The 124,479-nt window shown below is 41.2% G+C and overlaps 3 protein-coding genes and 1 long non-coding RNA gene across 16 annotated transcripts in view; 2 read left to right on the top strand and 2 right to left on the bottom strand.

Annotated features, from left to right (window-relative positions):
• Positions 1–3,914: 3,914 nt before the first annotated feature.
• Positions 3,915–19,675, top strand: PDHA1 (pyruvate dehydrogenase E1 subunit alpha 1). 4 transcript variants are annotated; one of them, XM_083439472.1, is made up of 12 exons: positions 3,923–4,139; positions 7,042–7,056; positions 10,576–10,644; positions 11,836–12,009; positions 13,354–13,480; positions 13,939–14,030; positions 14,534–14,626; positions 14,929–15,084; positions 15,191–15,262; positions 15,643–15,710; positions 17,470–17,578; positions 19,175–19,675. In XM_083439472.1, exons 1-12 carry the CDS (start codon positions 4,080–4,082, stop codon positions 19,337–19,339), a joined length of 1,200 nt encoding a protein of 399 aa, XP_083295598.1. In that variant the 5' UTR covers positions 3,923–4,079; the 3' UTR covers positions 19,340–19,675. The 4 variants fall into 4 exon arrangements, with proteins under 4 accessions (XP_083295599.1, XP_083295598.1, XP_083295600.1 ...); XM_083439474.1 differs by having other exon boundaries at positions 3,936–4,653; positions 4,823–7,056; XM_083439473.1 differs by lacking the exon at positions 7,042–7,056 and having other exon boundaries at positions 3,915–4,139.
• Positions 19,676–19,737: 62 nt separating this feature from the next.
• MAP3K15 (mitogen-activated protein kinase kinase kinase 15) lies at positions 19,738–84,758 on the bottom strand. Of its 3 annotated transcripts, XM_083439376.1 has the most exons (31): positions 83,979–84,747; positions 75,146–75,285; positions 73,883–73,906; positions 64,077–64,154; positions 59,164–59,357; positions 55,960–56,128; positions 55,054–55,160; positions 50,771–50,941; positions 49,511–49,623; positions 48,546–48,705; positions 48,114–48,264; positions 46,776–46,883; positions 45,050–45,099; positions 42,432–42,527; positions 41,523–41,610; positions 35,282–35,415; positions 33,982–34,109; positions 31,341–31,471; positions 31,086–31,191; positions 27,368–27,525; positions 26,617–26,800; positions 25,648–25,825; positions 24,996–25,170; positions 24,068–24,253; positions 23,252–23,357; positions 22,517–22,727; positions 21,327–21,439; positions 21,087–21,184; positions 20,929–21,005; positions 20,604–20,841; positions 19,738–20,047 (listed from the first exon to the last, which is right to left on the bottom strand). In XM_083439376.1, exons 1-30 carry the CDS (start codon positions 84,346–84,348, stop codon positions 20,763–20,765), a joined length of 4,083 nt encoding a protein of 1,360 aa, XP_083295502.1. In that variant the 5' UTR covers positions 84,349–84,747; the 3' UTR covers positions 19,738–20,047; positions 20,604–20,762. The 3 variants fall into 3 exon arrangements, with proteins under 3 accessions (XP_083295502.1, XP_083295503.1, XP_083295504.1); XM_083439377.1 differs by lacking the exons at positions 19,738–20,047; positions 64,077–64,154 and having other exon boundaries at positions 20,617–20,841; positions 83,979–84,758; XM_083439378.1 differs by lacking the exons at positions 19,738–20,047; positions 64,077–64,154; positions 73,883–73,906; positions 75,146–75,285; positions 83,979–84,747 and adding an exon at positions 60,554–60,586 and having other exon boundaries at positions 20,617–20,841.
• Positions 27,557–29,541, top strand: LOC310677126. The gene is made up of 2 exons (XR_014510943.1): positions 27,557–27,998; positions 28,564–29,541. It is a non-coding gene; the product is annotated as an uncharacterized lncRNA (long non-coding RNA).
• Positions 84,759–95,271: 10,513 nt separating the features above from the next.
• The window catches only part of SH3KBP1 (SH3 domain containing kinase binding protein 1), a 134,597-nt gene continuing 105,389 nt past the window's right edge, over positions 95,272–124,479 (bottom strand). For all 8 annotated transcript variants that reach the window (XM_083439448.1, XM_083439451.1, XM_083439452.1 and 5 more), the window contains 10 exons: positions 119,806–119,907; positions 118,372–118,423; positions 117,087–117,167; positions 116,141–116,303; positions 113,915–114,000; positions 105,416–105,525; positions 103,913–104,038; positions 101,841–102,106; positions 100,994–101,057; positions 95,272–98,410 (listed from right to left, as the gene is read on the bottom strand). In XM_083439448.1, coding sequence (XP_083295574.1) covers positions 98,369–98,410; positions 100,994–101,057; positions 101,841–102,106; positions 103,913–104,038; positions 105,416–105,525; positions 113,915–114,000; positions 116,141–116,303; positions 117,087–117,167; positions 118,372–118,423; positions 119,806–119,907 — 1,092 coding nt within the window. In that variant the 3' untranslated portion in view covers positions 95,272–98,368. The remainder of the gene's footprint in view (positions 98,411–100,993; positions 101,058–101,840; positions 102,107–103,912; positions 104,039–105,415; positions 105,526–113,914; positions 114,001–116,140; positions 116,304–117,086; positions 117,168–118,371; positions 118,424–119,805; positions 119,908–124,479) is intronic.

Here is a 124,479-nt window from a genome sequence, read left to right as displayed (position 1 = left end):
CTTGGGTGAATGAAGCCTACAAATGAGGGAAAACTTGTTTAGTTCTATCCATTTTGACTGATTCATTGTGAAAGTGAGGGAATTCTTTCGGCCAGCAAGCAACACATGATGCCTTGTAAACAAAGCTGTGACTTGCTGGATTTTAAAAAGTGCTGTATCTCAAGCCTCGTCCAGCTTAGTTTTTGTATAACTATGCACCAGTTCCACTTTTGAGATGTATGTTGTAGTAGCACATTGAACATTCATTTTCTGGTCTGCAGACATTAGGGAATTTAAATCTGCTGAGATGCAGCACTAACAGGAAGAGTTTGGTCACTGTTATTCCAGTGGTTAAAGGGTTAGACTAGAACCTGGAGACCAGGGTTGAAATCCCCACACAGCCATAAAGTGCAGTGGGTGACCTTGGGCCAGTCATTCACTCTCAGTCTAGCCAACCTCACAGGGTTGTTGTGGGGGTTAAATTAGACAGGGGAGGAACCATGTAAGCCTCCTTGAGCTTCATGGAGAAAAAGATGGTACATAAATGCAGCAAACAAACAAACAAACAAACAAGGGTTGGAAAATTAATCCTGGAAACATCACTTCTTGATAAGGATAAAACTTGCACCTGCTTGGAGGCACTGAATGTCTGGGAAAGACAAATAAAAGTGGTTTTATTATTTAACTGTACCTTCAAAAAAGGAGGAAGGAAGAATACAAACTTTAAATGCTTGTTACAACTAAACAACCACACCCTTTGCCCTGAAAGAAGTTTGTTCTTGGGCGGTCTCATTAATAATGTTGTAATACTAATTTTTCAAGTAACCAAGCAACCTATAGCACATGAATTACTGCTGTTGTTATTATTAGCTGTGCTTTAATAACCACTTGAAGAGGGCATCTGAACAATGAAAGGAAAACTATATTCCTTAAGTCATAGTGCCACCATATGGATGCGCCTGATACATCATTTCGTTTGTGTGGAGAGGAAATTTTGTTTTCACTTAAAAGGGTGGTGGAGGGGAGAAAGGACTGTATTGTGTCCACCATATAACCAGGGCTTGCAGCACCTCTCAGGTGGGTGCCATTGCCATTCTAAGAGAATAAGGGAGGTATTTGTGGTGAGTTCTGGCACCTCTTTTTCTAGAAAAATAGCATTGCATATAACAAAGACGTAATCTGGCTAATTTGGTAGATGCATAATTTGTATGCATATACACACTACAATTCTGTATGCCACCATGTCCACAACTTGGTCTGCTTAAGAGTGATCCATTACAATCAGTGATTCACAGTAATCTGTTTTCCAGACAATTTGTTTCATACAGTTTGGAGAACAAGCAAAAGGCCACACAGTGTGATCATATGATTTGGCTTTCCATCAGAACAGAAAAGAATCAAAAGCATTTTAATGATTTTTTTTTCTAACCTGATGTAACTACTTCTGTGGACACAGCCAAAGTCTTAAGTAGTAAGCAGTATGATTTCTTAAAGCAATTAAGTAACTTCAAGGAATGGGAAAAGTGATTTTTAAAAAGAGGAATATATTTTCTGTTATGATGTTTCAGTCAGAATTAGGAGTACTGAGTTCATCCAAAACATGATGGTGTTCCCACCCAGGATTTTTGAAAACAATGACCATTTTACCTCATATAGTCCTTTGGGTGCAGTAATACTAAACTAACACATGGCAGTGCATTCTTGCTCAACAATTAAACGTTGCACCAAACAGTTACTTTCAGCTGGGAGTATCATGATGATTGTTTGAAAAATATTCTGCTGCCTTTCCAAATCTCCCCCTTTGGTCATTTATCATATTGACATTCCTGCCCTATTAGCACTAGCATATACTTGTGCAGCACTTTAACATTACGTTACTAATGACTGAATTCCAACATGTATATAGTTACCTTTTCCTGGCAGTTTCAGTTATGTGAAGTGCCAAGTTACAGAGTAACCACTATTAGAACATGAATCCCACACGTTTATTGTAACACTAATCTTAATGTCGTGTCAGTTCTTTTCAATGCCACAGTTAAGCTATTGTTTAAAAATAAGATTTTCTGTGACTTCAGCAAACATATATATTTTTTAAAAAATTGCACTCCTACTAGTTTTCAGTTGTAATGTATGTTGTTTTATTTATAGAAGCAATTTCTGTTAACTACTTTATTTACATTAAAACTCAGTTATCTTTGAATTTTCAAAATAGAAGCAGTTTCCTGTGCAGAAAATATTGTCACATGCCACCCGCAATTGCCATAAGCAGTGTGAGATTCCAGGAGTTGCAGGCACACTTTACCCAGGGGCTATGTTTCCTTTTGGACAATGAGGCACAGTGGAGACTGTGGTGTCTTTATTATATATGATTTATTTACACATATCAACAGCCTGACCCTTGATAGAATCTGGATGGCTGCAGCATCAGATTCCAAAACACCCCAGACATTGTGTCTGACTCTCTCTGCAGCATAAAACAGACAGCCCACCTTGTGCTCTGCGCTCCCCAAAGCTTGCAAAACGGACACAACCCTAAACCAAAACTACTATTCTTTTGTCTTACTGTCTCTCATTTGTAGCTGACACAGCCTTTGCTTTGCTGATGGCAAATCTTGGGAGAGGAGCAAAGCACACTTCCCTCTCAGAAATTGAGTACTTGCTGACCAGGAGCTAACTTTCTCTTGTACTGAAGCATACTGCTTGCTGGCTCGTCACTGGACGCCACACTTCAAGAGAACACCAACTGCTTGCAGAGCACTCTGCAGCTGGCACACCTGCACAGGCTGGGAGTTGGTTTTCTCTTGGATGGGTTGCAGGTTTTCTAGGCTCACATTAGGCTGGGCGAGGCAGCTGATTTTTGGTGTCATAAAAGGGCAGTGAACTGTTAGTGACTTAATGTACAGTACTCTTACTGCCAATGTGGAGCAAAGTACTTAGAATGTTTTTTTCTCAGGTGCCAAAATAATTTGATCAGCCTTGGAAATTTGGGTGATGAGGGGTTCCACTAGCTGTGTCTTGAGCTGGCCTTGAAGTTCATGCATATACATTATGCATCCCCCTAGAAGGGGGATGGGAAGGAGGGAGACCAATAATAGAATGAACAGGCAGCAACTGTTACAAAAGAACTGTAGGCAAGAAAGGGGGAGCCTTGGAAGGCAGTAGTTGATCTAACTCCCACCCACCCCTTTATGTGGAAAATGCCGGTTTGAACATTTGGCACAGCTCTACTCATAACACTACAGTACTGCTCTCAAAATAAGGGTCACTGCTAAAGATGCACACACCCTGCAGCACATTGCTTAAGTAGTGGAGAAGGAGGAGGAGAGCCTTCAACCAATCAGACCAATTCCCCTTTTTGTTTTCATAATCTCAAGACTGTTTACTGCAGAGGTGGGGATTTGCATCTGGCCAACAGGCCAAGTTCAGAAGTGGCCAACCTTTCAAGGGCCATTCTGACGCCTGTCTCAGTGGTCTAGGCCAGGGTTACATTCAACGACCTTTTACTCAAAGAGTAGACCCACTCAAATTAATGGGCGTGGCTAATTTGGGTCCATTAATTTCAGTGGGTCTACTCTTAATAAACTTTTGCGACAGCTTCTTAACAGCATTTATTTTAATAACTTAATTCGATGGGGATAATTCCAAGGTTAGTGTTTAGGATCGTGGCCTCCCTAACCAAAGCGCTGGCCCTGATCAGGGACGCTCTCCCTGTGCAGTGCACAAGTCCCTTTTAATATTGTTCATTATTAGAGCAGGCCCTTTAAACGACGCTTCTGCCCGTTCGGGTTAAAACTAAACCCAAGAAAACGTAATAATTATATAATCTGATTTCCCCTCAGGAAAGAGGGAACCTCCGGGAACTGCGTCTGTCGGCCTTTTATCGCGGCGGCAACAGCCGCTAGAGGGAGAGCGAGAGCGGCCTCCTCAGCTGACACTCCGGGCAAGCTGCTAGTCGGCCAGGGCGCGGCGGAGGAAGGCGGGGCATGAAGGCAGACGCCTGAAGGAGACTTGCCTGCCTTCGTTGTAGCGGCCGCAGCGCCCCAGAGGGCTTGAACCCGGGACGCGGGTGCCGGGTTTCAGCAGCGACCACTCAGCACCCCATGCGCAAGATGCTGGCCGCGCTCTCTCGCCTGCTGCAAGGCCCGGCTGCTCACAGACCGGTGAGTGAGGCACTGGGGACGGAAGGTCGTGAGGGAAGGGCGGCGGCTTCTTCTCTAGTATTTGGAAGCTTGCCCCCCCCCTCCCCGCATAGTCTCGAGGCGGAGGTGGGGGCTGTCCTCGAGCGCCTGCTGCGAAATGACCGTTATTTCTCTCCCTCCTCCTCTCTCGGCGGGGAGGCCTCGCGAGAGGAATAGAGCGCGAGCCCCTTGGGACCTAGGCAGGCCTCGTGGGGAATTCACGCGCGCGCCAGGTGCAGATGGTACAAGACCCTCGTATTTCGCAGCGATTGCATTTCAACGTGTGCACCTCCGGAAGCTCCTTGGGTGCCTTATTCTTCTCTTTTTCTTAATAACCCCCCACTGTGTCCTCCATTGCGGTGCGTGTTGTCCGTCGGGTTATCGTGGGCCCCGCAGTAGAATTCTGCAGCGTCTCTCCAGTTTCTATAGGAGTAGGAGGGCGGGGGGGGGGGGGACACGCACACACCTCGCAACCAGTGCGTCCCTTTGGTTTCAGGTGAATCGAATCTAAAAAGCCCGGGACACAAATTTTCACTGCCCACTAGTGGCAATGGTGGCTCATTTACCAAAAGTAATGTATTCAGCCTTAAATTTGGAAGTGTATATTGTATGTACTCGATTCTAACCAAACGAAGCCTCTTCTATTTGTGTCCTTGGCTTTTTAGACTCCTCTACCCATGTACTATCTGAAACCAAAGAGGCGCATTGGGAGCCAGCTGTGAAATATATCAGCATTAATTTCAACTACCCAACCCCACTAATGTTACCTAAGCATAGAAGACAGGTGTCTCTGCTCTTCTATTGCCGCTTAATTCACATGCAAAAAGAATGAACGGGAGGAAGAACTGCTATAAATCATTCTCTCTCAACCGAAACCACGTCCTCTCCTGCTGCAGCAAGTATATAATACTGTACTAGACTGCACTGCAGGGCTGTTGTAATCTCTCTCTCTCTCTCTCTCTCTCTGCTTCAGCCCCACATGCAATAGAGGTCTACATTTGGACAACACTACATGGGTGTCTAAGACTGCTTAAAGCTGGGTCCTTGAGAGCATGGCTTTCAAAAGCCACACTCAACCATAGCCCTTTTCTATCTGCAGTATGGGGCAAGGAACTGTATTCATTGTTGCACACCACCCCAAACTCTGAGCGGTGTGAGGTTCCAGGCTCTTACCCATGAGGGATAGCAGACTGAGGTGTATTTATGATAGATGGTTTATTTACACATATATACATCCTAAGCCTATGATGGAGGGGTTGACAGCATTAACACCCCAAGAAGGTCTTTTTTCTCCCATAGCCACAGCCTTGAAATCAAGCGTGTGTCTTTCTCTCAAAGGTTTCAGTCTGCTTCTTCCCCCTGCTTCTAGCTTACACACACAACTCAGCTCTGGCTTTTGTCTTTTTCTAGGGCACTATCAGTGAATTGAGAGAAATTGATACACTGGTGCTTAATTCCAGCTACGTTAAAATCTTGGATTTCTCCATTGATTTATATGAGGACATAATAGGACTTATTTACTGCTCTTATTGCTGCATGTCTCTCTAATACAGTACTCTTGCTGTCATCCAGCCTCACAGCTCACTAGAATGCCAGGCAATATTGTGGGCTCCATACTACTGGAGAGCGCACTCAGGCGTGCTCTTATCCCAGCCCTTCTCTTGTCATTCCACAGTGAGATGAGAGCCTCAACAGGATCACCTACTCTATCCATTAGGAAGTCCCCTAAAGCATTCAGGAATCTTATCAGTATCCATAAGCCTCCATACGCCTCTGTGATTCCCCCACCACTGCAATGGGAAATAGCTCCTCTGACACACACACAACCCACACACATTTTCAGACCACCCCTCACCCCACTTTGGACAAAAATCAAGTCAAGGGTATATCCTGCTGTGCGTGTCAAGCTGGTAACAAGCTGATACAGTCCCTGGAAGTTATGAAATCTGAACTGGTCCCAGACTAGCCTCAGCGTGGATCTTGAAGTCAATCAGGATCATGGTTTGCTCAAGAGTACCTTTGTCAGGGAGGCTTTCCTTTTCTATCTCAGTTCCTTTACAATTCCCTGTAAACCTCTACCTACTTAACTAGGAGCAAGTGCCATTGAAGTTTCCGACTAAGCACGTAATATTTATAATTCACTTTCCCCACCCATAATACAGAAGACAAGATAATCTAATTATTTTACTGTACTTGTGAGCTTTGGCATACCATAACGTACCAATCAGGCCAATCATTGCACTTACTTACAGATGTGCAATTTGCACATGTAACACGATGAGAATAGGTACTCAAATAGTGCTCAACATTTTTATACATGTGCAATCTGGGTGGGTTTTCTTTCCTGCCAGAAGTTTACAATGGGGTTTTGCTTTGAATAATGCACATTCTAGATGTCAGTTTTATACTTGGCAACAAGTTTTAAACTATGTAAAGGTTACAAAGGAATTTTTCCTTAGATTCCTTTATCTTCTAGCAGCCCAACATGTGGAAGCTTTGGCTTACACATCATGACTTACTTGCACAAGATGCATTTCTGTGTTGTAGTTTTCTTGTAATGTAGATGATCACAAAGACAGACAGTATTGCAGAAGTGTTGTATGCACTTATATATAAGCGACACCTCTTATTGCTTTAAAAGTATTGGCCTTTATTCTGTTGAACTGGCATACTACAAAATTAGATTAACATTTTCAAGTCTGTTTTTCAATCTGTTTCACATAGAGAAGATGCTGAATAAAAGTAAATAGGCCTAATTAAAAACAAGAAGTAAAATTTGATGCTCCTAATTGGTTCATGGGGAATATTTTCCCCAAGATTTGTGATAATATCTGACATAATTTTCTGTTTTGTTTCCCCACCCACCCCAATTCTGCTGCTCTAGGGAGCTGTTAGTGAGGTAAGACCCACACGATTATATTAATTGTATGCTCTTTCTGCATTTTAACTGACAACATGTACATAATTTGATAAAGAAAAAAAAGTTCTGCCTGTCATTCTGACTGGTTTTCTTTTTGTGTTCAGATGCAACACTAATCCAAGAAGCATTGTTTATCTGTAAGCAGCGTATACACTTACAAATATATTTACATATTTGTATATGGTGCTGTTGGACTTCCTCCTGCAGTCAGTCCAGCCAGTGTGACCCGTGGTTGGGAATGGTGAGAGTTGTTGTCAAAACAACCTCTGGAGGGCCACAGATTCTTATCCCTGTAATAAAGTTTTTTACTGCATCTCCATATTATTAATTCTTTAGAGGGGACAGTGGTGGAGTGGGGAATAAGATAAATAAACAATAAACAAACCACCTACATTTAGTGTAGGAAGTGTTAACTTGATATGGCATTTCTGTTATCCACTGCTGAATTGTTCAGTGATGATTTTTTCTTAATTATTCTTTAACTGTTTTTGTTTCAACATTAGGCTATTGTGAAGTGTGTTATAGCTTTATACCATCCTGGAATGAATGGTGGTTAAGAACTGTAATAATACTAGTTATATTCTAGTGCATGCAGCTTGAGCATTTCCTCTTCTTGAGTGGGGACAAATCATAAAGCATAGTTTCAAACCAGCACTTATTACTCTCTGCAAGTCAGAATCAAAAAGCAAGATTTCTTTTTGGCTTAGGAGAAATAAATCATGAATGCTTAGACATAATGCTGTGCCAGCTGGACACTGCCTCACATTGCATAAATGTGACTTTATATTTTAAAAAAGAAAGTTATTTCCCTACCACAGAGGAAAACCTTAAGAATGGCTACCATAGAAACTAATCGGGGATTGTTAAAATATACAAGCAGTATATAAGCAATCCTGTAGCTATTAAATATTTCTGGTTAGCCTATTGAAAAAGGTCCTAGACTTCATGAAATCATAAAGCAATATTTTTTTCTCACTCTACACAAGGTGTTGCGACCTCCCTTAAATTCCTCATAATGGTTCCTGTAGTCATATGTTCTGCTGTCATTTAGTTATGGCTCTGTAAAAGGGGTGGCTAAACTGCGGCTGTCCATATGTTATTGAGACTCAGTTCCCATGAGCCAGCATGGGCAATCAGTGAGGTTAGGAATAATAGGCCAGTGGTATCTAGAGGGCTGCATGGTAGTGACCCCTGCTGTACAACTGATTGTAAAAAACTCTACTCTCTGCCTGTCCTGTGTGGACATTACATGGCATGAGGATCACTGCCAATTATTGTTTGCATTTATATGTCGTAACACAGCTATGATTGGTGGGAGCACTGGTGATAATATATATTGCATAGTTTCCTAAATTCTGTACAATATTTAAAGAAGGGAAGAATATTTCCTATTCTAGCGTGTCCAGCTTTGTTCCTTAATTCTTCTTTCCTCCCATACCAATTATGCAAATAGAACAGTGACACTACTGCTATAATATACCTAGTAAACAGTGCTTGTTTGCTACTATGATATGGCTCTCCTATTTCAAATTCCCCCAGGCCCCTGCATTTTCCTAGTCCAATTTTTCCTCTGTGTCTATCCTTATGCTTTTTCTATTCATCTTTGATTCCTTGTGATTAGTTCCTTCCTTTAATTTTGAATTATGGTTAGTTTAGTATTGTATTTAGACAGTTATGTGAACATCTTTCAACAGAAATCTGTGTGAAATGTGGTATACTGTATAAATGAACTGACTACGACAATGTCCTAATATACAAAAAATACTTACTGCAACCTAAATACTGTAGTGCAGTTGCCTGCAGATTGAATTTCCTAAACATGCACTTAAAGCACAAAAGCCAACACATTTAATTATTTACCCTTACAGTGGTACCTCGGGTTACATATGCTTCAGGTTACATACTCTTCAGGTTACAGACTCCACTAACCCAGAAATAGTACCTTGGGTTAAGAACTTTGCTTCAGGATGAGAACAGAAATTGTGCTCTGGTGGTGTGGCGGCAGCAGGAGGCCCCATTAGCTAAAGTGGTGCTTCAGGTTAAGAACAGTTTCAGGTTAAGAACAGACCTCTGGAGCGAATTAAGTACTTAACCCGAGGTACCACTGTATTTTATTTGTGACACGTTTAGTTCTCCCTTTATGGAGGTCTAGTTAGCTTATGGGTTTTTTTTCCACCCTCCCATGTGAATCTCACCAAAAGATTAAACTGACTGATGGAGACTAGTCCAAGATTACCCAGGGCACTTTATGGCTGATTGGAAATTTAAATCCAGGTTTCCCCAGTTTTAGTCCAACACTCACCACTACACCACCAGTACTCTCACACAACACCAGCTGGGGTTTATTAATAAATTACCTATGTTGAGTACGCATCTTGTCATATGATGACCAGTGTAATTGGTTTAGTGACCAGTTCTTTCTACCCTGCTCCAGCACCATATACAGCAGGGGTGACTAACTCCTGGAGGGTTCTTTTGTGGACTCGGTTTGTCTTTGAAAAAAGAAATTAAAAACCTCTGCTTTTATGAGTGTGCTCTATGGTGCCAAAGGGTTTTTTTGTGGCTGTCCAAGGCCCCCAATTGGTTCATTTTAAAAGAAAGATTATTTAAATATAAATTAAGGGTGGTTTTTTTATTTTTACATTTTTTAAATTAACAGTACCTACAAGTACCACTATGTGCCAAAAGGATCCACTAAAATGCATATTTTCTTCTTTGTCTTTTAAAATTAAATTTGCCGTGCCCACTTTGACATGTAGGCTCTGAAGGGCTGACTACGAGTCAGTGCTGCCCTTGTCCTGAAAAAGATTTGCTGTCCTTGTTATTCCACTTTTCTCCCTTAACCATAAGTCCTCTCTCTTTCCTGCCCACTTCTTTAAAAAGCTCAAGCGAGGCGTGTGACTTATTCCTCTGGCCGTGTGTTGCACAGGATGTTATTCTCTCTTCTGCATTAAGGGTTGCCAGATTTTTATTTGAATCACTGAAACACTGGCGTTTGAACTAAGTAACATCGTTTTTTAAATGTGATAATGATCTAGCATAATGGAACAAACAGATGGGAAATTTTGGGCAGAGCATGGATTAGGCGGAGAATGTTTTCTTTGTCGGGAAAGGATCAAAGGGGTTGGGCTTTCACCCTGCTTGCTCAGACTTTTGCATCATGTCCAGCAGATCATACGGAGTTGTGCACCTGTGCCCATGTGTGGAGTGAGGTCACAGAGCAGCTTGTTTGAACCTTAGCTGTTCAGTGGTTGTAAGCATACATGTTTAAACTATTATACAGTTTTAGAAGTGGGACAAGATCATACAGGATGATACTTCGTGTGTAATTACTTTGCGTGTAGAAACATTGTCTCTGGAGCATACATTGCAGTCTGCAATCATGTCAAATGTGTTGTATGTTGAAGTTGGAATCTTCTCTATCTTGTGAAGGCATGAACATCTTTAAAAAACAAAAGTGCCTTAAACTAACAGCCATCTTTTTATTATATTTAAAAGGTTGCCCGTGTAGTTGTTGCATCTCGTAATTATGCAGATTTTGCAAGTGAGGCTACATTTGAAATTAAGGTAAGCAGCTTGATTCCTTTAAAAATGCTAATGTATATCGTGTTTCTTACATAATTTATAATTTATAAGTCAGTTAATAAGACTGGGGGATGTGGACAAGGTGCTCGTTCAGGGTGACCACTTATGCTCTGGACCCTAGCCCCTCGTGGCTGATAAAAACTAGCAGGGAAAGGACATCTGGCTGGCCTAAGGAGGCAAGACTTCCCCAGTCCCTAATTTTCTTATACTGTAAATATATAAATCGTAGATCGCCAGTCTTTTTCGACCCATGGACGCATTTTGATTTTAGAGTGAGGGCTATCGCCACCCCTCTCCTTTCCCCAGCAGTCACTACTTTCCATCAAATACACACACAAACACATACATGTACAAAGAAAGAATGAATAGCACACATTTACAGTTCGTCTTTCCAGGGGATCTGTGTAAAAGTTAGATCCAAGATAATTAATCTGAGGTCTGAAAAGCGCATAAAGCTGAAAGAGGAAATGGAAAAGTACATCACTCTTCCACTTCCTGCTTCAGCTCTGTATACTTTTCAAAGGAGCAAAAGTTAACCACTCTCATTGGATGCCAAGGAAATACCTCAAAGGCATCATGGTGCCCGCAGGATCAATACCCATTTTTTATTGCACAGATTTTAATTACATCTAAAGCAAGTAGTTATTGCCATACTTTGCTAATACCAAAAATTAATTACATATTTTGTAAGGAAATAGTTTCTGTGGTCTGGCCTGTTTTATCAGTTTGTTGGATGATACTCAGTTCTGTCCCGTGTCAGCAAGATTTCCCTTGGTTTATCCACCTGTTCCACCTCCTGCATAGGTTTATAAATCTTTGTTGTGTTCCCCATTAAGTCTCCTGCTCCCCTGAGCAGAAGAGACCCAAATATTTTGCCCTTTCCTTGAAGGTACTCTAATCCTAAAAACAGATTAGGATTGCCCTGCTTATCAAGCATCCTAAGAGAATTGGAGGTCCCAGTCAATGAAGTTACTAGCTTTACCATGGTGGTTCCAGAGCACCTACCAACTATGTCTTTGTGATACTTTCATACTCCATACTTTCATATGGAGTAGTATTAGCTAAGAAAGTGTTACTCTGATTTTCTTCAGGACTAGTCTGCAACCAGTAAGATTAAATAATCATTTTGATATGGGGGAAAAACCCCTGACTTTTTTATCTTATTTCCCCCAGAAACATGATCTCCATCGCTTGGAGGAAGGACCGCCCACCACCGCTGTTATGACTCGAGAGCAGGGTCTGAAATATTACAAAACTATGCAGACTATTCGACGCATGGAATTGAAAGCAGACCAGTTGTATAAACAGAAAATTATTCGAGGCTTTTGTCATTTATATGATGGTCAGGTAGGTGCCTAAGAGACTTTATGCTCAAGACCTCTAGGTTTTTTGTCGTCTTCTTCATTTTAATGAAGGCTTTTATAGGGCAGGGTGTGCATGAAGAAATTGCATGTCTCCACTCTCCCATACAGAGAATTAAAAGTACTTGCAAAAACAGAGAATGAAGAGGTTTAGCCCTTCCATCATGGCAGCTGCATATCTAGTTCCTCCCATGCTAGTACTTTGTGGATCCTCACAGAATATTGATGAAGTTTCCTTCAAAAGAATTCCAGCAATTGTAGCCCTGTCAAGTTACACCTACGTCTAAAAGAATTAGACCAGATCACATTGTGACCCAGCTGTAGGTGTGCCTGTGGTCCTCCAGATGTGACTGTACCATCTTTGACCATTGGTCTTTCTGGCTTGGACTAATGGGAGTTGGACTAAAACAAAACCTGAAGAGCCATGGGTTTTCCACAGAGCTATAGTTTTTCTTTCTGGTGTTTTCTTGCTCTCCTTTTGTACCTCTACATAGGACCAGATATTAGCACTAAAAAGATTAAATAACTGGCTGAACTGGGTCAGTTGTTAGGTTTTAATTAAGTAAGTAAGCATATGTTTACGTCTGTTCTCCTGATTTGTATTGCTTTTGGCCATAGACATAGCAGATGTAATTAGGAATAGTACAAAACTATATTTCATATCGTACCAGCTTGCTGTTTAAGAGTAGTATATACCAAACTCTTCTCCATCTGTTGGAACTAAAGTAGAACCAAAGTGAATGATTAATCTGTGTATTAAGCTGTATTCGGTAGTTTGTTCACAGCAATAGTAATGAGCAAAGGAACATCTGCTGTTCTTTGAAAGATCTACACCTGCCATGTTATATGAAGAGCCTCTCTGCGCGCACACACACACACACACACACACACCCATCTCCCCAAGAAGGGCCAGGTAGGATAGGAACTGGCTGAGCCCTGCCAGTGATGCTTCCCTAGTCTTTCTCAAGGGAAGGCCTCCAGGCAGTGGTATCCAACCCCCAACCATCTTTCCTGCTCTGGTGGAAATATTTCCTGGACAGTGTTTCATAATATCATGCACAGACACTTAAATATCACTCTATTTTCATATTTTTCACTAAAACCTGAAGATCCTTCATTGCCAGCATTTGACTATGGCATCATGTAATATATTATGCATATGTTGTTGTGACAGTAATCTTCCCTAGATAGTCTTTGTTTCTGTTTCTTCGGTTCCTGAACTGTGGTGGAGATGCAGGTACAAAGTTGGTATACCGTTCTTCATTTTATTTCTTACCTGTGGACAATGGCACATTGTACACTGTTTTCAGGCATGTTTTCTTTACCATAGGAAGCTTGCTGTGTTGGAATTGAGGCTGGCATAAATCTAACAGATCACCTGATTACTGCCTACCGGGCTCATGGCTTTACATACACTCGTGGTGCTTCAGTTCGAGAAATCCTTGCTGAACTCACAGGTTTGTGTTCAGTGAAATGATATGTAAACAGGAAAAGGAATGGGATTATGTAGCATGTATAGTGCATAGATGGAGGGGGGGTTAGGTTCAATTATCATCTCAACAATGAAACCTAGTAGGACTTTGCTGAATTGCAACACACCTATTCTACTCTTCCTCCAAGGAGCAATAGGCTGGTTCATACCTGCATGTACAGCTTTTGTTTCTCTACACTTGATTCAAATTTACCAGTGCACTAAATTCTTGTGCTGGGATGCCTACTATATGTCAGCATGTGCTGTAAATGTGTCCCCTCCTAAGAACATGAGTTTTGATGAAACTCTAACCTTTATTATTCTGAAATCATCTTAAAATCCATCCAATTAGTGAGTTTGAGGTCTAGGGGGGAGGGCACTTCATCTTAATCTTATTGACTTAGTAGAACCAGATCACATGGTAAAGATCCATTTTTATTTCAGGTCGGGTAGGTGGGTGCGCTAAAGGCAAAGGAGGCTCAATGCATATGTATGCCAAAAACTTCTATGGTGGTAACGGTATTGTTGGAGCCCAGGTAAGGCTCACCGATAAAAACAATATTTTTCTTTGGGAAGAGACTATATTTTGCTTTTAATCTGGGCCATAACCTAATTCATATATAGTTAGGTGTGTTAGCCCAGTGACTTTAGTGGACTTAAATATGTCCAGTCTATACTGGATGCCCACTTCTGGCTCTAGTATTTCTTCCATGTAAATCTAACACACCCCAAATTTCATCCATTCCTGGATAGAACTAATTAGCTAGGCCCATTGCAGCTTGGCATCTAGCCTGAGATAAAAACTGAAAAAGGCTTGGTAGTCTTGATGAATGATTTTCAGCAAGAGAAAGTCAGGTGAATGGGTGGGTATTTTTATACCGTTGAGCACAGTATGCTTCCGTATTAAGTGCCAGGGATGAGAACTGGAATCGTAGTGTTTCTGTTCTCAAGTGCTATCTTATCATAGTTCATTATTGTTGGCTGCTGGTCATTGTCTTTATTTGTTTTGACTACCTTTGCATGTTGCAATTCATTGTAGGTTCCTTTAGGAGCTGGCATTGCTTTAGCATGCAAGTACTTTGGCAAAGATGAGATTTGCCTGACGTTGTATGGTGATGGTGCTGCCAATCAGGTAAGCGTCAAGCTTTACTCTGTAGTTAGACGTTAATTAAGAGTCACATAAGCGGAAAGGAGATGTAAATGCTATGGATCATGCATGATAAGTCCAGTTTTGTTCAAAGTGAAATGAAACTGCCCAAGTTGTTCTCCCTGCTGTCTGGGGGGGAAAGAGGAAAGCAGAAGGCCAAGGCTCACCAGTTCGTTCCTGTTTTTACATACAGTCATGGTCTAGTGAACACAACCACAGTATGTGTAATTCAAGGCTGATGGCCACATGAGAGAACTGAAAGTGTACCAAACCTTTTATTCTTCTAGGGCCAGATATTTGAAACGTATAACATGGCAGCCCTGTGGAAGTTGCCATGTATTTTTGTCTGCGAGAACAACAGATATGGAATGGGTACTTCCGTAGAGAGAGCTGCAGCCAGTACAGACTACTATAAGAGAGGAGACTATATTCCCGGGATTAGGGTAAGAACATTTTTAATAGGAATGTGAAAGTTATACTCTGTCCATTCAAGGAATTCAACTTTATTCTTAAATGTAATTGGCTTTTTATATTTTTTTTAATCAACAGGTTGATGGCATGGATGTTCTTGCTGTAAGGGAAGCAACAAAATTTGCTGCTGACCACTGCAGATCAGGAAAAGTAAGTTATACTTTGTGTGTGTGTGGCAGGCCGCTCCTGCTTTACAAATTATTTAAGTATAGCTGAGGTTTCCAAGTTGGAAATATTGCTATTTGATTTCACAAAATGTATACCCAAAACGCAAGGTTTAGAAGCTTCTCCATAATTACCTTGTGAACCTCAAAGCAACCTTCCAAAAAAGCCCAGTGTTTATTGGGTTGATAATGGAATAGAGAACAGATAGTGTTTCAGTCTGTGGCCCTCTGAAGCAAGCTGATCTTAAACAGCAGCCCTAAAATGTATGCACACAGTTGATTCAGATTAGTTGTCATGACGTCTTATCAGCAATTTTTGGTCACTATTTTTAAGTTATTAACACCTCTGAATTTTAATTTTGTCAGGGTCCTGTTGTGATGGAGCTACAGACATATCGTTATCATGGACATAGCATGAGTGATCCTGGAGTCAGGTATTTCTCTCTGCATTACAAACGGTTCCTCTCTAGATAGTATGGGGGAAATAGCTGTATGTTCAAATGTCCCCTCGTTTTCTGTCTATATCATCTACATTTTCAGTTAGTAGATCAGTAGTCTCCTCTTATCTCCCTATTATTGGCTTTTTAACAAATATCAAGGGCATGTTGGCCTTTGTGGCTAGTTTTATTATTTATTCAAAGCAGTATCTGAAGAATGACTGACTGTACAGGTAACAACAAATCTTTATCTCCCGTTGAGAGGAAGTGTAAACTTTGGACTTATACCCTTGCTCTCTTGGATAGCTATAGCCTGCAAACCATGTATTTTGGTGTGTGTCTTTCACAATGGCAAGCTTTGCTTCTGGTTTAGGATCCTAGTTTGTGTGTGAACTGGTTTGTTGCTATGCAAGAGGTTGCACAAAGGGAAAAAGAAGATGGAGCATAGAAGCCCTCAGCTTGTGCCTGGTTATACTAATAATAGCAAACTATGATTTGCTATTACATCTGAATACAACCATTCTATAAAAATAAAAAAATGATAGTATCCAAATTTTATGAGGCAAATGTGAAAAATACCCAAGAAACTTGATTGTTTCCATTATCTTGCTTTTATTTTTGTGTGCTTCATTATGGTTAACAGCTGCCTACAGGAACATAGATACCTGGCTAACACTGGGGCAGGGCATTGGTTCCATCTAGCTCCATAGTGGCTGCACTGGCTGGCAGCACCTCCCCAGATTTTCAGGTGCATCTCTCCCAGCTCTGCAAGGCTATGCTGGGTAGTGAACCTGTGACCTTGTGCATGTAAAGTAGATGTGCTACCATTCAGTTATAGTGCTTTCCTAAAGGGGGCATAAAAAACTAAAACTGCAAGCTGGTATGATATGCAATTTAATGTAGGCAAATAACTGGCTAATAGGTTTTAATTAAGCATATGCTTAATTTTGTTCTATTCCTAATTACATCTGCTATGCCCATTTCCCTTTTTCTGTATTGCTTTTAAGACTTCACAGTATGTTTGAATGAAGGTGAAAACTCTTAAACTCAACTTTATAAATATAAATGCATGTTATAAAATAGTACATAGAAAATATATCTAAGACTAGCAGTACATAAGGACTGTTTGTTTAATTGATATACTGTGGTTCCAAAATAGTTTGCCATGAAATGAAATTTGCCTAAAGTCTCTCATGAGTAGCAAGTACTCACTGAAAGAGGAGCTGCTTCCTCTCCCTCCCTCCCCCACAACCAGGAGGGAGAGCTGGTGGGTCTACCCCACATCTGTGTATCATGTGTGATAGCAGTAAATGCACTTGGTCCTAAGGAGAACTATCTGCTGTTAGTAGAGCCCTGCCCAGAGCTGTGATGCAGAGGTACAAGGAGTATGTTCTTTGAAGGTTGAGAGTTCTTAGAGTGAAATGTGCATTTAATTTTTAGTTCTGGAAAAAGTATACTGAAGCAATAATATATTTTTGAAATGCTTAGGCCACTACACGCTACCAGCTCATATGCCTATTTTACCTTGTGGCTTCCTCCCCTCATTGAAAAAATATAGCCAAGAGGACCAGTCTGCTTTGGTGATTAGCAGATGTAAAAACTGTTCCTGAAAGCTCTCCTCTATTACTTGTCATGCTTGTTAGAGAGTACACGACTTGCCTCTGTATATTGTTGCAATAAGAGTACCAGTGCTTCGCAGAAACAGTTATTGCAAACAGTTCAGCAGTCTGTTACATTGTCTCGTCTTTTCTTACAGTTACCGAACGAGAGAAGAAATTCAAGAAGTGAGAAGCAAAAGTGATCCCATTACACTTCTGAAGGACAGAATGGTGAACAACAACTTGGCTAGTGTGGAAGAGCTAAAGGTAATAAATCTAAATTTCAAATTTGATGAAAATCATTTTACAAAAGTAGATCAATAGGAAGTCTTCACCTCAAATCATTTACAGCAAGCCAGAATTGGTATAGGATATATCCTGTGGGGCAGTGTTTACCAAAGGGTACATGGCAGAATTTTTAATTTTACCTAATCATTATTCTTTTAGCTATAGAAAACAATTTAAAGATTAAATAGTTTTATTTAAACTACCAAATTATCTTCAACTGAGAAGGGGTCTATGATTATTGTAAATTTGGGAAACACTAATATTTTGGTATAGGGGTCTATATTGCCTAGTTACGGTAAACATGGCAGTTTCCTCAGGGAATGACATTTGCACAGCCATTGCCTTCTCATATTTATAACCCGACTTTCTGAGGAGTCCTGGTATCTGGTATATGGGATTTGTCACAGTTGGCCCTTCCATTGACCCTGCCAGTATAGGTTGAGGAAAATTTTGAATCGGAATTCTGCTCGTCACTACAGCTGAAATCATTTGCTGCAGGAACAGGGTTAGTGGATTTGCTAGGAGAGTCCCAGGTCTGTTGCTAAAGTGGAAATAAAGAGTGAGGATCATTGATGAGCATGATTGGTGTCAGCATGGGAGACGTGTTCTGCTCTGGAGTGAAGCAGCTGTTACACACCTTCATCTAATCTATAGCTTATGAAAACATGCCATGTCCTGCCACAGTTGGTAACTTGTTATTCTAGTAGTTTGCTGGCTAGTTGTTCAAATATAAAAAGGTAAAATGTTCCATGTGCAGCATGCATGTGAGAACTGCTTATCAGGATTTCATCTTAGGGAGGGCAGAAACTCTTAACAGCAACTGTGGCTTAAATGTTTCCGGATTTACCGTATTTTTCGCACCATAGGACGCACCGGACAATAGGACGCACCTTGTTTTAGAGGGGGGAGAACAAGAGAAAAAAAATCTCCCCCTCTCTGCCCAGCGCCCCTTCAGCGAAGCGGCAGGAGGTGCTATGCAGAGAGAGGGAGAATTTTCTCCCTCTTGTTTTCCCGCTCTAAAACAAGGTGCCATTTAAGATGCGTTCAGGCAGCTACCTTGGAAGTCTGGAGAGCGAGAGGGGTCAGTGCACACCGACCCTTCTTGCTCTCCAGGCTTCAGGTTCCTTTCAACCTGCTCTTTGGGGCTGGCGGGGGGAAGCCCACCACCAGCCCCAAAGAGCAGGTCAGAGAGCAGCGGAAAGGCGCAGCGGAGAGGTTCCTGCCATAGCCGCCCGTCACCTCTCCAGCCGGGAGAGGGTCACGGGGGGCTGCTTTAGCCCCGCGCGCGCTCTCCCAGCTGGAGAGGTGGCACATGGCTAAAGAGGCTCCTGCCATAACCGCGCGTCACCTCTCCAGCCGGGAGAGGGTCGCGGGGCTATGGCGTCTTCGCTCCATAGGACGCACACACATTTCCCCTTCATTTTTGAAGGGGAAAAAGTGCGTCCTATAGAGCGAAAAATACGGTACTTTGAACCCCAGCATGTACTACAGAGGTAAATAGTTTATAATGTTTGACCTATTTGGAATCTGTGGGGTCTTTTGTTTCCATTGACAATTTTTTCCCTTCTCATACAGGAAATAGATGTAGAAGTAAGGAAAGAGATTGAAGATGCAGCACAGTTTGCCACAACTGATCCTGAACCACCTCTGGAAGAACTAGGCAATTATATCTACTATAAGGAGCCACCCTTTGAGGTGCGTGGCCCAAATCAGTGGATTAGATATAAATCTGTGGGCTAAGTGAATGTCACTCCAGCAACCAGTTAAGTTAATGCATTTTATACTGGGCTTTAATTCTTTTATCTGCTCTAAGAAATAAGGGCAAAACGATTTCTCATGTATATGGGGAAAATTCATTTGGCAGCAAAATAGCCATTGTATGAGACACAGCATTATATAGTGTGGAATTCTAAAAAACAGCTGCTCAGAAAAGGTCAATAAGCATTGTTTATTAATTTATATATAAGCTTCATTGTGTTCTGGATTGCTGTATTTATGAAACTTATTTAGCTGAAACCTCTTACGTACAGTAAAGAAAGGCATATTAAAAACTTCCTGAGCAGATATTTCCCATGAGCTTTTTGTATGTTTTTGTATTTGCATCCCCCCATCCTAAATGATTTTGCAACGAAAAGAAGCCTTTTTCAGCATGTTTTATTTTACCTTTTTAATATGCACCTAGAGTGAGTCTGTAACCCACTCTTTGCATAGGATCTTTGTACCAACTGGTTTTTTTATCTTATAAAATTATACATAGTAATAATTTATATTAAATCAGAAGGCAGCAATTATTGTTTTTAAAAAGCAGCTGACATGTCTAGAACACTATGTATTTGATATTTGTGGTTAAAGTGCACAGGCTACATTTTAGTCTATAAGGCAAGCAGTTTCCAAGCTACTGTATTATTTACACATCTGAAAAAATACATGATTACCGTATTTTCCGCCCTATAGGACGCACTTTTCCCCCTCCAAAAATGAAGGGGAAATCTGGGTGCGTCCTATGGGGCAAATGCAGGCTTTCGCTGAAGCTTGGAGAGCGAGAGGGGTCGGTGCGCACCGACCCCTCTCGCTCTCCAGGCTTTGGGAACACATCCGCAGCTTAGGCAGCCCTGCGGGAGGTCCCGCAGGGATGTCTAGGCTGCGGATAGCAGCCTGCTTCCCAGAGCGTCGGGCGCCCTAAAAGCAGAGCGCCCGGCGCTTCGGGAACACATCCGCAGCCTAGGCAGCCCTGCGGGAGGTCCCCACGCTGCGGATTGCAGCCTGCCGCCCGGCGGGTGGGGCGCCCTGAAGCAGAGCGCCCCGCACGCCGGACAGACATTGGCCAGCCCCACAAGCTCGGGGGACAGCAGGGAGGCGCAGCGCCGCCATCCCGCTGTTCCTCGACCTGGTTGGGTTTCCCCGACCTGCTTTTGGGGTGGAAATAAAGGGGGAAAAATTTCCTTTATTTCCCCCCCCAAAAAACTAGGTGCGTCCTATGGGACGAAAAATACGGTAAGTATACTAGTAGAAAAGGCTATCATCACATGACTATAATATAACTTCATATATATATTAGTGCAAAACCTGTAGGACCAGTATAAACAGTATGTACAGTAATTAATAACTTAGTTGGAATGTGTGCTCTCTTCCCATTTCAATTTCTCAGAACTTGGCATAAGAGTTATGCTTCCAATTCCAAGAGTTTATTCAGTTTTCTGTGCTTTAATATTTCATTCCATATTCGGCAAAGAATACCACCACTGTATGAGAAAAATAAGAACAGTAAGTGTCTCAAACTCTTGTTTGGAAGTCAAAACACTTCTAGAATCATGCAATTATTTTCTTACCGGAGTCTAAGGAATCGCAGGTCATCTTTAGTGATGTGGTTTAGAACATCACTGAGTGTATAATCCTCTTGAACAAACTGAAAGACAAAATTATTTCAGTGTTTCTAAATATTATTCAGAAAATGAATTTTGAGGGTCTTTCCCACTCTTAATCTTACTCTATCAATTGTATCTGAATCAGCTTTCTGTTGTTTCAACCACTTGATCAGTTCTTGGTCTACGCAGTTCGGAAGAGCAGATGAAGGTGGTTGAATTTCTGCAACAATTCAAAGTAGGTTAATCAGATTCATTCCATTGTTACAAATTCAAAAGCTCTACTCAAAAGTGTTGTGTGTCCTAAAGCTCAAGCCATTCCTATCAACTGACCACACACATTTAATGTACATTCTCATATCTACCAGCAGTTTTCAACTGCAGCTGAAGGAGATGCAAGTCTTGAATTCTTTGCTCCAGTGTTTGCCTTAGCAGTGTCTGGTATTCTCTCTCCCTCTGTACCAGGCTCTCCAGTAACCTATTAAATAAAATGGGGGTCAGACTTGGGTATGACATAACATTTCCCCCTTAAAATGTTTCATGATAGTACAGTGGTACCTCGGGTTACATACGCTTCAGGTTACAGACTTCGTTAACCCAGAAATAGTACCTTGGGTTAAGAACTTTGCTTCAGTATAAGAAAATCATGTGGTGGCAGCGCAGCAGCAGCAGGAGGCCCCATTAGCTTAAAGTGGTGCTTCAGGTTAATAACAGTTTCAGGTTAAGAACAGACCTCCGGAACCAATTAAGTACTTAACCCGAGGTACCACTGTAGTACACTTTTAATTACAACAAAACCTAGTTCTGCAACACGAGTATTTTGGTGAATCTGATACTTACATTTTAGTTGAAGTGCAGCTTGGTATGTCTAAAGCACATGTAAAAGTGTCTCTCATTGTATGGCTTACCTCAAAACAAATCCTACATATCTTTGAATTACTGGCTACCTGGTAGCCTTGATTTTCAAATGCTATCCAATTTAGATTTCTGTGCTGAAATGGTTCCTAGAATTTCTACTTAACCCCAGGCTTCATAATTAAATATTCCAGCACTATCAGCGTGTTACTTGCTGCTGCTATAGTGATAGAAAACCACAATACAGACGGTCAGGCTATGAAAGGAATTTTATACACACTTTCCGTCAGTGTTGGCTAAAGTAAGTGCTGCTCTCAAAGCATACATGTTATAGTTCTCCCTGTAAAGGCACCCTGGAACATTTAGGATACATTTTACATTTACATTAGTAACATGGAAAGGTAACATTTAGTCTGAAATAGAGACGCTGCACATGGAGTGCTGCTCTAGGGGGTGGGGGGGAGGAAAAGACATGATGCAGCCTTCAGCACTATACAATTGGGTTTTCTAGAAGTCTAGAAGAAATAACGTGAGTGCCAAGTTAACCCTGTATAAACCAAGAGTAGCTAGACTGGCTACATTTTAAAATCTAGCCAATAACCAATGTATGCTCGTCTGATTGCCTGAAGGCGTTTTATAAACACCAGCGATGATCAGTAAAATGGCTGAATAAGCCTGAGCACACTTTAAAGCTGTTAACCTGTTTGTTTCTTGCTTAAGCTTGCCCAGCTGCAAGCTGAGCTGCTGTTGAGTGTCAGGGGTCACAGAAGACGTGAGCATGCACACTCCAGATGTGATAACTGTTTCTTCGTGTCCTTTTTGCTGTGCTTGCTGGTAATCCTCATCTACTTCATCTGCATCTTTGTCAACTCCTTCAGTCTCTGATGCTGGTTCAAAGTGAGCTCGAAGTTCTGCACAGAGCAAAAGAGAATTGCAGAGGTCAAGCATTTCTTACATTTGCCACTTAAATATCATCTAGTCAGCAAGCTTTTCCTGAGTATATATATCTTTTTAAATAAAATGCAGCTGTCCTTCCTAGTCCAATTTCAGAAAATACAGGTGCCTAGGGCGTTCCTTGATTTTAAGAAATGACAAACTAATAAAGGGCTAATGTGTGGCAACCTTTCAAAATAACAATTAGTGAGGATTTGTAGTGAATGTTTCTGTCCAGACTAATATTCACAAATACATTGGTCTGTAAAGCACGTTTAACAAAAAAATTCAGTGTTCAAAAAAATCAGAACTTGCTTTATGAAAGAACTAGCAGCCATTTACAAGTTTTCGCCAAGTAGAGACCGAAGTACTACTGCAGTTCCAGCACACCAGCAGTACTCACCCTGGGGCACTCATTCCACAGGTTAGACATTTATTATTGCTTTGCTCACATCATATTTAACCATCCCACTTAACAGTTTACTACTTTGCTTTTACTTACCTGGAATAAGAATAGTGACAGCAGCTTGAACAGCACGTCGTATTATATTATCCATAGCAAACATCCAATGAGGTCTGATTAAATGATTCCTTAGTACTTTGTTAACCTATAAGAAAAGTGTCAAATAAAACAGGGTAGTAGTTTGCCTTAAGCTATAAGCTTGTCATTTAGAACAAGAAGTTTGGGTAAATGTAGGATGACAATAAATCCACTTGGATTAAGAGCTAGAACACATATTGGAACATAAAAGCAGCCCTGCTGGATCAGACCAAAGGCCCATCTAAGCCAGTTTCCAGTTTCTCATAGTGGCCAACCAGATGCCTAGGGGAAGCCCCCAATCAGGGCATGAGTGAAGCTGTAGCCCAGTGATTGGTATTCAGAGCCATGCTGCCTCTGATCCTGAAGGGATACAGCCTTTGTTTCCACTGTGATGTAGGCACAAAGAAAGCTGTTGCAAAGCAACACCTAAGATACTGTGTTGTACATCAACAATGCACAGATATTCGACTATCAGAGCAGACCCCTTGAGGTATCACACTGTGCTTCAAGTTCTTTGCACAGAATTGTGCATTGTATGCTATCTTCCAAAGGCTTTCTAGAAAGCAAAAGCGGAGCTCATTTCTACAATTTAGCAGAAGTGAATAAATGCATCTTCTCTGGTCAGCTGCTCCATATGATACTCTACAACTCCTTTGTCCTCTTATGCCCTCCTCCCAATAGTATAATTTAGGGTTTTAAGTTTAAATAGCAGCAAAAGGTATTATTGGTAGTGGGTCCCTCCCCCCACCCCTAGATATTACACTCGGATGAACATACTGCATCTTGAAATCCAAACAACACTAGATGAATCTGGTTGATGGAAGTACTGTCAAAGTCCAGTTCAATTTTCAACTTGGATATAGTTGATGCCATAACTCTGTGTTCAGGAGAACGTATGAAATCTCTTAAAATCCCAATTATCTGCTTGATATGAGCAACTGAAAGATGCAGTTCTTCAGAACTCTGAAAAAAAGATGAAAATGCAAAATGTTTAAAAAGGCACACCAGCAAATTCCACCAATGTATGTATGTATGCATGTTTTCAACCTTGCTGTCACTATTCCGGAAGACTCATTTTTACCAATTCACAGCAAGAGCAGCAGAGGGCACCTTTCAGTCAGGCACATCACAAGTAGTTTGATTCATGGATTACATTAGCTCACGAGAGAGGAAGCAGAGCATGAGCTAAATTCAACACTGATGTAATCAAACTGCAGGACTGAATTTGTCCTACCAGAGAGCAGCTTTCTGCCATTCAGTCCTTAAGCAAAAATTCATATTACAATCTCTAATACCATGAGAAAGGGGGGGGGGGGGCTAAAACAAACATTGGTTGCAGAGGTCAAGGCAGCAAACAAGGTGGTCAACAAACTTTAGGTGACCAGTTAAATAATAATAAGCTCCATTTTACTACTTAAATGTTGTGATGGACCCCTCTTTGCTTCTCCACAATTTTGTGGAAGAGGAAGTTAGGATGAACAGACTTGCCCCTGTCTCTTCCAGGGTTGTGCTTGTAATCCAAGCCAGAGGCTGACCATCCACAGCAGGGATCCTGCTTTCCTCATGTAGGTTCCCCTAGTGATTTAGAACCCTGCATGATGAGCACAGCAGGCTCTTCACCCCAGACACCCTCCAGATCATGGAGTAGGAAAGGTGGCAGAGAAATGATTTTTACCTCTCCCAAACAACTGAATAGTCATATTACCTGTGCTACGCATTCTTTTAAATGGGAAGCTACTTGGTTTTGCTCTTCCTTGAGGATTTTATACAGAATTGCACGTCGTTCGCTGTCCTTTCGTAGCAAGAAAAGACCAGAATCCCTTTCCTCAAGTGAAGGGGAAGCACTTCGCTCATCTGAAATGGAGCTGTCGTCGGGAACACTGGGCCAGAATGAGACAGCATTCACAAGAAACTATAAATGACAAAGTTGGAGTCCAGAAGAAAACAGCCCAGTTTTTAAAGCAACTTTCCGATTACTTAAAATGAATGGCTTTTATCTTGTGTGCTACAAAGATGCCCACTAAATCCCAGGTTTTATAGTAGCTGAGAACACAGCTTTCTATGAAACAAGACACTAATTCAACATCTACAATAAGAAGACAGATTGATCATAATGTGGACTGCATTCATTTGAAGATGCTGCAATTACTGCTCTTTTTTGTCAGGGTCTCTTTTTCCAATTAGACTCTTATAATGAGTTTTACTTGCAGGGGCCTAAACAAACCCCACTCAATACTACATTTTACTATAGATCTTGTAACGGAATTAGCTTTGAGCACATCATCCCACCTAAACTATAAGGACAGCTGGCACCCTCTGTGAATCTAACATGCCATTTTGCATAGGTCAGGTTTTACCTTAGTAAATGGGAGATAGGGCTCTTTGTCTGAACTTCTGACACAGAGCGCTTTGCCTTATCAAATAGCATGTCATGTGGCATATCAGAGTCCGGTGAGACTGAGCCGTGTTCACTGCTGCTGCTGCCAGCCTGCTCCCCCTGGACTGGCAACGGGAGTGAGGTGCTGCGGTTATAATCTGGAGCACAAGAAGAAAAGGGGAATGAATAAACAGGTCCACCTATCTTTTAAGCAAATGAAATTGACAAGGTGTGAAATGAAACTACCGGATGTGAAAAAAGGTGGGTGTCTGCAAGCTGCAGAAATAAATTGTGATGATTGATGGAAAACCCTTCTCAAACAAAAACTACCAGTGGTTTTTTTATCTTTCTAGTGTAGTTCATCTAGGAATTGGGGTGGAAGGGACCTTGTTCTGAGTGATCTCCAAGCACTGAAAGAATTACTTGAGATCCAAGAGGCTACTAGCTGATCAGGTGACAGAATCTTGCTTTTACAGCTCATCCACAACTGAAATTTGTGTAACATTACTCTCTTTGTGAAGCCAAATCAGCCCTTGTTCAGGGTTACTAGTTTTATTTGCCCTCCTTTTCGGTTTACAACTTGAGATGCCTTACACACCTTAAACTGTTGGGTGCATGTCTACTGAAAATAGGCTTCATTAACATTTCTCCAAAAAGGATTTTCCAGTTTTAAAAAATGTAATTTTGGAGAGAAAAGAAACCCAGCCCTGAATTTCTTCATCCTTTATTAAAATATAGTGCTATAATTTCACCAAGTTTGTTATTTATTTCACCAAGTTTGTTATATTAACACTAGGATGAACCTGCCCCATAAATATTCTTTTCATAGTTTGTTGATTGCTTGGCACATCCAACTGATTTCCAGGTATGTTCAGAACCCAATATTAAAAGAGATGGATGATGGTTAATATCTCTTTACATACAAATATTTTGACTGATAATTCCTTACCTGAAGGCTTGAATGCAATTCTGTTTTTCTTGCCCTTGTTCAACTGTTTCAAGAATGGGTCCTTAAGTAAGTCCGATGCTGTGACTCGTTTATTTGGATCAGGTTCAAAGCAGAGCAAGATAAAAGCTCTTGCCTCAGCAGAGAGTGATTCAGGAATTTCAGGGTGAATTTTGAACATTCCAACCTGCAAGTAGAAAGGACGCTCGCCATCACTTCAGCAAGGTGAATTACTTTAAAGTTGATTCATGCTAGGGCTCATCCACACTTACCTTTTGCCTCATCTTTGCAGGCAGAGGTGCACACACTTTAATGTTCTGTGCCTGAGTGTGTATTTTTTGCCCCGAACTTCCCCCACAGAAACCTGCTCTTTACAGCTGAATCGGAGCAAATGTCAATTTGGCCTTTCGCGACGAAAGCTCCAAAAAAAAAAAAAGGGGGGGGCACTCAGACACAAACCTTTGTTTGTGGGACATGGTAGGAGCCCGTGGAATTATTTCCTTGCTGAGGCATACAACTATCTTTCCTTGAGGGACTTTTAGAAGAGCAACAAAACACACATATTCCCTCTAGTTCTAACTTGGCTGGTTGTGAAGCAGCTGTAGTTCCCGGCATCCTTTGCATGCAAGTTGTCTCAGATCCGCTCTTCCACATAAATTAATAGATGCTGCTAAATAATCCATGTCAGGAAGTATTCTAGCAGTATGGTAATATGTGGAGGGGCGGGAGGTGGGTTAGTACATACAACACTTACTTTGAACATAGCTGCCTGCGGTTCACCCAGTTCATGAAAGGGAGGCTTCCCTGTCGCCATTTCAATGGTAGTGCAGCCCAAAGACCAGATATCAGCTGGAGCACCATATCCTCGAGGTCCCTTATCAATAATCTCTGGTGCCATGTACTGCAAAGTGCCTAAAGTCATGAAAAAGAATAGGTACAAGTATTATTATTATTATTATTTTAAAAGTCCCTGAACAGATCACAATATTAATAACAAACCTTTATTGTCACTACACTACCTGTGTGCAGTGAGATTAAACGAGCCCCCCCCCCCACCCATACACTCACTCTTGTTTGCGCTCTGTGTGCTTGTCGGAAGTCAATTACACCATTATTTTTTCCCCCATTCAGCAGCCCAACAGCCCATGGATAAAAACTGTTCTTTAACCTGTTGGTGCGGCTGACTATACTTCTTTGCAAAGTCCCACACTTCCTTAGGTACTTTGCAAAAATGACATTTCCCATACAGATGGGCTTAACAGATGGATTAAGTACCAGTGCCAACAACTCTCAGCTGTTACACTGCATTCTGTCACAAATTTTCTACATGGCTGCCTTGGCTTATGCAATATATTTTAAATGGAAGACAATCCATTGAGTCCACTGTGAAAATACTGTCTTAAGATCACATTTTCCAAATTTTTGCACAAGCAAAAGTTTGATTACATAAACAGTAGAAAGGTTACAACCATTTGCTGGATGGTTCACAGGATAATGTAGAGTACATGCAACTCCCTGTTTGTGTGCATTTGAGTTGAACAAAACTGCACACGCACACATCGTTTTTGGAGCCACAAGGGAGATCCAGCTGTCATGCGCAGCAATCTGGAACGGAACCCCCACATAAGCTGGGATTCCCCTGTACTAGTTTTTGCAGTATCACTAACAAAGTTATGTAAATTGTTCCCCTTAAATTAATGAAGAACTTTTTACAACACAACCATATGCAGCATCTACTCAGAAGACCCTCTGGGTTCAACTGGGCTTAGATACAAACTGCAGCCTTAGAATATTTATTATATGCATATCCTGTATTATATCATGTGTAATATGGAGCTGTCAAAGATATCCCACAGATATTCCTGACCAGAAGCACACCTTCAGTAAAGCTACAGCATTTTGTTTTCTCAGAAAAGCAGAAAGGCGAACTCTTGAATGCAAAGGTGAAAGTGAAGATTAAGAACAAGCTAAAATCCTTCTTGTATGTTGTGGTAATTTTAATCTGTTTTAGTATTTTAACTTTTGTATGTTTTTAAGTATAGTTGTGATTTTTTCTTAATTTTACTTTTTATCTTTTGTAAACGGCTTTGAGCTTTTTCGCAGTCAAGCAGTGTGTGTGTGTGTGTGTGTGTGTGTGTGTGTGTGTAATAAATAATGGAAAGTTTGAGAAATGTTATTGGGATGGATAATCATAGGCAGAAATTACATTTTGGAAAGTTATTCATTATTAAAGAATAAGTTGCTTATACTATTTACAGCTCTGTTCTTTGCTAGATTATCACTTTTGGGGATGAATGAAGCATTCTCTCTGCCTCTCCAAAAACATATTTGATTTGATTTCCCCATCTACACATTAAAATGCAGGCACTAAATGCATTGGTTTTGGACCAAGTTGCTCTCTTCAAGGGCTTTCTCCACAATGGTAATCACAGCTTTGCTGATTTATTTTCGTATATAAGCAACAGACAAAGAAAACATTGATCTGAAATCTGTAACCAAGAAAGACTTATTACTGAACTTTCCAAGTACAATACATTCTACTTACATAAGGAAGATTCTGTACATATATACTCACTATGCAAACAATACCCATTACCCAAAAGACTTGAATACAGAATAATCTTAATTAATGTAACAAGTAATAGTCATATATAATTACAAGTAAAGCAAAAGCAATAGGCATTGCCATCTTATCTTGCTCAAATAAACTGCATCTTTACAACTGCATGTTTGCACATGAGGGTTGTTCGATCACGCTCCTCATCAGTGATAAAGATTCATGGAAATGATAAGTAATATCTAAAAGGGGTGGGGAACCTTTTTTAGACTGAGGGCGACACTCACATGCTGGTAGTTGGTAGAGCAAAGAACATAATTTTTATCCTCTTATAGTACATATAAGAAAGCAGCCTTATTAAAGAAGAAAAAGGGAAGGAAAAAATTGATAACGTAATGTTTTAGTGTTGTGCATTCATTTTTCTTTATTGTAAGATGAAAACAATTCAGTGGAAAACAAAGCGAGAAGTGTTCTTGTTTTGTGCTGTATAAATGATGCAATCCTAAGCACACTTGCTTGAAAACAAGTCCAAAATATGGTTAGGGTAAAACTGAGAGACTGAAGGCCCCTCTAGACTGGTGGTGTTTTGCTGCTGCAACATGTCACTGACACAGTAATAGCACATTAGTGAGGAATTTATGCTAGCCTATCCACACATCATTTACAGGCACAAATGGTGCTAAAAAGTGCTGATTGTATATAATGACCCTGATAACTTCACCAGTGTAAATCATGACAAATCTCCTGGAGGAACTCTGAGTACTTACAGCAGGAGATGCCACAAAATCAGAAAATCTAATGTGGTTTTACAAAAACCAGAAAGGCTTCAAACCTACAGGAAGACCAAAGCGAGCTGATGTGCAATCCCATTTGAACTCCCCCAAAGCAATCTGTCTCTGCAATCTTGTTTGCAGCACTGGCAGACTGCACAGACAACATGATAATCTGGGCAAGCATTACCTCAGATAGTTCCTGTGGGCTATGCACTTTGTACTATCTACATCAGCTAATTAAGGTTTTATAACATTTAACTATTGTATTTACTGTTACTGTGCAGGCAAATCTTCACAACAGAACTGGGTGGAGGCAGGGACGCAGCTTCTAACTGTGAGCACAAAAGCTGCATTCAGACGTGGATTTCAGACTGTTAGTTTTACCAGTTATAGTGCTAGTGCTTCTGTTCTGATTTCTAACTTTCCTTTTACACCAACACCTTTTTATGTTATGTACCTGTGGCTTTTTGAGCAAGACATATTTTTGTCATGCAAAATTTTAAATGGCGGAAAATAAATACATGCCAGGAAATACGGCCCCCCAATTTTGCCAATAACTCAATTTTCCGAGTTAGTGGGGTTGCAAATGGATTATTTTTTCTGGAAATAACTGACATGGTAAGCAGCACGGAAGTTCCACTAGATTTCCAGAAGTGACTTTTACATTGTGTGAGAGCTCACATAAAAAGCGAAATGAACACACGTATAAGGTCGTGAAGGTGGAATAAAATGCCATCTGAGTACAGTGGTGTCCCGCAAGACGAATGCCTCGCAAGACGGAAAACCCGCTAGACGAAAGGGTTTTCCGTTTTGGAGGTGCTTCGCAAAACGAATTTGCTATGGGCTTGCTTCGCAAGACGAAAATGTCTTGCGATTCCTGGGGGTTTTTTTTCGCTCCTCACCCCCTTTTTCTAAGGCACTAAGCTGCTAATAGCCTTTTAGCAGCTAATCCGCTAATCCCTTAAGCCTTTAATAGCCGCTAATAGCGCTAATCCGCTAATGGTCTTGCTTCGCAAGACGAAAAAACTGCTAGACAAAGAGACTCACGGAACGAATTCTTTTCGTCTTGCGAGGCACCACTGTATAGCCTAATTCTAACCACAGAAGATTATTAAAAAAGAAAAAGTTGTTTCTGTTCTTACCTGTAAATGTCTCTGTACATGGATTCACTCCTGCAAGGCGCTTGGAGGTCCCAAAATCAGAAATCTTTACTACTCCGCTGTATGTGTTCACTAAAACATTGTCTCCCTTAAATAAACAAAGAGTAAACAAATTACCAGAAACTTTGGTTATTGGGGATTTTATGAAGCCTTTCTAAAAGATCAACTAGTGGGATCTTAAACCCTGCATTTCTGTAACATACAATTAAAAATATAAGGAAGCATGCATATGCTCACTTTTATGTCTCTGTGGACAATCTGGTTCTCATGGAGATACTTCAGGCCCTCTAGGATTTGCTTGGTGTAAAACTTAATTGTGGGTTCTTTCATTGGTCCCCATTTTGATCTTAGTAACGCAGAAAGACTTCCTGGGTTTAGGCAGAAAAGACAGGATAAAAAATGATTCTGTCCAGGGTATCAAGGCCTGTAATCATTGAATCATCAGTACAGTACATAAGTAAAATCCCATGCAGAGTTACCTGGGACTGAACACGCACACTTCCTGTATTGGACAATATGTGACTAGCTGCAGAGTAAACATGCAGAGAATTTAGTCACACACTTTGTTAACTCTGAGCCAAACTCATATGCCCCATTATACACAGACCTAAAAGAGCAAATACTGTGCACTTACACAGCGTATGGCATATATCTAATGAGATAATTCTAGAAACTAGAGACAGAGTAATCTCAAATCTGTCAGCATTCTGAGGCTAGGTTTGAAGTCACAGTAAACCACAGTTAATGATTTACCATGAATGAACAGGTGGAGTCCTGTTTCCCTCTTCCGCTAGCAAAGAGTGGAATCAACAAGCCACAACCCCTGGCTTAGCTGAACTGGAGATCATGGTTTGCTTCACTTGACACAAACCATGAAGTCAAAGCTTGTTCTTGGCTTCCCAATTGTGGTTTGTTTGAGTGAAAATGCTAAGCCAGAGATTGTTATTCACACCAGGGGAGCAGTGAATCACAAGTGATGGCAAGGTTCATGGGTAAACTAACTATGGCTTACCATCGCATGTGAAGTGGGCCTGAATGTTTTAGCATCAGCTCTGTCAGTCTGTTAAGGGATCCATTCTAGCAGGCCCTCTAAGACTGCAGGAAATTTACTGAAACCTTTACTTGGGAACAAAGGAACCTGCCTTACACAGGGTTAGACCACTGTTCCCTCTAGCTCAGAATTCTCAACACTGACTAGTAGCAGCTCTCTAGGCAAAGCCTTTCCCTACCCTGTATTGAGATGACAGGGCTCAAACCTATACATGCAAAGTATAAGCTATGAGCTTTCCCCTGGGTCCATGTTCCCCCCAAAAAACCACCTCGTAAACACTGTAAAACTCATTCATTCTTACATCAGGAATATGAATATGGGAAGCAATCACAAGGATTTGCAGAAGCCAAGTTCAGGTAAACAGGGCAAAAAACAGAATCATTGATAAAACCCCTCAAAAATGTTTTTCAGTATATGTTCTGTTTGAGCTGAGACTCAAAGCCTTCCAGTCAAAATTCTTAACACATCATCTTTTTCCATTTGTGCCTATCTCTACCAAAGGAACTCCTGAAGGATCATCTTGCACCAGTGGCGTAGCGTGGGTTGTCAGCACCCGGGGCAAGGGAAGTAATTTGCACCCCCTAACCCGTGGATTTGCGCCCCCTAACCCGTGGATTTGCGCCCCCTAACCCTAACCCCCAGATGGTGCGGCCGGCCCCCCTGCACCCCCCATGCTACGCCACTGTCTTGCACTGAGGGGAGTGAGAAGCAGCAGTAAAACAAACAAGCAGTTTCTTCCCTCCCTTTATAGCTTTTTAAAAATAAAAATAAGCGCTTATTGTTATAATAATCTCATGTAAACCACTTCCAGCTTTTCCTGAAAAGCTGTACTGTAAATAAGTAAAATAAATAACCTCTCCCCCCTGCAGTGAGAAACTATCCAATTAGGTGGGCCTTATTAGAATGCTGTATGTTCCCAACCATCTGATGTGACCTTATCTTTTTTCTCTTTCTCTGTATGCTGGTTAAGAATACAATCCTCTCTCATTTCACCTGTATCTTTCCCCCTACCACTAGAATGCCCTCCCACCTGAGACAGCCATGTCTCTTCTGTTATATTCAGGAGTGTCCTTAAAGATGAATCTGTTCACTTCAGCGTCTCCTCTATTCTTCCTTTCTCTCTCCCTTAAGTGCTATTTTTTAAAAAAATGGTAGAATGCTGAATGGTTTTTGGTGCTTTATAAATAATTATGATAGAAAGAACAGAGAGAAGAGTTTCTGAACCTAACAGTTCTCTCCAGGAATCAGTGTGACGCCTGTGTTTGTAACTAATTACAGTCAATGTAAAAATGCTATTTATGTGAGACTAAATTGCACCAGAATTTGAATATACAGCCTTGATTCAGGAAGCAATATGTGTATGGATTGGGTTCATGCTGATTTAATTATAGACAGTCTAAAATATTCTACAGAGGTTTGAGATATGAATCATTCTACTCTGTATGTTATGTTTTACTCTGATTTATGGGTTCGCATATTACAGGGATGGCTCAGGCAATAGAGCATGAGTCTTTTCATGTGAGGGTTGTGGGTTTGAGCCCACATTGGGCAAAATATCCATGCATTGCAGGGGGTTCGACTAGATTACCATTGTGGTCCTTTCTAACTCTACAATTCTTTTATTCTACACCTTGGGTTCATGTGAATGTGTGAGCTGCTGGAGAAGAGCTCACAGCCATTTTACTCCTCCTTGATCCTTTCTGCTGCCACACCAAGCTTAGCTAAGGTTTGGTTTGGTGTATTCTAAAGCCAAGGTCTGGCTTAGCATGGCGTGTGAACCAGATCATAGGAAGGTGTCATATGAGGCGAAAACAGTAAGATACAAACCTCCAGGCACCTGTTCCATGAAGATTTTAATATATCCATCTTCAGAAACAGAACCAAGATACTGGACAATATTTCGGTGCTTCAAATACTTGTGGAGGGCTATTTCTTCATGCAGTGGCTGAGAATATCTGTCAATGAAGAACAACTAAAAATCAGAAGAAAACATACTAACCTAAAATTTCCTTGCCACCCACATAAAGATTGAACTTATAAATTGGTAGGTCAGAGGTCCACAGAAAGGATGGAATAACAATGTAAGATAGTTAAAAAGCCCCAATATGGTCAAAATCACCTCAACAAACATATACCATGCAGTGAAAATATATCCTCAGCCAGAGCTGGTAGGCAGAAAGCTACAGCCGCATTGTTTGCATCTACTGTCTTGAGAGACAATAGAGTGTACCTCCGGGGGTGAAGTCAAACCTCTGCATTTGCAGCACTGAAGTGACCTCCCCAGGGCACAAGTCTGAGCAGTGTGTAATGGAGGTCCTGGGATGCCTAGACAATTAGACACGTGCCCCTCAGCCTTGCTGATGTGATCCAAAGGAAGGCAGAGCAATACATCTGGCACCAGCTGGGCTGCAGGAATTGCTGCAAGGAGGAGTACAAGGGGACTCCGCTCCGGAATTGGGTAGGGTTTACTCCTTGGCCTTTTCTTTGCCCCCAAAATATCCCACAAGGCAGCGGAGATTTAGGATCAGAGATATCCTTCTCCTAAATGGGCTACCTTCCCAGGTTGACAAGCCCCATTGGCCCCTCACTTCCCTCTACAGCACATGCAGAAACCGCCTACTTGACCGCTATTGGTCTTGTCAGCTCAATCAGCCACAGCCTGTCTTCACATGCAGGGGAAATCCCTAACTCACCAAGGGTTTGAGACCCATTGGCTACTGTTCACCTGGTTTAGCCAGCCATTCCTGGGGTGTGGCCACTGTTGCATACAGACCGCTTCTAGGAGCCTCCGGTGAGAGCTGAGAGCAGGGTGGGGCCAAAGGTGGATAAACAACCACAGAAGCAGCACGTGCCCCCCAGCAGAACTACTAAGCCTCCCCTAACACCCCCAGCATATACCATAGCGTAAAGCAGTAGTAACAACAGGGGGTTGGGACAGTTGCAGTTGCTTCTTTGCTTCTCTGTCTGTGAATGACTTATATATTGAATAATGAATGATGTAAGACCAAATTAGGCAAAGCACACTTCATACTTATGTCTGAACTTTAAAAGGTTACTCCTCCTCAGGACTGAAATGAATAACCCACCCCCCATATTTAGTGTGTAAGAATAAAATATCAAGACTCACCTGCTGTCTCTCTCTGGTATTTCCTTGATGGCTATTCGGACCTGATTGCTAAGATCTCTTCCAGCATAAACTATCCCGTAGGTTCCTTTGCCTAACACTACTCTGTCTCCATTCTCATCATAGTCATACTCATACTGAAAGCAGAAAGAAACAGAATTCAGCTCTAAGACACAAAAAAACACAATATCAAAACCACCAAACAGATTTTAACGTGTGCCTTAAGATCAACAGCTCTAGTAGAAATTAAAGAGCAAGAGTTTCTTATAATGTTTGCAGGCAACTGTGGTGCGAGATGAACCTACAAAGGCTACTTTAGCCTTATAGAAGAACTGCAATGTTCTAATTAACAGGCACTGATTTTTTAAAAAAAACCAATTCTTTAAACATTATATAAGCAGCTGTCCATAATAAGAATGTGTGACATAAGAGGAATACCTCACAAGTAAAAGATTATTCAATAAAGGGATGTGTCTTTTTAAATCTGAGTGAAGAATACTTAATGGGAACAAACAGTGTAAAATGGAAGATAATGTAAATGGGGGCAGGTGGGCAAGTTCTGTAAACCAGACTCCTACAAGTATGTACAAATCTTCTGTCAGATAAGTCCTTGAAATTCTTCCGCGGTTCATTTTGAAAGTGATTGCCAAGCTCCCTGTTTCCACACAGAGTCCTCCAGGGAGGTATTTGTACACCCTAACATGACCTGCCCACTAACTTAGTTCAACCTTTCAAACCGTTTCATTTTTCATGCTTCAGCAGTTCACAGTTCATCGTCCTGTGCTGTTATGTGATATGTGCTATTACCCAAAATGACACAACCAGAACCTGTTAATGTTTTTTTTTTAGCACACCCATATTTCACAGCTACGAAACAGTATTCTGATAGCGGTAGCTTGAGGACAGCAACCAGACTTACAAAACGTTAGCCTGAATATCACTGATAGCACATTTCTGACAGAGCAGTTGTTTACCCAGAATAAGTCCTACTGTGTTCACTGTGGCTTAACTCTTAGATAAGCATGAATAGGAACACAGGCTTTGCATGCACAAAATATCTGAAGATAAGCATTTCAGTGCAGTGGGCAATTCCACAATCTATTCTAATGACTTCATTTTAAAGCAAATTCAAATTGAGAAGCGGGAGGGAGGCAGAAAGAAATAAGAATTGTATGCCCTTGAACACAAATGTTACTTTTGAACAAAGAAGGAAAAATTTCTAAATGATGTGCACACTGATGTCAAAGAGCTGTTCAAATTAGAGGATTTTCACTGACATCTGCCTCTAAAGTAGAGACATGCAGATATACCAGCTAATTCCCACTTAGTCCAGAGAAACCCAAAACATAGCCTTGGCTTCTCTGATATTTGCTAACTAATGTCTCCTTTTAGGCTGCAGATATATTGGAATGCTACCTAGAAGCATCCTATATTACTCAACTCTCAAGTAATACTTGATCCAAAGGACTGAGGCATTTCAAACTTTATGCTTTTGTTGCTTTTCTCGAACCTTTCAAAGAAATGTACCGTATTTTTCACCCCATAGGGCGCACCGGCCCATATGGCGCACCTAGTTTTTTGGGGGGGAAATAAAGAAAAAAAATTATTTCCCCCCCAAGGCATGAGGCTAGGGCGGGGGAAGCCCAAGCTTCCCCCGACCCCAGCCCCCAGAACAGGCTGCTCTCCGCAAGCCATGGGAGCCCTCCTGCGGCTTGCGCAGAGCTACCCAAAGCCCTGACGCGACTGCTCAGCGTGCCGGGGCGTCGGGATAAGAGGCAGCGCTGCGCAAGCCGGGGGAGGGCTCCCGCAGCTTGCACAGAGCTACCCAAAGCCCCGGCGTGACTGCTCAGAGCGCCGGGGCTTCGGGGTGCAGGCAGCTCTGCGCAAGCCGTGGGAGCCCGGGGGGAACTCCTGCGGGCTCCCACAGCTTGCGGATAGCTTCCTGAAGCCTGGAGAGGGAGAGGGGTAGGTGCGCACCGACCCCTCTCGCTCTCCAGGCTTCAGCGAAAGCCTGCGTTCGCCCCATAGGACACACACACACATTTCCCCTTCATTTTTGGAGGGGGAAAAGTGCATCCTATAGGGCGAAAAATACGGTATGTTATCCCCTTGAGCATGCAAGTTGTGGGTTAATAAACATTAAAAACAAACAAACCCAACCCACTCATAATGTGGGAATAATGGGAACAAAGTTTCATGGCATGTCTGGTTGAACTTATGTATCTCTGTGACAATCTTCTTCTTCCTTATTTTATCCACTAGACTTATATGGATAACAATAACTACTGTAGAGTTGCAAAATATGCCTCACTTGTAATGGAACTTTTGATCCCTTTGTAACTAGAATTTACAAGGACTGGATTTAGGACATTATACATGGAAAACTGACAACTCTACCACTAACGTGTCCCCTCTCGTTGCTATTTATGAATTTAGTGCCCTACACTGTTTTCAAATTAATCTGTCATATCATTCATGACAAAGCTCCCACATAAGGGTGTTTCTGTCTTTTCTCAGGTACCAATGCATTGTCAAATGGACTGTGGGGATAGAATAATTAAATGCTATTAGTTCAGTACACAATTATCCATTGTCATGTATGAAAATCGTAATTGTACAAACAAGCAGTGGGGAAAAGTACTTTTCTAATCCTTAATTCCAGTAAGCAATTGCGAAAATCAGAGATTCCTATAACTGCCATACTTTTTGGATGAAAAGCTTTAAGTGTGTAACTCTCAAACTCTGTTAATAATGTGATATTCAATACATTTCAAGCTCCATTCCACAAAACTCCAACATGTTTCTTTCAAAATATTTTACCCTGCTCAGACAAACAAGAGATCTGAGTAGCAATAATAAACACATAATATGTAAAAATATCAAGTATATCGAACATTATTATAGAGGAAAGATATTTCCTCCTGTATCTGATGCTTAAATATTGGATTCTAATACTACATACTTGGGAAAGGGGATTATTATTCAGATAATAGGCTTAATAACATCCAAAAAGGTCGCATTATGCAGGTGGATAAATAGGCTTGGGCTACGCAAACAAGAAAACATTCTCTACAAAAACCTACAGTTTATTTGCTGAGTTTCACTTATCCATAAATAAAAATGTTTTCACATGATGCTCTCTTCCTGAATTTTCCACATTTGCTTAATTTATACAACTGTAGCATACACTTCTGTGCCATATTTACATCATTTTAAAAAAATTTGCAGCGGCATGCTAAAACTCTGTGAGCACAGAATTCTGATAAATTCTCACCTATCACATGACTGCTTCTGCCTGCTGCAGTTGTGGCAGATTGCCATCAGCTTAAGTGGCTGCCATGCTCAAAAGGGTCACGCAAAGAGCTCCTGAGATGTGACCCTCAGCTGTCACCACTTCCTTGATAGTTGACAGGACATTTTCAGAGTCAGGAAAGGACAGTTGGCCACAGAGCCATCTTTCCCATAGGGCTTAGTCGTCCATTGTGCCAGGGCACTGGCCTCTTAGGGGTGCCCCAGCAAGTGGAGGAGCTGCGTGGCTTTGCCAGCACCCTCCCCTTTCCCTGCAACCACCAGCTGCGCCTCGCCAACCATATGGCTGGCGGACGTGCAGCTTGCCTCCCAAGTCTCCGCGGGAGGAGAGCGATCCCTGCAGTGGCTTAGGATGGAAGCTGCGCCCCACTAACTATATGGCTGGCTGGTGTGCAGCTCTCTCTCTCTCTCTCTCTTTCGCCCACTGCCCTGTGGGAAGAGGGAGGCGGGAGAGGGGGAAGCGGAGCGCGAGGAAGAAGGAAGGAAGAAGAGAGGCGCCCCCCCCACTTGCCCCCTTTCTTCCTCCTCTAGCTGGCCGGGGAGCCTCCACGCTGGGTTTGCAGCCCTGCTTGCAGGGTCTCCTTGCCCATCGTGTTCAGCTACATCTAGCCAGCAGCTGCTGCCCTGGTTTCTCTCTCTCCCTGGAATCGTGCTCTGTGTTTAATGCTATGGGCAACTCTATCCCGGGGAAGGGAAGCCTCCTCCCTTCGCTTTTCTTCTTCTTTGGTGGTGGGCTCCTTCTCTGCCCCCCCCAACAAGGTCCCTAGGGGTTGTAAAGCAAGCCAGACCATTTCACACCAACCCCATTCATTCCAGCAGCTGGCCATCACCCACTCACTACAAGCCCTGCGAAAAATATCATCACTATTATTATTACTACTAGTAGTACTACTGCTAGTAGTAGTAGTAATACTACTACTACTACTGCCCTCCACCCGTAGATATCAGGGCGGCTCACAGCCTGAAACTACGGTACTAAGCACATGCTAAAAACTAGAACAAAGGCAAACCAAACCAAGCCAGCAACGCTCCTTCTCCCTTATTTGTGAAACAAGCCTGTTAATTGCCTATCCAACTAAAAAAAAAAGGCACTGAAGGTTTTTGAGATCAATGCAAGCTAAAAAGCATTGCAGGCGGTTGGGCTAGATGACCCGCAGGGTCCCTTCCAATTCTACGTTTTCATGAAAAACACACACGCACAACTCAACTATGGTCCCTCTGCAGTCTTCGCCCCAAGCAACTGTGTGTGAGGCTTGCTCCCCAGAAAGCCTTGTCTTGCTACCTGTGCTTTTTGGTCTCTCGTCAGCCCCCTCCCCCCAATCTATTCATATTCCTTTCTCCCTAATCTCCAATATTACATTTTCCTCTGGTTGAGACTTAAAACAGAAAGCCCTAATTCCCAACTGTGTTTCTTGCTGCAGTCCTACTGTCTACTCAGAAGTAAGGTCCTATTAGATTCAGCAGGGCTTACTCTCAGGTAAGTGCAGTTAGGGCTGCAGCCTTTGTGACCCAACACAAATTGGCCGGGAACTTCATTTTCTGTGTCTTTATTAATTGATTTAAAGAACAACAAACTGATGATTGCTTTAACTTTTTGATATGTGGTGATTTGAATCATGAGGATGAATTAGAAGAACTGCTGAGTCTTGAATGAGTCTTGCTTCGGAATTGAGGACTTCATTAGATTTTCTTCTGCCTTTTCATTTTATTATTTTATTCTAAGGGCTTGTTAGAGATAATGGGTAAGTGTGGTGTCAGCTCCCGAGAAAAAAGGTCAACAACTCTGGGGAACCTTTCCTAAAAAATGTCAACAACTTTGAGGGCCCCCCCCTTAAAAAAGAAGGTCAACAACCCGGGGGGGGGGGCGCCAGAGGGATCTTTGCACCACAGCACCAGATATGCTTAAGATGGCCCTGGTTGGCCAGGCTTTCTCCTAGGGCCTCATGCATTATAAAACATCAAGAAAGCCAGTGTCTTATGACCTTTCTGTACTTACCATTCATATTGGCATAGTTGCTGTGGATACGACATTTTTAGGAGTGAATTTGTAGCTGACTGTCCACACCTCTGGTCACACGTTGCTGTTATTAGACAGTGTGTGAGAGCAGGGTTGACACTAATGGTAGATTGTGCCCAGATGGATTAAAATTCTGTAGCGTTAGGCAGATCCTTTATGTGCCCTTGTGTTCTTCCAACCAATAAATGTTGGCAATTATGAGCATGTGCATGCAGACAGCACTTCAGCATGTTATTGTTTCTATTTAATGCCTAGTATTCCAGAATTCTAACCTTGTGGGAGTACAGTAGATTAGAAAACCGACTACTTGCCTGCCTGAGCGAGGGCAAACCTGGTTATTTTGTCTGCAGCTAACGACTGCTGTCACAGGCAGTACTTCAACTCAGGACCATTGTCTCTACCTGCCATATCTCTTCCCTGAATTGAGCTCGCAAACTGACAGCTTGCGCTGATGGGAGGGAAGCGGTGCAAAACAGAATCAACCAATCTTCATCCCTTCCATGCAGAAACTAGGACGATGCTTCGACACATGCCACACAAATGAAAGTATTGAGTACCCATCTGGCTCTTTCCCAAAAATCTGGGGGTTTTTTTGCAGCAGCAGAAGAAGAAGCAGGTTTCCGAGTATGTTTCTCTGGAATACTAGCTGAATAATGACGACATTGTGTGGTGGCATGCCAAAAAATCCAAAAGAGCCAGCAACTATATCACTATAAATGGTAAATGTGGAAAGCTTCTTACTGCCCTTATTGAACAATGTTTTAGCTACAAAGTTTTAGTTGTGCTGTTCCTACTTTTTAAAAAGGTAGGTATTATTTCTTAAGGTATTAATTAATTAATTAGAATAGGAATATGGAAAGCAAGTTCCTCTTCCTTATAAACAAAGATTTCTGTTTCTCCCCGGTCAACATTACTTACTTCCAATGTGTCTCCATCACTCTCTCCTTCCAGTTCCAGAGTACTTCCTACAACATCTGTTAAGATCTCTTTAACCAGACTACAAAATCTGTAAAGCAATGTACACCGCACGATTAAAGGCATAACAGTATCTTGCTTTTCTGCTCAAATGTATGATACTTATGATTCATGTGCAATGCAAAGTAATACATCTGCCAACATTCCCTTTCCTTTTCCTCTTCAAAATCACTATTGCCTCATGCTGTTGTGCTACAGCTTTTTTTTAATGGATACTGAAACCCCTTATAAATTTATCCCTTGTAAATCTGTAATTCAAATGTAACTTTTGGACTGTTTAAATTACTTTAAATCAGCATTAGCCCAAGACATTTTGCTGCCTGAGATGGATTCCAAATGATGTCCTCCATCCCAGTTCAAAGACCAACACTTTCACCATGCTGTTAATTCTTACCTTCACATATCCTGATCATACTAAACAAATTAAGATCAATTTAACCTGTGATATGGCAGGGCCTTTATAAATGAACCTTAACAAAGCACAGGAAAGAAAGGAAGAAAACCAATATGAGGAGCGATATCCAATTGCATAAGCAAATGCAACAGGCACTTCCCACTTCCACAGTATTCCAGAGCAAAGTGCTTTTTATGTACAGTATTTGCACTGAATATCATGCAGTAGTTTGTGTGGCCACAAACAGGTGGCGCTGCAAACTACAACGTGACGACAGACTTCTGAGAACTGTTCACTTGCTGCTGGGCTATCACAGCAGCATTGGAGGGTGAAGAGGAGGGAGTTGGGGGGCCCAGCAAATGAAATGCTTGCGAAAATACTTCTGGGTTTACAAGGTATCCCCCAGCTATTGTATGTCTCATTTTGATAATTAGGGAAAGCAATGCAAAGCTTCTCACCTACTACACTGGCCCTCTGTAGAAAAGTAGATCTGAAAGTCATCAGAGTTGTCGTGGACATACAGAAAACAACACCGTTCGTCAAATTTAGATATGCTGTGGGAAAAGAATTACAATAAAGTTATGCTAAGCACAAGTGGCATGGATGTGGGGGCAGAGGTATGAAGTTGAAGGAACAAATGGAGGAGCTCAGCTAGTCCTGTTTTGCTCACACAGCAGTTCAGTTTTCCTTCTACCACTACAGAGTTTACAGAATCAAAGAGAGACAACAGCACAGTCATGGTTTTTTTAAAGCCTGCTTCGAACTGGAGATGACAAGCAATACGATTTGGGTGCCATTTATGAATAAAATGAGGAAATGATGATAAAAATGTGCAGAACAGATCACTAGGACAATGGAAACAACAGTCAGTCTGCATATCAGGAAAAGTTAAGATCTGTGACCTTCAAAAAACCAGATATATGTATTGTCAGGGTGTTAATCATTCATTCATTCACTTATTTAGTTAGTGCCATTCCACTTATGAGTCGCTTCCAATGAAGCATCTCAAAATAAATTATCACCAGTATAAACAGATATAAAACAATTTCTTTTATAATAACAATTTAAACAATTTCATATATAAAAACCATTTCAAATCCAATATAAATACAGGGCAAGATAAAAATCTCCCCTTTAGAAAGCCTGTTGAAAAAGGAAAGTCTTCAATAAGTACCAAATAAATAATAAATAATAAAGACTGCCCCTATTAGGATTTACAACACTGCAAAACATAAATTACTAGCTCAGAACAAATAATTCATTGTTCTGCTTACTTTACTCTCTCAGGTTGATTACTAACACTCTTTTAAAGTCAGTTTCGAACAAAAAGTAAAGATATTTCCAGATTCTGTATAATAAAAGTGCATTTAGCAGTTCTTGTAAGGGGAGTCATAACAGGAGAATAATAGCATTACTTTCTCCCATGTCTGTTTTTTTTTTTTTTCAAATGACCTAAAATCCCTGCAATTCAAACTGCTGAGGTTTGCAGACAATGTTTGTCTAGTACTATATTCATGAGGCAGAAAAAATCCATACCAGCCTAGATGAGAGAAAGGAGAAAGCAATGACAATTTTCAAAAGCCATGGAAGAAACACTAATCAATATCCATCCAGTTTCCAATTTGCCAATCTAAATATAATATTCTGTAGAGAAATGTACGTGGAGAGAAAGATTAAACTCACTTTCTCACACTACCTCTTTCAATGGTGTAACTTCAGCAATATAAGGAACATGTTATTTGAAAGTGGTGGCATTAAAAGACCATGAAAACATCAATTCAACAGAGGAGGGGGAGGGAGACAAGAAGCAAAATATCCAAGCTACATTGCTGAGCAATGACTAAACTATATTATAGAGCCTGCACATTATGAAGAAATATTTAAGATGCCTCCTGCTTAGTACTACAAAAGAGGGGTAAAGTCCTTCATGTAAATTGAAAGCATAGGAAAATCTTCTTTATTCCCCCCAAGAATTAGCATTAGAATATACATATGACTTAGGGACGCAGGTGGCGCTGTGGGTAAAAGCCTCAGCACCTAGGGCTTGCTGATCGAAAGGTCGGCGGTTCGAATCCCCGCGGCGGGGTGCGCTCCCGTTGTTCGGTCTCAGCGCCTGCCAACCTAGCAGTTCGAAAGCACTCCCGGGTGCAAGTAGATAAATAGGGACCGCTTACTAGCGGGAAGGTAAACAGTGTTTCCGTGTGCTGCGCTGGCTCGCCAGATGCAGCTTGTCACGCTGGCCACGTGACCCGGAAGTGTCTGCGGACAGCGCTGGCTCCCGGCCTATAGAGTGAAATGAGCGCACAACCCTAGAGTCTGGCAAGACTGGCCCGTACGGGCAGGGGTACCTTTACTATGCATATGACTTAAGGAAGACAACCTATTTTATTTTCTATAAAAATGTATTAACCTAATTTTCAGTCCCAAAACAGGGCCATAATGGAAGTAATCAAATAAAACAAACAATAATAAAATAATGAAGCTCACTTAAAAAAACAGGGATCATTGAACTGTAGAGTTAGAAGGGGTCATTGGGGTCATTTAGTCCAATCCCCATCAATGCAGGAATCTCAACTAAAGTACCCCAGACAGGTGTGCCAACTTGAATAAAATAGAGGGGTTCAGGTAAGCCCCACCCCACATAATTGATCACATGACACAGCACACAAAAGTGTCCTCTTTTTTGCTCTTCAAAATATGGCAACCCTAGGGGAAAGTCTACCTGCGGCATCACACCTTACACTATAGGGACAACCCTGCCCCCAAAATGGGCATTCTATACTATTGCTCTTTTATTGTGGAATGCCCTTCCCTTGGCCATACATGAAGCAGCAACCATTTGTTGCTTCAGATGTCTTGTAAAGGATTCTTTAGGGATAAAGAACTAAGGAATATTTATACTATATTTCAAGGAAACAGCTTTCACTTTTGGGGAGTTGGGTGGGATATAAAGGATACCCAAACTACATCATTTGCTAGCATTGGTGGGAAAACACATATACATTCTTCACATATCCCTAAGGCAAAATGAGGCATGTAAGTAAAACAAAAATAAAACCATTTCAAGGACACCAACCTTATTCCTCTAATAGAAGAAGCTGTAAAATTCCACTCATGAATCTGTTTCTGCAAATGGGTAAGAACACAGATGGTTTCAAAGCAAGATTACAAACCATTATCATCATATCACAAGGATGATCTCAGTCTTTGGGCACCAATATTTTGCTTTGAGGCAGCATACAGCAATATTAGCAAGGTTGCTACTACCCCCCCCCAAAAGTAGCAAGATAAAGAATGGACACAACAGCAACACATTATTCCTTGCCATTGCAGAACAAAAACAGTCTTCCTAAATTTCATGGCACTATGAATTTCCTTTCAAATGAAAGTCTGATGTCCATCCTAATGGCATTATGCCTTAATTTGTGGAAATGGCTAGGCTCAGTGAATCCGAACATTCCCCTGCAAGGGGTGGTATGTGCATGTGTGTGTAGCTCCTTCAAGCCATGTCAGAAAGAATAATCACAACGTCATGACGTATGCTGCGGCAAGCCTGCAGAAATGCTTACCTAAACTGTCTACAGGGCTACCTATTGGCTTCTCGTGTATGACCACATATCCGAGAAGAATGCTCAGATGATCTGATCCACAGTCCTTGGTTCACTGATAAGTAAATATGTACATTAGCTAGAGCAAAAATAAGGACAATTTGATTGCTGGGTTTTGTGGCTTAGCAGCTGTGACTCCTGGACAGAGTGGGTTGAGAAGCAGTGTTACATTAGTGTTGAAGAATATTCATGGCATGTACTGCGTCATACTGAGTGTATCATTTGTACAAAACCTAGCATTTTCGTAACTCGAATGGGCAGGGCTAAATCACTGAAACCAATTCACAGTCCTCCTATTTTCCTGCTGTAGATTTAAGAATGAAATGCATTCTCTCCCCGCTCCCCAGACAAGGCTGGTTTATCCTAATGAGAATTCTGGTATCAGAATTTTTACGAGCATCCCAAATTTCATAAGTTAATAAAATAAATCAAAGAGCAGAAGTTTAAGGCATCATATACAGTGGTACCTCGGGTTACATATGCTTCAGGTTACATACACTTCAGGTTACAGACTCCGCTAACCCAGAAATAGTGCTTCAGGTTAAGAACTTTGCTTCAGGATGAGAACAGAAATCAGGCTCTGGTGGCGCGGTGGCGGTGGCAGGAGGCCCCATTAGTTAAAGTGGTGCTTCAGGTTAAGAACAGTTTCAGGTTAAGAACAGACCTCCGGAACTTATTAAGTACTTAACCCAAGGTACCATTAATTCTGTATAGCCTTGTTCAGGCTTTCAACCCAAAAGCATGGTAGTATGAAGTGTGCAAACCAGGTGTTCAAACGCCACGCACTCCCACTATGCCCCTAACCTGCCCAATCACAGGGAGGCTTCCAAGCACATTCAGCTGAATTGGCTTACACGCCTCCTTCAGATCTTCCCATTTGACACGGGAAGGTTAGAGGTGGAGTGTTTGTGCCTGCATGTGCTCACACGTGATCTCTGTCATGCTTTGTGCCCTCGTGTTTTCATGCTGAACAGCTGAAAAGAGTTTGTATAATTCATTTCCCTGGGACTTAAGGCTGGCTCCCTGCTGTTAGTACCTCAGTTTTTCCATCTACGGGACAAAGAAGATACTTATGTGCATTGTGTGACATTTTTGTGAAGCCTCTTTTTTAAAAAAAAGAGTTGTATGCAAAGAAGCCAAGATGCGATGATCAGAATTTCTGGAGGGAAAGAAGAAATTCACCATTGGTCTTACCACTTCTGTCGGAGACACGTGCCAAAGGGAAACAGTTCTTTCTTCCGCTTCATTGTTGATTGAAACATACGCAGGCTGGTATACCTTAGTTGGCTCTATCACCAGTACCTAAACGAAGCACAAACGTGTTCAGTGAAACCTAACTAGATCAGTGACAAATCCTTACAGCATTGGAATGCTAATTATAAGGCTGTTGTCCTAAAAGGCAGGAGTAGCCTTGGGTGGCGCTGTGGGTTAAAGCCTCAGCGCCTAGGGCTTGCCGATCGAAAGGTCGGCGGTTCGAATCCCCGCAGCGGGGTGCGCTCCCGTTGTTCGGTCCCAGCGCCTGCCAACCTAGCAGTTCGAAAGCACCCCTGGGTGCAAGTAGATAAATAGGGACCGCTTACCAGCGGGAAGGTAAACAGTGTTTCCGTGTGCAGCTCTGGCTCGCCAGAGCAGCTTCGTCACGCTGGCCACGTGACCCGGAAGTGTCTCCAGACAGCGCTGGCCCCCGGCCTCTTGAGTGAGATGGGCGCACAACCCTAGAGTCTGTCAAGACTGGCCCGTACGGGCAGGGGTACCTTTACCTTTACCTTTTAGCCAACATGGCAGCCTTCAGACATTGTGCATTACAAGTCGCATCCATCCCAGCCAGCATGGCCAATAGCCAGAGATGGTGGAAGCTGTAGTCCAACAACAACTGGAGGACACAGTTAGTTACACCTGAACTAGGGAGTAAATCCCATTGAACGTGTGCTGAAAATTGGTTCACAATTAACACTGCATTTTCTTCTTGGCTGTGGATCAAACTATTTATTTAATCAGGTCTCATTCAATTTCTTGTACTCTTTCCTTCTTGTATATTATATTCTTTTATTCATTTGCATTAGACTGCCTCTTGTATCAAACATCCATTTATGCTCAAGCCACTTGTGTACTGCTGTTGTTTTATTTTTTAAAAATACAATGAATTACATAGTGATACAATTACAGAACGCATTTTTCCCTTAGAAAGTTTCCCACTTCGACCTGGTCACCCCTACAGGTCAGCAGCAAAAACAGCAAGCAATAACTGCCACCAAGGTCCACTCGCTACCAAACAGGACATGCCAGCTCTGTCCTACTTGGCAGAAAACACTACATACAGCTTGGGCAGATTTACTTGTCACTTGATTCTAGTTCACATGGTAGCTCCTAACACTAGGTTACAATTTTCTGTTACTAATAGTGCAATTCTAAGCCTGTCTACTCAAAAGTAAACCCTGATTAGTTTAACTGGGCTTGCTCCTAGGCAAGTGTATACAGGATTTTAGTCCAAATCAACCAGATATATAAACTCTGCGCATTACAGAGACTTACTGGGAATCTCAAGCCATTAGTTGTTTCTTTAGTTGCCTCAAAAATGATATCTAACCAGAAGTTCAGTCTCTCTTGTCTAGGAGAATGTTCTATGGTGAGTTTCTTGAACCGCTGTATTAACATCAGGTTCTGAACCAATGACTTCAAATACCTGAAAAACATGCATACAATCAATAACTAAACAACCAAGAACAACAGTATTTACTCTAAGTTAATGACACAACAAGTCTTTGCTAGAATATTAGAAGTCTACTTGAAAATCAGATGTCCTGAAAATGAAAACATAGTTATTTAATCATCATGCAAAGAATAGTGATGATGCATGGAGCATTGGAGAACTTAATGAAGTCCAATGGGGTGGGGGGGGGTGAGGGCAGAGAGCAGAGAGCATGAGATGTAACTACGCAAATTGTAATATGTGATGATACATACCAAATGGGTGGTTTCAGTTTAAACAGCCTCTCTGCTGCTTGCACTGCTTTACCAATGTCATTGGCCAACATGCTTACACTGAAGAACTGCCCGACATCCCAGTAATTGTTCATTTTTTCCAAACTCCCTTTTCTTCCCAACAAACTGTTCAATCGCACACCTTGACAAATTCACATAAAAACAGTATGTTACAAGGGGACACAATGAACCTCAAAGACTGTAAAGATGATAATGTGCATTGGTAATAATGGGAAGTATAACCTCTAAGAGTGTTAGGTAGAGAAAAACTACACAAAGGGACACATTAAAGGACACATTCATACCATACATTTAAAACAATATGATATACTTTAAACAGCCATGGCTTCCTCCAAAGAATTCTGGAAACAGTGGTTTGTTAAGGGTGCTTTGAGTTGTTAGGAGACCCTCTATTCCCTTCTCATAGCTACAGTTTCCAGAGTTCCATGTGAAGAGGGACTGTTAAACCATTCTGGGAACAGTAACTCTGGAAAGGGAATTAACATCTCCTAACAATTCTCATCATGCTTAACAGACTACAGCTCCCAGAATTCTTTGTGAGAAGCAATGGGTGTTTAAAGGTGGTATGATAATACTTGAAATGTATGGAGTGAATATGGCCTAAATGTCATTGGTGGGAAAGAAATTGCACTCTTCATATGGTCAAAGATACTAGTCATGGACCACTGTCCTTGCAGAAGTTCATTCTAGGAACAGGGGCTTACAACTGATGGCAAAACACTTCTGACATGCTTCACAGTGGGCTAAAACTACTATTATTAAATACAGAATTCACTGCAACTTCAATTTAGAACAATGGATCCAAAGGTCCAGCTCCACAACTGGAAATTTCCTTCATTCAATTGGACCTTTGGATCCAACCTTTTATGTATCTGACAATAATTAATAACCCTACTACTGCTGCAACAAGTTTTTGTGTTGTTCACCTATTTTCCTTAGTTCCATGGAGGTTTCAAACTGCTGCCCTGCAACAATCAGCAAGACTGCAAGGTTAATCCCAGAATACAGAGTTGACTGGAGCTCAAACCCTTTACGATACCTGCAGAGACAAGATTTAACAAACTGGAGAAGATACTTCCAAAGAAAACATTTGAAGTTTCTCAGATCTCAATAAAGAAGGCATGCCAGCCATTGTTGCAAACTATGGAAATATGAATGGATTTCTTTTTGTTGTTGTTGTTCCAATTAATCTTATCTAGAAAGACAGGAGCTCATGATTTAATTGGGATTTAATTTTCTTCCCTCTGCCACAACATGAGAACTCGGGGTTAGCTGGTGAACCTGATTAGCAGCAGATTCAGGATGACAGATAAAAGAATGTTCTTTTTTTCATGTCACAGGTGGTTAATTTATGGAATTCATTGCCATCAAAACTCATGATGACCAGTAGTCTAAACAGCTTTAAAGTCATACAGGTCAGTTAAATTTATTTGCTAAAACTTAGTCATCACAAAAACACAGAAAATCAAATTGAAAAATACATTCAGCACACTGGATCTCATTTTGTGTGATAAATCCATTGGGCAGCTAGAGCAAACACAGAAACGTTATATGTCATGGGCAACATCTAAAAATATCCACCTGCTTGCACAACAGAATCCCCTTATGCAATGGGACTTCCTGTTTCTCTTCTTCCCCACTCCAGATCAGACTTTGAGAGCACATGGTAGAGGAGAGGAAGACGAAGCCCTGTTGCATGAGTGAATACCCACAAGTGCGCCATTGGATCTCACCCAGTATCTTGATTCCTATCGTCCAATAAATAATAGATTTTCTCTTTCCTGTTCAAAAAAGAATCTCTTTCAAAAAACTTTCTTTATGAGAATTATGTTTATGATACATACGAAGAGAAGTATCTTCTCTCCAACCACAAATGCATTGACAAGAATTTAGAGATAGTCTTATCTCCCCTCTAAATATGCTCTGACCATAGTCTGAAATTTCAAAACAGTAGCTTCCTCCTCATTGCAACTCTACTTTTGGAAGACTGTAATAAGATGTCACAGAATACTAAAATGGTAAGAATTGCATAGTTTGAAGATAGTATCTAGATAATGAAAGGTCCTATTCTTAACTCCCATCCAACAGGAGGCTGGCTGGTAAGGAACTTGGTACTCTATGTGAAGTACTTTGCTTTCCATTTCATAATTACACAGATACGGTAAACACATTGCCACTCCTCTTACCATTCAATGGCTGTGTCCCGGCTGCTGGTGTCTTTACAGTCTGAATCAAGGAAAATGTCCTTGTAGATTCTCCCACACAAGCAGAACATGTCAGGTGCTGGGCGATCACATGTCTGCAAGACCTGCAGCATCACTTGCAGTGCCTTCCCCCGGTCACCAGTGTTGTTTCTTCTGAAATTCAGACAGAAAATCACATGAATAAGCTTGTACAAAGAACCATGTATTTGTATCCAACACAATTTATAACTCTGTCAATATGCACTAAACTCGGATTTGCCAATGTGGTGCCTATGAGCACAATGGTCTCCCCTGGTGCCCACAAAGCCTCTGAACTCTCACCACTCATGCACTGCCTCCTTTGTAATGAGAGTAGTTATTTTTTTCTCTCTCTCTCATAAAGCATATAAAAGATGGAAAAGGAGCTGGAAGAATGATGCTCTTTCCCACTGCCTCTTCCAACTCTATGTGCATTTCAAGGCTCATATTAATTCTCCTGGATCTGACTTTTATCAAAATCCCTCATAAAGATGAAGTGTGTGCACATACAGGAAAGCAGATCAAGGAAGAGAGAAGTGGCCAGAGTAGGTAGAAACAAAAATCCAAATGTCCCCTCAGGTGAAAAAAGACTGGTGACTCCTACACCAAATACACACAATAATTTCACTAGGCAACCTTAGTATGAAACTGTGTATACAATTTCTGTTGGAGCTTTCCAGAGCTCTAGATTTGACATTCTGGATAGATTTTACACAAAAGATATGCAACTATATACAGTGTACGTTCTGTCTCTGCTCTTTTCCTCTATACACTGATAAGTCTTCTAAAATCATGTCCTCTGCCATCCTGAATTGCCAGAAGTCCGATGAGTAGCAGCTATATTCAAACTAACAGAATGATTAGTTTGAGGTTAGTTTGTCAGGTTGTACACTTAGACGGGAAGAACCAGCTGCACAAATATAAGATTGAGGACACATGGCTTGCTAATAGTACATGTGAAAAGGATCTAGGAGTCTTGGTGGACCACGAGCTTAACACAAGTCAATGGTGTGATGTAGCAGCAAAAAAGGCTGCATCAACAGAAGAATAGTGTCCCACTCATGGGAAGTAATAATCTCTCTCTATTCTGCCTTGGTGAGACCACACCTGGAGTACTGTGTCTGATTCTGGGCACCGCAATTTAAGAAGGATATTCACATGCTGGAATGTGGGAGGAAAATGAAGATGATCAAGGGTCTGGAAACTAAGACTCCCTGTTTAGGGAGCTAGGTATGTTTAGCCTGTAAAAGAGGAGACTGGGAGGAGATATGATAGCCATCTTCAAATATCTGAAGGGTTGTCATATGGAAGATGGAGCAAGCTTGTTTTCTCCTGCTCTAGAGGCTAAGACCAGAACCACTATGCATTGCATCGGTGACAGCAGGTGGCACTTTCAATTATCTACCCAAAATGAAACAAAATTCAGTTCTGGCTGGAAAACATTACCAGCTGTAAACATTTATCATACAGTATTAGTATATCATACAGTATTAGTACATGAAATGCAACCACACTATTTACAAATTACCTATGCTATGTTTTATTTGAAAATATTCAGAAGCAAACATTGCAGCACAAAGCTTGCTATGCTTAAGTAAGCAGAATAATTCCTTTCAATGATAAATTCAGACATGATGCAATTTTCAACCGACAAGGCAATTCTTGTTATGATAGCTTTAATACTGGATACAGTATACTGCCCAAACACACAAATACTTTCCCCTACAGTGATGTACTTTGTTGTCATACGCTGTCAATATCAATGATTACACATTTAAAACAGCTTGATTAACAGGAGAAACAAAATATTCTCTTAAACATTAAAAAAAATATGGGGGGGGGATTCAAAAACCAAAAAATGAAGAGAACTATGCAAAACAGCAGCACTGGCAGCAGAACAAAATAATTGAAATAGAAGCTTCACACATGCTCCATGCCAGAGTAATCTCACCAGTACACACCACCATCTAAAGCAACACAGTGCCAAACACACAGCTGCATAACCACGCCCTCCCTCTCTTCCATCCAGGTAGGCCTTTACTCTCTGCCATTTCAGTCTCTCATACTTATTGTTATTAAGCAAAATTATAAAACACAAAAAGTTAGAACATAGAATCCCACTCTCAGCAGCAAAAACAGTTCCAGTTACCACCCAATACTGTAATACATCACTCACTTTCTCCTACTGGACAATAAATTCAACAACATTAAAGAGGGAAATGATTAGTCGGGTGACCCTGAAGGAAAGACACCAAAGGGAAAATTAAAAGACACTTATCCCGTGTTAGCCACTTATCCACTGCAGCAGCTGTCTTATCTAGCCTCTGGGCTGGACACAAGTCAACTAGCTGCAGCTGTTAAGAATTGCATGTGAGAGACAACAAAGGTGAAAGCTGTGAGACTGATTTTGCATGGGGAGCTGCAACTCCCTCACTACTGTGTGATCCGTTACTTGTGTGCTTCTCTCATACAAGATATTGCAACTCTTTAAAGAGGTTCCAGCTTTTACGTGAACCTAAAAGCCCAAACTACATTACCATTATCTGAACTTAATGAACTAACTATCCATTTTTCGGAATGCTGCCTCAACTTTATCTGGATGGCTATGAAACAAAAGCAGTAACTGTACCTATTCCTTGCTTATTATGAAAGACATAAAAATAAAACTCAAAGCCTGTGTTACCAGGAAAAGAAAGGTATGCACCAATATTAGTTCTGGAACGGCATGAAATACTGCTGAAATTTAAAAAGAAGATTAGCTATTTATCTACTCTCAAAAGGTGACTGAGTTCTTCCTCAATTCATGTTGTCAGAAGGGTTAAAAATATTATAAAAATTGCATACATGTCACTGAGCATGCCCAAAGTAGTCTTTAGATCCCAGCCTATACCATACATTATGCATGTGCATATTGTTTAGAAGCTCCGAGAAGTTCCTCTGAAACAACATGATCATGGGAACCTTGTTTGGCTTCCTTTATGGGAAGTTGTTTGGCTTCCCTTATGGGATTTTTAAAAAATCTTGATCTATTATGGTGCACCAAAAGTTGTTTCTTCTCTCTTACTACTCAACACCTTTTGTTATTGGAAAAGCGTTGAGGTGTTGTTATTGGAAAAGCGTTGAGGTGTTGGCTTAAAGGGCGCCTGTTGTCAGTCCTGGCAGTGACTCTGGCCATCCTTCATCATGTTCATCTACTGACAATATTTAGGCTATGACTTCAGCCTTGAAGCACCTGTCACCAGCAGTTTACTATCCAAGTTATCATTTATAAACATGACCTCTGTGCTATATTGCACAGTAATGAAAATGCAGGACAGCTGAGCCTATAATAAGTATGATGAAACCATTCACAAAGTAATTGGCGTTTAAAATAAGCACACACTGTATTTTCATATTGTGGCGTAAACAATCTTAGGTAATTTGCCTATTATAAATAACTTGGGTTAGGCTTAAACCGAAGCTGTAGTGTGATAATATACCCTAGCATGTATTAAGTACTTTAAAAAAGGAAATCAAAAAATTCAGAGTAATTCTTGATTTTTTACAGGTTTGTTCACTGTATTTTTTTTTAAGTCAATGAATCCCAAAAGCAATTTAGCAATAAAAAATATCAACATTAAAACATACATAAATACATTTTCTAAGCTAATCCCGATAAAGACTGGAATGAGAATCTTGCTTAAAAGGCTTGTTGAAAGAAGATCATATTCAATAAGTACCCCAAAAGGCAGAAACAAGGGTACCTGTCTGATATACTGTATACTGGGAGAAAATTGCAAGAGTATGCGGGGGTAGCATGAACTAAAAACCCAGTTCTTATACTGTATGGAACAAACTTCCTAATGAGCTGGTTTCAGCTGGAGTCCCTCTCCTGCAGAGCACAGTGGTCACTTAGAATATATGAGGGACAAGAGCACCATGGATTAAACTTACACTTTTAAATAAGAAGCTACATATACTTCAATTATCAGCCTACTAAGCAGAATGTAGTCCAACAGAGTCTGTAGGAGGATTTAAAATATTTTCTGGGGGGGGAGGCGAAAGAGATACATAAGCGGTGGGTGGAAAGTCATCAGTTTAAGTAGAAAGGATTGAGTGTGGAAATACACTGGGAATGTTTGGGTCACCTTCATGTAACAAATATCCGAGTCTGTGGTTGCAATTACTGTTTTAAGTTGAAGATGCCTTTGCACTAATGGAATAGTTACCTCTCTCTGTTAACGTATTCACACAGGAGTTAATCTTACCGATTCAGTGCAAATGCATAATGAAATTTGATATTGTGCTGATCAGCCAGATCACAAGTAGGGAGCATTTCCAGTGTTTCCACCAGCTTCACCATGGCATCATAGTCCTAACAGCAGTTTAAAGAGGTAACAGAGGAAAGCGTTACTAAGAAAAATTCATCCATCAAACGGTTTTTACTTATTCTGACCATGAGCAACAACTACTTAAAAAGATGTATAGCCTATCTCCTTGATACTCCCTTCGTCCTAGGACAAGATCTGCTAGAATTATATTCTCTGCCTACAAGGAACACACACAACTCTACAGGAGCCAGAATTTATGAACTAACACACTCCTGAATGGAATGCATCCTTGCCTGTGTTAACAAGCCACTTGCATCATTCCACTAGATGGCTGACATTGCTCTTTAAGCATTATTGCATTCTTAGCTAAAGACAAGCATGCACTACAATGGAAAACATTTTTTAAAGCAGTCTTACTCATAATCTCCTAGTGGGGATTTATAACCTGAAGGCTACTAAGTAAAATGAACTCATTAAACTCAGATTGCAGGGTCAGATAACAAGAAGTTATGTGGCTCATTTCCTCAGCTTCCATATCTTGTTGACAAATATTACAGAAAAGGGCAGAAATATTTGCAGCAAATTAATGTAAATAAAACACTGATATCTAGGGTTGCAATATTTCAAACAGTGAAAATCAGGACACACATGTTGTTGGGGCCAAAGTTGTTGAGCGTTTTTGTGCTATTTTTAAGGAAATAAGTCATCATGAATCCGGATTCTGTAGAACCCAATGATTCTGAACTTAAGATCACCTTTAAAAAATATTTTTAAAAATGGGTAAAACCTTGATAAAATAACATTGGGGACATGTACTATGTATTTATGGTAAAAGTAACATACCTGGATATCTCGATATGACAGAAGTAAGTTGATTACAATGTCAGAAGTGAGGACTTCAGTATTATCCATACGAAGTTTAATCCTGGTCAGTTCCTTTGCCAGTTCTTCTCCTTGATACTTCTCTCTAGCTTTTCTAATGTCATTTAACAGAGTTTCCTTGTAATATGTACTAGAGGAATTAAGCATAGCAGGGAAAGCATTATTACTACATTAATTGTTATCTAGGGCTGATGAAATGTGACCACCAAAATATTAGACCTTGGTTTCTCTGAGAGATCCTTCCTGGGAGATATGGAGAGGGATGCCAAATCTCTTTATTGAAAATTAATAAACATTAGGAACAGAAAGGTCTAATCTTAAAGGCCATGTGAACATGACATATCAGGAATAATAGAATCATGGAGGGAATGTGCCTGATCCTACCCTGACAGTGAGCTCTGCATAGTTTTTGTGGGGGGGGGGGAATGGAGGATGATACAAGAAGCCTAAATTACTGCATAGGCCCCAGCCACAAAGCTGTACCCATGTGGCACAGATTGGTGTGAAATAAACCTGTTTTTAAAGTAAAAACATAGAGGTAGGAGGCCAGAAAAGCAGGAGTGAGCCCATGTCCCTCTGCATATTCAGAAGCTAATTACACATTATGTTGATTGCTTGGCTTGTTGCCACATCAAAGGATTTTAAATTTGATACAAAGCATGTGGGAGGCAGGAGATTTCAGTCCATGCACTGCACTCAGCAACAGAACACCCCCAATTTGTTTTTTTAGCATCTCTAATCGCAGAACACAGGATCCATTTTCATCAGAAAAAAGGCTGGGGAGGGAAAGGTTAAACCTGCCATCCCCACACACAGCAGCACCAGTGTAAATCCCCCTCTGCAATGTGCCTAGGATTATTATAATTTAACCGCCATGCAGTTAACATCAACATGCATAGTTTCACTGTATGCATTATTTAGGAGGTGTGAAAAAGGACTTAAATCACACTGAATTTGTGGAGGGTAGGGATACAACCAGCCGGTATGATTTTTCTAACCAACTCTCCATTCCCTCTTCACACACACATTTTTTAATCAAAACAGAATCAGAACTAAGGTTGCTATCAATGCTGAACTTTAAGGGAAAAAATATGAACAAAGCTTAATGAAAGTAAATAACAGTATGTAAGCTATCACACTCAATGGCTAGAATCCTAAGAGTCTTCATGGTATAACCAAGGGCTTGCATTAACGAAGTGGCATTGCTGACTTTTTTAAATGGCAGAACTTCATATTGTGACGTATCAAAAACTGCTTTTTAAGCTTCCTTCAGTTTCAAAAGTAGTTCACCCTATAGAAAGGTAGGAGGCTTATGTTATCTTCTGGATCCTGGCCAAGATTAAATGTACCTTACAAACCAAAGTTGAATCTATAATCTTGTTTTCTGAAAAATCAGTTTGGCTCAAGAATGTTAAATTAGAAATAAATCAGGTATGTCTAAACCACGCTGAATAATAATAATAATAATAATAATAATAATAATAATAATAATAAATTTTATTTATATCCCGCCCTCCCCAGCCGAAGCCGGGCTCAGGGCGGCTAACAACAATTAAATAATCAAACAATCAAATAAGCAAACATTCTAAAAACATTCCATTATAAAAATTAATTAAAGTCAAATTAATGGCAACCGTTGAGCAAAATTCTGTGCAGGTTGCCAGAGGAGGGAGTCAGGCTGGGACCTGACCAAAGGCCTGGTGGAACAACTCTGTCTTGCAGGCTCTGCGGAAAGATGTCAGGTCCCGCAGGGCCCTAGTCTCTTGTGACAGAGCGGAATAAAATGGGATGTAACCATTTTATTCCTAGGATCCTAAAGATTTTTGTAAGGTCTTGCAGATTCTTGAATTTTGTTCTGACTGTTTTTAATATTGAATTTTAAATTGTCGTAACCAGACCTGGGATCTGATGGTGAACAGTCAGTAACAAACTTAATAAATAATAATAGATCATTTGGGGAAGAATTACATAACTGATATCATTTGCTACTTAAGGAGTGGATCCATTTCAAATGAAAAGCGAAACTTTTCAGAACCCCAGCACTGATCACTAAATATAGAATATGAAATTGATATAAAATCAAACACACCTTAATCATATGTGAAGTAGCCTAACAGAACAACAAATGAGGTCTGATGCACACACAGCATTAAGTGAATTTAACTTGATTTAATGTTGTGACCTACTGTAATACAGAAGCATAATTTAATGTACTTGTGCCTGCAAAGGAAGAATCAAGAGCACGCTTACGAGAGGGCTCTGATTCTTTCTTTTGAAGTTGAAACACCTAATATAATACTGATGTGACTGACAAGTGGACAGCTGTACCTACCTGTCAAAGTAGTCAGCATGGGTTCTGGATCTGGCCCCCTTAGCTGGAACCAGTTCCCCACCCTTGAACTCTGCCACTATAGAAACGATCACAACTTAGTTCATCTACCAAGCAATGTAACTTGTAATTCCCTTTCTCTTTCATCTGGTCTTCCGACATCACTCTAATTAGCAAGCTAGCTTTTACCCATCAGCACATTGTTAACTGTTACTAGCGATGAGTTTTGTAAATAACATTTACTACTCAAAAGCAAAATGACTCCTGCTGATGACTGTTAAGATACGTTAAAGATTAGCTGCTATAGTAAGACTTTAGTTATAGTCCTGTGGGACTAACAAACATCAGACACTTTGAAGGATACTAGTCTAAAAGCATCTAATTTCAACCAGGAGCTTTGAAATCTATACTACATTTATTTTTACTCCCTTCTTCTCCCAAGGGCTGGCCTGACAGCTCTGCTTCTATGTACTGTTAGTATATTGGAAAATAACCACAAGTTATTATGCCTATCTGCATGAGAGAGATACAGTTTAGCTCAAATTAAGACTCAGCCCCTCAGGCAGGGGAGATATACGTGTTGGTTATTTTGCAGATTAGATGTGTTGCAGAAGGCGTGCTGGGGAGACCACACATTCAAGAAATGCAAAAGAACTTTTGCTAGGTTTTAATAACAAACACTCATTTTACACTAAATTACATTATATCAATAAGTATGACCCACCCATCAACCCATTCACCAGGGTACTGAGAGAGCTACTTGCTGCTCTTTATATACTATACCCAACAAGCCTGGAAGCTACTACAGCTAAAAGAGGAAAGGGTGTAAAAATTACCATGATGTGACATGAATGTCCTTGAGAAGGCTGATAAACCTGTCCATCAATGGAGCGCACAGAGGCCCCAGGATGGTGTCCCAGTTGGGCTGCATGTACTCAGAGGCTCTCCGCTGGGCATCACTTTCACAGCAAAAATAATCCGCACATGGCGTGACAATGTACGGAATGAAGTAGTAATTGCCACTTGAAGCCTAAAGGACGACAAAGTGTCAAACTATTAGGACAAAGTAAGACTGATACTCTAAAGTGTTCTTTATGTTCATCCCTTTAGGAAACAAGGAGCATTCAACAGGCAACAACATAAGCAGAAACACCTGCACCCCTTGCAAAGTTCAAATGCTCAGTTTGAAATTAAAGCACAATATTCACAGCCACCCATAGCAGGTATCATATAAGTCAGGAATCGGGAAGCTGTGACCCTTCAAATGCTGCTGGAACACAGTTCCCATCTTCCTTGACCATCAATCATGCTGGCTGAGACCGAGAAGAGTCTGGAGGGCCACAGGTTTTCTCCCACCCCAGACGTGAGTAAAAAATTTAGCATTTATCATGAAATAAAAACACAAGACTTTTTCTGTAAAGCTAAACAATTTAAAATAGCTTTTAAAAATGAGGTAAGGAAATGTCTACCATATTTTTCGCTCTACAAGACGCACCAGAACAAAGACGCACCTAGTTTTTGGAGGAGGAAAACAATAAAAAAATATTCTGAATCTCAGAAGCCAGAACAGCAAGAGGGATCACTGCGCAGCGATCCCTCTTGCTGTTCTGGCTTCTGGGATAGCTGCGCAGCCTGTATTCACTCCATAAGACGCACACACATTTCCCCTTACTTTTTAGGAGGGAAAAAGCGAGTCTTATAAAATACAGTAATTACTTTTGAAGACACACCTACTTAGACAACCATTCCCCCAATCTCTTGACCTAAACCTGTTTGAATTGTTTTCTGCTATTTTAATGGCCTCATCACACATTCTAATTGCATATGTTTATTTTAATGTACTGATGGAATTGTTTTACTGTGTAGTTTAATTATTAAGTGTTTTGCAGTTGGTTTTATTCTTACAAATGATTTAGAAGCCACTTTGGCAATTTAGCGATACACAAATAATTAGTAATAAAGTTTCTGGATAATTAATGGTATGGGTGTTATTCAACTAACTTTCACTCATAGTGGATCCTCTGAAATTAATGAATGTGACAAGGTTAGGTGCATTAATTGTTATCGGTGTACTCTGAGTAAAAGTTAACTGGATACTACCTTATAACTAGAAACATGGTAGCTTATGGTAGTTGAGCAGAAGAGTAGAATGTCTGTGGGTTTTTGTTTTTGTGCTACTATGGCAACCAAATGGAAGAGGGTTCCCATGTCTTTAATTTCAGGTACCATGGAGGGAAGGTGCATTGGGATCCATTCAGTGTGCTCAGCTTTGGCCAAGTACTAAATCAGCTGGATAACTCGGCTGGTTAGAACATGGTGCTGATAACACCAAGGTGGAAGGTTCAATCCCCGTAAGGAACAGCTGCATATTGCTGCATTGCTGGGGGTTGGATTAGATTATCCTCAGGGTCCCTTACAAATGGAAACATGATCTGAGAAAGAAGAAACCAAATGCTAACCTAACCAAGAACCGCAGAATATTTAGAATAACAGACACCTCTGTTTCTGAGGGTCAATAGCCATGTTCTGATTCCACATGCATTTCGTAATGGAATGTTATAACTGTCAGATGGGATGTTACATTATTTATGTGTGGGAGCATTCAAATGTAAGCTAGCATGGCACAGTGAGAAGGGTTTCCCCCCTCCTTGATGAGCAGGGAGATGTGTTTGTGTTCAACACAGGGATCCTTTGAAACACTGACATTTAAGCACTAAATCCCCAACCTGCTGGCCAATGCATTACAGTCCCATTAGAATCATGCCTTACAATGCACTGATCATGTCTGTTCAGTTCTAACACACCTACCAACTACAACTTGCAGAGTTATATTATTCTGCAACTTCAGGGAGCATTAGGATGCCATCAAAACTGTGTGTGTGTGTGTGTGTGTGTGAGAGAGAGAGAGAGAGAGAGAGAGAGAGAAGAGATTGAGGGGAAGCTATTTTTCATTCTTATACAATATCTGAGTGAAGAAACTGGAAATGAATGACAGTTATAATGATGAGTATGCTAAAAACCTGTGAATAGAGCCCAAAGAGTGAAAAGTAGGACACATCTGCGCATAAGCATTCCGTATTACCATCACAATTCAGTGCTAAATGTGAAGTACATGAAGGGGTGCTTTTATTTAAAAAAAAAACAATTCCTATGTGGAAAAGTTTTTGCCAGCTCATTGCTTCCAACAATTTTCAGGACACAAGCAGTTGTGATTTACATGGATTGAATAAGGGCATCGTGTGGGCTTTGGGGGACCAGGTGTGCTCAAACACAACCATTATTTCGATGTTCAGATTCTTCTTTAGCGATCACTCGTAGCCGAGTAAGATTGTCTTCCATAAACACGGTTTTAACAATGAGTCTGTAAGTGACTGTGGAGGCCAATTCTGGATCCACACGTCCTTCCATAGTGGGGACATTGGTTTCCGGGCGGGAGTTGATCACGGTGTGAATTTGCCAAGTGTGCCTTCCTCTTAGCACGTTTCTCCCTTGTGTCCTGAGTTCGAGGGTCTTAGTGGGTTCAGCAGGCAGGGTTTAAGGCTTTTAAAACGAGGGCCTGATCATGGTAACACTAGAGTGAGTCATGAATTTCATTAAGGGTTCCCTTACCTCTATAATATAAGGAGACTGGATAAATAATTAACACACATCAACCACAGGGAGCAAACACTACACATTAGGTAATTTGGTAGTTTTGCTCAGAGGAAAATGGGTCATAGTGCTTTTTGCAAAAGAATTGGAAAACTCATTAACTCTTCATGCTTCAATGTCCCTAGTTCATTGATTGGTTTATCTTTTGCTCAGTTTCTCTTGCTTCTGTTATAAAACATTAAGAACTAAAACTGGCACAAGGCTATCTCAAACAATTACAGTTAATCTACTTAGTTGTATACCCCTATTGATAAGTATATTAATACTGGCTATAGCTTTTTCCTGTTGAATAAACTCTTTTTTCACAAAGCACTCACTTGTATCCTCTTCTGCCCCTGAGCTCTCTCTTGCCCCCTCAACTCCCTCTCTGGACTGCCAGCTAACTTTGAGGCTGACTCTTCTTAGTTGGTGAACATGTGGCTACAAGCTGGGCAGGAATGTCCCTGCCCAGGTCCCTCCACTAACCCAAGCTTCCTGGTAAGAGAAGAAGCATCTGACAATAATCACAAAAAAAGCAGCACTATAACCAAAAGTCCATCAGAAGCTTAGAAACAGCACTAAGAGGTAATATTGAAAAGCACAGGGAAATGAAATTTTACCCAAGGCTGAAAAGAAAATAGATGGCACCAGGTGAGCCTCACTGAGAAGAGGGCTCCATCAACAGGGAGCTACAACTGAGAAGGTCCAATCTCTGGTCACCACCAGTCTTACTGAAGTTGGTGGGACAACATGGAAGAAGGCCTTTGAGGTCCATCTTAATTGCTGGACAGGTTCAAGCAAGAGAATGCAGTCATATAAATACCCCGGTCTTAAGCCTAACTTGTGCTAAGTAAAGGAAACAAAATGTAAAGCTTTCATGTATTTTTTCCATTGCAGTAAATATACAAGAATTTTCTTCAAGCACAAAGGGTCACTTTTCCATTGAAAAAAGTAGGATGTGGATGCGAGAAAATATGTTCTCCCAAGAAGGAAAACTAAAGGTAGCTCGTTCAGCTACAATGCGGTACACTGTAATTCAAATGTTCTACCCACTGTATTAACATAAAGTGTAATAAAGGAAAAACATAACTGCACAGCAAAGACAAGGCAGGAACCATTCATTAGAAATAACTGCAAAGCATGGGCAAACACCATTTGTTAAAATGACTTTAAAGTTATTAAATGCATTGCCTGTGGGAGCATGCTCAGGATTTCAATTTAAATCAGTAACATTAAGGAGTAGGACATGCTTGATACTAGGTAAAAAAATATCACCTAAATAGCCAATCTGCAATGAAGTTATAGTTTAGAATTGTGCATGTTATTAGTATTTTCTATTTAAACAAGAATATGACAACACACTGATAGCGGGGAGGCACTGCAGTTACCACTGTGTATCCTGGGTGGTAGCTCTCCCCCATGTCATGTGGGGAAGATGGGACAATATCAGAATGGGGAGGAAGTTTGGCCCTTGGCTTCTCACGCAGTGTGGGAAGGAGTCATGTAGCAGAGGCTCTCATGCTAGGAGCTTAATGTAAGAAAGCAGAGAGGAGCAGAGATGTAAACTAAATAATACTGACTAAACAACAAACTATTTTGAAATCAAAAAGATAACCAAGGGGCCCTCCAGAGGGGTGTTTGATTGCGGATATATTCTGCAACATGCCCTTGACATAACAACACTGCATTAGTGGAGGACTTATTCTGCTTTAGTTTGTTCTGTGATGGTTTCCCAATGCTAACTACATTATTGCTATCCAGAGGAACTAAAGTGCAACCAAAGCAGGACAAAAATAAACCACAACATTGTGGTATAAAATGTTATGGGATTTCACCCATAAAACTACCGGATACGCACTGACTGGAAGTGAAGCTGTTTGACCACCCAAAACCTTTTGCAGGCACAAAGAGTAATGAAAGCAGGATTGTACGTGACCATACAGACAGATTCACAAGCATAGGAAGTCATGCATGTGCAATAGAATATACATCTGGAAGGGCCCTCAATGTCGTTGTAAAATATCAGGGCAAGAATGCTTTCAAAAGCATAACAGAAAAAGCAGTATAGAGCACAGCCACACTTACAGAACATTCAGGGAAATAATAGAATGATACATACTTTGCCCATCATACCACCACTGTGGTATTCTGGAGGTAGTTGTACTTGAAGAAAAGCTTTGCGGTTGGCAACTGCAGCCTACTCCAAATTGTAATGGGACATTATGCAAAAATGGAGATCATAGGAGTATGCATATTTTAAAGAAAAGACACACAGAATAGAAAAAAAATATATTAAAAAGAGGGGAACAGCAAAATATGACACACATGCATCAAGTACAGCATTGTTCTTTTAAGAGTTTATGCAACTTACAGTGGAACTGCAGAGATGTAGATCAACTTGCTACAAACCCACAGATGAAACCATACCAATGTTGTATCAGCTTCTTTCATTAATTAACCAGAGATCATTTTAAATGACCATTCATTTTTTCCCTTTTTTTTGGTATGACGTGACAACCCAAGGTTCTGTGGGAATATAGCTAACTGCTGGAGAAGTTGGAGAATTCCTGTCTACATGGCAGGAGAAAAACAGGGGGTACATATGAGAGTGAAAGGCTTTGTTCAGGCTCATTCAAGCATGTTCACATCACCCTTAAACCATGGTGCAAACAAGGCATGTGTTTAAACATGTGAGTTACAGTACACTAATCTGAACACGTCACAATCAATAGTCAGCAGACGCCATCTCTCATAAATTTACCAAATAATCCAGACTCTTCCTTAACACAGACATTTTAAAAAATTAAAACATAGCATTATACAAAGCCTAGGAAAGTAGAATTGCAGTACAGTGGTACCTCAGGTTAAGAATTTAATTCGTTCTGGAGGTCCGTTCTTAACCGGAAACTGTTCTTAACCTGAAGCACCACTTTAGCTAATGGGGCCTCCCTCTGCCGCTGCGCTGCCGTTGCACGATTTCTGTTCTCATCCTGAAGCAAAGTTCTTAACCCGAGGTACTATTTCTGGGTTAGCGGAGTCTGTAACCTGAAGCGTATGTAACCCAAGGTATCACTGTATATAGGTGTAGTATATAGAAGTTTCTATATATGGGGCTTCTAAACAATACTGTTTCTATTTATTCCCATATGTGAAGTCTTGCATATTTCAGAGATCATGACACCTTAAACACATGTGTTTTACATGTTATGATTTATGGTCACATAATAAATGCAACTGCTGCTGCTACTATAAAGTTCATGCTCCAAAGATTATTTGAATCTTGAGTTCTACAAGGCCGCACGCTTTCTGAAGAAGTGCCACGTTTTCCAAAACTTATAAAGAGGACTCCTGTCTCTAAAGCAGGAGTGGGGGATCTCTGGCTATGCAGATGTTATTGGACTCCCATCAATCCCAGCTGGAATGGCCATTGGTGGACAATAATGGGAGTTGTGGTCCCGTAGGACCTGGAAGGTCACATGTTCCCCACCCTAAATAATATTAGAAGGAGATTCATATAGTCACACGCACTACCAAACCAAGTTGCTGCCTCTCATTAATACTTCTGAAAACAGTAAAAAGTATTTTGATTAGGCCAAAAGGAAATTTGGATGTTGTTCTTCCTGCCATATTTTGCAGAAACTAGCACACATTTTTTACCACCCGATGAATGATCATAGAAAGAGCAGTGGAACTAAACTGAGTAACATAAGCACAATTATACTATCTCATAAACATATTACATATGTTAATTATGACCTGAAGAAAAAAGCAAAAAATATATTTGGTATACGTTTATGTAAAGAGCCCCCTTCGGCAAGAAGGAGGAAGCGTCTTGAATCTGTACATTCCTCAGAAAATTGACAGCTTGTGATTTATCTGGCATGGATGCACGGGCAGTTCCTAAAAAGGCTTATTAACTGGACAAAGATAGTCAGTACTGTACAATTTATCATTTATCATTTACGGTAAATTTATCATTTACGGTACCGTCTTCTTATAATTACTAATGAAACAGCATAATGAATAATGCATATGTTAGTATGTGCATAGGGGCCTCAGTCCTACGAATGAAGTATTCTGAAATTTCTAAGTAATGTTTTTTTAACTGAGGCAAACATGCCATATCTTTCTTGGAAACCTACTTTTGCCTAGAGATAACTACGCTTCTCTTGATCCGTATGTACTCATCATCGCCACTGGGTGTGATATGAAAGCTAGAGGCATGTTAGCAATCTTGTCTTATAAATAAAAACATTTAATATTTTATGCACCTTATCGAAAAAGTAAACATTGGCAATAAAAGCCAACTGAAATGTACAAGCTTCCAGCGTTTCTTAACTCTTCTAAAAGGAGTATCAGAGTGAGTGCCATGTGTCATATTGAAACAGCACTATTATAAATCAACTCTATGCCTTTTATGCTATCTCATGTTAGTATAACCTCTACACCAATAAACTGACCATGTACCTGAACTCTGTATTATATGTTATACAGTATTTGCTTCACAGATCATTGATTTGACTGTAGTTGTGCTGTTGGGTTAACGGGACACTCAAAACATTCAGGGAAACAGACCTTAGAGAAGAGTGTTTTCCATTTATGTTGCTACAAGCAGACAACATAACAAAAACACCAACTTTCTATCCAGTTCAAATACAGAACTGACACAAAGTCAAAGAGTAATTTCCTGAATTCCTTATTAGTTTAGGAAAATTGCAACAACCTGTTGTCTCTTAGTTGGGGTTTCTGTTTCTTGTCACATTTGCTCTAACAAAACATGGCAGGCTTTTATTTTATTTTTGGATTTTAAGGTTTTGGGCAACTTATCCATATCTACTCCTAATAAGCACTAGTGCAAGCTTCTCTTTTCATACGGTAGTCTGACCAATCTATGCAAAAGGAAGTCATGAGAAGTTAGGAAGTATAATGCAACCTGTCATAAAAAACAGACATACATTTTACATATTTCTACAACAATGCTGACCCCTCAGAAATCAAGGAGCACAATCTGTTTCTAAAACCATGACTGCACCATGGTAACACTCTGAGAAAGAAGAAACTGTTCCACTAGGCTGAGTTATTTGCAATTTATTTCACAGATAAGTGCTTTGACAGGCTCTGCAGAGTTGTGTATACACCATCAGTGGTTGCAAATGGCAGTCAGAGGTCAACTCTCCCAGGAGCTTTGGGCACATACAGGGGCATGAAAAATGGTGACCTTTAGTTACATGCAAGGCCAGTTCTGTTTTGGGAACCCAGCTCCCGGATGTTAGAAGCAACTCATAATTCATGATTTAAGACTCTCAGAGGGGCAGTAAATTAGCAACACAAAATATTAATTGTTTGCTTTGTAAAGTCAAGGAGGATAACATCTCTTTTCATTTGTATCTCATAATATTTTACTGCTAGAACAACAGAAATTGACAAATCCCAGGGTGTTGTGTGTGTTTTAGAAATCCCAAGTCTTCCCACTTGTGTAAGGCTTAAATTGGTGCCAGAGCCTTATTAATCAGAGCACCTACAAAACTACTCAACTAAGCTCAAAGGCCATGTCCCAGCAGATGCATTCTACTGCTGACACAAATGTTCCCAGCTTCATTTTCAAATCATTTCCTCCTTCATTGAAAATATTAGTCCTGATTTAAACATTCTGGTGGGGGGTGGGACTGGTCAAATTGTTATCAGAGATTAGATAAGAAGAAGAAAACATTTCCCATTTTTAAAAGAAGACTAAGAGCAAGCACCCCACCCAACAATTGGGGGATACCTAGTAGCTTAAAATCATGCTCAACTGGACTAAAAAAAAATAATTCACAGAAATCTCCTGTACAGTCACATTTTGGCTGTTGAACGCCCTGGAACTCGTACATTTTGGCTCCTGAACGCCGCAAACCCGGAAGTGATTGTTCTGGTTTGTGAACGTTCTTTTGGAGCTTCCTGCAGCCTATCAGAAGCCGCGATTTGGTTTTCGAACGGACTTCCGGAACAGATTCCATTCGACTTCCAAGGTACGACTGTATTAGGTTTAGAATGGTCCTGAACCAAACTCCTGTCTTGCTCGTTGCGGTAAGGCATAGTTCTGTGTTGACTTTCTAACACAAAGTTAAGTCATAAGCTCACTCAACTCAATGCAATGCAAAGGTTGCACATGCTTGTAAGTTTCACACACTTGGGCAATTCTATGAATTTGCATTGTTGTTGCTGTTCATTAAAATTCTATACTGTACCACCCTTCATCCAAGCATTACAGGGTGGTTTACAATTCAAAACCACAAAAATATATACTGTTCCATGCCACCCTGACCTTTGAGTGCTGCCAGATTCCAGGGGTCCAAGCATTTACCCAGGGTTCGTGTTTCCTTTGGAAATGAGGCACAGTAGAGACTGTGGTGTCTTTATGGTGTTTGGTTTTTTATACATATATACAACCTGAGCCTGCGATGGAGGGGTTCAAAGCAATACACATCAAAAGGGTCCTGTTTCTCCCAAGGCCGCCACCTAGGATTCAAACTTTCAGCCCACATTGTGCCCTGATCCCATCTCTCCAGCTCTCTCTGCTTGCACACGGACACCTCTTTTTCTCTGGCTCACATCAGGTGAAACTATAATCTTAAACCTTCTACTACCACTGGCCTTTATCTCTGCAAACTAACACAGAGCACAGTTGGGGGGGAGGGGCTCCACACATTTGCTGGCTGACAGAGTGTGTTTGCTCTGCTGATAGCCCATCTCCCTGTCTTTGTTCCCTGCTAATGGTTTATCTTTAGCAGTGCATTACCAAGCTGGGTCCTGGCTTGCATTTTAACATGCCAAATCCAGTGTCTGGCACCTAGGAATTAGAAGGGGAGTCCAGGAAGCCCACAAACTCATAACACTACAAAAATACATACAGTGGTACCTCGGGTTAAGTACTTAATTCGTTCCGGAGGTCTGTACTTAACCTGAAACTGTTCTTAATCTGAAGCACTACTTTAGCTAATGGGGCCTCCCGCTACTGCCGCACCGCTGCCACGCGATTTCTGTTCTCATCCTGAAGCAAAGTTCTTAACCCGAGGTACTATTTCTGGGTTAGTGGAGTCTGTAACCTGAAGAGTATGTAACCTGAAGTGTATGTAACCCAAGGTACCACTGTACCATAATAACAAACAATAACCATCCCACCCCCCAAAAAACTTTTAAGCCATAGATTGTTTAATTAGCCAAAGACCTGCGAGAAGATGAAAGTTTTTGCCTGATGCTGAAATATATGTAATGCAGGTGCCAGGCGAGCCTCCATTAGGAGGGCATTCCACAAGTGGGGAGCCGCTGCAGAAAAGGCCTGTTCTTGTGCTGCCATCCTAGACTTCTAATGGAAGGAGCACAAAAAAAGGGCCTCAGAAGATGATTGCAGGGTCCGGGTCATATGGGTGGGCATTGAGGTATTGCGGTCCTCAGCTGTTTAAGGCTTTATAGGTCAAAACCAGCACTTTGAATTAAGCCCCAAAACTAACTTGCAGTCAGTACAATCAGGTCAGATTGGCATGATAGGCTCAAGCTGTCTTATCCCAGTGAGTGACCCGACAGCTGAATTCTTCACCAGCTAAAGTTTCCAAGCCATCTTCAGAAGCAGCCCAACAAATAACATAATGCAGTAATCTAACCTAGAGCATAGACAACAGTAGTTAAGACTATCCCTGTCCAGATAAGGGCAAACCTGGGCCACCAGCCAGAGCTGATGGAAGGCATTCTGTGCCATGGAGGCCACCTGAGCCTTAAGAGACAGCAATGGATCCAGGAGTACCTGTATTCCAGCTCCTTCAGAGGGAGCATTACCCCACCAAGAGCAAGCAACCTCCCATCCATCCAGAGCCTCAGTCTTATCTGGGTTGAGTTTCAGTTTATTGGCTCTCATCAAGTCCATTGAGACAAGACAATGGTCCAGCCCATTCACACTGAAGGTTCCATGGGCCCAAAGAGCACTCCCCAAGCATCACCTTCTGGAAACAAACATCCAAGTAGTACCTCACAGAAACCTGACACATGCTGAGTTCTACCTGCATAACTGGAAATTACACGACTGCTTCCATTCATGGTACGTGAGTAAACAGGCTAAAGGTGGCTTTCTGACTTGCCCAGATAAAAATCACAAAGCAAGTGTTTTGACCACATTAATTGTCAGTGTTAAGTATCGCAGCCATTGGGCAAAGTCGCTTGATATTTGTTTCACACGAAAGAGGGGGAAACGATTTAAATTGAACCCCTTCTCCTGCCTGGCCAGTCCTCAGCACACATGCAGAACTGCGTAGAGACCCCCCAAAATATGAGAACTGCAGTTTGCTCACTGTAGCGCCGTGATGGGTAAACTACAGTTCTCAGAATTCATAGTACAGCCACAGACTGAAATTTTTGTATGCGCTTTCTTACACTCCTCTAAGCCAGCAGTTTCTTTCCAGTATTCCAGCCTATAAATCCCTCAAGCCTGGAGCAACTTGCAGGCTGGCAACACTGTGTGAAAAATTGCATCTAGAAGAGAGTGAACAAACATGCGCAGACTTCTCACTATGTCAAATTGACAGTGTGATATGGTCACATGCAAATGGGATAAAGGGCAAGGATGCTCCATTGAGCCTTATGCCAATCTGTCCTTTTCTAGGGATCAGTTATGTCTATCATGTTCTTCTATTTTATCCTACCCTTCTTACTAGCCTTCTTACTAGGACAATATACTTCAACTTTATTCTCACAATAACCCTGTGAGGTAACTCAAGACTGTCAACCCCAGTCAACTGATATACGTAACAGGGGTGCAGTTACTTTGTCTCTGTGGTAGGTGTTTTTTTGGGGTGGGGCTCACCATTAATACTCCTGCCCATTTGCTTGCTCCCCACTCTAGTTCCAATCCACACTACCTCCCACCTCCCAGACAGAAAGGGCAAAGCAACGTTCTCCTTCTCTCACTGTATGCTTGCTTGAAGCAGGCAAGTGAAGCAGCAGAAACACTGAGGAGAATCAGCTGGCCCTGGGGGTTACTGGGAATGACAGTGGGTCTTCTTATTTAAGCATAAGCCTTGGTAAGTGCCCAGTGATGCCAGCCCCTGTCACTGGCCCCGTTAGAGCAGGAAGTGAGAAACCTGAGCCTCATTATCTACTTCAAATAATATGTGCCCAGGCAACACTCATGGTTCCCTGAACCAGCCATCTGTTAACCCACATAACTCTTGAGCAACAGTATGCTGCAAAACTGAAGAGGAGTGAACAAAATAAAAGCAAACAGTTACACACAAAATATATGCAACTCGAACAAGACACAAACACAAAGGCAGAAATATTTGGCTAGAGTTAGAAGAAAATTCCATCACGATTCTACAAAAGAGCAGAAGGGTAGACCTCAATCGTGAAGGGAAATTTATTCATTGACACTCGTGGGAGGTACAGCTTGATTCTGCTCATATTGTTGTCTCCAGTTTTACTGTAGTTTTGGGGCAATACTGATTTCTACATTTACTAACTATGAAACAGGAATTGATTGAGTCACAGGCACCTCATATTCCACATATGCGTGTGGCCTTCCTGTTTCCCACAAAAACTGTAAATAGGCCAACTTGTAAGATTTCAACTCTGTTTTTGAAATTCATGAAGTTTTCTGCTCCCTACCGTTCCCAAATGTGATACTTCTAATAATTAGAAATTTAATTGTGGGAGCAGAATGCTTCATTCAAAACAGAGATGTGTTTCAAACAAATGATTTTGAAATCTTATAACTAGGTGTGATTGCAGGAACCAGAATGACTCCCCCCTCCCTCCTCTACACACATATATTGTGGGTGACGTGACTCATGGCTCAACTCATCATATAAAGACCTACAAGCGCAACATGTAACAATAACATTTTATATGTATTAGTTTGTATACCATCAGTCCCCTTCAACTGCCTCCAGTATGTTAACCACTGTGATATATTTGTTGAATATAATTATATGCACTCTCCACAAAATGTACAGCCTCTATGTTATCAGTACTTGGTGGCTGAGGAATTTACCATAAGAATATGAGAAAGTAGCATTTTAATATTAACAAAGGGGTCTGCCTGTTGACAGATTTTTAAAAGGTTGCTCTGTTTCACTATCACACATGACTCATTTTCCTTACTCTGCCTTTATGATATTTACAGGCTCCGTTTATTTTTATAAGCCAATCAATCTTCAAAAGTCAAAAAGGTAACATAATTTAAAGAGCAAAGGGGAAATATAATCTACATTATTCCTTTGCTGTTTGTTGTAGGTGATGAGTCATAACCTCCATCAAATTTTCAGTATTAAGCTTAAAGCTGTTGCAGTGTTTTATCAGTCAAATGCTATGCAATGCTCTACATTTACAAAACACACAAATAGCTAACCAACAGGCATTTGCATTTGTTTTGGGGCTCCATGGGGGAAAGAATCATATTTCCATGGTGTATCTAGTCTGAATCTGAAACCTTGAAGGCATGGCTGTTCCAGAGTATATATCTAATCTGGATCTGAAGCCCTGAAGGCAGTTTGGGTGAGCACTAAGTTCATGAGGGGGTCAGACCCATAATTGAGTTTCAGGAGCTCAGCAAGGAACACTGCAGAAAGAAAGGCAAGATTTTGAAGCCACCGAATTCTTTTCCAATTCTGATTAAAACTCAAGCAGAGGAGACTTCCCAATTGTAACCTTCAACTCATGCTCCCAGCCTCAAAACAGCTACAAAAAGCAGGGGACATTAACCAGCAGTTTAGGGCTAAACATCTAAAATATATTAGGGTTTCTGTTATGTACTGAGTTGAATAGGATCCAAACTGCAGCAGTCTGATTGGTCCTAGAACAATAGGATCCAAAATGCAGCAGTCTGATTGGTCCTAGAACAATGCAGCAGTATGATTGGTTGGCAGGAACCACCCAATCATGCTCCAGATAGAAGTGAATCCACAACCTGATTGGCTTACAGTAGAATTCCGGAATTAGCCAATCATGTGCAGCCCATTGTGTAAATAATGTATATAAAGCAGATACTTTGAGGGGACATTCATTCATTCCTCCTCACCACTATGAGCTGAATAAAGAGCATGAAATCACTTTGCGACTCTGAGTATATTTCAGTTTCCAAAATAAAGTACCAATATGGGTGTCTGATAAAACATGCCAACTTTGAAGAACACAATTAGCTCAGAGCAGCTTGTCCCATCCTAGTGCCCTAAAGTACCTGGATTAGGACTCCTAGCATCTCTGAGCATCATCCATGCAAGCTGCGGGTGATGTCAGATGTACTATAAAGTGTATTCTTGGAGGAGAATAATCACACCCACAGATTATTTGGACTACTTAACAATCTCTCTCATTTCTTACAACTGATTTTCCACTAGATTTTCAGGCACTTTAAATCATGAAAAAAATGAAAGCCACTTTCTGAAACGCAACTAATTCGACAATATATTCTCAATGGGCTGTATCCAACAATGCAGTTGTGCTGGCAGAATGGACTTCCCTGAATGCAATGGAACTTCTTTTTTTCTCTCCAGGCCACTCTCTGGGCAACTGTCCAGAGCATATTTGGGGTGGGAAGGGGTGTGTGGAGAGGAAATTGAAGTCTTGTTGTGGCAGCAGACCCTCACTGGGACAGCATTAGGTACAACCTGATGAGAATAAATTAGTCTTCTCTTCATTAAATAGACTTCCAATCCTAAGGCAAAGTAGGCTTGTTTAAACCACTGGCCTAAAAAGCAGCAGGTATAAGTAAACTGTGTGCAGAATAGAAGTCATGATTTGTAGGAGCAACTGCATACTTGGCACACACACACACAAACACACACACACACACACACACACTTGAAGTTATGCAGCTCCTCCACACAGATTTCCTTTAAAATAAACACTTCTGTGGTACTCCCAATGTAAGTTTTAAAACACAGGATCTTAAATACTTACTGTGTTCTTCTGAGACACCATGTCCTGGAAAAGAATGGGAAAAATGCAACTTTATAAAGTGTAAAATATAAATGTTTGTGCCATGTTTGCAAAACTCATACCTTGAAATTTTATTTTTGGAGGTTGAAATGCTTTGGGTAAAGGAAGCATAAGGCTGGGCTGTGTTTGAGAAACACATTTTGGGACTATAACTCTATTGCCTAAGCAGATTTTTTTTATAAAAAAAATAATCTTCTAATATATCTGTAACTTGGGCATCTTGCATCCGCTTTCTCTGGTATTTTGGAATGCTTCTGTTCAATACCTAGTTCATTTCCTATGAAGAAAACAAACCATCCTGACTTTGTTAGGAATAAAAAATAGTAAACTATTCAGGCAGAAATGAAATAAGAGTAATATTTAGACAGACGGACATTCAACAAATTAAACTTTCCCAGTCACGCACTCTTTATATCACTAATGAATTTTTGCCCAATACAGAATTGTTTTAAGTGACACAGTGCACCTATGTGCATTGTAAAATAACTAGCGCAGAGTGTAGTAGTAGTTGACCAGGCAAAATTTAACAGGTGTAGCTTATCCAATCCACTTGATGAAGGCAAGCACAAGGATCCTGTTTGTAATCAAATCAACATTGGTCTATTTCCATGGAAAGTGTGAGTCATTTTCCCTTCCAAAAACATGGGAATACTAGGGTCAAAAATTCTTCCATAGAAGAGAAGAATTAAGGCTCTTTAAAATTCACTTGTAAACCCAAAAGTATGATAAATCTAAGTTAAGGCTCCCACCTTAAGCACTATGTAAGCAGTACATATGTTCCAAATGACAGAGTACAATCATTTTGTAATAAGTTGCAACTCAAATCTGTAAGCATCCATACCTTCCCTTGTTGCTTTAGTTCTAGTGATTGGCTGTTTGGGTATAACATTAAATCTGAAGGTACCATAGGAGCACCTCTCTGATTTTCCTATATGTTTTTGAGCTAGAGTGAACAGTATTACTTCCAAGCCATATATGAAGGAACTTATTTCTGTGGGTCTTATGTGATAATTAATTCACAAGAAACTTAAGTCTTCTAACCTGAACATTCTTTTTATCCAAGACTTTAGTTTATAAATGCACACATTTATAACTTTATTGTGATGCTTGGTAATAGTCCTGTTGAATTAAATAGGGCTTTTCAGTCAAATTGTTTATTCATACCATGACAGGAACAAACGTATCTTCAACATAATTAGGGATTTATAATAAATGGCACTGTACCTTCAGTGATTGAGAAGTATCAGCATCAGTGTCATGATAGAGTATAACATTATTGGCCATATCAAAACTTTCACGAACTCCAAGGTGGTAGAATAGGGATGGTTGTCTGGAGACATCACTCATATCCACTACCGCAACATCTGTAATAAGAAAATTTGATAAGACTAGAAGGGGAGGTGGAGGAATAAACTAACATGTTGGAAATGCTAGATTTTTCCTTTCAAAATTGCATTCTTTCCCTAACTGATCCACCTCATAACTTACAAGCAGAAGTTGTAGGGTGGTATCTAATGTTAGTTCTACCTACACTAGACCCACTGAAATTAATGGACATGACTAACTTAAGTGCATTGTTTTCATGGGTCTATCCATAGATCACAATATTTTGAGGGCACCACTTGCCCTAGTCTGTTAGGGATCACTTTGCCAGCATCATAACACTATAATGTCACATAGCCAATCCCTCCAAACTGGCAAAGACTTATACTTACATCTCATCACATTTCATCAGAGCCATACCCAAAAATAAAAATTGTCAAAGGTAACTGAAATGATTGTCAGTGTGGTGTTTTATTCATTTATATTGGGGGGAGGGGACAGCTGTAAAAAAATAAGTCTACATAGGGTTTGTGCCTGTGTACGCTCTGGAGACTGAATGCCATGAAAGCAGATCACTTTCCTGATGAGAGCATTTACACAATGTGTTCATTGATTAGGCCACTGTACAATGCAGCACAGCTGATGACACATACATAGTTTATTGAAACAGGGTTCATTTTTCACCTTGCAGTTCCTTATGAAACAAATACCATCCCTCTAGCCAAATAGTTGGTTCATATGAGGTGCTGTGGGAAGACCATTTACCTACATGGATCTCTAATAAATGGGAGGGACTGCAATCTCATAACAGAGTCCATGCATTGCATGCCAACGTTCCCAGAATTAATAATTGAATCTCAAATGAGAAGATGAAGAAGCAGGTCTGGCTAAGCAAGGCTAAGAACCTGGATAGCTGGTGACAACTGGGACAACACTGGGCTAGGTGGACCTATGATCTGAATCTGTATCACATGGCTTCATATGTTCTATCATGAATATTATAACCGAGAATGTTCATATATGATCTTATTAACTAGTTACAGCCACCATTTAGAAAACAAAATTTAACAATGGACATAGCATCATGGGTATTGTGATCTGAAAATGTTATTTGTGTCACAAACTCACCCAGTAACCGAATTAATATAAGCCAGAATAGTGTTTCCAACTGTGGCCAGCCACGTACCTTCAGGCAGTCCGTAAGTGCTTGGCTCATTCAAGAGTGCCTGTAGTTGGTCTATTATGAGCCACATAAGAACCTTGCCCAGGAAGGTGACATTTGCAACGGGACTATATTCAGATCTTCTGAGTCTAAGGAAGGTCTCTTAAGGACTGGTCTCCCTGATGCCTCTTTCAGGCAACCTGGCACCACTTCCTCTCAGAAAGGTAGTCATCATCTCCTTGGCCCAGCTGGCAGTCTCCTGGGCAAGAACACAAGTAGCAGCCTGCTACTGTCTACCACCTTGTCCATATACTTGAGCCTTATCAACTGAAACTCATCCATTAACACATGACCAGACAACACTATGAAAACCTCCAGAAACCAACCTGTTACAGTAAAGGTAAAGGTAAAGGTACGCCTGCCCGTACGGGCCAGTCTTGACAGACTCTAGGGTTGTGCGCCCATCTCACTCAAAGAGGCCAGGGGCCAGCGCTGTCCGAGGACACTTCTGGGTCACGTGGCCAGCGTGACATCGCTGCTCTGGCGAGCCAGAGCCGCACACGGAAATGCCGTTTACCTTCCCGCTAGTAAGCGGTTCCTATTTATCTACTTGCACCCGAGAGTGCTTTCGAACTGCTAGGTTGGCAGGCGCTGGGACCGAACAACGGGAGCGCACCCCGCCGCGGGGATTCGAACCGCCGACCTTTCGATCGGCAAGCCCTAGGCGCTGAGGCTTTAACCCACAGCGCCACCCGCCTCCCTAAGCTACAGTAGCAGTGTCTAAAACCTTATAGATGCAAGTTGCTTATATCCTTGCAAATAAAATCACAACAAGCTATAAGAAGGTACCAGTGTGCAAAATATCCCCTATAAAGCTCCACTGGATAAGACACCAAGCACACAATGAAAGCAGAGAAGCAATTCTTTTCTGAAGGAAAAAGTGGTGAGGAGTTATTTCTGCCAATTTGCCCCTGGTCACCATCTGCTCTACAGGCTTGGAGGATCCTGGGAGGTGGTGCAGGAGACTGTAGGATGAAAGGGGGGATCAGAAGAAATCACCTCCTGCACAATTTTCATTCGTGGAAGCTTCTGCTGGATCAAAGAACCTTCTATCATCAGAGCAAAACAAGTGCGTGCAATCCATTACCTTAACACTCGTTGTTGTTTTAAGAAGGTTTCTCTGCAAAATATTATAATAAAAACCCAAGTTGCTTATTCCCACAATACATTTCATTTAAACAAATTATAACTTGGCTCACACTGTGAACCAAGCTTACATATGATTCTGTAAAGGCATATAAAGTGAATTGAGCCTGCATGAAGTTAACAGGCATAATCAAACAGTGCTTTTCCTAAATATATCCCAAGACTATGGTGTAGAGTTACAATTGTACCCAAACACTCCATCTATCATCATTCTCCTGGAACACTCATCACTTGCTAAAAATAGCAATGCTGCTTATTTTCTACATTCAGGTATCAAATGAATTGCATCTGCTCCTCAGACAATTTGTTTCAATTACTACATAATTGCAGCATATTTTAAAATCAGTCTTACTATTTACTCCAAACAATTGAAGTTAATTTCAGGGGGATGAAGAGTGAACCTGAAGTGATCAAGTGGCAGATCTTCTTATTTTAGTATTTTGACCTACTCAGGTCAAATGTGCTACAGCAAAAATATTTGTTTGGCAATAGACATATACACATTGTCAAATCAAATCAAGTACCCTCCTTTCCATTTTTCGAAGCTGTCGGTAAATAAAAATTCCGACAGCCTCTTCCCGATCCCTACAAAACAAAAGATCAAGCAGCTACCATAATATGGCTTCTACCAGCAATTAACTCTTAAATTGGCCTTTGGCCTTGGGAGAATGTCCCACACTGCCCAAGATGACTTGGGCCAATAAGCTATGCCTTTCCCCCCAAACCAATAAAAAGGTGTTGTAGCAAAGTAGGAAAGAGACTGAACTATGAATCACATAGTCCCTGGTTTGAATAACAAGCATAATATTATGCATTAAAAAAAATATGCTTAATCAAACATGCAGTATGTATCAACTTGCATAACAGCATTACCCCAATATAATATATCAATTCTATTGCAACTTAATCAACTATTTACCCAAGATTTACATAGCAACCTTGCTACTGCAAATATTCTTTGATCTATAATTCCTATTAATCATCCTAAACTTAATATGGCTCTATACATTATTTTTCTATGAAGGCCAACCACCACCACCCACAGGAAAGCATAAGATAAGAAAGTAATATCTTTATTCCTGGATTTGTTGTAACTACACAATGAAATCAGATACAACCAAAAGCTTATCCACACTGTCAAGATGAAAAGGTAACATGCCAATTTACAATCTTACCTTTAGACACCTACCTTATATCACATTGAAACCCAAAATGAAATTTGCCTGAAGGAGCTTTCTCTTTCAATAATAAAAACAGCTACACCAAAACGTTGGCTCTATACAGGATGTCTTATCAACAAATACATATAATGTATCTCAAACTACTTCTGTGCTTTTCTAAGGGATAGAACAGGCTTCCTCAACCTCGGGCCTCCAGATGTTTTTGGCCAACAACTCCCATGATCCCTAGCTAGCAGGACCAGTGGTCAGGGATGATGGGAATTGTAGTCTCAAAACATCTGGAGGGCCGAGGTTGAGGAAGCCTGGGATGGAATGAAACAACGGCTTTCCTCTCATCACACAAGAACATTATGTAGTCTATCAGATAAGGCATTCAAGGTTGGGGAAACCTGTGTCAATATCCCTATGTCATTTCACAGTCTTCACTTTTACCCCTGCAACTCAAGCCTTCCTTATCTCAACTTCTACCATATGTAATTCTACCATCTTCATAATGGGTGAGGAGTAGCCAAGGCTCCACTGATGGAATCTGTCACCATACCTGTTATCTGTAAAGACCCATAAATTAATATGGCCAATGAAAAACTTTTAAATAAATAAATAAAAAGTGTGTGAAGTGCTAGTAACACAATGCTCGAATATTTCCATGTACGAACCAGCACTTAATTAAAAGTTATGAGGAAGCAAAAGATAAGCTCATAGAAATTTGGATTTTTATAGCAATTTCCCATGACTGTGATTTAAATTGCTTTAAGGCAGGGGTAGGGAAGTTGTGACCCTCCAGCCCTGCTTTAAATGCTCTGCAAAACAAAGAATGAATATGTAAGCAGGGTTTTAACCACTGGAACTGGCAGTGGCAATAGTATGTAAAAGCTAAATGAATAAATCATTTGCCTCTTACCCCTGTACTTGGATTCTAATGCAAATGATATTTTAACCACAAGAAAAGTATGTCCCTTCTATCTCTTTGAATCAGTGTCACCTTATTAAAAACAAAACAAAACAAAACCTTAAGCCATTGTCTGTTATTTCACTTTATATACTTTTTAAATATAGGAAAGTTAAGATGACCTGGAACTTGAGAACAATTAAACTCTCTGTAATGCTTTTTTTGGCTTAATTTCTTTCATAGCTGAAATGTCAGGGTCAAAGTGTTTTTTTGGTGTGTAAAATAATAGAGATGCATCTTTCCACAGAATAAACTGAGCAAGGTATTGACTTTCCACCTGTAGATTTGATGAATGTTCTGAAACAACTATAGTAATTAATTTTGCATAGTGCTTTGCCAACTTCATTTCCCCCCTTTTCATTTCAGGTTTCTAAACAAAGAGGCAGCACAAGCTTACACATGTTTACTCAAGAGCAAATCCTATTGTATCCAATGGGACTTACTTCCAGGTAAAAGTCCATAGGTCTGCAGCATTAGTTACCATATTTTTCCGTCTATAAGAAGCATCCATGTATAAGATGCCCCCTAATTTTTTACATTTTTTAAAGGGAGAAAAACTAGTCTTATACATGGAAAAATACGGTACATAAGAACAGTAAATGAAATGCAGTTTGTTATGTGAAGCCCCATTAACAGGGCTGATTTTTCAGTTACATGTGTAGGCTTTAATAAAAGCTTATAGAAAGAGGCAGGTATAATAATTTGGAGTCCAATGTAGCTTTAAATATGAAAAACAAATCTGATTATCATATTCTAAACCAATCCATTTCCCACAAAATACTTTTCAACTGAACTAAGGTATGCTTTAAATAAACTATCTGTATCATCCAGGCATGCAGATACTGTTATCAAAAAGGCGTTTCTAAGTATTAAGCAGGGCAGAAAGTTGGCCCATAATACACATTTGTGCTTAACAACAAAACCTGGTGTTGGTTTGCATTTTGATTAAACCCCCCAGAAAAGTCTCTGTGATTAAGGAACAGAATGCATTTCACCTTTATTGTTAAAGAATAACATCACTATGCTGAGCAATTGCAAAGAACAAATGAGTTAGTAGGACAATAGGATCAGCCCTGTTGAGAGTGGCATAGGTAAAGGACTATGGAGCAGAGAAAATAGGGAGGGGGGCTCTCCTTTCTCAGTCCTAAACTGAAGATACTCACAACATCACTGCTAATACAATAGTAAGGGACACGGGTGGTCTGAACCTCTGAGCCTCTTGGGCTTGCCAGTGGTGGTGAGCTCCCGTCGCTTTGTCCCAGCTTTTGCCAGCCTAGCAGTTTGAAAGGACACCAGTGCAAGTAGATAAATAGCTACAGCTGCAGTGGGAAGGTAAACAGCATTTCCATGTGCTCTGGTTTCCATCATGGTGTCCCATTGCAACAGAAGCAGTTTAGTCATACCCCGGAAAGCTGTTCTTGGACAAACACTGGCTCTGGCTCCCTTGACCTGAAGCGAGATGAGTACCGCACCCCATAGTAGCCTTTGAATGGACTTAACAGTCCAGGAGTCCTTTACCTTATTTTAATACCATGGAACTGGCAGCTGAGTAAGAGGAAAGTTTCTCTTCTCTCCTTTCCCCCGGTCCTTTATCCAAATGCTAAGTGGGAAAAGCTGTTCTTCCACGTCTTTATCTGCCTAGTTAGAAAGCCTTCTAGTTCAGTATGCTAACAGAGCACAACCTCTCGTCTTATCCCAGAATGAAAAGATAATAAAGAAAGAAAATAAGGTCCATAGAAGAGAGGTAAGCAAAGCCATGGTTTATTACAAGGTGGCAGGGATCTGGCTCATAGTAACAAATGGATTCTACAGAATATTTAGGGATAATCTTCATACTGCCTTTACAAATGCATAATTCTTCTTATAAGATTCCAAGAACAAACTTTCTCCCCCTGTCCGCAGCATCCCTTCTTTAAACACACTCATGGAAGAGAGAGCTCTCAATGGCATTTATCCATAAAAGCAAAATGAAATCTCCATGCTTAGCCAGTATGTGTACCTTTCAACACAAGATGCTGGGGACAAACAACAGAGATGACTATGGCCTTCATGGGCTGCTTGCGAGCTTCCAGGGCTATCTGGCTGATCCTGGTCTCTACAGGCATTACTGGAGAAAGAATGCTAGATTTGTGGATGGTCACTAGTTCAGCCACTCCTATGTGTTCTTTCTTTGCAAGAGAGCCTCTTTTGATTCATTAAGGACAATGTAAGTTTTGCAAGAAGCCAAACTCTGAGGTCCCATTAAGGTGCACTACACAGGAAAGCAATGATGGTCAACCGGTGTCTGTTTGGATGTTGTTGGACCTCATTCCCCATCAGCCCCAGTCAACAGGGCCATTGGTCAGGGATTATCAAAGCCACAGTCCGAAGGGCCACAGGTTTCTCATCCCTGAAGTTGTGAAAAACCATGTTTAAGACAGAAATTTTACATATATTACCTGGCTATGAAAGTCCATTGAACACAATGGGATTTACCAGACACAGATCTAGAGTTTGGGGGGGCCCTGGGCAGGCTGCACTTTGTGGGTGCCCCATGCCAATCCCCCCCAACACACATTTCCAGTTGGGTCCCCCAGCTGTAGCCATATGAGCATCTTCTGTGAGCAATGGGGGAGGGGCGCAAGCACATAAGCAGGAGGCTGGCAGCTGCACTACCACCAAGGAGGACTAGTGGTGGTGCATGCTGGGGTGGGGGCAAGCAAGGTGCCCACCTTGGCAGACCCTACTGAGGAACATGGGCCCCTACAATTGCCCCTGTGCTACACATTTTGAAATGTGATGGCTGATTATTCTGGTTTCCATTAAACTTTGTTTATGTTGCTTCTTCAGCTGCGCAAAGCTCTTTGCAGGGCTCCTTCCGTGCTGTATATCCTCATAACCCTGCTTAGCCACTACCATTCTATTTGCACAAACTGAGACTGAAATACCTATTGCTCAAGGACAGCAAATGAGAATCTCCCTGTCACTTCCTTCCTATTCTGTACTACTTCCCTGCTAGTTTCAGGACTTGGCTGTGTAACTTGTTTGCAATATGCACTGTTTTGGAAGATGTGTACGAATACCAGGCTTATTGCCTCCATGCATGTACATAACGCATTTTGCCCACAACATGAGGTTACACTTGAAAGTAAACCCCGACAACCTTCTTCACTGCTGCTAAACTGCGCGGGGGAAGGGGGGGTGTTATTTGGAACAGTGAGGAGATACTTAGATTCCCTCCCCATCCGTTTACCGCAACGATGCACTTTATCTTGCACCTAGACGGTTTACGAGGAGAAAGCAGCGCGTTAAGCATGCATGCCAACCTCCTCTTCATTGCAAACAGCCTTTCTGACAGCAGGAGGCTTCACAGCTGGAAATATATTTAAATAGAAGCTTTTAAAACATTTGCGTGAACACACAACCTGATACAGAAACATGGGGTCGTCAGTGCCCATAGGTGCCAACTCCTAGGGGCCGAGTCTTCACTTTGCCCCCTCCGCCAATAAAATATTTGAAGCCCCCCCCCCCAAAAAAGTTGATGAGCATTGCCATTCAAAAAGTGTGCGTGCACCGTGTCACGTGATTGATTATGCAGGGCAGGGCTCGCCTGCCCCCCCCCCACCCCCACTATTTTTTTCAAGTTGGCACCCCTGCCTGTGGCAGCACGCAAAGGAAGACCGGGCTCCTGCGCTTTCGACGCTAGCCGTGCAGCATCGGGAGTAGCGGGTCCTCTTGCAAAGTTGAGAAAAGCGGCGCCTGCAGGAATCAACCCCTCCCGCCTTTCGGCACAACTTCTAAAAGCACAAGAGCTCTCTCCTCGTTCATTGCACAGGGGTCCTTAGAAATCCCACACGCATTGCCGGAGGATGGGGGAAACTGTGATCTCTTGGCGCTGAGACAACCTTCCTGGGATAAAGGGCCAAAGGGCGCAACCAGATCAGAGGGCGCGTCAGCACCTCGGGGGAAGAGCTTTTGTTTTGTTTTTAACCAGCGATTCCAGTCTTCAAAGCTCTGCCGAGCGTCCCCGCTGCCTCGCGTGCCCTCGGGGCAGCAGGGCAGGTGTTTGGCTTGGGCGCCCCTCGCCCTGCCAAGGAAACAGCTTCTCCTCAGCTGCTGAGCGAAAACACGCCTCCCCCCAGCCTCACGGGGAACCGGCTAGTGGCTGCTCGGGGGGGCGCCTGTTGCTGAGGGAGCCTGGCGCCTCGCTCTCGCCTCCTCCGGCCTCCTTTCTCTCCGCCAGCTGCCCTCACTCACCCGCGTCGTAGAAGGCGTCCAGCACGGCCGTCTCGCCGAAGTCCAGCTCGCCAAAGTTGACGGTGCTGAGCTGCGCTCCTTCGGCCTCGCAAGCTCGCGCCAGGCACTGCAGCGCGCCGGCTTCGGGGCTCCGCGCCCCCGAGCCGCCCTTGGGGCCGTCGTTGAGCACGTACACCGCCCGCAGCGAGCGCTGCCGAAGCACCGGCCCGTTGCCCTCCGGCACCACCTCGGAGCCCGGCGGCAGCGCCTCGGCACCGCCGGGCTGTTCCGACGAGTCCCCTCCGCTCGCTCCCGCTGCAGGCGGCGGCTGGGGCTGTTGCTCCGCGGGCGCTGCAGCTGGGACGGTGGTGCCGCCCGCCGGGTTCTCCATGGGGCGAAAGCGGGTGGCTGCGCCCGGAGAAGTCGGCGAAGGGGGCCCCCGCCCTTAGGGCGCGAAGGAGGGAGGCAGGCTCATACCGCCGGGCCAAAACAAACTTCGCCGCCGCCGCCGCGCCGGAGGTGGGGGAAGAGAGATGAAAAGGCCGGCGACGCCTTTCTCCCGTCAGCGCGGCTCGCCTCGGGGGCAGGAAAGCTGCCCGGAAAGCTCCCCGCAGGGTTGCTGGCAGCGCCTGCCGCGCGGTTCGGTGCTCGTCCTGTCACTTGGCTCCTAAAGGTGCCGCTTGCCCGTCAGGGGGCGCTCTTGGGCGCGCCGCAGCCAATAGCACTGTCCGCACTGATACCGCCAGCGGCGGCACCGCGCCCCCGGGGGAAAGCCCAGCTTGTGTCCGTCGGCGCTCTTGAGCGGCATTTATAGGAGCGCGGCAAATCTTCGAGGTGCCTAAAGGGGGCGTGGCTGCTCCTGGGCGGAGCCATCAAGGTCCCACCTTATTTTTCTTAGGATGTCTGGCCAGGGGTCTCAGTGGGGCGCTCTTAGGACTGGACGCTCCTGCAGGCCTTGAAGTCATTTTAACTGTCATGCTGAAGTTTTGGCTGCTTGATTTTTTTAAAAAAAATATTTGCTACATGTTTTAAGGGGGAGAGGCAATGTCTGGTTTTCTTAGACTGCTGGGATTACCCAACACAGTGATTTCCTAACACAGGAAAATTGCAGTTGGCTTCTGTCACATGCAGAAACTGCAGGAGGACATAAGGGGAGCTTGATAAAAGTAAAGGTACCCCTGACCATTAGGGCCATTCGCAGACAACTCTGGGGTTGCGGCGCTCATCTCGCTTTATTGGCCAAGGGAGCCGGCATTTGTCCGCAGACAGCTTCCAGGTCATGTGGCCAGCAATGACTAAGCTGCTCTGGCGAACCAGAGCAGTGCATGGAAATGCCGTTTACCTTCCCGCTGGAGCGGTACCTATTTATCTACTTGCACTTTTTGGTGTGCTTTCAAACTGCTAGGTTGGCGGGAGCAGGGACTGAGCAACGGGAGCTCACCCCGTCATGGGGATTCGAACTGCGTCCCCGGGAGCCTGATGGATGAGGTGAATTTGCCCATCTGGTCTGGCATTGTGCTCTTACAGAGACTGACCAGATGCCCGTGGGAAAGGACATGGGCACAACAGCACTCTGCTTACCCACAATTCACAGCAACTGGCATTCAGAAATATTATTGCCTCCCAACTGTGGAGACGTGGCCAGTAGTACCTTATGAATACATGCATCAGAACTTCTCAGTGGCCCACCTTGCAAGGCTCTTTCCAGTGGCCAGAAAATCCAAAATTATACTAGAGAAGCATAAGCAGGGCTGAGAGAATAAGTAAGAGGGAAATCCTATATATGTCTACTCAGGAGTAAATCTCATTATGTTTATAGGCGCTTACTCTCTGGTAAGTTTACATAGAATCACAGCCTATATATATATATATATATATATATATATATAAAAAACACAAGTTGGAGACCTCTTCCAGCCCATCCTCTTCCCACTGTAAGACTATTAACAAGTTGTGGAAATGTACTTTTTTTTTTTGGTTCAGTATGTAAAATAATTGATTTTACACATGGGTACTCTTTTTTAAAAAAGGCATCTTTAAAAAGTATATTACTCTTAAATAGAAAAATAATAACAACAGAAGTCCTTTTTTACCACCATAATGGCATGTTTCAAGAACATTGACTTTCTGCTAGTTTTACCAGCCCCTAGTCTTACCCCAAGCTGAGAATGCCTCATTTGTTTTCTGTGCCTCTGTTGTGTGCCCCCCCCCAAAAAAAAACTCTTCTGGGCACTCAGACTGGCCTGGTTTGCATGTTCTGGTAATCTAAACTATTGCTTACAAGGACTGAGCAAATATGCGGGGTCTTGGAGGAGATTTTGCAGCCACTCTGCTCGTCCCTAGTCTTTCTTACTGCTACACCACACTGAGGTATACCAAGGTTTGGCTTAGCATATCCTCTGAATTCAGGCACATGGCTAAACTCTCTCCTCACTAACCACAAGCTGTAGCCAAGTCATTAATGGGAGCTGAATATAAGATATAAGAATGCAGCCTTAAAAAGTAATTTCTGATTTGCAAAAATATAGAGAACATACAAATACTATTTTAACTGACCCTCTCAGTGTGTGTTCGATTAACTTAACCTGTACTCAGTCAACACAGTGTGGTGCAATGGTTAGAATGTTGGATTATCACCTGGGAGACTAGGGTTTGAGTCCCTGCCCAGCCATGAAGCTTGAGCCAGTCACCATCTTTCAGCGTAACCTACCTCACAGGGATGTTGTGAGGATAAAATGGGGAGAAGAACCATGTGTACCACCATGATCTGCTTGGGAGAAAAGGCGGTATATAAATGTAATTAATAATAATAATAATATTTGTTTGCTCTGGGTAAACTAGACTTTAAAAGCAACAATGTCTTTGTGATACATTGATATTTGCTCAAAACAAAAGTGAAAAATTAAAAGTCAAGTGTCCTTGCAAAACTTCACAAATTTTAAAATCAGAATTTCAAGTGGAACTATTTAGCAAACTCTAAATCCCACCATGGGATTGCTGGGGAGGGGGTTGGCACTTCGGAAACTAGCTTGGTAAAGATGTAGAAAAACACCTGATTTCAGCTTAACATATTTTAAGAAATGTATTTTTAAATAATTGGCTAACTTCTTGTATGCTGTAAAACGTGAATGTCCAAGTGCTACAAAAGTATATTTAAGAAATTCTAATTGTGTTCACATGTCGTTCAGTTGTTAAGTATAATTTTTTGCTTGACTAACACGTTAGGTAATTGACAATTATATACCAAAAAAGATATCCTCCTCTTGCACCTTTGAAAATCCAGTGCAATTTTAATGTGCTTTATGTTTTCCTTCTCCTGTTCCTAGTTAACTGTAAACAGCATATTTTGTTTAACAAGAAAACAGAAATGATGGTGTAATCATGTACCTGAGCAGAAAAAAAGTAAAAGGCAAATTAGCTGCACAGGTAAAATAATTGTTACCCTCATAACTAGGCAGGTGCTTTCATTTTGCATCTCACAAATAAGTACATCATTGTACAGAAAAATTACCGTATTTGTATGCAAACTATTTTCCTGTCCCACAACACAATTCTGACCAAATCTATATTTATTTCTAATAAAACACATCTACAAACATTAAATAGTACAGGTAGCTTAAAAAAGCAACCCCATTTCAGAATTATAGCTTTCTCCCAGAAGGCAGATTTCTGTGCATGGATCACTTTGGGTTTATACACACAACAGGGTGTATATACATTTAACAGGGGTGCTATGCATGGGGATTCTGTCTAGCCAAACAACTGAACGTAGCGAGCGGACTCAGGTAAGCCCTGCCCTGCATAATCAATCGCAAGACCCAGCGCACACAAACCATTCAATAACAGCAATGTCCATCAACTTTGGGGCCCCCAGCTCACACAAATATTTTATGGGGGTGCCAAGGGATCTCAGCCCCTAAGAGTTGGCAGGGAAATGGGCTAGTTGTGGAGGTGATTCTAAGCAACACTTTGAGTCAGATCTGCATTTGAAGGGGATGCCCCCTCCCATTCAAAGTATTTAAGGTCCATTCAAGCTCTGCAATTGCAGATTCACCCTTATCACCCGCTCCAAAAGCAAATAGGAAAATGTGGCTGCTTCTCCATGCTCCTTGTCTGATATTCTAACCATAATGCTGACACTATATCATTGGGGTGGCGTGGGGCATGATTCTGCTATTTCAATAACATAAACCCAAATCTCCTTTTTGTTTTTGGAAACAGTGGCCTGGCTCTTTGGTCCCTGGTTATTAATAGGCTATTATCTCATATGATAAATGTTTATCTAGATAAGGACGGCATGTGTGGAACTCAAAGGGGAACCAAGTTATCAGAAAGTGCAGCAGCGGCTAGCACAAAATGCCAACAAAGGAACCCAACAGCCTGAAGGATACAGCAGACTTAAATAGAAAAGACATCCTTGTATTTTCTCACATTGTATTTTGGTGGTGACTTTCTGAATAAATGAACCACCCCTTTTTATTGTGGAGTTCCTAGGTAACAATAAAAAGCCTTTAAAATAAAATACTGTGATCCTGATCCAACAAGAGATATCCACACATGGAAGCAACCTTTTGAAAGGGAAGCCAATGCAGATATTCACACTGCAGTGCCTACCTGGGTTCCTCTGAACAACCCTGCGGTGTCTTCAAATTGATGCACATCTAATGCACATCGAGGACCTACTAGCTGCTGCAAAAGCACTGCCATAACAGTTTCTCTACCATGCAGGCGGAGGGCATTATCTCCTGATCTCACCACTGAAATCCTTTCTAAAGAGCAGGCAGGCACCACAGCACTGGGGTCAGAGATAAACCCCTCTGCCTGCTCTTTAAGAGTAAAAGGCAGCGTCGCACACACAAAAAACACTGCAGTGCTGGGGTGGGTGAAAATGCTCTCTTTGAACTTGATCATTAACGTGGCACAGTTAGTTCTGTGGCGAGTATAAGGCAACATTTCTACCCCTCCCAATCCCAGCACTAATAGTGGTAAAGGTAAAGGTAAAGGGATCCCTGACCATTAGGTCCAGTCATGGCCAACTCGGGGGTTGCGGCGCTCATCTCACTTTATTGGCCGAGGGAGCCAGCGTACAGCTTCCGGGTCATGTGGCCAACATGACTAAGCCGCTTCTGGTGAACCAGAGCAACGCACAGAAATGCCGTTTACCTTCCCCCTGGAGCAGTACCTATTTATCTACTTGCACTTTGATGTGCTTTCGAACTGCTAGGTGGGCAGGAGCAGGGACCGAGCAACGGGAGCTCACCCCGTTGCGGGGATTCGAACTGCCAACCTTCTGATCGGCAAGTCCTAGGCTCTGTGGTTTAACCCACAGTAGAGGTGGGTGCAAACCCTGCCCAGAATTCTGAGCAGAGTAAAATAAAGCATTTCCAGCCCTCCACACTGAAGTGGACATGACTTGGAAATGCTGGTTGCATGGGCGTTTGTTTGTGAAAGTTGTGAATGTATGGGGGACTGGGACTGTGTTTGGAGGTGTGAAAGTGAGAGAGGGAGGAGGAGGCAGCTATGTTGCCTGGGTTCCTGGGGTGTGTGCTATTTGTTGAATGGCAGTGGCAAGTGTGTGTACTGCATTGGGTTGTATGTGTAGTTGTGTGCATGAACAATACACACACACACTGGCTATTGCCCACCACAGGCATGCGGCCCTCGGAGGGTGACTGATCATCAACGTGGCCCTTGGCCCAAAAAGAATTAGCCATCCTTGCTGGGGAGAATGCTGCTTTGTAAACAGTGAGACTTCTAAGTAGACATAAGACAATAAGCAAGGCTTATTTTGTTAGGTTGCACAGGCTTCCCCAAATTTCCCTGCAATAAGTTAACATGTCCAATTCCCTCATCCCAGACTTTGAATATTTAGGAACCGCAGAAGAAACTTTGCTCCCTGCCACTTCCCCTCCATATTTTTGTCAATGCAATTTTGAAGTTCCTTGTAAGGGAGCAAATGGTATGTGACTGTGTTGCCTGACCAACAGCTATGTTCTCATTCTGAAAATAATTAACAGGTTAAGCAGAAGTGGATCACCAATTAAATCAACTTTACTGCTCAGTATATTATCCCTTATGCATTGCATTTGGCCTGTACATCCAGAAACAGACTTGCACACAGAATTTTAAAATGTAGATGTTACTAAAAATATAGAGAAGTGAATGTTTATATTATTATTAAAGAAGTGTTTAAATAGATACACTAGCATAATGTACTAGTATAAGACTCTTCTAAGTACATAGATCAGGGTGTCCTACTTTCAGCATGGCTCAGAAATAAGTTTACAAATTGCTGCTTTCATATAGCCTTGCAGTTCCAGTTTAGGAATTTGACTAGGGAGAAAATACTTTAAAAGGCCTGAAAGAGTCAACCACCTGTGGCTGCCAATTCTTCCACCCTACACAGGGAAACAGACCTGGAAATTCTTTTTAACCTCATACATGTAGTTCCACTTTCACATACTGGGTTGCCACATAACTCATCAGAGCATAATAGTAATTACACCTGTTCCAAACAGCTATAGCAGAGGTGGGGAACCCATTTCAGCTCAAACCTCATGGCGAACTTTCTGGGAGTTACGTGCCGTGGTACCTCGAGTTACAAATGCTTCTGGTTACAAATGCTTCAGGTTACAGACTCCGCTAACCCGGAAGTAGTACCTCGGGTTAAGAACTTTACTTTGGAATGAGAACAGAAATTGCGCGGCGGCAGCGGGAGGCCCCATTAGCTAAAGTCGTACCTCAGGTTAAGAACAGTTTCAGGTTAAGAACGGACCTCCAGAACGAATTAGGTTCTTAACCAGAGGTACCACTGTACTGGTTTGGTTTTGTTCAGGAGGGTTGAGTTACTGTCTCAGTTATTGTGTTTAGTTGCTAATGATGGTTTAGGAGTATGGAATTATTTTATTTGTAACACTTTAAGGCTTAAGAGAATATTTTGTTTTTCTGTTAGTTATGCTGCTTTAAATGTGGATCTTCCCTGCATTTGATTTTCATTTGATCTATTTTTTATGTAAAACTGTATAGAAAATTTTTTTTAAATGTTATTTTACTGATGATTGATTTTAGTAGTTTTATAAGTTGTTTTGCATATGCAAAGGCAAACACTATATATCATGAGACATTCTGTTTAGAGGGTGTTAGATTTTAAATTTAATAAAGATTATATAAAAAGGAAATATTTAAAAGTAAATATCAACATTATAATATAAATTAATTTGAATGTGAGTATGGTCATTTAATGTTTTATGTTTATCTTCTGTTCTTCATAATTTTGAAATTAATACTATTAAGTGTGGCATCATAGAGTTCTGTTCATACATATAGAACGGTCAATAGCATATACTTTCCTTAATTTTTTATAATTTAGTATTCCTTTGTTCTTTACAACCACCCTGAGGGGAAGAAAACTGAAAGTGTGTGGTCATATATTATATAAAATTAGATAAAATGTATGGCTACATTTTTCTTTGAACTTTCCTACTTTGTGGGTTGCTTTGCAATTTCATTTTCCCTTGATCATTTCCTGTCTAAACAGGAAGGTCTTAAGATTCATACTGTGTAGGAAGTGCAATTTAGAAGACCCACTTTAAAAACATTTGTGTTGGCCAGTGATAAGGATTTCTTAACCCATGGGATTAAATTATGTGTCATTGTCTATAAGATGGAGGATTCGATCAAAGAATTGCCCCTGGTTATTTTCTTGCTGTCTCTAGGAAAACATGAATACCAAACAGGTACTTGCTGTTCTTTAAGCAACACCCAATGGGATTGATTCTCCAAATGTCACTTAAACATTGATGTTCAGAGCCGCTGTTGTGTTCTTTTTCTACTTGGCTTTGCCACAATACAGCTGCAGAAGTATAAAGTAGTGGGTATCAGTAGTGCAGTTCTCACCATGCTAGTATGTCACATTTATGGACAAGAGAGGGGAGAGGAGTACTAAACATTACATAATCTTATTCCTCTATATAATAATAATAATTTATTATTTATACCCTGCCCATCTGGCTGAGTTTCCCCAGCCACTCTGGGCGGCTCCCAATCTAGTGTTAAAAATACAGCTTTAAATATTAAAAACTTCCATAAACAGGGCTTCCTTCAGATATCTTTTAAAGATAAGATAGCTGCTCATTTCCTTGACATCTGATGGGAGGGTGTTCCACAGGGCTAGCGCCACTACCGAGAAGGCCCTCTGTCTGGTTCCCTATAACCTCACTTCTCGCATAGCAGACCTTTATAGCAGATAAGAACAAAGGGACACTGCAGCACTGAAGTTAGCAAACTCAGCTCTGACCGAGTGTGTGGAGACACGCACACAAATACGTTATATTTTCCTCGAAGGGACACTCCATTAGTGGCAGATAAATTTTAAATGCCATTCAGAATAACAACTAACTCAACAGTGACTGGTCTAATTCCATTCTATAAATACTTAAGAGAGCACGTCAGATTCCATGCCTGCCTCCTTATACCAGATGAAAAAGGGATTAGGAGCAGAACTAGATGTTATGGGGGAAATACAGAGTAGCCAGCTCTGTATCTCTGCATTAACAATAATGTCGAGGAAGTTAGAATCAGCAGGTGAGAAAGTGCTTAATGCTTTGTCTGCCCACTACATCATTCAAATGCCTTCTTCCAGGTTGTTTTTAAATTGGTGCCCCCCTCCCAAAGCCAAATGAAAGCCATAATTGAAAGTGACTGAGGAAGCAAAGGAAGTTGGGTTTCCTATGAAATGCTTTTCTGGTCAGAGTGGAAAACATAGGGAGGGTTAGCTTATCTTCTGGAAGGCAGTGTCAGAACCACTCCTTTGCCAATTGAGAATAGCCTGGAGGCATTTGCAAAACAGAACCAGGTGGGAGAAAGCAGAAACAGCCATTTCTTCTGTGGATCATCTCTTGAAGATCCCTGCCTTAACATTCCCATTATGTGGAACGTTTCCTAATTTCACACCTAGATCAACCCACCACTAGATGAGCTTATTCCGTTGAGACCAAAGGTCACACTGCAAATCCTCTGTTCACTCTTTATGACTTCTCATATTTCTAGGGCCGAGCCTTATTACACGAACTAGGTCATACGCTGAGCTCCAATTCAAAATCATGTAAAAATCACACACACATTATCCTTCCTGGGGTGGGCTGTAGCAGCCAGTCTCAGGCGTGGTTGTCCTGCAAGGGCCAAGAAGTACTAAAGACAGGTGGCATTTTTGTAAGATGCGCTTATTTACAAATATACAAAGCTGTGCACTGTAGGCAGCAAGCCAGACAATATCCTATCTTTAAAGGATTATGGGTTCATCAAAGGCTTAAGAAATTGCATATCTTTGCAGCTTACCCCAATGCTGCTTCTTGCTAGCTAGATGCAACAGCCTGCTTCTCTTGCTGCCCAAAATCAAACTGCCAGGCAATTTCTTTCATGTTATGCATGCACGCACACAAACACATCCTGCTAGTTAAGCCCAAACACTGGCTGGTAGGTGTGACCTGCACATACCACTTGAGAGCCCCCACCAGTTTTCAAAAACCCATTAGGAAAAAAGACATAAAAGTCTAGAGGAGAGATCATTTTGTCTACTTCACAACACAATGAATCACCTCATACTATTGGCCCACTGTAGTGTACTGCAAGATGCACTTTGCCACTGCTATGGCTTTTCAGGCCTTCCGTTAACGTCTTTGGAAACTTACCTTTGCTGTTCCATCCACTACACTTGGAGATCTGCAGAGCCATTTCCCCTTTGCTGCAGGCTGACCTTTCATTAGCAGTAGCTGAGCAACCTTTTAACAGGTGCTGGTACTTAACTTTTTTGCCATCTGCCTGGGATCAGCTGAGAATGAGAAGGGACACACAATTACAACTACTAACTGAGGAGCTGCAGCTACACTAGATAAGGCAAAAACCACAGAGAACCAGTGTTTACTCTTCCTCCAGCAAAATGAATCAGTCTCTCAAAAACACAATGAACTGAATGAAGGAAAAGACTGATTCTTTTCTATATATATTTTCTTTCTTTTCTATATGTTTTTCTAACTTGAGGGGAAATGGGATAAATTTTTGTAGGTTGGGTCTCTCAAGTCTTGGCTTAGTTCTTTTAAAACAGCAAGCAAATATTTTACTTGGGAAGCAGTCTTGAACTCCCCCCATTATTATATAATTGCATCTTCCATAATCACATTGTCTGCAAAGGTGGCTGCAAGCGTCAGCTTTTGGGAGTCACTGTCTCAGTATGGGTATGGGAACTCAGTAAGAAGAGTTTGCAGGTTAGTAGCTGTAAGGGCTTGCTCATGTTTTCTACATCAAGGAGGAGGTGGCAAAAAGATTAAGCAACTTTGCTTAGGTGTGTGTGTGTTAGGGACAGGGATGGGGCAGGCAGTCCAATTCTTTTTTACTCAGCTACAGCTCATGGTTAGTGAGGAAACAACTTAACCCGAAGCCCAAATTTGGACAACATGCTAAGCCAAAGCCGTGCTTTGTTCAATGAAGAATAAAGCAGCAGCAAAGGAGCTGCAAAGCTCCTCTTTAGCTCATAAAATTGTAAGGCCTTGGTAAGCCATAGTCTGGCCTACTGTTTTATGCAAACCAGGCCATAGTGTACAAACTATTTGCACAAATATTGGTTTTGTTGCAGGGAAGAAAACATTTGCACGTTTTCTCTAGTTTAATATATATGACCGCTGTGTTCCAGAGGTAGACCCATCCCCATTTGCCAGGAATTCTAGTGGTCCAGGCTAGCATGGAACACAGATGTCTAAATAGTTTATTTATCTACATGTTACATTGATATATAGATTGTGCTGTAATACTAAGGAGTTGCCTTAATTTGAGATTTTGAACAAAAAGGAAATTGTAGACACATGAAGTTTTAGTAAATTATATAAGGAAACATGTCAGAATTATGCAATGCAAACATATATTAAATATGAGTTATAAAACAAACTTAGCTATGCATAATGACTAAAGCAACTTGAATTCACCATGAAATAAAATGCAAGCAAAAGTTGCTTAATAGAACTAGCAGCAAATTTGTGCTTCATCTGTGCCCACGGAAGGCAATTCATGGCAATTCCAACAAAAGTAGACACCTTCAGTTCAAGATGAATTTGCAGTGCGTTCCTTTCTATTTGCTTTGATGAGAAAAATAAATATTTCTGGCATAACTACATTATAACAATGGTTGTAAATGAATAATTGGTCATTTCTTTTAAAGCACTGGAAGTGTAATTTCTTTGAAAAATCCTTCCTATTTTGTAACGATAATGCAGAATAAGCAATAATTCATCTTTCCAAGAACAACAAAGCTTTAAACAAGGTATTTCCACAAAATCTCATTTAATCTTATTTTACAAATCACACAATACGTTGGACTCCTCAATACAGTTTTATAAAATGACAATGTACCATTGCAACAGGAAGGGGAGAAAGAAGGGGGGAAAATAGAGAACCTGATTTCAGGTCAGACAATGCTGAATTAAGATAGGTCCCTCTGTCCCACTCCCCACAAAAAAAGAACACGGCCCTGTGTTTGAACCCATACTGTAATTATTCAAAGTTAGTTTTCCAGGTGAGTGAAATCAGAAATCCACTATGCTATCCTACAATCTCAAGTTTCATATATCTGTAAATTTAGAAGCATTACTTGTCTGCCTGTCAAATTCTTAATTTTTAAGTTAGTAGCTATAAATTCTTATTGCTAGAAAACTACAAGAGATCTATAAAGACCTGGTTGGAAACAAGAGTCTATATCATCCCTAGGTCTAATTAATATGCTACCACTGTTGTGTGGGTGTCACACATTGCCACGATCAGGTCTGGCCTTGCATTGGTAACCTTTGTATATAGATGTACATCCTCAGCCCCCCCCCCCCAAGTGATGGTAGCAGGAAAAGGAACCAAATGTTTCAACTGACATAGGGTTTCTCTCCTCAGTTGTTATCAGAGCAACGTGCAATGCAACCACATGGAAGCGGCTTCTATATGAATCCATTTTCTACAAGTGGCTTTGAGAAGCTCTGTCTCATGGCAACTTTGCATATTCATTTACTTGCCCCAGTTTGGTACACATGGGGGATCCTCAACATGGACACATGTGCATGTTAAAAGCACCTGTTTCCTGTAAAACATTCAAAATAGCATGCCACTGAAGAGGTGTCGTGACCACATGCTGAAACCCACAGACTTTTGGAATTCAACGTGCACATCTGACGCTTCTATTTGCCTTCTGTCCACTCCTAAGCACTTTGAGCTGGCTTGCATTTTACTGCAATGCTAAATCATGTAGCACTGCATTGGTGCATTTGTTACAGCACAATATCTCAAACACTAGCTAGTCTTAGGACTGGGCAATAGTTTATTCTGTAAAACAGTAAAGAATACTACCAACCTCTTGGAACACATGGCCGTTGTGACGATCAAGGAGTTGATTTCACAAAATTTCCCCATGCTTGAAGCACAATGGAAATATACTGATCAAAAGGGGTTTGGTTTTCTGAATACAGAGATCGTAATGCAGCTTTAAAATCATAGAGGTATCACGGTGAAAAATGTTCAATTAGTGATTGTGTTAAAGTTAAGCAGTAAGTAAAAAATAGACATGATTAAGACAAGGATTCTGATGCATCACTAAATCTAAAACCTGCTGTTCTATCTTCCTGGAACTGAACTATAGAAATCTTTATAGAGATTACCATCATGTTGGAAGCTTTCAAGCCAATTAAAATCAAACTAGAAGTCAAACAAACTACTCTGAATTCCTAAGGTGGGGGAGAGGAGAATGCTAAATGGTCATGTGATGTGATAAACAGAGTCACCGTGTGATATTTAATGTAAACTTCATAGCTCTGACCACAGAGCAGAGCCAAAACACCACTGGACAGCAACAAGTGGATGTTTCAGCAGCACAAATACCTTAATTGTACAAGGAAACACACAAACCAATCCTATGTGTGTTTTCTCAAAAGTAGGTCTCACTAAATTCAATGGGGCTTACTCTCTTAGTTAAGTGTGAGGCTGCAGTCCTATGCACACTTATCTGGGAATAATTTTCATTGAATTGGATTTACATCTGAGTAGACACACATAGGATTGTATTAATAATGCAATCTATTATTAAAATAGGAAATTACAGTTTTTGTCATGAACTATTTTTAGATTGTGCACATGTGCACATACACTCAATTTACCTTGAAATCTGAGATTCTCACTATCTATAAATAGATGAGTTAAATACTGCTTTTCTGTAACCCTAGGAAAGAAAGCCCAGCTTCTAGGATGCCGTTATACAAAAATCACACCATTTCCCCACATTACGAAGTTCACAATAGATGTAGCAATTGATATTAAACACCGGGTTAATATTGCACAATATCTGTGCATGAAATAATACAACTCTCTCTTGTTGTTTTATATTTTATTCATTTTTGCTCTTAGATTATGCATATTCTGTTCACCCAAGATGTGCAAACCTAGAGATGAAAGCAAGTGTTTAAAGTTCGAATGAAATCAAGCAGCAGTGAATTCTCAGTTGAATAAGCCACAGTTGTTGAAATAAAGTTGCTTCAACATGCTGTGGTCATTATACCACCTTAGCAAAAACAATAAACAAAAAAACCCCAAACATGTTCTCTTAGGAGCAAGCAGCTAAAATACTGAAAGAGTGACCTCTAGTGGACTGTCAGGCCTCATTGTGATAGCTACATTTCTAAGACCTGGTCTACAACCAGCTCCAATCAGTGTTTGGCAAAAGAAGGCACAAATCATTGCAAAGACCAATTTATCTTCATTTTTTTCCTTTTAAATACACTATTTGTACACAAACTTAAGATTCATCTTGTAGATAATTTTTGGACAAAAGATTGCATATGTAATCGTATTTAAAACAACACATAAAGCTGTTCTATGTGAAGCAAGAGAGAAAGAGAGAGAGAGAGAGAGAGAGAGAGAGAGAGAGAGAGAGAAACAAATAAAGGACTCCTCACCCAGATATCAACATTCATTTCTGGCTATATGCAATACAAACATTTTAAGAATCTGTGTGACAAAAGACAATTTAAAAAGTCAAAATCATAAAACCTGTAAACTGATAAACCTGAAGTAGATTTTACTTATGGAAAACATCATTAAAATAGTACCACTATGAACTAAACTGCCTGAGTTTTCAATTGCCTGTGAACTTGAAGTAGAGAAGATTTTAGCACAGTAAGAAGAATTTCAGTCACAACAGTGCGATAACCAAGCCACATGGAAATTCCTCCTCTTCACTGGAATTTGTGTTGTGCTATTAAAACTCTTGTGCTAGTTGTTCAAACAAAGGGGTGTAGGCAGATCTTTAATCATTTGGCACAAAGTTATTTTGTCTGGGGCATAAAAGTCTCTGTCACGATGAATAATACAACATTCCATCTATCCAGAATTCACTTTGATTGAAGAGCTTTCTTTATATCATTAACTTCCATCTGTAGAAGGACAAAAAGTTCCAGTTTAAACCATTTCCATGCAATTCGCTTTTGAATCAAATGTTAATATTGCCCAGTGCCTAATACATCCTTCTAGCTAGGCAGTGGCAGCATACTGTATCTTCTTCTTCTTCAAGTCAATGTCAGAAATTACTCAGAAAATAACACTGCTAGTACCATACTGTCATTATATTCATACAAAGCATGTTGCTGTCCCCATTCAGAATACTGTATACGGCTCAGAAAATCCTACGTGGAAAGGATGGAACCAATAAGGGAAAGCATAATGTGATGGAGAATTCTGTAAAAAGCCCAAGATGACTAAGTCTTGAAATCCAACCCCCTGATTGGCAGAAGCACAGCCACTGCTGCATTTGTGAGCAACACCTCTCATGAAGGCCAGGTGGAAGGTGGCGGTGGGCAGAAAAATGGTCCTTCACTGAGCCGCCAGTAGAGTCTGACTGGGTTGGCGGAGGCACAACTCTCCCACTTCCAAACCATGTCAATAGGGAGATTGGATTGCTCTTTGAGTATAGGTTAGAGAGGTTCTTAAAATAATGACTGGTACAGAAGGAACAGAGGAAGAGAAAGTTTATTATTAGAACTCTGGATTCTGCAATGAATTTGATGGGTGGGAGGTTCACAGCAAATTAAAGTAAGTAGGTAAATGAGTATATTATGCATTTATATTAATTCATTAACAGAAGGATATCATAATGGCTATCCCCCCCTTTTTTCCTTCTAATTAAAGTTAGATTAGCCTTCAGCAACTCGGTGCCCTTCAAATGTTTTGGACGACAGCTCCCAACTGCAGCCTAGGGCTGATGGGAGTTGTAGGCAAAAGCATCTGGATAGTAGCAGGTTGCCAAAAGCTGAGTTAGACAGATCCATGGAAGATGGACCTTTAGGTTTCAGTCATGATATCTAAATGAGACCTCTGTGTTCAGAGGCTTTCGCTTTGATACCCTGCTTACGAGCTTCTAGAAGCATCAGCTATTCAACAGACCACAATATGCACTTTACAGGCAGCTGCAGAACATCAATATTATTAACAACGGGCTCAATGAGGTAGTACAGTTTGATTTGAAAACCTTTGTGTTTGGCCAATTGTTGGATTTCCTCCATAGAATCTAACTATACTGCTCAGGTGTCTCTCTGCCACGAAGGCAGCTCTGAATGTTATAGTCTAGAGCAGGGATGAGGAACCTGTGGCTTTCTATATGCTTTTGAACTCATATCAACTGTAACTTGCTCATGCTGGCTGGGCTGAATCCAACAGCTTCTGAAGGGTCAGAACTTCCCCATTCCTTCTCAAAGAAGGCCTTAGAAATTATTTCTGTATGAAGTTTTTGTTACAGTGTGGAACTCCCCCTCCCCAGGAACGTTCACTAAAAAGATCATACCACGATCCATCAAACTTGTGAGAACTATAAAAGGGATGATGATGATATAGTGGAGGAGAGCAGGGCTTAGCAGCTCTCCCCTTCATACAGCTGTTTACACGCGAGTAATCTGAATGCCCAAACAGGGCTTACCAGTTTCCTGCTTTAATATTAGCACAACAACATAGTTTAACTTTTCACAATTATTGTGCGCTTTTCAGAAAAGCACTAAATGTTTAGCATATGTAGACTAATATGTAGTATTTCATTTTGAGATATGGAGGCATGTGATACTGCACATGCATGCACTTACACGACTCATCAAAACTTTGAACAAACAGCAACTTGTGGGGAGGAAGATAAGTGTGAGCAGAAAGGATTAATACACATTTCCCAGCACTATGGTCACTTATTCACCCCATGTATAATAAACCATAGTTATTTTATTGATTTTTTTACTGTTTCTGGAAATCAAAATGCTTTGTGGTTAGTATTATTTCAGGTCTTGGATGCTGCAAAACATCTTAATATTGAGCAGGGGGCGGGCAGGTAGGAAATACCATGTTTTGTTTATTATTTAAAAGATTTATAGCCTGCCCTTCCTTCCAGGGTAAGTTGCAACACAAAATAAATGATAAACTACCATCAGTAAAACAAACAAAATTCTTACAGTTTCACATCTTTTTGTATTTGTTTCATCTTAACCAACTTAAAGGGACACGGATGGCGCTGTGGGTTAAACCACAGAGCCTAGGACTTGCTGATCAGAAGGTCGGCGGCTCGAATCCCCGGGACGGGCTGAGCTCCCGTTGCTCTGTCCCAGCTCCTGCCAACCTAGCAGTTCGAAAGCACGTCAAAGTGCAAGTAGATAAATAGGTATCGCTCCGGCTTGAAGGTAAATGGCATTTCTGTGCGCTGCTCTGGTTCGCCAGAAGCAACTTAGTCATGCTGGCCACATGACCCAGAAGCTGTACGCCAGCTTCCTCAGCCAATAAAGCGAGATCAGCGCCACAACCCCAAAGTCGGCCACGACTGGACCTAATGGTCAGGGGTCCCTTTACCTTTACCTTTAACCAACTTAAACAGATTAAATATTAGCAGGATTATGTTTGCATTAGGAGTTTTTATCTTCTATTTTTATCTTCCATGAAAATTGTTCTCTTTCTATAAAGTTGTCTAAAGCCATATATGATACAAGTACCTGTAATCGTAGCCGGATCTTCTTTTCTTCATCTAATTCAGACAGCAATTGTTTAATCTCTTTTCTAGAAAAAGCAAAATAGGAAGTGAATAGGAACAGCAGGCAGCTGCTTAGGAAGGTAGGTGTGAAGAAAGTCCCACTCCTTTTCCTATAATATATGGTACCTAACTCAGCTCAGCAGAATTGCTGTTCCTGGAAAAACTGAAAAGTATCTCCTGTTTTCAGGCATGGTAAAAGAAGAATAAACCCTACTGAAAACAGAGATTATAGATAGCATAAAATCCTTTAAAATGACTAATACCAGCAGAATTCATTGTGGTATGAATTAGTGTCCTCAAAGTAGCAGCATCTTGAGAAAATATAGCATGATGTAAGATAGGTAAGCATAGTAGGGATGTTACCCATCTTTCAAAATAATTTGGGGAAGATTAGTCAGCAACCTCTCCAGGTAAACGAAAACGTGGCACTTTTTAAAACAAGTTAAGCTAAAAGAACTGAAAAATGCAATAAAGTTCTCCACCATAACTAATCAGTTTGGCTCTGAATACAGAAGCTCTAAATCCATCGTTCATACATTTTCATCTATCTGTAAACCACCTGGTGCCCTCCAGATGTTCTGGTCTACAACTCCCATCAGCCACTGCTGGCATGGTTATGTTGGCTGGAGCTGATTGGTGTAGTCCAAAGCATCAGGAAGGCACTAGGTTGAGGAAGGCTAATCCAAAGAAAAAGACAAATCATGCAAACACATAAAAAGTTATTAATGGACACAAAGGGATCTGGCGCACATGGGGTAATGTATGGAAAGGTGACAGTCTACACCCTCCAGCGATACAGTAACACTCACTTCTGCTGGTCTTTCATTGTTTCAATGATAGTTCGCAGCTCCTTCACTTGTGTTCTTAACTCATCCAAAGCTGCTTCACCTTGGCTGGATTGGTCAGTCTTTGGCTTTCCTTCACTGCTGAACAAAGATGGGGAATTTGACCTATGACCTGTTGTTCCTGCTGAAACTGGATGAAGTGCAGATGAGGATGACAATGAAGATGGAAGATTACTTCCACTTGTTAAGCCTCCTGGCTTGGCAGGCAGTGAAGCTTTGTTATCAGATACCTATAAAAAAACGACAATACCGCACCCAAACATTAGAATGCTAAGAAGAAAACGAGCTCCAGTATCCTATGCTTTCCCCCTCCTCTTCTGCCCAGCTATGCTGAAGAAATCCTGTCCAGATGTTCCATAAGAATTGGCCACAATGTAAATAGCATAGCTTCTCAAACACATCTTTCCAAATTGATCTTAACATCATGCTGACGTGAGCCTGCCAGGAGCTGTCACCCATGGGAATGCTGCTGGGCAAATTTCATTCTGAATTGCTATTACTGACCAATGAAAAATGTCACCAGAAACTGGGTCAGGATGTGTGTGGGGAAAATATGCAAAAGACAACAGGGCCCACTCGCACAAACAAGAATTTCTCCTGTGACATGAAATAATTCAAAATTATATAATAGCACTTGGCTGCTTTGTTTCTTGTTTTTAAATATAAAATGTAACTAATCAATTTGGCTCTGAATGCAGAAGTGCTAAAACCATCATTATACGGTTATATAATAACCATACAGAGAGAGATCACAACTCAGTGGCAGAGAACATGTTTGGCAAGCAGAAGGACTTGGATTCAATCATTAGAAGGTTTAGTTAAAATAATTTCAGGTAGTAGGTGGGATCAGGGAAAGTGGGGACAAATAGTCTAACCAGTATAAGGCAGGGATGGGTAGATAGGGCTCTATTGGTAGATCTCCAGTGAATTCAAAACAGGTCATCAAGGATTTCTGACTCCAACTGTTATTATAACAGCAACAACAAAATGATACAAACCCTGCCACAAAAAAGGATAGAGATGAAATTAAGACAACTGTAGGTGGTGACGGTGGGGATAATCAGGAGCAGATTTCTGTGTGAAAGGGTTATGTTCTGGTATTCAAAAACAAATCCCTGGGAACAGAATTCTTGACTTCTAAGTGTGTATCTTTTGAGCCTGGCTCTGACTGTTTTTACTAGAAGCCTGAGATCTATCAAAGTAGATCCCACAAGACTCATGTCTGCCCTTGCTTTGGAATGACAGCTTCCTCTGTTCCTATTACTTAAGCCTTTAGGTTCTTTAGAACCTAAAGAGTTTAAGGTTATGGAAGGAAATGGAATTTCTAAAACAAAAGTAGTTTGGCTGCTAAATGTGTCTTATAATACCTCCTATAATGTAGAATGTGTATGACTGCAATCCTATAACAACTTTTCTGGGAATAAGCCCAACTGAACTCAGTGGGACTTAGTTCTGAATAGGCAGGTATAGGATTGCATTCTAAAAGTCTGAAATGAGAATGAATAAATGTCTGCACAAGTAAAAGAACTCTGTCCTCAAACATTTTAGAAGACATAGTTTGGTTTGCTAAATGGGGCTATACTTGCCCCCATTGGAAAGGCACTGGAGGCAGAAAACTAAGTTTGAAAAATGAGAGACGTTGCTCAAATCATTGCCTAGATGTTAAATTATCTGGACAAGTCACCATGGAATTGCTCAGATGTCTGACATCTTAGCAATAGCTTGTATGTGGTGGAACATGGAATTGTACTTATGATCATATGGATTTATCACCAAACACATCAAACTGTGTGTGATCTGTGTGTACATATCATGTTTATTTTCCTTTCACACTTTTAGGAAGGGGGAATAACTGTGGAAATTAGGAGATCATGCACCCCAACTCTGAAGTGGAAAGACCATACAAATCAGATTGTGCATATTAATGGACATATTATACTGTACTTACCTGTTCCCCAAAACAGCAACACCATAATTACATTAGCAACCACAAGTAACAGCCCTTGCTATTGATACAAACAACCTAAATCACTTACTAGCGATATTGTAACAGTCTTTGCTTTCTTTAATGGTTCAGCTACTTTGTGCGGAAGAGAAACATGTTCCTCCTTTTCATCTTCAGGACTTGGCGAATCAAAGAAGTCAGGACTTGAAAGTGAAGACTGTGGAAACACAGAAGTATTTTCTTTCTACAAATACGTAAATGTAACAGACTAACTTTCAACATGACAGAAGCATTGGTAGACCTAATCCCTGATACAAAATGTGTATACTACTAAATATACTGTGGACCATACTCTACACAAGCTTTTGAAAAGCATGGAGTAAGAACTAAGCAGGGTTCTCTTGCCTTGATTCTGGTCACTCTCCACTCCTGTTATCCCCTTCCTCTGTGCCCAAGGGGTGGTAGCAGTGGCAGCAAGCTTCACAATGGGGAAAGGGGATGGGACAGCAGGTGGCAGAATATTCCAATAAAGGCCTCATCTGCACTCTACATTTAAAGCAGTATCATACCGCTTTCAAGAGTCCTGGCTTCCCACAAAGAATCCTGGATATTGTAGTTTGTTAAGGGTGACGAGAATTGTTAGGAAACCCCATTCCCATCACATAGCTACAATTCCCAGAGTGGTTTAACAACCAATCCCTCTTCCCAAGCAACTTTGGTGCAAATGGGGCCAAAGATGAGAGAGGCCTCTCCTTATTCAGGGAAATGAGGTTCTCAGAGTCTCTTAATACCTTCCCTATTAATTTAGTAATCCAAATTAGTATGTTGGAAATTTCTCCATATGCATTGCACCTGCAAAGTTGGATCCAAAAGGGCTACTCTATGATGGAAGGCATCTTCCTGAGGCAGAAGGCATGTTTTTACACCTCATGATAAGAGCATTGCACAAAATATATTTTACTGTTTTTGTGAAACCTCCTGCACAAAGAGAGGCATAAGAACTGCTGATGAAATGGGCATTGAACTGTGTGAATCCTTGCCTAGGCGCAAATGGATTTAGCAAATATTTTCTTTCCACTCTTTTTTTGTGTGGCTCCAATCCAAAGAACATTTGCAAACAAGCATCAAAGCATGATTGCGTGTTTGCAATTAAGCTAAAGAAGAGACCAAAAAAGAGAGAGAAATTATAGGTATGCTGCAAGAAATCTAACAGCGACACTGACAAAGCAAGAAACCTTATTGTAAGTAGATGTAAGTCAAGCAAATACTGAGTACTTCCGCCTGCCTCCCAGGGTTAAACCACTTAGGGAATTGGATAATCTTAAAAACATGAAAATATATATCTATATACCACACACTGTCAAAATTACCAAGTCGCTCAAGAAAGAAACAAATGAGATTTTAAAACTACAATAGGTGTGATGAAGAAGGGCCATAGGTTCAATCCCCGGCACCTCCAATGTAGTGCAGCAAATATTCCTGTCTGAAACCCCGCAGAGTCACTGCCTGCCATTATAGACAAGACAGGAAATAGACCAATTGTCTGACTCAGTGTCCTATGTTCTTAAATATCCAGTTCATAGAGGATACTTACAGATGTGAATGATTGTGAAGGAGGTCTTCTGCCAGTAGCTTTTGGTCTAGTAGTTGTTGGGTGACTGAGCTTCTCAGCAACTGGTATTACGGAATCAAAACCTTCCAGATCTTAAAAACATGAATATATATATGCGTACACATTAGACACTGTCAAATTATGGAGTCAACTCAAGAAGATGACAAATGAGATATTTAAACTACATTCACATATTACATTGTATTTCTGTATTTCCATTCTGTCAAATCCAGGTTTCCCAGCAGAACTCTTTTGTAAAAAGATCCTTGATCCAGGATTGTTTTATGCACATTTATATGCATTTTTATTTAAAACATACTCAGGCTAGCTAGCATTTAAAACAACAATACTCTAGCTGAAAATAACTGAAAACTAAGTAGTTAAAATGTGTTTAGATATTTTAAAAGGTACATAGGTTTTGCTGCCAGAGATCATGGGGTTAATGCAGAAGCTCCATAATCCCCAGCAAGAAAGGACATTGAACACATCATGTACAGTCAGTGAGAAACCCAATCTTTCTTAGAGAAGGGTAACAGGCGGGGCTGGCTGGCATCAATCGGACTCTGAATGAAAGCACAAATGGGGGAGCTGTGGCCCTCCAGAGGCCATTGGACTTGAATTCCCATCAATCTCAGCCAGCATAGCCCATACTTGGAGTTGATTGAAGTTATAGTTCATCCTCATTTGATTTCATCCCATTAAGATTGAAGTAACCTATGCACCTTTGCTTTATATCCAACTATACTTTCAAAAGCAATCATAGAATCATAGGATTGTAGAGCTGGAAGGAGCCTGAGGGTCATGTAGTTCAACCAACGCAGGAATCTCAACTAAAGCATCTATCACAGATGGGCCATCCAACCTCTGCTTAAAAACCTCCAAAAAAAGGAGAGTCCACCACCTCCCAAGCAGGAGTGCCAACTTGAATAAAATATTGGGGGGAGGCAGGTAAGTCTTGTCCCGCATAATTGATCACAAGATGCAGCCACACACCCCGTTTGAATGGCAATGCCCATCAACTGGGGGGGGGCAGCCCCATCAAATATTTTATTGGTTGGGCGAAGGGACCTTGGCGCCTGGCAGGTAGCTCCTATGTTTCCAAGGGAGTCCATTCCACTGTCGAAAAGCTCCAACGGTCAAAAAGGTTCTTCCTAATGTTTAGTCGGAATCTCCTTTCTTGTAACTTGAAGCCATTGCCTCGAGTCCTACCCTCCAGAGCAGAAGAAAACAAGCTTGTTCCCACTTCCATGTGACAGCCATTTAGATATTTGCATCTCCTCTCAATCTCCTCTTTCCCATGCTAAACATACCCAGCTCCTTCAACTGTTCCTCATAAGGCTTGTGTTCCTTCAGAGTATGGATATTTGTTTCTTTGTTTTCTTATTTCATAAAATTTATATACTGCTTGATTGTAAGAAGAAGAAAAAAACCACACCCCTCAATGCATTTATTAAAAGATAAAACAGTAAAATCAAGAAAAAAATACAACCCTACTTTAAAACATATTAAAGGGCATGATATGCAGTAAACAAACAAACAAACAAACAAACAAACAAGCAAAGACAGTTTAATATCCAATACTGTACTTAGGGTCAATGAATAATTTAATAGCATTTTCACAAGTAATAATAATGACAATAATAATCTTAGCTGGCAACAATTTAATAAGCCAAATTAATCAGAATGCATACTTAAATTTTAAAATTGCTTCATTTTCTTTATTTTGTGTTTTTTAAAAGAGTCTACAAGAGTTGGTAGCATCACTTTGCAAAGGCCCGGCCTCAAGAGTGAAGTATCCAGGCAATTTGCTTCCCTCAGCCTGCAAGCAACTGCTCCCTTTGACTCCTAAAAGGTCTTCTTCTAATCGTTCCTTTAGGTCCTGAAGGATGCAGGCTGTCCTTACCAAAGTGAAATGTTACACATGCTGTCAGTCAGTATTTGACAGAGTATGAAGTTGCAAGTTGATCCTTACAGAGATAAGATGATACAATAATGTACCGAGAGCTTCCTATTAGGTTTGTGATGCCCAAGAGTGTAGTGAAAATTTTATGATCCAAAGCAAAATTTATTTCCATAAAAAATACACAAATAAAGTATTTAGTATTGTCAAACTTGATCAATTTGGCAGCTGAGTAAAACAAGTCACAGCAAGCTTGATTCTGACTTCTTGCTTTCTTTTCAGTCTCTATAGAATGCTCATATACAGAAATGGGACAGCAAAGATTAGCTCATAACGGGCTGGATCCAGAATTGCATTCGTGCTATGGGGCTTCCGCCCTGCAGCTCTGAGTCCCCAGACAACCTTTCCTAATGGAGCTTCAGAAGAAACTAGGGGGAGGGGCACAGAAGGACACCATGGGGGGGGGGGGAGTCCTTCTGCATGACTTCCACTCACTGACTATGGGTCCAACCCACATATTTTACTTTCATCTGTTATGCCAAGCAGCTTTTGTCAAATAGTTAACTGCTGATAGTAAGTTGGAAAGAACTCAATGACACGAGTGCTGAGCACTAGCTTATCCACATACTAGTATATCTTTCTTCATCACTCCTATTAATACTTTTTTTTGAGCAGTACATAATCTGCTTTGGAAGTGTGCAATCAAGTTACATCAGCAGGGACACAGTCAAGGTCATGCAAGTCACACGTAGGAAAGGGTTACAGGTTCATGTCTTGCTGTCAGTAAATGCTAAGAGCAAATGAACGTTGAACTTTGATTGCACATTTCCTCCGCTGTAGTTCGATAACCTCTTTCTGCCCCTGCCATAAGCCAGCTCCCCTTCCACAAAACAGCAGCAGCAGCAGAAAACAACAACAACAACACAGGCTGCCCTTCTCTACCAAATGATTCTCTCTGTGGACAGTCACTAGTTGCATGGGAACATAGGATTAGTAGTTTTCTCTGCCTCCTGATCTCATTAGTAGGAAATTCTGACATTTCCAGCTGATGTCTGGCCCTGCAAGGTTCTCCTATATACAGTGGTACCTCAGGTTAAGTACTTAATTCGTTCCGGAGGTCCGTTCTTAACCTGAAACTGTTCTTAACCTGAAGCACCACTTTAGCTAATGGGGCTTCCTGCTGCCGCCGCACCGCCGGGGCACAATTTCTGTTCTCATCCTGAAGCAAAGTTCTTAACTCGAGGTACTATTTCTGGGTTAGCGGAGTCTGTAACCTGAAGTGTCTGTAACCTGAAGCATATGTAAGCCGGGGTACCACTGTACAGTCCTTTTTTTTCTAAAAAAAATGTTTAGGGGTACTCTCATTTTCCTACTCATATTGAAATACTGTCCCTCAGTGAGGCCAAACTTAGATTCACAAACTGTTTAGGGGTATGCTTACCCCTGCGTACCCCCAGAAAAAAGCACTGCCTGTATGTAGTAAGCCCTGCCCATGATTCTTTAGCCCCATCCTTGTTCATAAAGGTAAGGTATAATTAGTTGTGGGGACATGCTTCACCCATTTGCGTTTATTGAGTATCCCTGTTAAATGCTAGCAGAAAAAGTGTTCTTAGAGACTGCCTGACAGAGAAGGCAAGGTCTGCACATCACTAATAGGACTCTCTATCTTAGGAGTCATTGGAGTAGTCCCAATTACTTCTCCTCAGTTGTGACGTAGGAGGAGTCAGTTTTAAATGGATTTACGTATGTGTAACTACAGCTGAATTCAAACGTGGGTAATATTACATTTGTTTTCCTGATTATTGTGCTAGGGCTTTTGTTCCACATTCTTACGTGCGATTCACACTTTGCTGCTTGTTGTGTTATAGAACTGTGGCTTTATTATTGATATACCAGCACATTGTGCTAAATTTCATTCACTTCAGGGAGCATGATGTGACACAACAACAAATGCCACTGGATAATATCACTACTCGCCCACCCTCTCCCTAAAAATAGAAAATGGGAGGTCATTTTAATTCATTTTTTTGTAAACACCACTACGATTCTAAACTTCACTTACATTTAACAAAACTGGCCTCAAAACAAGGTAATAGTTAAAGCAATTGTTATTTATAATTATAACTACAAAGCAAGTCTCGGGTGTTCACAAGCTTCATACACAAACTTAAAAGGAATGCATATTTACTTCATTTTACATCTGAAAAATAGGGATCGAAAACCTATTTTGTACTTCAGCCTTAAGGACTTGATTGGTAGTTTCTTATGCTAGAGAAAAATAATTTCTGAAACATGTGCCCATTACAGACATACAATTAACAAATTCACTCTAATGCAATTCCATGGAAATTGTAATGTAGAACCACCATACTAAAAACTGGGCACTATTTCCCATTATTCCCTAATTTTGAGCATGCTTCATGTGTTTTGCTCACATTCCGTCTACAAATGCGAGCAAAATAATCCTTCTCTTGACACAATGAACTTATCAGCACCTTGCTAGGTTTTGGCATTTCTTTAATCTGCACAAAATTCATGCACCTTCTCTGGAAATTAGGGCACATAAGGCATTAATAACCTTTCAAGTTGGTTCATTCTACAGGGCCTGAAAACATCACATTAAAATCATAGCAGGAGAGGTTATTTTCTTATTTAAAATGCTTGGAAAATTCTAGTTATTTTAAAATAATATCTGCACACCTGCAGCAATCAGTTGGTCCAATAAGCAGATGAGGCTGCTGGTATACTGTGGCTTCCTTGTTCTGTTCTATTAATGGGAGAACACTCCCATTAATAGGATCTTTGTATGTGTATTGAGCATTCCCCCCCCCCCCAAGGAATTAAATGCTGTACTGGTCCAAGTTGCATGCATTTATTTTATAGTAAAGGTGAGATTGAGGTATTTTAACCATGCTACTGATTTAACTCCAAAAACATATGTATTAAAACTTTAGGTGAGCAAACCATTTCACAACAAATGATTTGACACTATGCATAATGGAAATGCATAAACCAATAAAATATTTTCAGAGGCATTAAAATTGAAAAATATGCAACACCTCTTCATCTACCAAACTAGATAGCCATCTATGCTCTGGTAACATCTAGGTTATATTACTGAACTGTGTTATATGTGGGGCTGCCTTTGAATATAGTTTGGAAACTTCAGCTGCTGCAGAATTCAGTGGTCAGGTTGTTCACTGGGGGAAGGTGATTTGAACATATAATGCCAATCCTGGCTTGACTGCACTGGCTGCTAGTTAATTTCTGGGCCCAATTCAGAGTGCTGGTTTTGACCTATAAAGCCTTAAACAGCTCAGGACATCAATACCTCAAGGACCACCTCTCCCCATATGAACTGCCCCAGATCCTGTTATTGTCATCTGAGGCCCTTCTTTGTGTGCCTCCTCCACAGGGGATCTAGAGGGGGGCAGCATGAGAATGGGCCTTTTCTGCTATGGCTCGCATTTGTGGAATGCTCTCCCGAGGGAGGCTTGCCTGGCACCTTCTTTAAACAAAAACATTCCTCTTCTCCCAGGCCTCTGGCTAATTAAACAAGCTATGGCCTTTTAAACTGTTGTGGGGGTATTGTTTTAGTTTGTTACTTAATAGTAGTAGTAGTAGTAGTAATTTATTATTTATACCCCGCCCATCTGGCTGGACTTCCCTAGCAACTCTGGGTGGCTTCCAACAAAATATTAAAATACAGTAATGCATCAAACATTAAAAGCTTCCCTAAACAGGGCTGCCTTCAGATGTCTTCTAAAAGTCTGGTAATTGTTGTTTTCTTTGACATTTGACTTTGTTATGTAGTTTGTGTTTTTATATTTTAAACCACTCTGTGATCCTAGGATAAAGGGTGGTATAGAAATAATAATAATAATAATAATAATAATAATAATAATAATAATAATAATATCTGCAACAGCACAGCATACAACAGGATGTCAGGAGAATGGTAAGAATATACCACTCATTTTCAGGAAAAATAATGACAGGACAGACAGAAGGTGAAAAAGCCTTACCATCATCAAGTGAAGAAGAATTACCCATGGTAAAGGGATGTAAATGGGGAAAGCTTGAAGAAATGTGAGTGGAAAGGAAAAGAAAGGCATCACTGGAAATGTAGAAAAAGAAGAGAAAAGAAAAAAAAGGTGTGAGGAGTAAAGGGAATAGATTTCTAAAGACACACTTAACAGTTAAGACTAACAAACTTTTTTTTAAAAAAGAAGGAAGTGTGAGCCACAGATACAGCTGGAACATATCTTACATACAAATATTTAAATCAGAACAACAACAACAAATAAAATCTATCCACCATTCACTGGTTTAGTAATCCAACCCTATTAGATATAAATACCCTAAGTCTTCACGCCAAGAAAATTACATCAAACATATTTATCCTCTGGGTAACCATGTTCACACAAATGATGACCAGAACTTAGCAGTCAGCAGAGAAGGTTAAGACAGAGTCACTGATGTTAGTCGGTCATGGTAAACCCAGATGGGACGACAGCTCTTCAAGATGTTAAACAAAATGCTTCCCTGTCCAAGCCGATTGCAGGATACTACAATGCTATGCTATTTCCCTTCATGATAATGTGATGTGATTTTTGTTTTCTTTTACAAAACAAACTTGCCAACAGCTATTATTTCTGGTCCAAACTGTGTTCAAATTACCCTATAAAGGTAGCAGCTGAATTTCACCCTCTTCTTGTTGGGGGTATCACTATGTAAATGGCCAAGGCAATTGTGAGAACATCTCTCACCTCACACACATGTTCATTTTTTTTTAATTTGTCCCAAATCAATTTGAGTATATAAATCTTAAGTATTTCTGTCCTCCATCATGTTCACTAAAGGTTTAGCACTACCCACAAATATTTTAATCGATTCACTCTTCACACTATTCATTTTCTAGTATGATAACAGAACTGTGCATTGCTTTAATTCTTTAGTTATTTAATTCTGTGCCTCAGTATATGGCTGTTTATATTCTTAATTATGTTTATCTGTCATCAAAAGCCTTATAAAAATAAAATATTGTAATTCAGGATTAACAATTATTTATTGAGGAATTCTGTTCTGCTGTTGCAAACAATTTGCCCCTGTGACCCTCATTTATGCCTACAAAAATAATGGAAGCTTGCGCTTTGATTATAATCTCCCTAGCAAAAGGAAAATATGTGACAATAAGTATAAAGTAGTAGTTCTCAGACTATTCTAGTGTTTGTAACTGGCAGTTTAGACTTTCTAAAACTAGTAGCTGTTCCACAACTGTCAGTTGATTCATTATTACTATTTTGCTTATTAGAGTATTTTTCTAATAGTATTAGAACATAATGACAGGTAGCTTTTAACACTAACGTTTCAATCCTACAAATAATAGAAGGCTTACAAAAGCAGAAAACATTCTGCATTCTGTTGGCACTTACTGTTACCTAAAATTAGAAAGCTTACATATTATTATTTATAAAAGCACATGAAATTTCTAGGCACTGTGCAAAAACCAGCAACGAACTAATGTAATAAATCTGCCAATTTAAAAATTCATGCACCTTACTTGTAAGTTACTTATCATTACAGACACCTTGCTTTGCTATTCTCAGTCAAGTGTTTGGTTGGAAAAGCACATTCTATGAACTAAACAACCAGCTTGCTACTAGAGATTCCACACAGCACAAAAACAGACAAAAGATTGAGAGCAACAAAACCATGTTTACTTGGAATTAAGTCCTACTAAGTTTAATGGTACTTGCTTCCTAGTGAGTATGCATAGGATTGCAGCCTAATTATTAAAAAAAACTCGGTTTTAAAAGTTAGCATAGCAGTTGCAAACAAGTGCAAAACTGCCAAGTTTGGAGAGAAGGAAGATTAGCTACTGCAGTACAACATTTAATCAATATGTGCTCTATGAAGAAACCACAACATAAAAATAACAGTGCATGCTACCAATGAAATGTAGTAATGCTTACAATTTAGGATACAAAGACTGCCTCTTATAAAAACATGTCTGCTGCAGCACAGTTGTTACTGAACTGAGTGACTGAAGCAGATGACATTGAAATATTTCCATCTGAAAATGACACTGGCTATGCTTACAGATATATGACCACAGACAGAACACCTTGTTTTCCAGCAGTCAGAAGACTGAAACCCCACCAATTCAGAACATACGTTTTGTGTTCAAATTTGTGATAGGGGAAAAACTGTTATTAATCTTTAGTTTTCTCAGAGTAGGTTGAGTAGTTGAATCTCAAGAGTGTCAGGTAATCTGATCAAATTCTTAACTACAACAGACATCTACAACTCATTTCACAAACAGCAGCAACCATTTCAGGTAATTTTTTAAAATTAGCTTTCCAAAACCTTCACAACAAAATGATCTGCAATCACACAAAAGGTTCCAAGCACTGAAAATATTTTGCATCCAATTTCTTCTAAATTTTGGGATATGTGTTTTTTAAAAAATAACATGATACATTTACTGGAAATTTAAATAATACTGTATGATAAAATTAATACTGAAAGGTAATGTATATTTAGGAGGTAAGTCCAGTATAAAAAGCACCTCAACTTACCGATGTCATTGCTCCTTTCTGTGGAATCCTTTTCTAAGGTGCTGGACGATGTACAGCTTGCTAGATCTACTTTTGGGATATCATTCCTGCAGTCAAAAACGAGAGATATATTTACTGGGACTGCCTGTTAACAGTAATTTCTTGTATCTTGCAAACTGAGGGAAAGAAGCATTCCTCATGCGCAGCTCCTGGGTCACAGTGAGCTGTCCGAGGGAGCCATCGCTTGTAAACCGACATGCTGCTAGGATTAACCTTATCTTGTTTCTCTTTAACACCTGTCAAAAGGGCCTATTTTAGACACACTAGTGTCCTAAACAATTTCTCAAATGCTAACTGCATCTTGAGATGAAGAAAATCTGAAAGGATACCTTCTGATCAGCAATTTTAAAAATACCAATTTGTGTATGAAAACAGTAAGTGATATGAAGAAAGGCAGAATGTGTTGCAGACCCATTAAGTGATAACGTTATGAAGCGTCAAGCTGTGATAATGGGGTTAAGCCCCCCACCCCTGCCAATTCAAGCGTTGGCTGCAGCTCCTTCAGTAGGATTGGCTCCCTCACTGAGGCGCTTAATAACTAATGGCTTTCCGGTGACAGTTTCAGAGTGGGTGTTTTGTGACTTTGCATGGCAGATGAGTACCAAAAGTGGACTTGTGAAGGGCTGCTGAAAACTGGAGCTTTTCATCGTTCAAAAAAAAATTAATTATTTTGCACTACAGTGGTATCTTGGATTACAGACGCTTCAGGTTACGCGATTTCGGGTTGTGCACCACGCGAAACCTGGAAGTACCAGAACGGGTTACTTCTGGGTTTTGGCGCTCATGCATGAGCAGAAGCACTAAATCGAGCTTTGCGTATGCACAGAAGCACCAAATCGCGACCCGCGTGTGCACAGACACGGCGCTGTGGGTTGCGAACGTGCCTCCTGCACGGATCATGTTCACAACCCGAGGTTCCTCTGTATTTCATAAATAGTGGAAGTTACTAAGAAGTCTAATCTATGGTTTTACTTGATGATGGAAAGCCATTGTCTTCAAACAATTTAATTTACTTATTTACAAATCAGCACTTTCTTAAAAAAATACAGCAGGGGCAAGTACAACATATAAGGATTAAATCAACAAGAGATCCATAAAAGATCATTAAAAACACCAATGACCACTCCCCACATCAAATGGGGGGTGCCTTTTGCGTGGTCACGTGCAGCCCCCAGGATCCCATGCAGCTCCTGGTGGTATGGGTTGGTTTCGCCCTCCCCAGGCTGGATACCTGGAGGTCTCCACCCACCTCAGCCAATCGCCCAATCCCGCCTGGGGAAGTGTTGCCAGGGGATCAGCCAGGTAGGGGGAGGGACCGCCCTGCCCACACAACAGAGGGTGGATCCTTGGCTGGGGACTGGGAAGGATAAACACCCATTGCCTGAGCCAAGGTCTCCCTACATCTGAAACTTAATAAAGTTGCGGCCAATTTTAATCCCATAGCACGTTGTCTTGAGTCATTATTCCACTCGGGAGTCGTCTGGGGTTGGGGGGGGGGACTCTGACTGCCCACACAATAAATATTAATAAATGCTGATTGGTTAAAAGAAAACATCATGTTGTAAAGGCCAGTCTAAACAATAGAGTTTTCAAATTACATCTGAAGGAAGGGAAGGATGGTTCCTGCTGAAACTCTACTGGTAAGAAGCTCCACAGGGCAGGACCTGCCATACTAAACAAACCTCAGGGTCATAGGGCAGAGGTGAATTTAGGAAAGCACTAGTGGTTCAGTCACACTGGGTGTAGTGTATGGAAGGTGAGAGCTGCTCTGCGTGTGTGTTCTGGATTTTGGTGTTGCACAGGGTGCTGCTGAAATTTGAGACCCAAGGTTCACCACTGCATGGGGTACCACTAGAGGGCCCCATCAGAGAATTTCTGCAATCAAGATGGAAGATAAGGAAGATAAGGAAGATAAGCCAGTCCTTTATAAAATCAAATGAAATTACTACATTATGTTGTAGGTGGCAAATGCAATACCTAACTGGAGGCCAACCACTCCTATTTTTTTAAACAGATTTTAAAATAGTAATATAAATCAAAATAATTTATTATGTCCATTTTGCACTTCAAAGTACACATTATGTGTACTTCAAAGAGACTTAACGAGGTGCAAGTATCTACAAGATTTCATCATAAATATGTTTTATCATCCACTGATTTCTTTTAAAGAACTGATCCATCAAATACCTTGTATGGGTCAGAGGCACAATTGGTCTTTCTGGTCTTCTTGGAGGCAACGTACCAGGTCTGTTCAAAGAGTTTGTTTTGGGTGGTCGAGGTTTCTTCGGTGGTATAGCAGGAACAGAAGGCTTCTGTAAATCTAACAGCTTTTGCTCTCTCTCTGGTCTTTCTTTAAATCAATTCCCCCCCAAAAGAATGAAGACATTTTAAAGCAAAACTCTCTCACTTATGGAAGTTACAGCTATGGGCAAAACCCAATAGAAAAAATATCTTACATCAACTTTATTGCAACGCTAAGAAAACACATACTTTTATCTACTGTAAAGTAATGAAGTGTAGAAAATTTCTCAAACCTAAACAAATTGTTTTTCTATGGGCCACTTATAACACTGAAAACAAATGAATAGAAATTACTGTAAACATGCTGCAAACATGTGTTCCACCAATGGGTGGAATTCAGCGTCACATTATTACGAAAGGTCAGTCTGCACAAGCATTTCAGCTGGTCAGATGGAACGATTTGCTCCCTCTACAGTGTGCAGTTCCAGAGTTTCTCCCAATCCCTCCCCAGAGCCAATTTTGGGGGAAGAGGAGGGAAACTCCATTGTGCAAATGAAAGTCCTTAGAAGGGTCTTGCAAATCATCAGGGAAAGGTCACTCTTTCAGGAAGAGAAGGAAAAGGCAAGTCCAGCCAGAGAGGGAGCTCTGTGGAACTGTCCTTTGATTCTGCTGCTGCTGCTGTTCCCACTTGCTTGTGGGAGAATATTTGAGGAGAGCTGGTGGGATGGTAATTCTTCTAGGCCTCAGACTGACAGAATATCATATTGTGTTCCTCCCAACTGGGGGTTGCTGGGAGAACTGATTTAAGCAGGGGAGAACCACCAGTCTCCAAGGACCATAGCATTTACTAAAATATAAGATGGACTTTTCACTCAGAAGTAATGCTTCTTACCTTTCTCTTCTGTTCGATGAGGAAGACATTCTGGTCTTTCAGGAGGTACCTTTTTGATTTCATGTTTTCTGTCTGTCGTAGCTATCAAAAAATTCAGTGTAATTGTTTAGAAAGAAAATCAAGAATTTGGAAATATGCATTTATTTATTTAGGTTCGCTAAGGCAATATGATTCATGACAAATGAATATGGGGTTTGTTTCTAAATATGTGTTTGCACTGCAGAATGACTACCATCTCTCCCTCCCCCTCTCTCTCTCTCTCTCACACACACACACACACACACACACAGAGAGAATTTATACTTAGGACTCTTTCACATGGGAGTTCCCCTTGTAATTCTGTTTCCTTTAAGGAACAGTAGCCAGGGCTATGGTCTGAAGTCACATGGTGAACAAAGCATCTGAAGGTTTGGTCAGTGCCTTTGGTCAGTGCTTGCCAACCATATGTATGCTGCATTGACTCCCATGATGGAAGAAAAGCAGGCTATAAATGTGACAAAGGAATGAATGAACAAATAAACAAAGGTGGAAGAAAGAGAGCTGTGTGTAGGAAAAAATATGCATGGAGCTACCATTGTGGTATGTAGTCTGCCACACAGTTGCCCTTCCAAAGGAAATTATTACTTGTTTGGGCAAACAGGACAACATGTAAGATGTCCCCCCCCCCCCTTTAGTACATAAAACTGTGGTCAGTCACCTTCACTACTTGCCAGTCTGCCAGTTTCAGAAATATTAAATATTGAGAGGATGCATCTCAAAAACAAATGGCTTTTACTTCAATTGTGAATACAATATGGAAGATAATCATTGTTAGTGCTTTTCTTTAACAACCACTAGATGGCAAATGCATGTTACTGCTATAGAATGGGAAGATTGTCTGATAATTACTCAGTCATAAAATTAAAGGTCTTCTAAGTCTTTTTCAAAGCGGTAATGAACTAATAACACTTTAAAATGAATTATTATGAACTGATACAAAAACACCATATTAATAAGTATACCAGTCTTCCATGCCTTCATTAATTTGGTACAATGTTACCAATTCTTCACCAAATGGGACTGGTACTTGGCTAGGCTTTCTTATTCCAAGAATGATCACTGACATGAGCAACTCTGGGATTTCAGAAGCAGTCTGTTGCTGCCAGACAGTACCTGCAATTTAACAATTTTTAAATGGCATGGTGGATAAAGTGATACTGAGAGCTTCCATTAAGAGACAGAAAAGTGGATGCACTGTCTGTAAGGGATATTTACTGATGCTTATTATATAGCAACAGTGCATTACCTGATCCTTGTTTGAAGGCAGGAGCTGATGGAGGCGGTGGTTTCTTAGGTCTCTAAAATAAAAAGGAAATGATAACCAGGTTGCTAAAAAGAATTTGAACCAGACAGAACATAAAATCATTCTAAATAACTAAAAAAAAAAAAAAAAGTTTGTAAAGCCTTTCAGCAACACAGCAGATAAATGCAATTTATGAACATAGTGAGAGAGGAGACAGCCATCATAATTTATTAAAGACTAGCTGCTACTATATGGAAATTATATGTGACTATTTGCCGTTATGCCCATATTTGCTTAGTGTACAAAGACTTTGTTAAGCAGGAAGTTACTTCTCTGCAGTTATACTTTGTTTCCTGAAACCAAAGTAGATTAATCACAGGAAAGTACTGAAAAAACAAAAAGCTTTGAGGAACCTTAAAGTCGAACCATTTACTGTAGCATTTGTTGAATGGAGATCACTTCTTCAGATATATATCTATATTTGGAAAATATATCTACCACCGTAAAGAGGACTTTTGTGATTGAAACACGTATGACACTGTGTTGCTTTAGTATTCAATGTTAATGTTTTAGGGTGAAATTTTTGATCTAATATGAACACCAAATTTTAAGTTATAATTCTCTGCAGTGTATTTGTACACTAAGTTTTCTGTAGCTACATAAGGATAGATTTAATGGGTTTTATATGTTTGTAGTAAGCTTTACTAAAAATTTTGATCACCCATTAACATGGGGAATGTAGAGAACATGCTTCATTCACAGAAAGTCCAAGGTTCAATCCCTGATTCCTCCATGTTGGGCTGGAGAGCTGGAGAGCCACTGCCAGTCTGTGAAGGCAATACTGAGCTAACTGGCCCAATATTCTCATTCAATTTAAGACTCTTCAAGAGCAAGAACAAGAAATCCAGCAAATTAAAGCACAATCACCAGCCATTTATTCACATGAATAACTGGATGGAGTCCAGTGCTGTGCAGGCAGACTTCTGCATTTGCAACAGGACTTCCCCTTCCTCTTCTCCTCAGTGTTCCCCCCAAATCTGGTCTGGAGAGTTCTACCCTCTGGAGCACATTTGGGGGGCACGCTGGGGTCTGCAGCAGGGAGGAGAGGAAGAAGACATGTTTGCTAGTGGAGTCTGTTCTGCTCAAGCACAGATGTTGGATGCAACAACGCCTGATTCTGTGCAAATAGAATACGGGCTTTTAGAACAATATTGCTGAAGAGAGTTTTTCAATTCAGCTTTTTACCCCGCAAGTTGAAAAAGCTACACAATGCAATTTCAAGCTACACAAACATGCTGCCGTCCATAAACAAACATTTATCCCCAAAAACGTTTTTGGTAGGTTTCAGCTTTTCAATATTTTATTATAAATAACATGTTCCAAACAAAAGACACAGGTTCATAAAATTCTCAGTGATAAAGGGCAAACACATCCTACCTCTTTTTCAAAGTCAGAAATAAGTAATTTAACAAAGTTATCAGGAAATACTCCTCTTCTGCCGTTGAGTTCTCCTTCCCACCAGCCAGTATCAATACATTCCTAAGGTACATAAAGAAGAAATTGATTGCATACATTGAAAAACATGTCTTTTGACAAGGCAGGATTATTTTCCCCTGTAAACTGAGAGTATAAAGTGGGATATATGCAGAACATCTTTTATGTGGCCATGGTGTGTATATTGCTAAGTTTTCATCAGTAACTTGTGGTGTTGGTTGTTTAAATGTGCTTACTAGTCATAGACACATTGCTAGTTCCCTGGTCAATACATTATGAAAAAGGGGAAAGTAGCAACAGATAGCAAGTCATGAGAACTTATTCCCCCACTCCTTCCTCTAGACCAGCCTTTCTTAACCTGCGGGTCCCCAGATGTTGTTGAACTACAACTCCCATCACCCCTAGCTAGCAAGGCCAGAGCTCAGGGATGATGGGAGTTGTAGTCCAACAACATCTGAGGACCCACAGGTTGAGAACCGCTGCTCTAGACCCTGAGCTGCCTGCATATCTAGGAGACTGGGAGGGGACTGTCAGGCGGTCATGAGAACAAGATTTGTATACACTTGCCAGTTTGAGCATATGCTCTTTATAACTCTTTCTAATGAATTTCCTCAAGTGCCATAGAATATGCAGCGTCGTTGATTTCTGAATGTTCCTGTTACATTCAGACCCTTGCATGAAAATATGTACACATGAAACTTACACATATGCAAAAAGTAATGGCAAAAAAGAGAGAATTGTTTAAACATAGCATATGCAACTGCCTACAGCAGAATGACACTTTCTTCTGCATCACCACCATGATCATTATTTATAAAGATGCAGCCATCTGTCTGGCACTGTGCAAAGAAATAAAAACAGTTTGCTATCCCAATGTGGCTCACGATGAGAAACAGGTGGACAAAGTATTTAACTACAAAAGGAAGAATCTTCAGTTTATATATTAAAAGTTACCTTTGGTTTCATTTTAGAAACACAGTGTACTGGAAGGAATTATATAATGCAACATTCAATCAATGCAATATTTGCCCCATGTCAGATATAGATCCAATGGGCATTGGATATACTGCAACTGTCATTAAAGTCTGAGAGAGAGAGGGAGAGAGAGAGCAGTTTGCAGGATTGTGCGAACCCCTCTTGCCTTTTGTGGAAAGTTTGTTAATTGGGACATTCTAACTGTCAGACCCTGGCAGAAACACACCCTACCCTTAAGAAGATATGCAGCTGCCTTATATTCAAGAGCACTGGTCTGTCCAGCCTAGTGTGGACTTTTCTCAACTGGCAGCAGCACTCACAGCTACCAAATATCCTTTTAACTAGAGTTCATTGTGGGACGTCTCTACATGTAGCACGAGCTCTACCAGTAAACTATGGTGCTCCATAACTCTTGCATCCCTTAAAGCTTTCACATTTTCCCTTACATGCAGCAAATCTATCTAGAACAAGAATATACCGTATTTTTTGCTCTATAAGACTCACTTTTTCCCTCCTAAAAAGTAAGGGGAAATGTGTGTGCGTCTTATGGAGCGAATGCAGGCTGCGCAGCTATCCCAGAAGCCAGAACAGCAAGAGGGATTGCTGCTTTCACTGCATAGCAATCCCTCTTGCTGTTCTGGCTTCCGAGATTCAGAATATTTTTTTTCTTGCTTTCCTCCTCCAAAAACTAGGTGCGTCTTGTGGTCTGGTGCGTCTTATAGAGCGAAAAATACGGTAAATCCGGTTCTTTCCCCCTACAAAAATCTGCGGCTGTCTGAAAGAGCAGTGGGGGTTCCGAGAACCACCTTCTTGGCAACTTTTGAGGTGTAAATCCCCCCCCCCCTTTGTAATCACTTTGATATGATAATTCAAAACCTCAGCTACAAAAGGAAACATGACCCACAGAGACCTAGTGGGTGGAATGCTACAGTATTAGAAACTGAGAGGCAGAAGCAGGTTTCATGAACAGAAAAGACAAACAGCTACATAACGTGTTTGCACATACTGCATATCGATATGACTAAGGTGCCCTTTAGACTTTATCTAAGCTGTGTAGGAGTAGCTTATCCATGGGGGAATCCCACACAACCGGGAGAATGATCTGAGTTGGCCAAATGTGTTGCTTTTTTCCACACACACACCCCACACACAAATCAATGGCTTCTGCAGGCTCAGGCCCAGGCATTGTGTAATCAGCTCAAAAGATAAGCAGCTCTCACACAGCTGGGAGAATCTTTAAAGGGAGCCTCAACTCAAACGTATCATCAAGGATCTACAGTCCATCCTTGACAACAACACTTCCTTCTCACAGGCCTTGGGTGGAAGCACTATACCTGCTTACATATAGCCTCCCTTCAAGCTAAAACAGCTACTCACCAGCAACAACAGGCCACACAAGAGAGATACAGACACAAGGGCTAGACCCAGATTCCAGTTCTTCTGGCCACGTGTCTATTCCTGCAGTACTATTACAGGATGTAATAATATCATCCACAACAGAAGTTCAACTTCAAATGTGATATATACCATTGTTTGCCAACAATGCCCTTCTGCCATTATACGTAAGGGGGGGAAATAATTAATGGACCCAATTTTGATATAAGAAAGAGCAGCACAGAGTATGCAAAAACCAACAAAGGAACAGTTAAACTTCTCAGGACACTCTGTAGTTGACCATAAGGCAGTCATAGTGTAACCAAGAAACTTCAAAAAGAGACTGAAGCATAAAAGTCCTGCATTCATCAAGAAATTCACTGCTATCACTTATGGTCTGAATTGGCACAGTGGATTGTTGTCAAATTACCATGTGTTAACCGCCAGGATGTTTATGTTATTGACAGGGGATACAGTTCTGTTTACAATTCCTTCCAACCCACCCCATATAATAAAAATGTAGGGATGCCATCATGCTGCAGTTCATGTGGCTACTGACAAGTGACAAGACAAGGTACAGCATGATGACAAACTGGGCTCTCAAAGCAGCTGGGCATTTGCAGCCTCAGAGACTGAGGAGGAGGGAGATGCCGGTGAGCAGGTCAGCGAGTAAGCATATGGGTAGGTATTGCTGGCCAGCAGGTAGGTGTCCTAGGCCAACAGGCAGTCATCCCAGGTGTTTAGGCATCCAACTGAGACGAGTGAGCAAGAGGGCAGCCCAGGAAAGTTACAGATATCTGGAGAGATAAAAGAGGGAAGGGTAGGGAGGGAGTGATGGTTTTGACTGTCCCTGGGGGCAGGTTGTGATGAAGGGACTGGTGAGTGAAGTGAGCAGGAGCACAGCCCCTAGTATGCACAGTATGTCTGTGTGCGTGTGTACACACACCCTTCCAATGCAGGACAGCACTTCATGTACTTAATGAAGCTGACTGAAAGCCTGTCGTAATATATTTGTCACTTTTTAAGTCTGCCACAAGTCTCTTGTTTTGTTGCCTGAGACTTGCATGGCTACCCATCTGGAAACTAAAGCATTTTTCCTCATTGCAAAAGGCTCTCATAGTTCATATTATGAACAGATTGCTGTCATTCTTTTGTGCAATGTGACAGATCTATTAGAAGCCTAACATTAAATGGATAGTCATTAATTTACAGTAGTAAGATAACCTATTATTACAACAGAGATTTTGAACTAAAGAAGAAAGGAAGCAGGGTGAAAAAGCAACCTTCCTCCACAAGTTAAACTCTGTTTATTTTAGCTATTCTATTTTATCAATTTTTAATATATATGATATCAATGTGTGTCTACTTTAATAAATAAGTGCTTTAGGAAAATTGCAAGTATTTTTAAACCACGTTGTTAGATACAAATTTACCGTATTTTTCGCCCTATAGGACGCACTTTTTCCCCTCCAAAAATGAAGGGGAAATGTGTGTGCGTCCTATGGGGCGAATGCAGGCTTTCGCTGAAGCCTGGAGAGCGAGAGGCGTCGGTGCGCACCGACCCCTCTCGCTCTCCAGGCTTCAGGAAGACATCTGCAAGCCTCGCATGCCCGGCGGGAGGTCCCGCCAGGCGCGCGAGGCTTGGGGCGGCAGCCTGCAGCCCGAAGCAGGGGGTGAGCTGCGGAGCCCGCCCCCTGCTTCAGGCAGATGTCCGCAAGCCTGGCACGCCCGGCAAAAGGTCCCGCCAGGCGCGCGAGGCTTGGGGCGGCAGCCTGCAGCCCGAAGCAGGGGGTGAGCTGCGGAGCCCGCCCCCTGCTTCAGGCAGATGTCCGCAAGCCTCCCACGCCCGGCAGAAGGTCCCGCCAGGCGCGCGAGGCTTGGGGCGGCAGCCTGCAGCCCGAAGCAGGGGGTGAGCTGCGGAGCCCGCCCCCTGCTTCAGGCAGATGTCCGCAAGCCTCCCACGCCCGGCAGAAGGTCCCGCCGGGCGCGCGAGGCTTGGGGCGGCAGCCTGCAGCCCGAAGCAGGGGGTGAGCTGCGGAGCCCGCCCCCTGCTTCAGGCAGATGTCCGCAAGCCTCCCACGCCCGGCAGAAGGTCCCGCCAGGCGGGCGAGGCTTGGGGCGGCAGCCTGCAGCCCGAAGCAGGGGGTGAGCTGCGGAGCCCGCCCCCTGCTTCAGGCAGATGTCCGCAAGCCTGGCACGCCCGGCAGAAGGTCCCGCCAGGCGCGCGAGGCTTGGGGCGGCAGCCTGCAGCCCGAAGCAGGGGGTGAG

The sequence above is a fragment of the Podarcis tiliguerta genome (genome assembly GCF_965153285.1).
Source record: "Podarcis tiliguerta genome assembly, chromosome: 4".
Lineage (NCBI taxonomy): Eukaryota > Metazoa > Chordata > Lepidosauria > Squamata > Lacertidae > Podarcis > Podarcis tiliguerta.
This window is presented reverse-complemented; position numbering and strand designations above follow the sequence as displayed.

Bases quoted from the DNA above. Each gene is read 5' to 3' on its own strand.
- PDHA1 (XM_083439472.1), top strand. From the start codon at position 4,080: ATGCGCAAGATGCTGGCCGCGCTCTCTCGCCTGCTGCAAGGCCCGGCT. The intron at 14,627-14,928 runs GTAAGCGTCAAG...TTATTCTTCTAG, and splicing joins GTGATGGTGCTGCCAATCAG to GGCCAGATATTTGAAACGTA. The intron at 15,263-15,642 runs GTAAGTTATACT...TAATTTTGTCAG, and splicing joins ACCACTGCAGATCAGGAAAA to GGTCCTGTTGTGATGGAGCT.
- MAP3K15 (XM_083439376.1), bottom strand. From the start codon at position 84,348: ATGGAGAACCCGGCGGGCGGCACCACCGTCCCAGCTGCAGCGCCCGCG. The intron at 64,155-73,882 runs GTAAGTATTTAA...AATTTGGAGTAG, and splicing joins TGGTGTCTCAGAAGAACACA to GCTGCAGTTGCCAACCGCAA. The intron at 27,526-31,085 runs GTAAGAACAGAA...TCATGACTTTAG, and splicing joins ATGTACAGAGACATTTACAG to GCACTTTGCAGTACATGGCA.